General features: G+C 39.8%; 10 protein-coding genes across 14 annotated transcripts in view; 7 read left to right on the top strand and 3 right to left on the bottom strand.

Moving 5' to 3' along the window:
• LOC114432989 (uncharacterized protein KIAA0754) overlaps window positions 1–456 on the top strand; it is a 4,827-nt gene extending 4,371 nt beyond the window's left edge. The window contains exon 2 of the mRNA XM_028401180.1: window positions 1–456. This exon is cut by the window's left edge and continues 2,067 nt beyond it. The gene's annotated coding sequence lies outside the window, so the exon portion shown is untranslated.
• Window positions 457–17,251: 16,795 nt separating this feature from the next.
• On the bottom strand, window positions 17,252–22,386 carry nae1 (nedd8 activating enzyme E1 subunit 1). Its single transcript, XM_028401979.1, has 20 exons — window positions 22,276–22,386; window positions 21,775–21,878; window positions 21,628–21,688; window positions 21,513–21,543; window positions 21,252–21,323; window positions 20,983–21,062; window positions 20,580–20,689; window positions 20,307–20,416; window positions 20,148–20,210; window positions 19,952–20,015; window positions 19,787–19,878; window positions 19,571–19,630; window positions 19,341–19,474; window positions 19,130–19,205; window positions 18,923–18,962; window positions 18,658–18,744; window positions 18,456–18,548; window positions 18,043–18,157; window positions 17,917–17,966; window positions 17,252–17,793 (listed from the first exon to the last, which is right to left on the bottom strand). Exons 1-20 carry the CDS (start codon window positions 22,323–22,325, stop codon window positions 17,684–17,686), a joined length of 1,602 nt encoding a protein of 533 aa, XP_028257780.1. The 5' UTR covers window positions 22,326–22,386; the 3' UTR covers window positions 17,252–17,683.
• Window positions 22,387–22,906: 520 nt separating this feature from the next.
• ca7 (carbonic anhydrase VII) lies at window positions 22,907–28,409 on the top strand. Its single transcript, XM_028401980.1, has 7 exons — window positions 22,907–23,042; window positions 23,698–23,895; window positions 25,212–25,330; window positions 25,596–25,691; window positions 25,818–25,880; window positions 25,977–26,132; window positions 27,331–28,409. The coding sequence occupies exons 1-7, from the start codon at window positions 23,006–23,008 to the stop codon at window positions 27,448–27,450; spliced, it is 789 nt and encodes a 262-aa protein (XP_028257781.1). The 5' UTR covers window positions 22,907–23,005; the 3' UTR covers window positions 27,451–28,409.
• Window positions 28,410–40,932: 12,523 nt separating this feature from the next.
• Window positions 40,933–59,814, bottom strand: cdh16 (cadherin 16, KSP-cadherin). Its single transcript, XM_028402326.1, has 18 exons — window positions 59,784–59,814; window positions 59,352–59,402; window positions 59,165–59,263; window positions 57,591–57,725; window positions 57,277–57,406; window positions 56,891–57,049; window positions 55,486–55,682; window positions 52,104–52,229; window positions 51,088–51,238; window positions 50,110–50,322; window positions 49,702–49,778; window positions 47,058–47,249; window positions 44,186–44,427; window positions 43,977–44,107; window positions 43,620–43,859; window positions 41,793–41,909; window positions 41,234–41,350; window positions 40,933–41,088 (listed from the first exon to the last, which is right to left on the bottom strand). Exons 2-18 carry the CDS (start codon window positions 59,394–59,396, stop codon window positions 40,988–40,990), a joined length of 2,472 nt encoding a protein of 823 aa, XP_028258127.1. The 5' UTR covers window positions 59,397–59,402; window positions 59,784–59,814; the 3' UTR covers window positions 40,933–40,987.
• Window positions 59,815–60,078: 264 nt separating this feature from the next.
• On the bottom strand, window positions 60,079–62,967 carry rrad (Ras-related associated with diabetes). The gene is made up of 5 exons (XM_028402354.1): window positions 62,810–62,967; window positions 62,157–62,547; window positions 61,543–61,616; window positions 61,225–61,429; window positions 60,079–61,035 (listed from the first exon to the last, which is right to left on the bottom strand). The coding sequence occupies exons 2-5, from the start codon at window positions 62,527–62,529 to the stop codon at window positions 60,758–60,760; spliced, it is 930 nt and encodes a 309-aa protein (XP_028258155.1). The 5' UTR covers window positions 62,530–62,547; window positions 62,810–62,967; the 3' UTR covers window positions 60,079–60,757.
• Window positions 62,968–64,898: 1,931 nt separating this feature from the next.
• On the top strand, window positions 64,899–67,295 carry LOC114433704 (ATP synthase F(0) complex subunit C3, mitochondrial-like). Of its 3 annotated transcripts, none has more exons than XM_028402356.1 (5): window positions 64,899–64,971; window positions 65,257–65,349; window positions 65,845–65,916; window positions 66,454–66,653; window positions 66,911–67,295. In XM_028402356.1, exons 2-5 carry the CDS (start codon window positions 65,311–65,313, stop codon window positions 67,023–67,025), a joined length of 426 nt encoding a protein of 141 aa, XP_028258157.1. In that variant the 5' UTR covers window positions 64,899–64,971; window positions 65,257–65,310; the 3' UTR covers window positions 67,026–67,295. The 3 variants fall into 3 exon arrangements, with proteins under 3 accessions (XP_028258157.1, XP_028258159.1, XP_028258158.1); XM_028402358.1 differs by having other exon boundaries at window positions 64,933–64,978; XM_028402357.1 differs by having other exon boundaries at window positions 64,941–65,046.
• Window positions 67,296–67,428: 133 nt separating this feature from the next.
• nsun3 (NOP2/Sun RNA methyltransferase 3) lies at window positions 67,429–93,669 on the top strand. 3 transcript variants are annotated; one of them, XM_028402353.1, is made up of 8 exons: window positions 67,429–67,778; window positions 68,327–68,430; window positions 68,516–69,003; window positions 69,224–69,378; window positions 70,021–70,142; window positions 70,631–70,914; window positions 86,944–86,992; window positions 93,656–93,669. In XM_028402353.1, the coding sequence occupies exons 1-7, from the start codon at window positions 67,626–67,628 to the stop codon at window positions 86,946–86,948; spliced, it is 1,311 nt and encodes a 436-aa protein (XP_028258154.1). In that variant the 5' UTR covers window positions 67,429–67,625; the 3' UTR covers window positions 86,949–86,992; window positions 93,656–93,669. The 3 variants fall into 3 exon arrangements, with proteins under 3 accessions (XP_028258154.1, XP_028258152.1, XP_028258153.1); XM_028402351.1 differs by lacking the exons at window positions 86,944–86,992; window positions 93,656–93,669 and adding an exon at window positions 73,979–74,091; XM_028402352.1 differs by lacking the exons at window positions 86,944–86,992; window positions 93,656–93,669 and having other exon boundaries at window positions 70,631–71,549.
• On the top strand, window positions 87,919–125,951 carry LOC114433699 (ephrin type-A receptor 6-like). Its single transcript, XM_028402350.1, has 20 exons — window positions 87,919–88,015; window positions 93,656–93,720; window positions 101,566–101,694; window positions 102,293–102,442; window positions 102,525–102,686; window positions 102,782–103,010; window positions 110,837–110,992; window positions 111,565–111,909; window positions 118,159–118,283; window positions 118,557–118,719; window positions 119,626–119,731; window positions 121,285–121,355; window positions 123,155–123,280; window positions 123,622–123,807; window positions 123,889–123,950; window positions 124,045–124,254; window positions 124,338–124,487; window positions 124,601–124,794; window positions 125,184–125,333; window positions 125,601–125,951. Exons 1-20 carry the CDS (start codon window positions 87,937–87,939, stop codon window positions 125,713–125,715), a joined length of 2,973 nt encoding a protein of 990 aa, XP_028258151.1. The 5' UTR covers window positions 87,919–87,936; the 3' UTR covers window positions 125,716–125,951.
• A 982-nt stretch (window positions 125,952–126,933) lies between these two features.
• On the top strand, window positions 126,934–135,982 carry arl6 (ARF like GTPase 6). Its single transcript, XM_028402355.1, has 8 exons — window positions 126,934–127,073; window positions 127,939–128,087; window positions 128,274–128,335; window positions 128,434–128,502; window positions 128,622–128,716; window positions 128,865–128,994; window positions 132,601–132,656; window positions 133,840–135,982. The coding sequence occupies exons 2-8, from the start codon at window positions 127,968–127,970 to the stop codon at window positions 133,863–133,865; spliced, it is 558 nt and encodes a 185-aa protein (XP_028258156.1). The 5' UTR covers window positions 126,934–127,073; window positions 127,939–127,967; the 3' UTR covers window positions 133,866–135,982.
• A 1,557-nt stretch (window positions 135,983–137,539) lies between these two features.
• slc5a7a (solute carrier family 5 member 7a) lies at window positions 137,540–142,456 on the top strand. The gene is made up of 10 exons (XM_028402091.1): window positions 137,540–137,574; window positions 137,689–137,721; window positions 138,496–138,721; window positions 138,934–139,047; window positions 139,373–139,528; window positions 139,623–139,771; window positions 139,867–140,010; window positions 140,259–140,412; window positions 140,828–141,045; window positions 141,143–142,456. Exons 3-10 carry the CDS (start codon window positions 138,538–138,540, stop codon window positions 141,812–141,814), a joined length of 1,791 nt encoding a protein of 596 aa, XP_028257892.1. The 5' UTR covers window positions 137,540–137,574; window positions 137,689–137,721; window positions 138,496–138,537; the 3' UTR covers window positions 141,815–142,456.
• Window positions 142,457–143,127: the final 671 nt, after the last annotated feature.

Raw genomic sequence — 143,127 nt, 5'->3', positions numbered from 1 at the left:
ACTCTCTAAAATGCTGTAACCACTGTTTTTAAGTTTTTAATGGTAACTCAGGCAAAAATGATGTTTTTTTTTCTCTTGAGTAACCAAACTGAGCGGCAGCCACTTAGAGAAGGATTGACAGTAAGTGAAATGAAAGTGCAGTGAGAAGGTCTGGAATCTGAGTGCAGATACACAGTGAAGTCGAACAGCATGGTGAAAAATACTGGACAGTAAGTATCATATTAAATAAATAAATCGGTTTGTGCGAGAGGCTGAAGAATATTACAAAGTGGTTTTTATTGGAAAAGCATCCACTATTAGTATACTGTTTGAATTAGAATTTCATATATCCTTTCTATCACTATATGCAGAGACATGACTTTGTTGGGGCCTTTTATAATATTGGTGCCTGTGAGGACTGTTAATTTTAAATTGATTGTTCAGAATAGAGAATAAAAAAGAGATGGTTATAGTCTACACTGATCTCCTTTCTGCTTTTCTTTTCATGTGTTCTCGTAGTTGAGCTGTATTTAGTGTTATTTATTGTACTTTAAGCGTTAGATCTGATTTCCTTTAATCAATCGGTTTTGATCCCTTTCAATATACAGGTCCATCTTTTTTTCCTATTTTAGCAGCTTCCACATTGTTAAACGTATAATAATTAGACTGTTCAAACAACTCGTACAAAAGTAGAACTTTCTGTTAATCTCAAACCATTTGTTGACATCCACTCCTACTACAGCTCATATCAGCTTGAGTGGGTTAGAGTTTAGTTGATTATTTGTGTCTACGCAGTGCAATGTCCTTTAGGTCAATGGCAGGCTATTGTGCGCAGCCTGTGTGCCATGACTGGTCAAGGAAAATGATTTAACCATCGCTACACACAGAAACCAGTCCGTCATTTCAGGGTAAACCTCACCTTTGTCCCTCTCACATCGCCAAGCCTATCAGTGAGGCTCGATGCCTTGTAGCACACTCTGCTAACATTTCACAGATCCACACCAGCGAGGGGAACCAAAGGGGGGGGGGGGGGGGGGGCAGGAATGCTTTGCAGGAGGCAGAGAAAAGGAAGAGGGGGCAGGGGTGGAGTGTTGTGGGATGAAAGCAAGTGCTGCACACAACACTTCTGGCTACAGACACTTCTAGACTATTTCACACACTGAACAGCAGTAGTTAGATGGCATAGTTGGGTGGTAGGTGGCAGGGTTTGACACCAACCTGAGGCTTTCTTATAGAATGCTGCCACGCCTGCTGTCCACACTAATGTCACACACAAGGGTGTTTGTCATCCAGATGCGAACATACATGCATTAACAGGAGGGAGTTAAATGGTATTTTTGTTTCCACGCATCTGTGAGTACATATATGGGCAGCGGGGAGGCGGATACGTTTTATGTGTGTGAGTTCGAGAGCAAACCAGTCATCCTGCTTATGGTTGGAAATATACTGGACCAAGGGTCAGATCATGAGAAGATTTCTGATCGTGATTAACGGGAACCTCCCGGAGAAGCGGCTGTGTGATGTGTTCATCCACATACCAGCTCTCTCTCTCTCTCTAGTTTCTTAAAAAAATACTCCAGCACTGCTCATTTATGAGAGGAATGTTGTGGAGAGGGTTTGAGGGTAGAGAGGGTGAACTCACTGGCAAGCTTGTGAAAGAGTTTTGTTAAAATGCTTACTTTGTATGCATGTCTGGTTTCTGGTTTGGCAACAAATTTACTACTAAATTAATCACATCAGCAAGTTTAAAAAAAGCACCTATTGCTTTTTATAGTCAATAACAACAAGAGGACTGTTTTAGATATACATTTTTTAATTTAAAATAAGGACTGTTTGATAAAATCAATATGCCAGCAAAATGCCTCTCAGCTTTTTGAATAAAAATAAATCAGATGAAGTATCATGACAGGTAAATGCTAAGCAGATTTAAATCATTCATTTACATAAAAGACAAGTATTTCTTGCTCTTATCTACTCTCACCATCATCACTGAAGGCTCATCATTTACACATTTCACTGGTTCACTTGTTTATATGTTTATGTAGGAGAACAGGGTCCTTGTCCCTTGAATCTTGATTTAAACACTGCCTTAAAGTTGCATAGTTGTGAAAGGGCAGCTGCACTGCCTGGTTACCCTAACACTATGTGCTCTATATGCAAGCTCCTGCACAAAGCTCAGACTGTGTTCCAGCTTCTTTTCCCCTCCTGTGTAAAGACTAGCCTGCAGGCTTTCACTATCCTCAACTGATGCCTCTCAGAAGCAAAAGGAAAAAGGAAACGTGAAGTAAATCCAAAGGCTTCTTATAGTAAAATCCTCGAGGCACTGAACAACAGTTTTTCAACTTTTACATAAGAGTAATTCCTCACAAGATAATAGCTTTTTAAAAGACCTATAAAAACACGTGTAAAATCTCCCGCTGCATAATATTGCAAGACCTTAATAAGACCTTTCATAAGAAAGTAATAAAATAATATAAAATAAAGTAAATATACTTGCATTCAAGTTGTGTCAAAATATTAATTTTAAACCGTTAAAGAAGATAGAATAAGAATGTTTAAGTAAAATACTACTCCCTCAAAATTACACTTAAACGCAGGTGGTACAGTTGAGCTGACTTTAGCCCAGCCATTTTATTTGAGTGGCCAAAATGTGTAACAAAGCAAATCAAATGACTGTGTAATACACAAATGTCCTTAAACTTTATTAAAAAATGTGTTTTCTGCTGAAGATTAAGGTATTTCAGTGTTTGTTACAAACATGCCATAAGCAATATGCATTAATTCAGCTTTATTTAAATACCTTCCCCTCTCTAGAGGCCAGTTTTATAAAAATGACTCCAAGGCTTCTGGGAAGGAATCTTTTAGTTTCATCTTTTGTATCATTGAAGGGGGGAAGTGAGAGTAGGAGGGAAGAATGCTTTCTGATCTGCTCAGCTGGCTGTGCCGATAATAAGAGTCAGGTGGCCAAAATTACAGCAACAGCTGATCACTATTTGTTATTCAAACAAGAGGGTGTCAGAGCAGAAGAACAGACAGGAACACACAGATGCACAGGACATAGCCAAAAAACAAACAACTCGCTCATCCCTTTTCCCATTCTCTCTTCACACACACACACAAATTGATGTGTAACGCCTTTACTATTATGGCTGCACAGAGACTTCCTCTCATCCTCTTTATGTTCCGTCAGTCAGGAGCAGGTGCACTGAAAGAGCAGCAAAGTGTTTTATATGGATTCAAACTCTGCTGACATGAGCAAACTATGATTTTTCTCCTTTTCTTTTTGCTTAAGTCTCACTCTGTAGTCCGTCTTGCACACATTATCAGCATTACTGTCTCCTCTCCTTTCTCCTCTGGACGTGTAAATCTTTTTATCCTCTTAATCGCTCTCTTTCTTGTTCTGCCTGTGGTTCATCCTCCCACCCCCGAACCCATCCATCTGGCCATGTGTGCTAATGCTGTCATTGTATCAGGGCTGCCAGAAGCCTATTAGACAGAGCTTGGTGGTAGTAAGGATCAATATTGATCCATACAGGGTCAGTCTAATGGATGCTGAGAGTACCAGTGATTCCCCTTTGTCTGCTCAGAGATCCCATCACCCTCAGCTCCTCACACATGCGCTTTCTCTCCCTCTCTCATCTAGGCACACACACACACAAACAAAGACACTGCTTGCTACTCTGCCTCTCTGCTGATGCAGCTGCTGTGCTGACTGAGCACTTTACAGCTGCCCATTTTCTGTGTGTGTAAAAGAGAGGACATTTGCACAAACATGTAATCTATCAGACCAACATGAAAAACTAGAAGACATATAATTAGAAGAGGTTCATAAGAAACTGCTGTGATACCTCATTTAATTTAGTATCAACTAAAACAAGCATGGACCTCTTTAGGACTTCACAAAATGAAGCAGGTATAAGTGTGACTGCTATCTCAGTTTTCATTTTGGCTCCATCCCTGCTGAGATTTTCAAGGCCCTGGCTGTTGTCTCAGCAACTATTCAATGTCGCAGTGTTTGCTCGGCAACACCAAAATGAAAGTTGAGATGGCTTCCACAACTGCTACACCCATCATTCTTTATACAGTTTAGCTACAATCCAGTGGACATTTTGCAACTTTCTGAAAGACAAAGAGGACAAGATGCAGCAGGAGTGCACAAACATCTGTGGTTTCCAGCACATCACATTAACCACTGTCTCACGATGTGTATTTCTGTTCTCACATTGATTATTCTGGGCACTTAAAGACAACTTATTATGAATGCAAACAGAGGGGAAAGGAAGGGGGCACAAGCTGCAGGTTTAGCTGTTGGAATGGTAAAGGCTGTACCTTATAAATGTCACATTATACCACAAGCTGAAGGAGAATTAGCTTCACTAGTTAAATGGCTGACTATTATAATTTGGGGTGAGTACCTCATACAACCCAACCCAGCACTCTGTCGTATTAGATTTAATACAACCATGCTCATAAAAAGAATACTTCTAACATTGTTGGACTGGAGATGCCTGGAGGTACAGACTCCAGCTAACTCAAAAAAAAATAAATAGAAAGCTCCTCTCAAATCTGGAAAATTCCTGTATGTCAGTGTGAATCAGTGCTCACTGAGTTAGCGCAGCACTACGGTGTCCACACAGGACATGCTCAAACATACACACAACACCCCTAATTCTACTGAAGTACATGTTTTCATTGTATTAGATGCCATCGTATGTGTTATCAGTCTTCATCTTCACCACAAAAAAGTACATTTTTCACTGACCACTCTTCTACCTGTAATCACAGCTGAGTCACTGGAAGAGAGTGTGTAAACTCAGTGTGTGTTTTAGATTAGAGATGGAAACTTGTTTTGTGTGTGCAGTCACCTTGAAGCCTCCAGGCTCTGTAGGTTCCAATATGAAGTGAAAAGTTCATTCCTCCCTTTGGCTTCTTAAGTCTCTCCCCTGGTGTAAGGTACACCCCACAATGTTGGGAATTACATTTTCTCTTCCCTTAAACCTTCACTTCAGTGCTTGTTATTTTATTTTTTAAAGTATCAAACTGTTAAAACAGAAAGCGGGCAGGCTGTCCTATTTTTATATACAAACATGCACTAATATGGTTTTGTGCCCTTGTAATAAAATTCCATTTGTAAATTGTTTTAGCTACAGCCAACATGGCTGCAGAGGAGTGTCCACTGGGGAGAGATGACCTTCACTGTACCTTTGGTGAGAGACAGAGCTAAATCAAAGCCGCTGCTTGTTTAAGACAGCCACTGTACACTGGCTGCGTGGCCCCTGGTGAATTATTTATACATGAAATGAAATGACCCCTGGCAGTTTGAAGACAGCAAGGACAAAACAGGCAAAGTAAAAGGTAGGCAGAGAGGAAGTCATGAGGACAAAAAGAGTTTTTACTTTATGTTTGGATTACATTAGATTTAAATCGGGTTAAAGACAAAGAGGTATAAACTGATAGCTGAGCTCTTAGGAGGAGCCTGTAGGAGTATACCAAGCTGCTGGAGCAACAACCTGCATTCTTACCTTCTTTATATTTCTGTGCTTTGAATGAGGGCAAATATGAAGGTCACAAGATCAATATTAGTTTTAAGTAAAATACAGGAACTGGATCAATTAGAGAAAGTGTTGAAGACAAAGTGTGTGATAGCAAGAGGTTGAACTGTACAGTAAAGAAGTCAGCTCTAATAACATCCATCTGAAAGCCATTTAAACAGGATGTTCTGTTACCAAACACACATACACACTCATTCAAATTCAGACCAGTCTTTCCTCCTGTAAATTCCACACTTATGCAATCATTCATTAGTGATTTACACTGAATGTCAAAGTTCAGTCAGAGTGCTGTTGTGCACTACACTGAGACACGGGTCAAAGCAATGTTTTAAATGTTTTCCTTTAGTTCCAGATTCCTGTGTTTTTGTCTCATATTACTCGATGGTGAGTGGGGCCTGTCTGGAGTTTGCATATGTGTGCCTCCTGAGCCCTCTCACAATCCAAAGACGTGCTTGCTGGGTGAATTGTGAGTGCAAGCATAATCAGTCTCTCTCTGTTAGCCCTGTTGAGGACTGGACAGAGGGTATAGCTAATGGATGGATAGCAGCATTACTTGCATTTATAATACCATCAAAAAGCAAGCACTGCAACAGCATCAATGATGGACTCACTTAAAACGGGCTGAGACCTTGAGCAGCTTTATATGTTTGGCTTGTAATGGCTTCTGCCGAGGTGGAGAAAATGGAGGTGGGACAGAGAAGAAGGGGAAAAGGAGATGAGAGAATCAGAAGTGAACAGATAAATACTTATTTATATGGCATGGTATTTCACAGAGTTTACATTCCTCACTTTGCAGCTATTAAATATACAGACTTAAGGCTGAAAGGGCCTCTGATAGCAAACATCCACATTTCTACCACATGTAAACCTTGTGAATGATATCTGGACAAAGCTGCTGACCGACCTTAAACCTGCTTTACACACACAGGCATCATAGGGATTCTACAAAACAACAGGCAGATCAAAAAACAGCATTGACTATAACAGGAAGCCTGCCATGAGGACGACATGTAATTCTGCACCATTATTACAGAGTGAAGAGAGGACTGACTGATGGGTATGACAGCTTGAAATGCCACATTCTTCTCTAACTTACACACATGCAAAAAAAAGTTAGTGGACTCAAAAGTAAGGAGAAATATATAGCAATGCAGAAAAGTATGAAAATTACAGGGCAGTTTGTTTCCATGTTTTCAGATGTACCCACACCAATGCAGCGCCTGGCTCCATACGCTGTGTGCTCATGTTTTGTGTCAGGTAGACGCTAAAGACATTTTCTCTTAGCAGCCAACTGGAAATAGTAGCTTAAAGCATCTGTCACCTACAGTCCAGCTGCTGCAGGCACATGGGCTGCAGTCACAGACCTATATGAACACGCCTGTAGTGCGTAAACAATGGTTACATTTGTCGGGATCTTTACAAAATGATGTTGAGATAATTTAATGATTTTATTGGCAAAATTCTTATACAAGTCTGACTGACTTCATATAGTTGCACAACAGTGTTTTACCACAATGGCTGTGGAAAAAAGGGCTCCAGAAGGGAAAACGCATTCCAGAAAAGTTACAACTGAACTGGCGAAGAAAATGCATGACTCAATATCTTGTAAACTCTATACATGCATATCCTAATGAGCCTGAATATTGTTTTACCTTAGCTGTAGAGTGCTCTTTGTGTTCGCCTTTGTTTTGACCTGTCAACATGTGTTTAACTGTGGAGGACGATGAAATCTTGTGGCAGATCGTCATCTTAGCCTTTCACATTCAGCTATGTGAGGGAGAGGAGAAACAGAGAGAGACAGAGAGAAAGAATAGGAGTCATTTTATTCAAATTGGTCACAAGTGCACATTTACAACTTATTAAAGCCGTCAGCTATATCAGCATTTTGTGAAAATTCAAGTTTTATCACCACAGCCGTGAACAGGAACACTGAAGGCATCGCTGTGTCTCAGAAAACAATGGACATTTGTAAAGTATCCGCCAGGACTCCGTATGAATTATACACTCCTAATGGAATTTCCCTCAGATGACCACATATACCCTTCAATAACTTTTTTATTTGCTAAAGATGAGCATTCTATGTGTGCTCATTTTGTATACACGGCAACATTCCTGCTGATGTGTTCAGAATGAGGCAGTGCTCATAAAAAAGGAATCTCTCTCTCCAGCCTGGATACACAGCAGACACACATATAAACATAACCCAACAGCCCCCGATACACACAGCAAAACTGACATTTTAGCCAATCTAGTCTTGCATTGCTTAGTCTACATTTTAGATATGGTGCGCTTTTACTCGCTTTCTGGTTAATGCATATGTGTCCATGACAAAGATGCAACAACAAAAGAACTGAGAGCGGAAGTGTGTGATGGGTGGGGTCTTATTGAATTAGAGTAACAAGGGCTTCAAACTGGGCAAGTGCTGGGACCTCCTTTTGTCACTGACCTCTTGCATGCTTCATTAAACCCCTTAACTTTGTCATGGATCCATCCCAACACACACATTCACTCACACTTACTACACACAGGGCACTGTGTCTCCCACCCCCCTATGATGCCCCAGGCACATGGCATTGCCATATGTCCATCACACAATCTCTGGCAGCTTCACACTGCTTTTGTACCAGACACACAATTTTAAACCTGCATTAATGCCTGGGAGGCAGCTAAACCCGAGGCTTTGTGTGGTAGATGATGAACTCACTGTTGCTCTAGAGTTGGTTTATGACAATATGACATGGTTTATGACACTGCTGTCTACTGAAACCCTGAATGTATGTCCTATAGGTTTGACAGTTAATCTGTTACATGTTCTGTTTGAGTTGAAGGATTTCTACAGTTGTTTGCCAACCTGTGTTTACTTCTTATTAAAGCTGCTACATAAACCTGCTCAGCACTCGCACATTTAGTCGTTTCTATGCACAGTACCGGTATTTAAAATATACATACAAGTTGACATTGCCATTGATGCCTGTGGAAAAAAAGCCATATGCATATCATAAATGCTTGACTAGCCTTCGCTGTAATATGTAACCTTGTGTCCCTCTCTTAGCCACTACCATTGACCTCAAATGTTAAAAATCACACCTTCCATGTGCAAGCTCTACTGAGACTCAAAATGGCCTCTCTGAGGTGGCTCCACTGTGAAACATCAGAATAAATAATGAGTGGAATCTATCTATCTATCTATCTATCTATCTATCTATCTATCTATCTATCTATCTATCTATCTATCTATCTATCTATCTATCTATCTATCTATCTATCTATCTATCTATCTATCTATCTATCTATCTATCTATCTAAAGGATGAATATCCACAGACAGATGATATGATAAACAGCAGGGAATAGGTAAACAATGGAGGCGGATTTCCTCTCTTTTCGCTGGGCTGCTCTGTCTTCTTGCGAACTAGCTGGAGTGATGGCAGAAACAGGTAGAGCCAGTGGAGTGACTCAGCACTGGGCAGTGGGACATGACCCAGATCCACCACTGCTGTGCAATTCTGATGGAGAGGTGTCGAACAAAGCAGGTCAGCATGCACCATCACTCCGAACTATTACTGTCACTAAAGGAAAAAAGGAATGAACAGCTTCCCTGGCACTATTTAACAAGAGAGCCAACTCAGCTTATGCTCAAGGGAAAGCAGAGGGAGGAGGAGAGCTGCACTGCATGTGTTCAGGTGTGTGTGTGTGTTTGTGTGTGTGTAACCTCCCTGAAAGATTCCTAATAAGTTTCTTTTCAAAAAAATAACAATGACTTATCCTTCATATACTTGCTGCACAGCCACAAGTACAAGCTGCTGACTTTCTTCTGACCCTTACCGTGTTGCTTATTGAACACAGAGGCTTGGGAAAAATGATAAGATTACATGCATGCATGTGCAAAAGATGTAGGGTTGCAGCTTCACACACACACACACACACACACAGTGTATACAATCATACTAATATGAGATTACAGCTTATTAGCACGCTCAGCCGTACATAAGATTTTATGGTTGAAAACTAAACAATGTTCTACTGTTTAAAGCAGCGGACACAGGCTTCTGCAAAAAAAAATGGAATGTAAAACACTCCTTTGAGATGAGACGTCCTGTGTTTTTCTTCAAAGAGGTGAAGGGGGAAAAGAAGGGGGAGGCTTGTAGTGTGAGAGCCAAGGCAGAGATTGTAGAAAGCAGAGAAAGACAGAGAACTCTGGTACTTGATGATTCCTCCTGCTGAAAACAAATGAAAGAATTGATTCTTTTTAAGAGCAGCAGTTTTACTACAAGCTGAATGAGACATCGTCTCTGTCACGTAAAGGGTAAAAAAGCAAAACTGATCTCTGTAAGAATCCCTTGCTGCACAGCAGGCTGGAATGTAAACCTTAGTGGATGATTACATTGTGACTTCTTCTCGTAATGTTATTCTTTAACCTCAAGATGGAAGGAGACAAAATGTTGAATCCCTTTTAAGGTCTGCTATTCCTCTATCTGGTTCTGCGTAATATGAATGTTTTTCCAGAATAAACCCAAACTGTCGTGTGTGTCTGTATTAGATAATATTCTTACAGCTCCAGACATCTCCCTCCACCACTCTGCCAGGCCTCAGACTCCTGACATGGCAGAGCAGCTCTCCACTTGAATCTGATTGCACCACGCACCCCCTGCCGTCTAATGAGAGGATTAGACTCTACATATTTGTTGCAATCCCCTGTTGAGGTTACCCCCTTCCTCTCCCCCTCTCGCTGTCTCCTCCTCTTCATCCTCTGCTATGCCAAGGCACACTGCTGTGTTTATTGCCCTCTGTAGTTTCTCTGTGGTTGGACTATCTCCTGGTCGGCTGCTGACACACGCAAGGCTCAAACACTCACAAACACAACCTCTAAACACCTATGGGCACATAAACTCATGTACACACACACACATTAACCCCAGGATACACAGCAGAGGAAAATATTTACACCTCATGTTTTGCTATTAAACAACCACAATGGAGCATATGGAGGCACCTCTGTTTTCCCTTTACAAGCTGATTGTTCTCTATAGTTTGTTGTGAGTGTAGCAGTGTGGTTAAACAGTGAAGAAGGTGATCTTCACCATCCTCCCAGACAGTGGATAAAAGATATAAAGCTGAATCAGACTTGCCAGTATAATTACAGGCAGGAATCTGAACAATGCTGTGAACTATGCCTGACACCATGCAAGGGGCCTCCTGCAGCTGATTTACCCACTCCCAGTGTGTGTGTATGTGGGGGATTTTGACCTTGGTGCCATTTGTTATACATGACTTTCTATACACTTCATAGCAGTGCAAAATGTAAAAAGGAAAAAGGCTGCGTATTAAAGACTAATGTTGTTTCATTGTACACTGTCTCTCAGTGCACAATGTGCCCGTAGGCTTCAGTTTGTGTATGCGCGTGTCTCTGTTAACCATATACAGCCTGGGCTGTACTGTGCTCTCCAGCAATAGGCCATGTCACTTATCTGAGGAATTCACCCTGAACATCTCTTCATAAACACCACCCTGTGGAGCACATCCCTCTCTCTCACACACACACTGGATCTGGATCTCTCTGGATCTATGTCATGGTGTGGTTGTAGAATTGTATTACACAGTGCTCCAACACCCACCCAGAACTTCCATAAACTGCTCACATTGCTGACATAGTTTGTATTTTCAATGTCAAACAGGTGGTTCACACACTTGTCCCAAATATGAACAGAGACAAAAAAGTACCACAGTGTGGTTTGCTTTACTAAAAAATCCAAACCTCCTCTCCCACTGTGACGGATATCGCCTTGTCTAAGGATTCACAGGAACAAAGGTACAAAAATTCTTTGTCCTTATCTCACTAGGACAGATCTTTGCATGATAAAATCATAAAACACACACAGATATGGCACCACAGATGATGGAATTCCAGCTGCCATGTTTCCGACTGATCTCAACGATGAGGAGAATGTCAAAGTGCGAGGACAGAGATAGGAATGGCACCTGAAGAATGCACTCCAAAGCACGATCTTATACCTCTGAGGTAGATGATATGCTAGATTTTTGTAAACATCCTCATACATCACTGTTACATACCTTACTACGCAGAGAAGATAAGAACATCAGTGTGGATTATTTGCTCCATTTCTAATTGTTTTCCTCCCTACACTGCTTGTTGTTCAGTTTTTGAGTGCATAATATCACACATACAGCTCAATTCACGTGTTTACTTGTTTGTCATTTTAAATGGAATAGATCTGGGTTGCGTGCGACTTTATTCAGTCTCTTCTCAGAGCCAGGGACAAAACAATTGATTGTGATTGTGATGTGGTGGAAGATTCTACAATGAGGAAATTCAACTTTCTTCTACAACACAGTAAGAAAAAACCCAATTTCCTTCTAGTGCAAAGGCTCATGTTCACTTTGCAATGAGGAAATTCTACTTCCTTCTCCAACACAGGACAAGAAAACACCTGCACACATGTATTCACACTGGAAAGAATGACAGTTTGTGCACTATGAGCACTCCCAGTAGACACCATCTTTGCTATGTCGCTGAAAGGAAGGGATGGCCAACAATTTGACTAAACTTGGCTGTTGATGAAGCCGCAGTTGATGAATGGACACATAATTTATCATTCTTTGTTGATCTCCCACAGCACGTGTTCCTTGTTCATCCCATGAGTATGCACTGTGAGCGTCTGTGTGCGTTTTGGGAGGGTAATGCGACACTCAGGTCTCAAATTGTGTGTGTGTGTGGGGGGGGGGCTGATTCTCTGACCCCAAGTGGATGCCTACTTGTATACTCTCTAAAGACCTTACAGCTAATGGACTATGAATCAAGATGAATAGTTGATGTCTACAGACAATAAACAAATGACGACAGCTCTGTGTCCTAGTGAGCTAACTCGCACGATTCCAGGCCCCTGACCTAAATGTACTGCCATCATTCATCTTGTCCTTTCTACCTGTACATTTCCTATTGTGGCATGACAAAGTGTTTCCCTTTAAAAGCCTCTGCTGTTGCTGTTTTCTGCCTCTCTCATGTCTGACTCATTCATAATACCAGTGCAGTCTATGAAGATGTGTATGTACTGTTGCAAATTTTTAAATGCACTGATACACAATAGATAAGTGATTACTCATGTTTGGGCCAGTTATGTGGAAGTGTTGATGTTTACACTCTGTCTCAGACAACTTGTCTGTTGTCTGACAGGCTTTTTTTGTAGTGCCAAAAACATGGTTTACAACCAGAAATACATAATAAACACGCATATTTTACTAATAATTTTTAATCTACATTATACGACTGACATAAAGGATGAATTGTTTTCCTAGCCAAGCTCCCACTAAATTACAAACAACAGTGTCTATCAAAGTCTGATGTTATTAAGATCACAACAAGCTGAGCAATCTGGACTTAATTATGTGGCTTACAGATTTACAACGTTCTTCAAGGAGGTTTTAGCTGTTTCTATAGCTAACCAACACAGAGACATACTTTAGTTTCTCTTACCTGCTGCATGTACTGTATAAAGAGGAGAAACTGATGAAGAAATACTTAGTCCTTTTTGGCAGAAGTCATGTTTATGTTATATCTCTCTGATTGGTGGAAAGTGACCTATGAACATGCGTGTGTTTGAATCCACGGACAATGCATCTGGAAGGAATATACAGATTAAATCCTGGCAGGCAGGACATCTCCGCCCTCACAGACTGCAGCTGGCTAAAAAACAGCACTGCTGGTGAGTGTACAAAATAAATCACATTTCAGATGTAAAATGAAATGTATCTTTGCTTATCACTTGCACATGTACAGCTGATTAAGTTACATGCAAGTGGTACAACCCCAAAACAAAAAGTTCAAAAGGCAACTGAAGAGTTTTCTTAATAAGATTTAAAATGCATATATGTATATATATATATATATATATATGTCAATATTTCCAAATACAACATCAGATTTGACACCTTTGAAACACACACTCAAGGCTCATCGTGGCCTCCTGATCCTGCAGTAGGTTATAATAAAAACAGAAATATAAGCTTTTTTTTTGTAAAAATAAACGTGACACGTAGAAAAACATACTGTAGCACACTGTGGAAACGAAGAAGACGTCACAGGAGTGCAGTCTGCATCACTGCAAGATCACGCGTCCAACAGAGAGGAGAGACACTGGAATTATTTTATGAAGGAGAGCTGTGTTCTCGCTCCTTCTAAGTGCATCACACTGTATAAAGATCAACATCTCGTACTTAAAAAGCAACAACACACGTAGGGAAGCACAAATAGGCTGCAATACTTTTCAAAAGAATCATAAAACACATAGATGCAATCATTTCTAAAGCTGAAAGGTTCCTGGGTGGTTACAACAAGTTGACGGTATATGACAATGTGCTCATCACAACTCACATTCTAACTGGTGTTTTGAATTTAGGCACAACTGTGAGCATCATTCTATAGGCTCGCCTATTAAAAGTGCATGATCAGCATTTCATTTTGCTAGCTTTGCTTTAACATTGGCTGACTTTAGCATTAGCTTACACTGAGTTTGAATTTAGCACTACAGTGCCAAATAGGGTCTGCCAAAATGCATCGTGAATAATGAAACTGAAGCTGGCAATCTGAAATATATGGTCAATGTAAAAAAAAAAGCTATTTAAGGAGATATAAAACTTTTGCTCTAGTCTCTTTCCCTAGTGTCCTGCACATGTGCACAATTGAACTGTCTCCAAAGATAAAGAGAAATTACATCTCTTTCATCAAAATTGAGTAAGTTACAGTCAATTCAATACCACACTAAAGTATAATGATATAACTTAAGAAAGCACAGGTGTTGCATTTTAGAGTGCAGTCACAGCTCCATCTGTTTATGAGAAGAATGGAGAGGCCCTCAGCAGACCCCTGAGAGGTTTAAACTATGCTGACCTCCTGCAGTCTCGCAGCTAACACACTCAATACTCCACTCAGCGCCGACAGGCCGGTTTTAATTCAGCCTGGGCCTCATGAAGAGGTGAACTAGTTGGAACCCGGCCAGATAAATGGTTCATACTAACAGCCACGAGCCATCAGAAGACATCTCCTTCATCCTCTTTGTGCCTTTTTTCTTCCTTTATAAGGCTCTCCCACACTATTAATGATGTTTGTTGAATGCATGCTTTTTATTCAGAGACGGACTGTGACAAGGGGGGGACATACAGTCCTCGTCCTTGTGGGAGATATGACCATCAATCTGCCACCTTTACCGTGCAGATTTCTCCATTTCCCTAAGCTGACTCATGCAGTTCCCTTCCCCCCCTTTCTTTCTCTCCCATTATTGCTAGAAGCCTCCAGCAGGAATCACCGATGCCAGTGCGGCCCTTCTTCAGGCTTTGCCTCTGATTTACTGATTGATTTAAGCATTAACGACCACCCCCCCTTCTTCCAACTGCCTCTCTCTCACACACACACACCTATTGTTGGGCCTCTGCTGTAGCCTGAAGATAAAACGGCTCCATGCTGAGGCTGGGCAGTAAGGTTCTGATAATGCATAGATGTGGGGACAAACATGTGGTGGTATTGAGTGCATTTTAATTCTTTAATAGTAAAACATCTGTCACCTATCTGAGGCATTCTTATAATGTCATGTGTAGTGAAAGTGGTTACTTGTCATGATCAATTGCTAAAATGCTTTTACAGTAGAACACGGAGGTTTACAGTAAATTTCTGCTCATTGATTTGCCGTCTGCTGGCAACTTGACCAGGTTGGTTCGCTGAGAACAGAATATTTGACATATGCAATTACCAAATGAATGAGGAGGCACAAGTCTCGTGTTGTATCAATTATTGTATCAAAGCGTGTTTCCGCTGCCCCCTGCTGGCCAAAAGAAGAACAAGAAAATCATTCAGTCATTACTGAAAACTGCTTACTATATTTTGCAAAGGTAAGGTTTATGTGAATGGCAAACAGCTGGTCTAAAAATGATTAACTCAACTAGAAAATACAATCCACAAACATTATTTACACATTTACCACCGGACAATTTTCAGCTTAGGCATACTTCTCACTTATCACTGCAGAGGACTGTTTTTTTTTTAAAGAAGTCTTTAGTTTCCAAAGAGGAACGTGGAGCTGAATGTGTCCTTTATGAGCCCAGACATTGTGAAATCATGACTGACAGTCATGTGATAGCTAAGAAGCCCACATGTCAGAGTTCCTGCACTGTTTCATGACAGCTTAAAGAGAAATAAAAAATATATTCGTCCGCACATATTACGTGAAGTGGGTGACAAATTAAGGGAACCAATTTGTTTGAAATCCATTTAAATTAATGTGATGAAAAAGTGGAAATTTAAAAAAAATACTTGTTAAAAAGTAGAATATATTTGTAATTAAGACTTTAATGTGGTCAAAGTATAAAAGAAAAACCACACACACTACTGTCTGCTTACCAAAACGAGAGTAAATTAGAGACACATTTCCCACGATGACACATCAGGGTTTTCTTGTAGGATAGAGTACTGCTTTTGCTGACATCGCATAATATCTACTGAGGGCCTGAACACAAAAAAAGAACGAAGAGCAGGGATGTGTTAGAAACAGAGCTCTCCTTGGTCTGTCTGTGTCTGTTATCTGTTATCAGTAACCATCCTTAGGAGAGTGGGGGGGTTTGGTTACAAGGAGACACACCAGTTACTGTCCGTACACTGATAGTGTGGTGAAGCTGACACAGGGGAATAACTGAAACCATCCTTGTTTAAAAAGAGCAGCATCCTAACACCCACAGTTTCTTTCAATGCTGTTCTTTTTAAACACACAAGGGTGACTGCAACACAATATACAGTAGGTGATGCAACACACATGTAATAAGGAAGGGAGAATAAAAAAAAACAAAACACAAATTCATTGCACAATTGACACTGTCCATATAACATTTGTTTTTAATGAAACCCTATTCCTGTTTCTCCAAGAGGTGGGCACAGAGCAACTTCCTAACAACTTGTGATCTTTTGTTTTGTGATTTAGTGATTCAGTTTTGCCCTATCAAACCTGGCGCCCCTTCTACATGGCAGCAGTAGATGGATGTAAGTATGATAATCTTTAAGAGGCAGAGGACAAAATCTTCATTTAGAAAATGGCCAGAGTACTTTTTGGCAGCCTGCTCTATCCTTCTCAGACAGTTTCCATTCAGCTAAAGTCTGGGAAAAAGACAAATGAAAAACTTCACTCTGCCCAACAGTTACATCATAATAACCCACATAACATCCTCTTACATCCTCTGCTTCATCTATCTCAGCACCTTGGTACCTTTATAGTATTACTGAGACCAATGCCATCTCCACTAGTTAATGCCAACATCACATATTCTGTTAATCTACACAGCTGGTTGTGTCAAATATAGTTTGTGTCGAGTGGAACAGATCTGAGGAGGAATGTGAAACGCTTTTGGAGTTCCAGGTTTACCAAAGAATGGTACCACAGGGAAGAGTGCCCTCTAGTGTCATGACCTCTCAATAAAACTCATCTGAAGCTGTGGTTCTGCATTTTGTCTTAGGGCAAGTCACATTACAAGTCTCTCCAGGAGCTCACATGCTTGTCATCAAACATTTACCCAGGATAAATAACTGTGAAATTGCAACTAATAAACAAGCCAGTGAGTGTTAACAGAAGGGCAGTGAGACCACAAGCCTGTAGATGAGCTGAGGATAAATATTTGACACCCCAAAACATGTAAGCAGCTTGACATAAAAACAAACAAATTAAATTAAGTACAAATGTTGTTTTTTATAACAATACAGGCCAGTTATGCACTACATAATTTTACAGAGTTTGCCACAGAAACTAAACAAAGAGTAGTAACTGATGTACAAAGTGCTGCAATGTTGAGTATCACATAGAGAAAATACTACATTAAGGTTAATTTGCTAGTTTCATTTCTTATTTACTGACGTCTGCTGAACACAAAAATGTGAGTGTTAAATAATCCTCCATGTGTGCCATTTTGACTTCTCTATAATCAGATGCCTGCAGACTACTGGGAGTTATCTCCAGATGAAGCACATTTTAATACAGATATTGTCGCAATCCTACTTCCCTTCTACAAATGTTGAAGTGCACTTCACAGCTGAGTATACTGAAGCCAGTTCCTCCTTTTCTTTGATATTTCTGTGAGCAAATTTAGGAACAATAACTGCATTTACAACTCAAACGTGGCTGAGGTCTGTGACATTGCGTTGTAAATGAAAGTGTTGTTAAAGGGCACAAACTGGTGGCTGATGATCTTGATTGCCTCTTGAGCAGCCGATCCTGAAAAAAAAAAACACAGTGAAAGTGGTTACCAGTGATGTCTCATTGATAAGCATCATTTTAATAAGATGTGCTGAGCCTAGACATTAGCAATGAAATGTTAGAGACTGTTAAAAAATGTACCTCCCAAAAATGCAGAAACGGTGTGTGGCTCTGCCGCACCATATCGACAGCTGCAAGTGTAAAAGCATTTATTTGTCAAAGCTTTATACAATCACTGTGAACAGTCTAGCAGAGCTTAGGACTTACAACTCATGGACATAGTCGTCTTTGATGTTGACATTGAGGCTGTATTCTTGCAGCAGGCTGTTCACACAGAGCTTCAGTTTGCTGATGTCCTCTTCAACCTGGTAGTTATAAACACCTGTCAGAAACACAGAAAAAAAAGAAATGTGGTGAAAGGATTGTACTCCTGTATTCTGGTACTAGAAGAATAAAAAAGTAGGGTGTAAAATATAAAGTCTAAACATCTGAATCATCTCACTTGGACCATTCTGAGTTTCATTCTAAGTTTACATGACGTACACAGCTCACTAACATCCAAAGACCAATGGGGGAGGGGAGAAATAATAAATACAGGCACTGCTACTATTAAGAGTCTCGTTTAAATTAGTCAAAACTGCATCTTAAGAACACAAAACGTATAATATTATCTATTGTACCTGGGTAACGGGAGTGCTGCTGATAGAAGCGATCAACAGCCCGCAGCATGAGGTAGCAGACCATCTCGCTATCTGGATTGTCCATGCATGAGGCTGAGAAAACATAATCATTAAAAGATGAATAGGCTTTTTGCTTAATAGAAGAAGAATGAGCAGTGCAAAAATGACTAAAACAAAAAGGAATGACTGAATCTGAACTTACTGATTTCATCTTTATTTACTATATCCACACTATATTCTTCGGCCAGCGACCTACAGCGCACCACCCGTAGAAAGGATGCATTCTTACCTAGACAACGACAAAAATGCCTTTTAAGTCAGTAGTAAGTAGCAAAAGTAAACCTACTGAAGGTGCATCAAGAGTCACAAAGTGAGCATTTGTCATATCAATATAATATCACTCAAATTAAATTATCATCACAGATCTGATCATGGTTAACATGTAAAGTAAAGAAGTGGCTGCTTACAGAACAGCCTGATGTCCTTCTCTGAGATGCTTTCTGGAGGCTAGTGAAAAGGAAGGAAGGCAAACATTATGAAAGGGAAACCGTTCTTTTCCTATAACACATTTCGAAGCCGTATCTTGAGTATTGTAGTTGATCAATTATATTTGTGTACCAGAAAAACAGTCACACTTTTTGCCTGCTTGAGGGCTAAATTAAATGTGTGCATACCTTTCCAACAGTCTGTAGTAGACACTCTACATTCTTTGAAACAGCTGCTGCATCCTGCATGGCCTTTTCCCTGTACCTGTAATAAACACACAAAAACCTCATTTCTCCCACAGACATCAAGATATGTGCTAAGTTAAAGAGACAGATTCAGGACCAGACTCAGCCTCATGCTTACAGTCTCCATAAATGTATCTACACACAGCCCACTTACACATTTTGAAGGTTGATGAACTTCTGAGAATCTGAGATCATATCTGGGATGGTTCCCCGCACAGGTAAGCTTCCATTTCCTTCACTGTGAACAAACTCCTTTACAGCTCGCAGCATCACCCAGAATGGTGAAGACTGAACATACACAAGAAGAGCATATTCTTCAGTTTTAGATCTTACACTGAGATATTATTCTTTCAATGGCTCTTTAAATTACAAAAAAGTCAAAACCTGTGATGTGATGTTATTACACTGCTCACTATTGAAGAGGTCTTCCACAGTACTTGGGACCTGCAGAAAGAGATTTTACAAGATGAGTCTTTCCAACGTAACCTAACTATAAACCCTACAGACAAACAGACCAGGGGGTTTAAGGTTGAGCAATATATATTATATGCAGAACAAGGTTAGCTTTTACAAAAACAGAGAATATTTGACATATGGCACCTTGGTTGCATTTAAAGCAGTATTGACATTCTTAACAGCTTCCTCAAAGTTTTCCTCATCCTCTGGGACACCGTTCTCATTCTTCATGACCCCTGATAGAAGAAAATAGAAAACAGTTACACAGCTGAGTGACTGGACAACTACAACCTACAGGTTCACAGGTACCTTCTCGGATAAACTGCCTGAAGGCCTCTTTCTCCTTGTAGGTTTTCGGCGGCTGAGAGTTGTGCTACAAACAAAATGAAATAGATATTTTATTGTAAGGCAAAACACATTAGTAACACACTAATAGATGTGTTACATAGATGTGTGAACATTTCATTTTAGCTGTTGGGGTCACAAACAAACAAATGTGTTGTACCTCACTGAGCCACTTATGCAGGCATTTGGCAACAATGACGATCCATGGCGTGTGACTATGATCCTACAGATTAAAGAGAGAATGGAAATTAACATGTTGTCTAAGTAAGTTATAGACCATATAAATGCAGCTGTGTGCATTCACAAGTGAAGTACACACCTTCTTGTCCATGCTGTCAAGGTCATAGGATTCAATATGGTTCTTAAATTCAGCAAAAGGCTGGTCTAACCTCAGGTCTTCCAAGGCATTGTCTGGGTGAGATTCAATCACTGACAAAAGAGGCGATAAAATTTAAGCATTTTATTTATTTATTCATTTTTTTCTTTTAACTTACATGGCTATTTATGCTCCACTGCAAAAGGACAGAATTACAGACCTCTATTTGTAACAGCCTTTAGCAAGCAGTTAAAAGAAAGGCTGGGGGCCACGAACCTGTATGCTCCTCCACCACTAGTCTCATGTAGCCTATGAGGCCATAGGTTTTGCAGACAAGGAAAGGTACACAGGCACTCCACAGAACTGATCCAAGCCTCAAACATGTGCTGTGGAATGTTAGAGAAAGATGTCCAGTTAACCTTTCTGCAAAGTTTGTATAAAGTTTGCAGAAAAAGTTATTATTTATAGCAATTATTTATCCTTATTTATCCATTGTGGAATCATAGAGTATAAAATATGATTTTGTATGTTTGCCCACTAACAATGAAATGATCAGTCTATCATTTCAGGGGTTCAAATAACAATAAGATATTGTTTTATATCATGTCTGGCCAGAGTGTCAGTCAGACTAGATAGATTTTACCAATATGCAACACTGAAAATGAACTATATCCCGTACCTTTCTGGCAGCTGTACACCAATGACGATGGTAAACCTGTGGAAAAACTCTGGATCATTGTCCAGAAGCTTGTCTGGACTCTGCAGGAGAAAATAAGAGAAAGATCACTACCACCACCATAATGATGATAATCCATATATTTATACAGCAAATTATCTTTTACTACATTCTTTTGAGTCTTGGCATCATGTAAATACTACAATTGTATTGAGAAAACAAGTTGTCTGTTGCTACTGAAAATATATCATTGTTGTAAAAACAATACCAACCTCTTCAACAAAGTTTCCAGAGACATCACTGTTAAGCTCCTGTAGAAGCTCAGTAGCAGCCTGTGCTCTGTTCTGCAACATAAAAGGCAAGATAAACACAATGCATTCTACTTAACACTTAATAATAAAAACTATAGAAGGAATTAAGTGATAAAGAGAGCAAGTAGTACAAAGAAATACTGTGTGTCTAAGTACATAAGTGAAAGTACATAAGTGAAAATATAGAGGTGTGCTATTATAATATATTCTGGGAAGACATACCTTTCCAATGCTGTTGTTGCAAAGAAAAAAGCTGAAAGACATGATTAAGGTCAGTTGTGCAATTAATACAAATACATATTTAAACTTAAATCTGTTAAACTGATGGCTGCCTCACTTGTTTCCAACGTCTTCCCCAGTAACTGTGTGTCCATCAACTATGGTGAATGCGCCAATACCTGGAGAAAAAAAAGATGAGTTCATTCATTTGGATGTCTTCATCAATACCTGCAGCAGTTTTACCAACTGAGTGAAGTCTAGTTACCTGGTAGTACGAGGTTCTTCAGTATCTCTGTTCCAGTTGCTGTGGCGTTGATGAGACAAACATGTGCATTCTCCAGTGTTTCTTGGCCGTGATCACCCCACAGTCTGAAAGCAGACATAACACGGATATGTGTTGCCATCTACTGACACAATTTATCTTCAAACGATGTAAAAACACGGTAATATCACATGGCTAATGACATAGCCTTTGCTTAGCTACAACATGTCGTTACTCTGAGTCGCTATAATTTATGACAGTGTAGGGTTATCGTTATTGGAGCTACAAAGCAAACAACATATACAGTCAGAGCAATCGACCACTTCAACATCAGGTACTGGTACTGGTACTGTTTTCAAATGAACGCACACAGAGAGCTAACGCTAGCTAACGTTAGCACTCCTGTCTCAGCACTGTTTCTGCTACAAACTCCAAAATAAAAGGTTCAGAGCATTCTGCTGATGGTTCTAAAATACTGTTAAAGGCTACGATGTGTAGACTTACCTGAGTTGTCTATCGTATTTTTGCTCTTTGGAGGCTTTGGTGGCTGCCATGGTACCTTTCCAATGAGTGACGTTTATGGACGCATTTTTACTTCCGGAACGGCAGATTCGACGCAAACGTTCCGGCATGAAAATGCACACTTTCGACACAATTAATCAGTAAAATCTTTCTACATTTCATTCAGATCAAATTGCGTCATGTATATTTTTGAGAGTAAAAATAAATGTGAAAAATATAAAGTTATACATAAAAACATCTATATATTATATATTTCAATTTAAAATGAATATCTACATTTGTACGCTGTTACTGCTATTTAGTGTTAGATTTTCTCTCGGTCTTTCTCAAAATTGATATTTTGAATCCATTGTCATAGACTAAATTTGTAAATTTGTAGTCTGAAATTAAGCATAATTTATCATCGTAAGAATCGTTATATATATTATATTGTAAGTCCAAACTAAAACTAAAAATCTAATGAATCTTACAATGACTGTTCATTTGAACACTAAAGTGACAGGCTAATCAAGGTGATTCACTTCAGTGTGTGTGTGTGTGTGTGTGTTTATGTGGGCGTGAAGGGGGCGTGTCAAAAAAGTATAATTGCCCTTCCCCTTTGGCCACTACATAAACTTGATCAATATAGCTCCGCTGATGCGTCCGTCCCTCATGTGCGCAACGGAGCGCAACACCGACAGCTTGGCTCGCCTTCAATCTGCAAGCAGGCACAATGACAGGGAATCACTGGGGATACGGGAAAGAGGACGGTAAGATATGACAGAATCTAACCGCTATAGACACAGCCATGCGACTATTTCCCACGTGGAGGCAATTAACCCTCTGTAGTAAATATTTACTTTTTTTTTTCGTCCCGCTGAAGGCTGTGTGTGTTTTATCTACACGGGTAACGGAAATGTTAAGATGCCTGTTAATACGAGATTAGCCCCATGCTTAAAAGGGATAACTGCTGTCACCTTAACCTGACATTCCGCTCGGTGTGACCCTGTTTATCAGTGAGAAAACATGGCACTGCATTTGTGCCATGGGCCAATGTTTTAAAGAGAAACTGCTCGATTATAGTGAGTCTATTATCTCAGGTAAATGTATGTCATTTATTTCAGATTATCTTGCTTGATTATCTTCTCTGTTTATTGGCTGGGGTTATTGTCCCTATGCATCCATAAGTTACCTTGATAAAAGGTCTGTTAATGGTTTACAGGAATCTTTCTTTGAGTTGGCATATGGTTGCATACAAGGATTTATCTTTTCCTGTTGGCAGGTGTTTGTTTGTTTGTTGTCCATGAGCTACTAGTGTTCTGTATTTATTTATGAACAGACCTAACTAAATATTTACAAGTGTCAACTATATGTAAAGATGCAATGGGGTATTTGAATTTGTTTTTACTGTTGCCTTTCACTAAGGTCCTTCCCTGTGGCATAAAAACTTCCCCATTGCCGAGGGACACCGACAGTCTCCGATTGACATCATCCCTCATGAGGCTTCACATGACCGCAGTCTGGGTCCGATCATCCTAAACTATGATCGCTGCACCTCCATTAACCTCTCCAACAATGGACACTCTGTCGTGGTGGAGTTTGATGATTCGGATGACCGTTCAGGTGAGACGAAAAGTTTTGTGTGATCTGCACAATCCGGAGGTCACATGTGGGTTTATTGTGGGTCTGTACTGCTTTGGCTTTACTCTGTGCATTGATGTCCCTGCAATTATTAACAGAGGTCACAGCTCATAGATAATCTTGATGCTCACTCTGTGTGTTGAATCTGTGCTAAAAGTTTGCTTTCAGTAAACAGGCACTTCAAAAGGTAGGATTAGCTTAGAAAGTGCAAATCATATGAACTGACCATAATCAAAGGTTACAAATAAACCTCTGATTATGCTGCAAGAAAGTGCAGCCACCACTTAAGTATGTGAGTATCCGTCTGCTGGACCAGAAAAATATAATAACCTTTGGTGATCATACCAATATTTGTCTTTATCACTGGGTGGATCCATTTCAAACACCCTGCCATTACCACGAATGATGAGCTCGGAAATGTGGGCCGTTTAGCTGTAGACAGTTTCCACAGGGAAAAAAAAACAAACAAATGGCAATCACTGAAAATGAGTGAAGGCTGGGACACACTGGAAAACGAATGCAGCATCCTCAGCGTTTCACAGTAGTTTAAATATGAGGTGCACAAATCCCACTAAAACCTGCTGCTGCCAGTTAGTCATATGTGTCTGTGTTTATACACTCTGGTGTTTTTAGGAAAGCAGTAACAGGTTTTATATGCACAATATTATATTCTACTGCCAATTCATGTTTTTAATTCAGGAAGTCATTAATAATACCCAGGTCTGGATTAACAGTTGATATTCTAGGCTGTAATAAGATTAATAATATACCTGTTCGACATTTCCTTCCTTTTTCTAGAAATGGACAAGATAGGGGTTTCTTTTGTGCCAGTCCTGTATAGCTAATCTAACCGTGACTATTGTGATCTGTTTGTCAGAACGATGTCACCACTGTCACAATGAATAACAATCAAGATTAGTCTGGCCATGAAGTCCATATCCAGCATTGCAGAGCAGAGGCCTAGAAAATGGTCTGTGCTGCCCTGATAATGGGCTGACTGTCATCATGATGCAGATTAAAGTTACTGTTAATCCTTGTTGGCCGATTGAAAAATATTTCAATCTTTATTTTGAATGTGCTGTTTGCATTTTGAATCAAAGCTGCAGAGCTTTGATCGATTGTAAGGCAGACGGGGACGTCTGCTCACGTCTCAGCTTTGAGTGAGGATTTTGAGGTTGACTCATGCCGTTTGGATGGTGCTCCACACAGAAATGGGCTGTGCTCAGCTTGAAAGCTATTTGTCTGACACCCACAGAATGTGAATGCCATTTTTCTCTCTTACATCTCATCTCCTGCAGTGATTGAGGGAGGCCCTCTCGACAACCCCTACAGACTGAAACAGTTCCACTTCCACTGGGGTGGAAAAGGATGTGAGGGCTCTGAACACACTGTAGCAGGAAATGGATATGCATCAGAGGTCAGTGTGGTTGAACTGTATAGTATATGGTACATATTGTAACTTTTTGCTAAGAAATGTTCACTGAAGTATTAACTTTAATATACACAAACAATAATTTGTTCCAATCCGGCATGTCATACCTACTTTACCACATAAAGTCGATATTTATGGCAAGTAAATGATGGGTCACGTAAAAGATACTGTATTATTATATCAGCACACACTCATGACTTTAATGTAGTGTCGATTATTTAACTATTAAAGCATGTTTTTTCCCTTCTAGCTTCATTTAGTTCACTGGAATGCTGTTAAGTACAGGACATTTGGGGAGGCAGCAACAGCTCCTGATGGTCTTGCAGTCCTGGGCATCTTTTTAGATGTAAGATGTGCAATCACTTTTCTATCTCCATGACCCTCTCACGTCCCTATTTTGTGGGTGTGCTAGTTGTTTTTAGGTGTGCATTGACTCAGTGGTGTGTGTGTGTGTATGTAATTCTTATGTTAGACAGGTGACGAGCACAGATGGCTCCACATAATCACAGATGCTCTGTACATGGTGAAATATAAGGTGAGTTGTGGATTATCACGTTGTTTATTATAGCCCACTGTTGGGATCTTCTCAGTTTTGTTAAAAAGCTGTTAATTGTGTGTCCATGTTGTACAGGGCAGCGTCACAAATTTTAAAGGTTTCAACCCAAAGTGCCTCCTACCCAGCAGCCTGCACTACTGGACCTACCTGGGATCACTGACCACTCCTCCGCTACATGAGAGCGTCATCTGGATCGTCTTGAAGGAGCCAATCATGACGTCGGAAAAACAAGTGAGTGCTGAACCGTATACGGATGGTTTCTTCCTTAGTGTTTGTGTGAACCACTGCCAGTAAATGAGATTATACATTCTCCTATCTGCTGTAGCTTGTTATCATAGGTCATGTGACACACCCATCCATACAGGGTAAGGCTGTGTAAGCCATCTTGGCTGTATGTCAGAAGTGGGTAGTTTCTCTGGCACATGCCAACACTGCTGACAGATGATCAGTTTTGTGACCTCTGTTGTGCCGTGGCCTGCATGATATATAAGGCTATGCTCCTCATTGCTCATCAAACTTACAGTCCAGCATTTCTCCATCAGTACGCCGTGTCTGAACGTTGTGCACAAATGTACTGTCAGGCCTATGATGCTATATTTAGAAGCCAGAACCCCAGTGAGCATCCTTCATGGGGGAGATGCCTTGTTTGGTTGAACCTGTTTTCATCCATCCCTCTCTGCACTGAATTTAATCAGAAAGTTGAGGCCTGATAACCCCAGTTTGCTGACAAGTTAAGCTGACTAACATCCAGGTCCCCCTATGAGCCGGCCCTGTGGCGACTGCTGCCAGCTTCTAGATTATACTCTCACACTTTGTTGATCTCTTCTAGTCTAGTTTCCCATTTTTAACGCCAGGACTGTACACAAGGAATCCAGAGTTTTACTGACGGCGGCATCTTGTTGGGGTGTAGTCCTGAACGAGCTGTCTGCAGCATGGCTGGGGGTGGCTGTGTAAGCTCGGCAACTGGCTCCACAAACTATGAGTCCAGGCTTCAAGCCTTTGATCCCCTCCAGCTGATTATCCTGATGGATGGCTGGATGGGTACAGGGCTTTAATTGAGAAATGCTTACATGGAGACCCAGCAGGGAAAAGCCTTTATATAACAAGGACTTATTTTGTTTTTCCCCACATGCTGTAGTGAAAGAGGAATTGCCAAAACATGGGAGGGCTGTGTAGTTGTGTATTTTGGAGAATGAAAAGCAAAACAAATTGCAATACAATGTTTTTCCTCATTGCTAAGAAATGCAAGTTAAAAGAAGAACATAACAATAAATTGATCACAACACTGATGTTTAGGTGTTTATCCTTTTGTTTAATTGAGACAATGCATCTAGTTTCTCAGTAGTAAAGTAACATTTTTAGTATCTGAGTTTCTGCGCAGGAAAGAACGTAATCATCTTTACTAAACATTGTTTCTCTCCTACGGCAGCTGGGGAAGTTCAGAATGCTTCTGTTCAATGGCGAGGAGGAGGATCAGAGAGCGCACATGGAAAACAACTTCAGGCCTCCACAGCCTCTCAAAGGCAGGAAAGTGCGTTCCTCTGATTAATGACAAACGTGACTTTATCAAAGTAATGAATCATAGATAACAAAAGCTGCTTGTTTAGACAACAGGAAATGCATTAAAAGTACCAATTATCACTGCCAGAACGTTGTGAGGCACACTTTCCTCAACCGACCCAAAACTGTAAAGGTGGTAGAGGAATCGCCTCCAATTATTAAATAGTAAATAATATAAAAAGGGAAAACAAGGACTATAAGAGGGAATATTACACTCAATGCAGGCTGTGTGGTCAGATAATATTGTGATATGTTTTTGAATCATTTCTATTCTAAGAATTTGAAGATTAAAAGGCTGCATATGTTATTGTACCTCCATGAAGTGTTGCTAAGGCAAACATTCAATGTAGTTTGAAGTTCTATATAACAGCATAGTCTGTTGCCATGTGGAGGCCAGTACCACACTGCTGTGCCGCCTGTAGATCCAAAGCCTTGGCCTCCTTGCTGATCCCCCTGTTGATCCAGCCCATTGCTGAAGGATTCAGTCCCTGTGGCCACAGATCCTTCCAGTTAGATTAGCGCTGTGTTATCTTAACTGCTCCGCTCTGTTGTCCCTGACTTGAATGCAAAGTCTCGGGTCTTTACAAGCTTGAGACTGGGGACCAGTGATAATTTAGTAGCCAAAACAAGGATTTAACTCTTCAATCATACTGAATATGCATCTCATTCATTGTCAAAATCAAACTGCATTCTGAGAGTCACATGCTGGTCTGGTGTGTTTGTACTATGCAGGACATTATGCACACAGTTATTAACACCTCACCTCTGAACTTTAAAAACAATACATGCACAGTCCTTGTGTGTGAATGCCTGAAAGAGGCCTTGGTGCTCCACTTTGGTGAGTTATGGCAGCTTTGTGTCTAATGCTGGTCCTTCATCTAGATGGACTGTGGGATTTGACACTGGCAGTGGTATGGCAGGGATAAACAAAACGCACACGCACAAAGAATGGCACCTCATCTTGATTGTTGTATGTTGTTGATGTGAAAGAAATGTAATTTAAGGGTGTTTTGAATGTTTTTGTAATGCATTTATCATGTTTGCTGAATGAAATAAAAATACTAAGTAGTCCAGGGTTTATTTCATGTGCCCTAAAAAACAAAATGAAGAGAACGCCATGGCTGTTCGTTCACTTTTAGTTATTATTAATAACTGAACCTTGTACCTGACAGCGACGGTTTATTTTTTAGAGGTGTCTTCCAAGCAAATGTTTAAACTCACTTTCTCTGCACTGAAGTATAGCAACACTTTGTCATGGTAATTAGTAGCCAGGTTGTTGCCTGGAGGGATGCCAGGAATGAAAGAATGAGTTGTTATCAGTAAATTATTTACCACCAGTGCTCATTGAACAAGTTTCCTTTGTTACTTTAACTCATCAAGGGAGTTTTTGTGTCATTACTGGACTGGGTACTGGAGCGTAGGTAACACACTGCAAGAGTTTCTACAAAAGACTTGATTGAACGGGCCTTAGGGTTAGGGTAAAACTTTTAACTTACAGCATGATTTCAGCACCCATCTGTGAACACCTATTGTTCTGTACAGACACACTGAGCTTAAGATGTTCTGGATACGATTTCCTGTAGAGTGAGGTCATTTCTTTGTTCTAAATGTTTTTTTTATGTTTGCTTTAGAAATGGGTCAAATAAAGATTTTCTTCATACAGTACTGAATGCATATACACCAAATCAAAAGTATAGAGTTATTGATTTGCTATTGGAGCACCCAAACATCTAAAAGAAGAACATGCTCCTGGAAACAAACAAGCAGCCTTCAGTTTAAAAAGCTAATTTATTCACACTATAGATTTGTTTCAGACAGACCACCAAAATTAGATTGAATTCAAAGCACCTCATTCATGTCTTTTGTCTTGAATGTGTTGCTACAATATTTGTCCAGCAGATGGCAACACAAACATGTTACGTAAAAGCCTTCTTTCTTTTCATATTAACAACAATAACAGCAACAAGAAAAGATGTGTGAGGAGTGTAACAAATTTACACATAAAGTCTGTATCAAATATATCTAGGAAATGTAGATCACCCCTCAAAAAATGTGTTCATTTACATTTACATACATATTTTATAGTTTTTTTGTGCTCTGTGAATTGACTATGAGTTTAATTTTTATTTCACAGATGTTTTTAATCTTTCCGATTTCAGGTTTGTGTTGGAATCTTTGTATAATCCACACAGTGCGTTCATCTTCCACTAGGTGGCAGCATCAACTTTTTCTTTAAAAGCTCTGCTCTTGTTTGTCTCTTACCAGACAAAAGAAAATTGTTCAAAAGAGTACAAATAAACCAAAGGCAACATGGGAACAGATGTAAGTGGAACTAAAATCATGTTCTATAGAAAATGGCTGATCGCAGCAGAAACAGAACAATAAATATCAATAACACTTGACCTTGCCTTTGTCCGTCCTTCTAGTCACTGTGTCATTTGGATCGAGAGGTCTGGTTTCATTTCCATCTGTTGGATAAAATCAGTGTGCAGGTTAATGAATAAGGAATGAAAGTGGGCATGTGAAGTATATTTAGCACCTATACTCAAATAATCCTTCTAAAATAGTATCAGTGAGCTTTATTGAGACTGAGAATACCTGAGCAAGCACATCATACCCAGCCACAATCAATGTGCCATGTAATCAGATATTACTGTCAGACCTCAGAAATAGAGTCAGTCACACGTATTTTTAGCATCAAGATATCTTCTTGCTTGTTGTAGTGATTTTTTTTCCAGACACAGCAACATCCGAGCAACACTGCGAAATACAAACCTGTGGGACAAATAGGGAAAAAGTTTAGGGGGTAAAAATGGACTCAACAGAGAAATGTGCAGGTTAAACTTGTTTTATTTGTGCTAAACAAAGATGTTTACCTATACAGTCTTTATTTTGCAGAAACAAAATAATCAATATGTGCATATATGAGGGCTGTCTTATATTTCTCTTAATAAGAGAGAAAGTCCCTAGTAATGTAGGGTAAAGTATGAGTAGTGGGATTTTTTCTGAACAGCAGCTGGCGACAGTGTTCTGATATGCAAAGCACTGTATTTTATGAGCTTTTAATTGATTCTGCAAAGTAGTTGTAAACTACAACAGCTGGTTTTTATGTGGGGCTTGAAGATTTGTTACATTCCAGCAGAACTGGGGGCTGCAGGTGTGACAGAAGTGGGGTTCACCTCACATCTGTTTTCATAACAGGAAGTTTGGGACCCAACAAGCAGCTTTTCCTTTGTTTTTGCCTGTATTTGACAGAGATATGTGGAGAGAGACAGTAAGGATGAAACCAAACTTGCACAGAGGGCTATAGCCTTTTATTTATGGGGCGCCTGCTCATCCAGGTGAGCTATCAAGGCGCCCCAGATTGGCTGACTAATCTGTTTTGAATGTGTCTTTTAGCATTATGGATATACAACGCCAAATAACTGAAGAAACCCTATAAATGAAATGTAATCTGATTTCATTTTGACAAAAAGTTATTTTATTGATAAATTAAATTGAACAAACCATCACAAAGCTGCAAAGACTCAGAGCGCAGTGAGCCAGAGTCACTAGCTCATCCAAACAGCAGTACTTTATCTGACCTTCTAATCTCTTTGTTTTTATAATGCCAGTCTACACACAGACACACTCACTTCTTCTGTTTCAGCTGTAAAGCTGGATGCTCCACTCCTAAATCACTTTAAGTTTCTCAATATTGTCAAGGACAGAGACTCTATCTGGCAATCAGAGGACAGGGCCATGGTGCAGTTGCCATGGATACAAACAGCACATGAAACACAACACAAACGCTTGGCCAGCTCATATCTCCCCCTACTTGTCTATGAGCCAGTGATCCATCATGATCACCCTGTCAGAAAATAAAACCATACAACGAAAACATCGAACGCTTCTTTCCTCTGAAGAACCCTCTCTGGTGACACGTGTGTGTTTCTGTATTCATTAGGAGGCTTTATTTAGCTGGGAGCCATTACTTATTACTTATTCCATCTAACCCACACACACACACACCTGTCTTCCCTGGATGATGGTATTTGGCCTTCACCGTCTCAGGTTCAGGGTTCAGGGTTTGAGGTATCAACGGTAACAACTTGCCAAACTATATACACCTTTTATGAGTTGTGTATATACAATAACATTAAGGCGGTCCAGCAGTGGCCTTGGTTTACTGAGTGCATTATAAATCACATCGGAAAAAGAGATGAGGTTCCTCGTCTTTGGCACACTGTTGGTGGTCTGTTATGATAATTAAAGGAAACAGAGCATGAGAGAGAGGTCACAGGCTGTAACTCAATATTTGGCTGTCAACCTATATGTCATAAAGCTTTTGATCTATGGAGTCTTTTTTTTCCAGAAAATATCGATTTTGTCTCACTTCTGGCCTTGGTTGTTGTTTTTGGCTTCATTTAATCAGTAGTAAATGTTGATTGAGACTCAAATATTCAGCATGTGAGGTATGACGGTCACACCTTGACCCCTGACATCTGATCTCAACGGTGTGGGGTTACGCAGCGATGAGCTCTGACATATTCTGAGTGGGCAACAGACACCTACATGCTCTTCAGGGAGAATAAATGACTTTACTAACCATTAAAGTCCCTTGAGTCAATCCAAGACTTGTGTTTGCATTCAGTGTCTATAGCAACACACACAGTCAGAGCTGCATCAGGGTGATCAGTCAACCCCTATTTATTTCATGCTCATCTGTTTAAAATCAGTGTCAGAAACATTTGGCTAGCTGAGTACATACAACCAACTCCTGTAGAGTTAAGAATCAGAGATTTACATACGGAGCTATTTCAGTCAAAGCTGAGCAGAGTTCATATAAACCAGTGGTCACAAATGACTGTATTTATAATAAACAAGAGTTAAGGCAATCATTTTTACCAAAATTTTCACCACTAATTGTAGCTAATGTGGGTTTTCTTTTAATATTTTTAATATTTTCAACCCTGGAATATTTGAGATTTAATATGAAGTTAAAGCTGATGGGGTTTGAACCTTCCTCCCACTTGTGATGTCACAGAAATGATGTCATGTGACCTTAACTCACACTCAACTAAGACAAAGTTTCGGGTTTTTAAAAAAATCATCCGCATCAAAAATCATCTGTGAGAATCAAAACATCAAGCAAACCTGGTGAGGGCGCTCCATGCAAAGTTCCAGTCACATAAAGGAAATCATTGTTTTCTGTCTAATAGGTGTCAAGATCATAGTGACACAATAGCAAAAAGTCAGAGTGGTTACAAAAGTAAAAGTCATTCTGTGAGAAATGTCAAGCTCACTGAAAAATGATTAGTTAGATGTTTAGATATTTCAGTGTGCTGACTGAACAACAGACCTACGTTACCATAGGAGCCAAGCTGCTAATATTTCTAAAAATAAATGTCTGACTGCAGATGACACTGCCTGCAGGCACTGCTGTAATATTACAAATACGGTGGAAATAAGAGATCATACAAATAATAAAGCTGATATGGACCACTCATCAAACATGACAGTGATGTTTTTTTTAAACTTGTATGTGAAATAATTGTAAATATTCTATTCAGTGCTTGGTGTATCTGAGAACAAGCCATCCACTGAATTTTAATTCAAGTGAAGCCAACCTTTAAATTCTTCTGCAGACAGCCACATTAAAGAGCGATCTGATAAGTTAACAGGTCTGGCTGGGATAGACCCATGTGATCATCCCTCTGTCTGCCTCTCTGGATCGTCTCCAAACAAAACATCACAGGCCTCTGGCCAGTTTGATCCATGCCGCATCTGCTATCTGCTGCACAACTCCCACAACCAGCCACCACTGACACATTCAAGTCAGAGGGGTCAGTCATGCACCCAGGAGCGTCACAAGTTTCCAAGATCTCTATCCCCCCAACCAAGTCCAGCAGGTCAAAAATAGTCCCTGTTAGCCTTTTATAAATCAGAGTGTATCTATAAAAAGCATTTGGCTGACCAGAAACCTCAGCTGAAGCCACATCACGCTATCTTTAGCTTTATTTATGTCCTGGTGTTGACAGCACCACTTGCAAAGCTTTCCAGTCACCGTTCAATAGGTCACATGTGTGCCAAGCCCTCGGCCCGATGTTGGAAAGCACCGCAGAGTGAAAACGGTAATCAGTAAGCGGCGTTGGCCCGGCTGCATCCCTTAAAGAAACAAGCCGCCTAACAGCTGCTGAGTTTACAGCTTGATGATTCCTGCCCTCAGATTCTTTCCATCTACTTAGTGTTTATGGAGCTCTCGTCTGATGACAAACACGTCCACTATTGTGAAATGATAATTGGCATCAATTCAACTGTCACGACAACAGTTATTTTTACATGAGTGTTGTAAATAGAACAGAAAGGCTCATAACTGTCACATCACAGGTTCAGGCCTATAAGAGAGTCCACCGGAGTCCATCTCCCTTTAGAAGAATTGGTTAAAATGTTGTATTTTCATTCTTAAATGTGAGGAAAAACATTCTCTTTTCACCTAATTCTGCCACTCAGAATGGAGGAGTTTAACTAAATGTTTTCCACATAATTCTTTGTACATGTGTGAGTCAACAGGAAGTCTGTTTATTCCTGTGGGAACTTATTTCCCGTTTTTGTTTTTAGTTGTTGCCCACTGTATTTCAGGAAGTACGGATAAAACAAACCAAAAGTCTGTTTGGTTCCTTAACAGACTTGACAGAAAAATTGTGTGGATGAATAAATTATAATAAAAAGTACATGTTCTTCCTATGAACACAAAGCAAATATGCAAAATTATGGACTAGTGTGAAAACAATTTCTTTTTGCATGTGTGGACATCAGGTTAAATTCTACACATATGTGCGAACGATTATGAACAGGTTGGACTGAAAGCGCTACAAGTCCGTCTCTTGTTGAACATGTGGAGCAGACAGCCAGCTGTGCACATCACATTGAAACAAACTCAGAGCAGAAGGTCAAGCTGCCTTCAGGACGTGCATGGGAAACAGTGAGTGTGCCACTACTCCTCCTCAACCTTCACTCCTCTCTGTCTTTTGTGCTTCGTCTGGAACAGTTCAGAGAAAATATGCCCACACAAGAACGGTAGGTCTCATCCCACTCAAGCTTCAGTTCACGACTGATGGCTCAGGCCACATTCACGGTGAACCAAAATGGTGTAGGTGGACTGTGTGTGTATAAGTGTCTGCATCTGTGGGCTTGTTACACTCCTCTCAAGACTGCAGCAGTGTTACACTGAAGACCTTCAAAATGTTAGGGCCTTGTGAGCGTCCCCTCTGCTGTGCCAGTGAAATGATTATTTCAACCATACAGTGAATAGGTGGTCATCACTTCTATTTATAATCCCTTATTGAACCTTGCATTGATCTGCCTTGAATCTGAGAAGTGCAATCATGCAAATTGTCTATGCCAAGATGGAGATGTGTCAGTGCTTGTGGATGGTGTGTGTGTGGGATGAGTGAGTCTGAGAGGAATTAATGATTGGAACATTTTCATGTCTAATTTGCACTTTCTGCTGCTGTTGCTTGAGCTGTAGGTCTGGGTGCCCTGTGGTCATTTTATTATGTTATCCCCATTACCTCCTATAAGTCTGAAAGACATGGTGGAGCATATCGTGTGACAGGACCAGCGGAAGATGCTTCTTTTTACAGAATGAAGAAGAAGTGAGTGTCTGTGAGAGAGAGCCTGGAAGGTGACTCCATCCTGGAAGGCCAGTCACCGTCACCACACAGGCAGGCAATGACAAGACGTGGCATGTGGCTGATGACTAGTGGACTCTGAGGCAGATTCTGAGAAATTTCTAAACAGCTATGACTCTATCACAGAAAGAAAAGAACAGATGCATCTGTGGTATGTATGTTGACCTGCTGCTGGTGGCATACCTGCAGAAGAATCACATTAAGGGTGTACAACACTGATCCCTGAAGAGTGCTTACAGATGAAAAGAGAGGTGCTCCAGGATTTCAGCACCTGCCCAGGTTATCAGACTGCTACCTACTCCTCATGATGAAGAAGGAGCTCAGTGATCGGCAGGTCGGCCTTTCAAGAATGATGATGACATAATTGCTGCTGTGGACCACTTTCTGGACGTTTAATTTGACAACATCTACACAGAAGGGATCTAAATGCTCCACATTGATGCCCTGATGACTAAAAATCCAGTATAATAATAAGCAGTACTGAGGTACAATATTTGTCAAATGACAAGAAACACAAAAGCCTTTTTTTGTAACCATAGAAACAGGTTGCTACGTAAGAAGAGTGAAGGAAATATGAGTCAAATCTTTAAAAATAAAATACTATAGATTTTTGTTTGGTCTCCTTTGTCAGACTCATTAACCCATCTATGTAACATATTTTCTCATGTAAGCTGTCGATAACACAGAACATTTTTTTATGGTGCTTTAATTCATCACACTCTGCACATTATTTCATTCAGCACCCTGTGACCTGATGTGTCCTCACTTGGAGCAGGCTTTACTTATCTCACTCTCACATGGTTTTGTGCCACATGGAACATATTCAATTAATAATCATACATGCTTTTGTGTTGTCCTGCATCATGATGTATTACACCACACAGTTGTTGAAGTCCTGGTGACACTTCAGATGACTTAAATTGATGGACTGACGTGACTAACAGGGGTCACCTGCTTGTAGACAAAAATCATCTTGTTCACTGTGCTGTTGGCCAAACACACATGAATGAGCCACACAGTCACACTGTGTGATATATTTCTTCACTATAATGAACACAGCAGCTACATACACTGCTCTACTGCTCAAAATACTCAGAAGTCCTTAAAAATCCGGGACTGAGAGAGAAGTTTTTGCAAGATTTTCTTAAAAAAAAAACTACAGTGCCTAAATTTAGGGAATTACTCAGCCTATTTTATAACTGGGGCTTAGGGCTGAGAACCACAGCAGGGGAGGAAGGTTAGAATATCTGAGGCTGAGTAAGACATTGTTTTTGTTTTTACATTCAGTTTTTTCACATGTTCTTCAAAGCCCTTTATGTTCAGTGTACAATTATGTATATAATTGCTGAAGAATGATATATAATCACATTTCTGCATTCATTTGATTGCCATGGTGAATTCTGCTCATTGAATAAGTGTATTTAATTAACAAGCAGCCTAAGGACGTGAGACACCCAGCTGGTGCCAAATGGTGCCAGTATTAATAGCTTGTCTTTACATAAATGCATTTTTAAATGAACAAATACAAATGCAGAAATTCTAAGTTGGTTTACTTAAATATGTGTATGTCCTACATAACTGACTAACACCTTTAAGTGATGCATGAAACAATCTTCCATCTATGATACTGCTGCTTGACTTCTAAACATGTTCAAAACTCAAAGCCCACATATTAGAGGATGGCACTTATACACTGGTCATGGTGTGATAGAGTCTGGCTGACTTTTCTGTATTCCAGCTGCTTCGTGAATCAGATTGCTGATTTCCAGCTTCCTGTCTTGATAGTCTCAAATGTAAGAGTGATTACAGTCTCTGAAACGCCATAAATAGAAGGAGTGACGCACAGACTCTGTAAAATGTCCATTTCATGTGTCAAGCAGTTTAAACTGTTTTCCTGTTCAGAACATCAAATGAGTGTATTGAGTGAAAAATAGAAAACAGAAGACAGAACCCCGACCCTTTCTCTGCTTGTCACTTTTTCTCTCTGGTTCTCATGTGTATTGTACACAAAAACTCTCGTCCTCTTTGTTTGGAGGTTGCAATGAAACATCAATCTGTTTACATGTGATGCCAGTATTTAGCCTATAGTATCAGCAATACACAAAGTATCAATGGAAAACAAACCCCACCATATATCTATGATATTTGCAGATTGCATCACTGTAATATTAGTATTTTACTGTTAGTCTGGTTAATGTTACCATTATGACTCTGTTAATCCTGCTAAAAGCAGTTTCAGAAGCAACAGGTGATCATTTCAAGACAAGGCTAAATGCTCAATTACTGAAAAAAGCAACTAAACCTCACCATTTGACAATTTCATCCAGAGCCTTTCTACGCATTTCTAATCATGTTTCCTGTCTCACGATCATAATGTAATCAAAATTTCTGTCAGGTGTTTAATGACAAAATTGCAGGACAGCAGACAGTTGGTAGTCCTTGATTACAGGCAGTGGTCGGCACACAGGTTAGCAGTCAGCGTAGCTAAGGTAATGAAAGGGCTCTGCAGTTCACAGTAACAGAAAGGCAATCCAAAAGATACAAAGCTTGGCAAAAGAAGTTCCAAAAAGCACTCACAAGAGTCAAAAACACACAAGACAAACTGGCACCGAGTGAGGGGAAGACACACATGATATACAGAGGGAAGGAAGAGACAATGAGACACAGGTGAGACACATTAGGGAGGAGCAGACAATCACCAGGAAGAGGGGGAGGAGGGAGGACACGAGGAAGGGGAAGACAAGACCCGCATGCAAAAAAGGCTGTCCTACCACAAAGGCTAGCTAGCCAAAGATACTCATTACATGCTAGGCCTGGTAGCTGCATATGCAGATCAGAATAACACCTGAGCTGTCAAAGGTCAAATGTTAAAGATGACAATATTATATTTTATATCATGACAAGCCAATGCTGTTCTCATATTTAATGGTTATAGATATTTAAACTGTGGTACATTAAACATGTCTGTAGTAAATCTGTGTTTTATATCAAACCGCTGTTCGAGCTGTGCTGCAGCAAACAGGATTCACAGCTTCCCACACTGACAGTAACAGTGTTATGTGAAAGAAGGCAGCCTCACAACCTCCTGCCATCACAGGTCAGCGCCACTCAACACAGTTTTAAAGGTGAGGGAAGGCTGCAGAACACACAATCCTCTGCAGAGATGAGCAGCGCAACCATTTGTTAAATAGTAAATGTCCATCTTCGGGTTAAATCGACCGTTAAAAGGGCTTTACCATATAAAAATGGGGGGAACAGCTGGAGCACATCAGTGACAGTGATGCAAATCAACACACCGCAGAGTTGTGTCACTCTTACGCAGCACCATTCCTGTAAGTGAATCAATTTACACTGCAAATGAAAAACCCTAACAGCCCCTGACCTTTTTCAGCTGCCAGTAATTGCAGGCAATTTATATTAGTCAAACATGATTTACTGTAAAAGCAGGAGATGCTGAAACAACCAGCAGCCACTTTATAGCAGCGTTTCTTGAGGTCATTTAAAAGCAAGAACACAAATGTTTTTGACCTTTTAGAGCTTAAGTTTCAATTACAACATATTAACAGAATACTGCACGCTCTTCTTCTTTGAAGGTGGGAGGTTTTTCATTCAAGAGATATTTAAATGAAACCCTGTAGCTTCTGAATGTAAGCAGTTTTATCTGTTTCTGTGTTGCTGAGAGGAAACCACAAGTCATCAAAGACAGTCAACAAAGGTGTAGCAGTGATTGATATTAGGCTCATTGAGTAACTTCAACATTTAAGTTATACATGCTCAGTGATTAAGAGAGATTCCAATGAAAAGTCACTGCTATTGTGAGGACAGTGAAAGAGTTGTGCATCATATTTCTGATAAGAAAAGACTTAAATATAACTTGCAACAGCTACATAACATAACAGCTACAGATGGGAAAACTGTCAAGTTCAGAGCCGAAGTGAAACTACGCAATCGTAAAACAACCTTAAAATAGCCAAAGCTGTGGGGAAACTCAGTGCAGGGGGAGGAGGGATTAGGAAAAAACACTTGTCTGTGTCGGTAACTGAGCAATGGAAAACCGGCCGGCCACTTGGGGAAAACCGGTCAGTGCTCCACTGTTCCTGTCCCTGAGCGTCCGTCCATATGTGGTGAATTATCTCTCATTCCCCAAGATGCTTGAAGTGATTGGAAATTTTGCTTCTCAATTCTCTCTGTGGCCTTGCACACCAAGTGAGACAGCTGAGCCTTCTTTTCCTAGGATGATCTGTAGGAGCACATCAAGGCTAAAGTTGAAGGCTTATTACCTCCCAAATGTAATACTTGACCCCGTGTCACAAGCTAATCCCTTCCCTACTGCTCTCTCATCTCCCTCGGGGTTTGTTTCAGTCCGTGTACTTTATTTCTCTTGAAGCCTGCTTTGATTGGAACAGTTAGATAGTTATAAATAGCCTAACATAAATGGGCAGTGTGTGTGTGTGTGTGTAGGCTATCAGCAGCATTGTCTGTATATTTGGTGAGTCAGTGCACATTGAAATTGTCCAGTTGAGTGAGCATCCACTCTTTGGAAACATGGACGAGGGAACATGTAATTATATTTAAATGTTACCTATTTTTTTCTCTGTTCTTCCACAGCTAAAATGCAGCTGAAAAGTGGTTGTTTGCAAGTTTACTCCACAACAGTCTACTAACAGCTGCAACAAAAAAATATACAGCTGCTCCACACAGATGTGGCCTTCAACTGTGTCAAATGTAGATTTTTTTTTAGATTTTTGACAGTTTTTTGAGCCTGAGCATCATACATGATCATCAGCTACAGCATAGTGTTATAATATAATTGTTGACACCTATATTTTTGTTTATTATGACACATCTAAATGACACATCTAAATAACATTTATGTTTTTAGATTCAGACACATTTGATGAGTCATTTCAAAGGTTATATGTTTAAACTATCTATCTGAAACTTTAAAGCAGAACATCTTTTTCTCCTCACAGTTGTGAGGTATAAACAATTAGCTAAACTTAATTAAACTGTTATCACGACAGTCTAATGGATGAGTCAGTAGCATCTATTCAATTTGCTTTTTCTTTTGTGAATGAGAGGTGATTACTTTGCCGGACACTTCCGGGCGACTGTTATTCAGTGGACCTTCAATTGTCGAGCTATTCATAGCAACACTTTAGTCTGAATATAGCCTTTGCTTGCCTGTTAGGTTGTCTGGGTCAGCATTTGTGAAGCCTTAATCACAGAGACTGGCGCATGCTGCAGATGCAATTACAAACACAGGATAATTTAAGGCTGTCTCAGATTAAAAGTGTTTGGGTTCTGCACAGAATGAATAATAAGCTGTTTCCCTATAGGAGGCTCAGACTTTGGATGGAACAGAATTACAAGTTAAATAGAATTAACCAGGTATATGGTGCTTGGAACATGTTTTAATTCTACTGATGTGTTACATCAAATCATACCTCAGCATTCACAGGCTTGTCGGATAAAGGTAATCATACTTAAACATAAAGGAAACAATATCATCATTCTATGACTGGATGTGTTTAACATAAATAAGCCAACGGTGCATGCAGTGTAAACTACAATAGCACAAGGTAAAGATCTAAAGAAATATACATAAAAAAGAAGTTAAATATTAAAGAGCTCAAGCCAACATCCAGGCCCAGGCGCAGGCCTGAGCGCTCGTTATACATCAGACATCTACACTAAAAGAGAACACGTGTTTGTACATTTACTTTAATAACTGAAACAAATACGATGTAAATATCTTTAGACATTTAAAGCCACTTAATGCATTTTGCGTCCTGAAAGCAACATTGTTATAATGGTCCAGTGAGCAAGGCAGATAGTACATAATTAACCTGCTTAGATGGATATCTTCAGGGGAACTCTCTCCTGGTTGGTTTTGCTCGGCTCTTTGGGGTTCTGGTAGGAAAGTCTCACAAATATAACAATGAGGATTATTCCTAGAATTAAAACAAAATACATGACATTTTACAATATTTAAATACTTATTTCTCAGTGAGAAATCTGCAAATAAGTGAGACTGCTTCCTGAAATGCACAGGTTATAATGACATGTTATCATGTATTCAAATCTCCGTCTGCTTACCTATGACTGCAAATGTACCAAGCAGAATGCCCACTGCAGACTGAATAGTTGGCATGCCCTGCAGCTGCTTAGCAGCAATCTTGCAGTTCCCTCTGATGTTGCATGTACACACTGTCACTAACAGAAGAGAAGGATATGAAAACAAAAACAGATCAGAAATCTTTGACATCACACACCAGAGTAGTTCTGACTCACAAATAAAACTCATTAGAAGTTGGAATATAACAAATTTACAAGTTTATTATGTGTTGATGAAAAAAGGACAACACAAGATTCTACAGTAACAAGCAGCGACAACCCTGTGTATAAGCAGTGATCTGTTCTGTATATAAGGTGTCAGTGTTATTGTATTGGCCAGAGCACAGTCTTAAGAGAGATGTGTAATCACAAGCCTGGAAAAATCATTTGTAAAGCTCCATCACACCATTAATAAACAAGAGCTGTGCAGCAGCAGGACAGGCTGGCACACAAGGGTTGATCTCTATTGATTGTTCCGATGCTCTTGTGCCGTAACCTCTCTGTACACACTTTAGCCCATCAGCAGAGGTGTCAGCATTACCTGGCAAGTTTATGAAGGTGCTCCTGGGAGGAGAGCTGCTGTCAGAGATGGTGAAGGGCACAGTGTAGACTTCAGGGGCCAGGTATGGGATGTTCAGAGACAAATTGGTGTGAGTGTCTAAAAGATAAATAAAAATGATTACATTTTTCCAGTGTATGTTTTTCAGTGTTTTTGATTACCTTTACTTGCTGCCTTGTATTTGTTTTTGGTGGCTTAATAAATAGATAGTAGCATTGTAATCTATGATTTTGCACCTCTTCATTTCATGTTTCTTTCTGTTCTCGCTTTGTTGTAGTGGCAGTAATGCATTTCAATCTACACTAGATGATATGATGTATCCTGTAGACACATAAAAATAGAGACTAAAGAAAGACTTTCTACTTTCTAAAGAAACATAAATTAAGCTTCATTAAGCTAGAAAACACACAGAGGCTGACAGAGTTGTGTATGGAGAAGTCTGGAGCCTGTGACTCTTTATCTTATCTCTGTGCATCAGTCTAAAACACAAGCCTGGCAGCATGACGTAAAATCCCAGTCCTGTAAAGAGGAGTTGTTTGAACCCTTATCTGAGGGTCTTAAACTCTACACTTGCACCTTACCATCACTCCCCTTCATGTTCCATTTGTCAGTAATGGAAACACAAGCTGTGCTGCTCTTCTACAGGGGCTATTTATCCTCTGTCTGCACTGCTTCATCTCATCTCTGATGTGACATTCAGCAGGTTGGATGTGTAGCTACCTTCCTACTCAGATTCCAAAAAAATATTATTTCATAACAGAATTAATAAATATGCTGCAGGCAGACTGAATGTACATTTTTTTTCTTGGTTTTCTGAACAGTCAGTGAGAGCAGACATAATTGTATGTGCATGTGGCCTCATTAACTGAGATTCTGCAGTGAAAAGACCTGTCAGCAAAGCCCCTGAAAGGCTTGAATGAGCAGTGATACATATATATCACATGTGTATCACATCTTCTTTTCACAAGAGGTTGTTGCTGGTTGACACAAACTGTGCCACTCTAAAGATAAATTATACTGTCACAGGCACACATTTATTGGTACAACCATTACTTGCTGTGACCAGGTGCAAAGCATTCTGGGAGATGCCTCTTTTAGCTTCCATTAGCTGGCAGGAAACCAGCTATGACGCCAAAGAAATTACACAGAAGATATAATTACAGCTGGGCTCAATCAATACCAACAGGAACAGGGGAGTGAAAGAGCAAGATTAAAAAAACTGAGAGGGAAGCGGCTGAACTGTTTGAATGACTTAATGACAGACGTCATAAGTCCCACTCTAGCAGTGCATAACTGCAAAAAATAAACATAAAAAAAATAAAAAAAATACATTATATCATATTTCCTATTCCAGATAGGACTGAAGACATTATGCAGAATAAAACAATTTGCACATCTTCAGGACCAGATCACTCTTTCACTTTGTGTACCCATGAATGGCTGCGTGCTTATGTAATGACTAGAGGGCAAAAGTAACTGAAAACAATTAGCACGCTGCGGTAAACTAGATGTCCACTGGCTGTATGTGAAAATCAATTATCACCCCATCCTCTTCAATAAATTAATTTTGACTACATTGATCACAGCAGATTACCAGATTACTTTGACTGAACAATAAGACAAAGGATTTAATTTAAACCTTTTCAAATAATAAGAACAAACAAAACATTTCTACATTAGGTATCATCTGGTTAAACATGCTTCTCCTAACCTTGTTTGCCTCTCCTCTCTTTCTCTCCCCTGTGAATCATGAGGCTTACGCAGTATGCTGGGAGTTGAATGGGTTCACCTAGTCTGCATTCTGCTCACCGTTAATAGGCGTCAGTTTCCAGTTACGTCGAACTGTGGCATCACTGCGGAGGGAGAAATTGAGTCGACCTCCGTGCTGCGGTCCATCGCTGTCCCGTGAAGCCAGCACCAGAGCTTGGTCCTCCCAGCGAGGCGTACACAGGTACTTCCAGGAATAGTCTCCGACCAGCACTGGACTGTTGTCATTCACATCCAGGATGTGGACAGTCACCAGGGTTGATGCAGATAATGAAAAGTTTCCTAAGATGAACACATGAGATGTGACAGTTGTTTGGATTAACAAATATTCCCTCTTAACTGCAAAATGCTCAGAAGTCATAGACATTGTGTGCTTTATATGGATGTGAATCATCTTACGTCCATCCACTGCAATGACCTCCATGGTGTATGTGCTGTTCTCCTCTCTGTCCAAGGCCTGCACAGTCTTTAGTTCACCAGAATATTTTCCTATTGAAAAGTATTTCTTGGTGTCCCCTTGAAGAGAATATCTGCACAAAAAACATGTGCAACCCTGTAAAATTACAAACACAATACCTCATGCTTCTGCCTGTGTGAACCTGGCTCACCTTATTGGGTGAGAATCAGGGTCGTAACCTCGGATGGTGGCAATAACCCGTCCCGGTTCCTCCCCCTCTCTGACGGTCACTTCGTAATGGCTTTGAGACAGGATCGGACCCTCGTTCACATCGTCAATGTAAATAGAGACTGTCGCTGTGGATGCTGGCCCATACCGACCGCGGACCAGAGCCACCGGATTCTGTGCACTGAGCACCAGGATGTACTCACTCTCACGCTCAAAGTCCAACACCTGTGAAAGTGTGAATTATGAAATATAAAATGAATATATTGTGAATAAGATGTAGACACACTGGGTGTAGAATCACAATCAACAATTCGAAGAAATCGCAAGAAATCACAAAAACTTTAGAAATCCTTATAAACAGAGCATCCTCTGCAGATCTCATACTAAGCACAGTGAGAGACAAAACAGCATGTTGTCTTTACCAAGAGGAGGGGGGACATGATACAGTCCCGTGTGACCAGTTGCCTCATCTTCCAAGAAAGTCACTGAAAGTATATTTTTGCATTATGAACCAGACAGTGAAAACAAGCAGCTGATTATCAGTGATAAAATATTTTCCATGATGCCGTATGTGTGCCTGCTACTGAGTAGTAAGTAAAAGAATATCCCCAAGTAAACTGAATCCATTGTTATATAATAATGAAATGATCGCAGTATATTTAATTCTTTCGGGCAAAATATTGCATAAGCATTTACACCTTCACTGAGGTGTACAGTGTGTGCTATCTTTAGGTACAAATGTTTGCAGTAAAATTAGGAGCAGCACATTTCAAGTGACAGGATTACCATAATCTGGACACTAAATATAGCAACAGTGACCTGATGAATTTGTTTAAGGGATTAAAGGCATAGTTTCATAGTGGAGGACTATGGAAAGATTAACTGTGGAGGAATACTAGTCACACATTTAAATATTTTTCATTTTAGATGCAGGAACAGCAGGAGGAAAATGAATTTGATTATTTAAATGCCAACCTGCCCTGTTGCTTGTATTTGCTGCCACATTTTACTGTAAACTGTGTTCGGTCTTCTCGTAAACATTATAAAGACAGCACTACCTGACATCATGCTGCAAAGGCTGTTGCCAAGGAGAAGAAACGCAAACCTTGGAGGGTAGATGAGTAGTGCTGTTGACTGGAAGTGACGCATCAAACTACTTGGTGTGTAATAGTGCATCAGAACATGTGCATGAACTATCTGGAGGTTACTGTCAGTCACTAAATTACCCAAAGACATCATGATGATAACACCTTTGTTATATTCTGATGTTCTTTGCGTCTAAATCTTCCTTCTTACAGTGATGCCTGCCAGCACATTCAATTTGTGTATTCAAACTTTGGGCTTTTTCATTTAGGAGATCGGACATGATGTCAATATTACTGTGGTATTAAAAGATTTTACTAGACATGTATACAGGATATGTGTCTCCTTTAAGTGGTGCATACCAAAAATAATACCATTTTTTTCCTTGATAAACACACCTTTTTTATAATAATGGAATAAAAATTCCACTATTCTATTTTATCCATGTAAACATATGGTAAAAAAAATGGTAACAGCTTCAAGATACTAAAACTCTTTAAAGGTCTGTGGGAAGCGGAGCCCTTTATAAAGCTTAAAGATACTAATTCACACAATTTGACTTTTACAGACCCAGTTTAACAGGTTAAACAGAATTTCATTTAATTTTTCTACATGTAATGTCTAATGTTAGTTCTACTACCCTAATTAGATTGCCCTCACTTCCCCTAGTTCATTATACATTTACCTTAATCACCAGTGTGTAGCCTGTGTGGTAAACAGCCATTAGTGCCTGCTCACACAATCGAATTATTCACTCTGGCTGTGAGCAGTGTGTAATTTTTAATAATGGGATGTGTCTGCCTTCTGTTGCTGACCTCACACTGTAACTACATGAATTAAAGGATTTGCTGAAGTGCATTTTAATTTACTGGACTTTACGTTTGTAAGATTTAAGGTTTAATTTTGACTCAAATAAGCCAAATAGACAACAATACTTCTTCAGCTCATACAAAAATAGCTACAGTGAGGTCAGTACAAGAGCTTTTAACATGGCTACACAAAAAGAATTAAATCTGAATTACACTGCTTGAGTCCTCGAGGGTTCATCTGCAACAATACATCAAGATCCATTTTTAGCTTTTGGAGATCTCCTGCTTTATCTCAGAGGAGCATGTGCAACTCACAGTTCAATCACATTCATCCACTCCCACAGAGAGCTTGGAAATAATAGACTAGAATGTCTCCTGCCTGGCCCACTTACAGAGAGCAGACCATTACAGTACAGTACACAGCCACACACTCGTGCATCCCCTAAAACGCCCCGCTGGATTATAGGACGCAGGCGAAGGGTGATGTGCCCTGGGGAGAGATTATTGGGCTAAAACATTCCATTGTATCAGGACTCTTTTTATTTGAGGCATGCAGGGCTAAAGTATTGACGTATTGGAATATTCCTTTTCCAACCTTTCTTTTGGTGCATCACATGCACACACTGTGACACTAAAACTCTGCCCTCATAAAAGGGCTTTAGTTTTATGTGACTGCAATTTTGACATGGTTGGTTACTGAATGCTCTCTTTGGACTGCACATGCACACACACACACACACACATCAAGGACACACATACTGTAAAAACCCTCATGCCAAAAATTGTCCTTGACATCAATATTAGTGCCCCGGAGAGGATAAACCTCTTTGTACTCTCTCATACCCCAAACAAGATAGGAAAATAATTAACTCATCAGTTTGATTTGGACCTGTCTGAGCTGATCTTGGTGTGTGTGTGAGTAATCAATAAGGTGGTAAAACGTGTGAAGGATGCTTTGTTCACCTTTGAAAGCACAAGTGAGACCTCATTGGTCTGCTTATCTGTCACCAATGTAAAGACCTCTTCCTCATTTCCAGACTCAAAACGGTAATCCACCTGCCAGCTGTCTCCACCTCGAACATCTGCATCCCCCGCCAGCACAGCTGTTACTGTGGTGCCCACTGGAGCATCCTCTGGGATGTGAAAGGGTCCATACTGATAGAGAGAAGACAGAAAAAGAATAATCACTAAGCAGAAACCTCTTAGTGACTGAGAAGACTCCACTATGTGAAGAAGCAATTTGCATTTTTTAACAGAAGTGTTTTACAAAAGGTCAACTCACATCCCACTGACCAGCCTTATTTTAAGTAACACATCTTTTTTTTTCTTTCAAAAATAGAAAACATTAACAAGGAAACCAGTAAAATGGAGTATTTCATGATGAATTTTAGCGGTTGAAGAAATATTAAGGTCACAAATACTAAAACGAATCCAATAAAAAAATGAAAATCGTTCATGAAAAATCTAGCAGAAGTACAAGTGGATTAATAGTAAAGTATAGTATTGACAATAGCTGTACAATTGTATTCAAGTAGATTCAATTGTCACTCCTATTGAAATACAGTATATATACTGAATAAAGTAGGTTTGAATTATTTGATATTTAGTTTTATAGACATGGACAGCAGATAAATCTGAGGGGTAGAAAAGTTGTGATATACATTTAAAAACAACTTTTTCTCATTTTGTTTTGCAAAAACATTCCATTATTAAAAAATGTGTTGAATTAAACTGACCCATGTTAAAGGTTTAGAGAAAAAACTAACCATTCTGTTAACAACTTTTGGTTAGTTGGTTTGGAACAGGTAGTTCAATCTTTAGCAATATGTTCCAGCGGATAAGACAGTAAAATGTTTCCCGTCGATACAGTCAATACTAATAATATTGCTTTCCCCAAAAAGTTGACAATAAGCATATTTTTCTCTGTTGACTCCATCAACACTCAACACTCATCAACACTCTTATTTCAGTATCAGACCATTTTCCTCTGACAGCCATTGATGTTCCACTACTGCGTCTCTGCAAATAAAAGTCACAGATGACTGACTGTCCAATTTTCTGTTGAGACGATATGTGACTACACAAGAGTATATGTTTGCCCCCTCTTGCCCTCCTGGTGTTAGCTGACCTTTATTCACAAACCCCTATGGGTGTTTAGACAGCCGTTTAATCTGCCACTCACAGATGTCCTCTAGTGAAGCAGCCATGCCTGTGATCTGGCTGCCCCATCCACAGGGTCGCTGAACCCAGACCTGTCACCACTCACATCCCACATCACCCCCTATAGCGCTGCCTTCACATTGCCATGGAAAAAGCTGCACTGCTCAGGCGTGACCTGCTCAAGAGCATTTTCCACCTCCGTGTTTGTGTGCGCGCAGGTGTGTGTGTGTGTGTGTTAGCATTCAGCAGTGATGTAGCAGAGTTTTGTAAGACATGGTGAAGGACAAGGACATAAAAATCTAACTATTTAGCACTATTTGATTAGTACAATTCTCTCTCCTTAAAATCTGTGGTACCAAAACTGATAGGAGAAATAAACAAATGTACATCCTGGTACAAATGGTGCTGTGTCAGACACCGCCAGATAACAAAGGGTAGAGCCCCCACTCCACAAGTTTCTTCAAGAAAACCTGTAGCTAACCGATTGTGTTTCAATTTTTCTATACAGTCTGGGCACTAATGTGTCTATATTAGTTTTCACTGTTAACTTCAAAACAGTACCTTTTCGTTTTTCAAAATAAAACGCTTTACAGCTCAAAATGTCACGCTCGGTGTCACCATGGTCTGACAGACAGAACAGCAAGAGACTGGTTCCTATTATCACAGCAGATGGCTCTCCCACATAACTCCCAACCCTCATGGCTTTTATTTCTTCTCTTCCATTATACTGCAGAACATGTGGGTGGAAGTGAGGGGATTTTCTGTTTCCTTTCACACTAGTAGCAACACCAAACTGAGGGAAACCACTGCCCACTTCTCACTGTGTCTGTGGCTGCAATGCTAATGATGCTCTGAATCACCAAAAGACGGAAGACAGATATTGTAGCCATGTATTGCAAAGAGAATGTAAATGACAATGCAAAAGAAAAATGAAAGTGAATAATTATTTCTAGAAAATACAAATCTGTCAGAAAACGTGGAGAATTACTTCAGTAATTAATCAGCTGATGCATCAGTTTTTTGAGTACAGTGATTCTTATGTAATTTCTAATGTTAACAGCACTGGATGTCATTCTGAAGTCATAACGCAGATTTATCTATAAATAAATGACTGGAAACCAGTCTCCAAATAAAACTTTATAAGATTAAACTCTAAAAACACTGTCCACTTAGAGTACAAAGAACTGAATAAAACTCCTCCAATGACATGGTGCCGTCACTATAAGCCTGAGATTAGAGAGCATATCTAGTTCCCCGCCAGGAAAATTAGATCAGTGACCTGCAGAGCGCTTTCACAGTCTGCAGTCCAGTAGCTACTTATTATGGCCTGTGATGTTTGGCCTGTCTTCTTTTCTAAATATATTGTTTATCGTACCCGGGGCAGATCAATGCATCTGTGTCTAAATCTCTGCATGGCTGTGTGTTTTTTGAACATGTGATCTCATACCTCATGTTGGGAGAAGACTGGTGGGTTGTTGTTCTCATCCTGCACCGTCACAACCACCGTGCAGGAACTGTTTAGACCTGCCAGGGACATCATCACAGCTTCTGTTAGTGACTCAGGGTCAGTACCTCATCTTGACTCCATCACACCCTGAGTCCATGAGTCATGCAGAGCACATCATCTGTCACCCCGGAGGCTAGTACTAAACACATCCCTACGGACTCTAGCATATCAATGGACCCAAATGACGCAAGCACTATGCTCAAAAAGCTAATAAACCTGTTTGTATGGAAGTCATTATAAAAGCTGCAATCATTTACATATGCATTTAACATCTTAAAATATAATATCCTCACACAACATATGCAGCTGGGCACACTATGAACATGCCTGATTTTTGGATGAACACACCTTTAGCATCCTCAGCAGTGATGGTCAGGGTGTACTGTGGTGCTGTTCCCTCCATACTGTCTGCCTGCACCGAGATGACCCCCGAGTCACGGTCCACCCTGAAAAGGGCACGAGGACTCTCCGGAATTTGTCCAATTAAACGGTAGAAGATCCGCACATTGTCCGTCTTTGGATCGTCATTATCTGCCGCCTGCACTGTCAAGATTTCTGTCCCTAGGTAAGAAACATTCACTCAACATTCATTATAAAACAGGAAAGCAAAACCATCCACAATTTACACTGAGGTTTTACGTTTTTGTTATTTTTGCTTGTTGAAGAATTCTACATTTTCTCATTGTATAATTCTGTTATACTGTACAGCCAAACAACCTAAAATAATAGTTGCATAGCATCTTGAATGAGAACGGAGGTGGAAGGATATAACAATAGCTTTCTCTTTTAATCCTCACTCAGTGATTCCATTTAGATTAACAGATTGTTCTGTCTAATTCATTTCCCAGAATCAAGCCGTTTTAAAGCATCAACAAAAAAGCTTTTATGCTGGGACCTGATATGTCACAACACACCGTGTGCTTTGTATGAGCACAGGCAGGAGCGAGGGTGCTTTCCCTGTATCCTGGCAAAAATCCCACACTGCTTTCACAAAAGGTATCTGGCACTGTCAACCCTTTCATCCCTGCAACATTACTTTCAGACAGTCCTTCCTCTGCATTGTTTTGAAACAATGATGAAAAATGTGATTATTCAGATTCATTTTGTGTATTATGATAATTCTAAACTTCATAAGAAATTAGAGTTCTGCCATTGTTTTCAGTTTAAAACTGTAACTGTGTGATGTAATACATTTCTTCCTGTACACTGATTAGTTAGGGCAGCTCTGAACACATGTTAGAGTTGGAAAAGTGAGACATTAACATGAACATATTTAAAATATATATATATATTCTATGCTAAGTTATGTAAAAAGCTGTCTGCTACCTCGAGCAGCCAGCTCCTTGACCACAGTATGGTACTGTGCTTGTGGAAAAGTGGGTCTGTTATCATTGGCATCGCCCACCATCACCCTCAACTCCACAGGCTTGGCAATCTCTCTGCCATCTGGACGCTCAACCACAATGCTGATTTGGAACTGACAAGGAAAAAAGAAAGACATAATATCTGCCTGTCAGCTAGTTAGGCAAGAGTCATTATTATAGCAGTAAAACAGCAATTAATGCGTATTTATTACCTCTTTTGAACAGACTTTATTTTGTGTAAAAACAAGTCATACATTTGATTAATTTAAACTGTAAAATCGTTAAGCGTACTTAATCCCATTATTGTATTCCAGTAAACCACATAAAACAAAACAAACCCCATAAGGCATCAGGCCACTAAAACATTTGCAAGTTTCCATTAAATGGTCACCACAACAGAAAAAACAAATGCAACATGCCAGAAGCTGTGTTCTGACACTAATCAGTGATGTAGCTCAGTCTATCTGTGTTGTTCTTTGGCCACTTGAGCATTAGTGCCAGAATGTACTGTTCAGTGAGCCATTCTAAGCTCTCTAGGGCTTTAAGGTCTTTGCAAGAGTAAAATACAGACAAATGGACTAATTTGTAATCCTACCACAACTACAAATATTCCTTTTGAGAGACACTTTTTTGCCTTACAATCACTTGGGATAGGACAGCAATCCTTTTGCCACAGGCAGGATGTGTTTAAATAGCAGAGCTCTCAGATTTTGGGTTGTTTTGCCTTAATTATCTCTGTGTGGTTTAAAAATAGACTGCTCACCCCTGTCGTAGTGTCCGAGTCATTTCTTGGTAATTTTAGGTATGTTAATTAAAACAGAGGTTTCTTTTAATCTGCTTAGTACCTTTAAATGTTGCTTCATATTAATCTTGTACTTACTTTCGATTCACACTCTCACCTACGCCCCTGTAATCGTACACAGACGTTTATCATAAGGGGGCTGCTGGAGATATTTAGCCAGCAGTTACAATACAGACCTGGTCTTGTGTCTCTCTGTCCAGTGGAGCGTTAAGATAAATGACTCCTTCTCTGCTGATGGTGAACAGCATCTCTGGAAACTCCCCCTCCAGACTGTACACTGCCTGACTTCCACTCCATTTGACCTAGATTGAAAGAGGCAACATTTTTATGGACACAAAATTCGTTGTGAAATATAAAAAAGTGTTTTTTATTGGCTTGCAGCAAAACACAAAACTCAGTGTACTATAGAATTAGACCGCAACACATTTGCAACACATTTAAAGCGAAGCTACCATTTGTTTACATGATGGGGAGCCAACCAAATGCGCTGACAATGATGGGGAACAGAGAGCACAGCCAAAACTAACTATGCAGGCTGAAGGGGATTTTCCACTCTGCTTTACAACTCCTGACAGAGGGATGTGCAGAGGAACGGAAAGCGCCCTAGAATAGCCATCAAACAGCACCCAACAAGGACAGGAGCACAGTTGTAACACAGCTGATACACACCCAGAGCATGTGTATATCCTCAGCTCACTGTCACACACTCCACCCTTGTTTTGGATATAACCGCCCCAGTGCAAAGCTTTTGTATACACAAAACCACTTCACACAGCTGGCAGCTTCTCAGTGTTTCTAGATCTTTAAAGAAACATGATTAACGATCACAGACTGTTCTATATAAAGATGTACAAAACATCTATGAAATCATCTGTTTTGCCTTTGTGTTTGAGTGTGCAGAGCACGTTCTGAGTCTGCTCATAGCTTGTGAGTGCAAAAGAGGAGTGGCAGGGTTATACAAAGTATAAGAGAAACAGAAAAACATAATAATTGTCTTATTTGAGTTTTAAAACATTAAACTTGTAATAATTGTTTTTTGTAATCCAACTGTCATCACAACACTATCACCTTACAAAACTGACATGATCCCCCAGGCTCATTGCCCTTTAGCAAAGCTAAAGCTTTTTAAATTTGTATGTCTTACAGTACAATTGGACAGGTCCCACAAAATGGTGTCCAAAAGATCACAATCTGAAAGGTTTATTGGTCAATTGTCAACATAAAAATATTGGAGTTGTAATGCTGCTTCTACTCACAGCATGAGATCACCTTGATGACTAATACTAACAGAAGCACCACACTCACAAAAGTATCATCTGCAATATTGAACACTGATTATGAGGCTGTGACGGAGGTCTAGTGGGGCTGAAACTAATTCCAGAACAAATAATCAGATTTCATTCGACTGTGAAAACTCACAATTCAATGCAGTCAACAGCTTTGACTCATCCATTCACAGGCACTAGGTCCTGTCTCCCACTCCAAAGTCTGAACAGATTGCATTACTGAGTTCAAGTAGTTTTACTGATTGCATTGCATAATCAAAGTTTTAGACAATCAGAGACATGCAATACGTAGCAGACTGAAATTAACCTACATGACCTCAATGACGCACACATGCTGATAACAATGCCTGGATTTCATGTTTAAACCAGAGCCAGATCTTGTGTTTTAATCTGATTGTCGAAAAATTAAAATTGTTCACAATAATAATGTTGACATATTTTCATCACCATCTCTTACACAGAGAAGGATTATGGCAGAAATGCAGACGGTATGCTAAGCAGCAGATTGATTTCGGCACACCATGGACGATTCCAGCAGGGCAGAGGACAACGTGTCACAGCTAAGTGGATGTGGACATGACTGCTCCATTTATCTAAGGCAGTAGGAGAGGTGGGATCCATAGAGTGGGTCCTTGAACATGACTATCTCTGTATGTGTCATAACAGCGGTTAGTCCCACCACCTACGGTGCACAGCACTATGCTTACCCAGCGTGGGTGAAATGAGGCTTCCCCGAAGTAAAACCATGTTGATCTAATCCAGTTTTGAGTGATTTAAATTCAGCATGGGGAAAATTGGGACACTGTAACTAAACTGATTCAGTAATGGGACAACAGATGCTTTATTTCTCACCCTGTTAACACATTTTTCATTAGGAATTAAAACGAGTAACAGATGCAATCTGCTCAGTGAATAATTTCCAAACAGTCTCATAACATATAGAGATACACAACCTATTAGTTAGTATTAAATAACACTAAAAAAATATAAGTATTTTTTTAAATATAGACTTTATGTAGAATTGAACTGGCTTTTGAAAATATAACCAACAAAAAAAGAAAGAAAGAAAGAAAGAAATCAAAAACGCCTACACTTGTGAATCCACGGGTTTTCAGTGGGTGGAAGGGGATGTTTGAACAGTCGAGATGAGAGGCTGAGGGTGAGTGTGGGGGAGGTGGACGAAAACAAGAGGAGAGGGAAGTTATTGTGATGTACCTTAGTGGTCACTGCGACTCTCGGTACAAAGCTTTTAATTTAAAATCACCTCTTCAGTCCTCTATGTTTCCACAGTTTTCAGGAATGAATGAAAACGTTTTTCTCTTTTTTTTTTTTACAATGGGGATGCACATCTGAAAGAAATCTTCTCACAAAAGATAACAGCCACTAGACAGACATTTCTCTCTATGTGTTACAGAGTGTCCTGAGGGCTTTTGAGTTATTAATAGACCTGTAGCTGATATGGCTAATATTATAACAACCAAAAGGTTAAACAAGACCAGGGACAGACACAAACAATGGGATGTTAAGGGAACCTGAAAACATTACACAAAACTAGAACTAGCCAGAGCTTTGACTGACACAATATTTGCTCACATTTTTTAGAGTTAGTCAAAATAAAATATGGACAACATCTTTAAATTTCCAGTGCAATGTATCAACAGTATCTGTGTAAGGTGAGTCAGAGTTATTAGTGCAGCTTATAAAACTGCTTTTTTGATGACCATCTCTAATTGCTTCCAGCAATTGTCGCAGTTGGAACATTGTTATAGTTAATCAAGGGAGTTTAAAATTTGCAGTGGACATATACAACTTATTTCCTGCCAAGCGAATAAATCAGTTTATGGTAAAATATATTTTTTCCTCTGTGTCTACTAATATGAAAAAAAACAGTCAATGTGTTTGGCTTTAAGCTGTAGGCTTTGTGTAAAATTCTCAGAGTGGTGGTTGGTTGGAGGGTGGGTGGGAGGGAGGGAGGGATGGAGGGAGAGGGAGTGATTATGGGAGTTACAGTGACTCAGTCAGAAGGTAACCTGAAAGAGTCCATGGCATTTGAACAGCATCAATAATTTATTGTTTGGTCACTTAGGAGGTCCCAAGAGGCACTAAAAAAGCAACTAGCAATCCAATGCCACTGATTCACACTATTGACCATTTTGTTTGTATATTTGTAACAAGATATCACAGATTCTTTAAATATATACACACACACAGTTTTCCTGTGATGTATGTTAAGCAGAGTAAGTGCGTGCTGCTCAGGGTTTTACTGCCTTACCTGTGAGATGGGTATGGGGTAAGGGCCTGGCAGGTTCTCCTGAAGTCGTACAGGGTCAGGTGATGCCCAGGTGTTTCCGGTCACCTCAACTGTAACAATGCCAGAAGTGAAGAAAGCATTCACCTTCCCAGCCATGTCCTTCACCATCACTAACAGCTTATAACGGCCGCACATCTCTGGGTCCAGTGTAGAGGCACCTGGTGATCACAGTAGAAATGTTGACATTCAATTAGAAACACAGTATACAGTATGCACCATGTTTGATAAATGAGGAAAAGCTTGATTTAACAATTTATATGTTTCTGTCTTCCAGATGTCAGTACGTTTCTCATCCATCCATGTGCTGGTTTCATAACTTAATCTGAAATGTCTTGCTCACGTGAAACAGAAATAATATGGATGGGCCAACTTTAAATTTGATTATAATCATCAGTTCCAGCTAGCAGGATGGTAAAGCAGGAAATCAAGGAGGCAATTTTGCTGGCATGTGGAAATCAGCAGCAGTGTGGGCTGGAAGAGAGCAGCAAGTGTGAAAGTCATCCAGCCCCTGCTGCCAAACCGTAACAAAGGGCAATACTGGAGATACAGAAATAGCTGCAGCACACAAGAATTTACTGCATGTGCGTAAACTGTGTGTGACTGTCTGCTGACCTAAAAAATGTGTACCTAGTCAAATGAAGTCATTTTGTATCACATCTTGACCTACATTACCACATATTTTGCAGTTAGTCATATTGACATATTGAGAGATTTGTTTCATAAAATTTGAATCACAGAAATAATGGTTATTAAAAGTATACATTTTTAAAAGTGGATTTAGTTGTTTCTTGATGAACATGTTTTCTTGTTAAAAAGGACTTCATGCTTGCATAAAAAAGAGCAGTGAAATAAAGTTCTATGCTCTAGTGAAACAAAAATCAACTTCTATCAAATCGATGAATAAGTGTGAAAACAAAGGGAACAGCTCATGCTGCAGAGCATACCACGTTCATTTGTCAAACATGGTGGTGCTTCTGTTATGTCTTGGTCATGTGGCTGCCAGTGGGGCTGACTGACTGCCTATTCATCGCTCTATGGAGGAAGCAACATGATGACTGCAGGGGTATATAGTTGCATTCTGTGTGTCCAGATTTATCTAGAAGTGTCAATGCTCACTGGAAGACACTTTGCATAAGACCAAAGCAGGAGAGATTTTGAGAGTGAACTGGTGGGATATCTGCACTGATTCAGTCCATTTCATTTTCTGAAACACTGACTTCACATTTAGTTGACCCACTGCAAACAAGAGATAAAGAGGGGCGAACACCACCAGGGAAGATACAACATAAGGTCTATAGTTATCAATGACTTCCTTCTTTTTAGGGATGTAGCCAGGTAGAGCCTTTAGCCACTGTTTGGAACTGACCTTCATCGGTGAGGGAAACTTCTCCTGTGATGGAGTCGATAAAAAACATTTGGCTGGAGGGAATTCTGGGTGTCTGTTCCATCAGGCTGAACCGCAGCTCGGCGTGGGCGGTGTCACGGTCATCGCGATCAAGTGCCTCCACCTGCATGAATGGGATCCCTAAGAAGACAATGGAATTAGAGCTATAATAGAAATCTGTGTCTTCCTACTGTCACCACAACATAGGATTCATATAATAAACTCAAAACTCTGAAAGTTACAGTATTGACAGCCCACGTCATTATTTCTATAGACACTGAGTTTCCAGCAATATTTATAGTAATTCATATAGTACACAGTATAGACTGATGATGCGTGACCTAACCTGAATTACTGTGTTCTCATACCTTTGAGAAGCCCGAGCTGAACGCTGCCTCGCATGCTTTCTTCTATGAAAACAGGCACGTTGTCATTCTTGTCGATGACAAACACTTCAACAGTGAAGCTCTGACGATGCACTGACGTTTTGAAGGACACCTGCAGTACACAGACAAACATTTCTGTGAATAACACACTGCAGTATAAATAGAATAAAGGTCTTTAAAGGGATCCTTTCTTGATATATATTGATTTTTGTTTTGTTCTACATCTTTAAGCTAAGGCATGCTAAGGCAACATTGCTAAATTACCACTAAATAATAAGAAAGAATATGATCTGTACCTGCAGAGAGTAAGATGGCTGTTTCTCTCTGTCCAGTGGTTTTATAGCATACAGAAACTGAGCATCAACTCCAAATATCCCTTCATCATCTCCTGTTACAACCAGGTCACTGTAATTAGCTGGCAAGCTATGGAGCTGTAAAGAAAGAAGCAAATAAAATCATGTTTGTATCACACTTCAGGTCATATAAATAACTAATTCAGTAGTAGGATGGTGAGACAGGCGTGGCAGCAGAAGGGATTTTCCTTAACTGTCAGTGATCTTAACAAGAAGTCAAATAATGGCACTTAAATAATGACTCAAATAAAAGTTACTTCTTCCTATTTTAAATGTTCATGTTCAGTTAAAACCTAAGTGCAGTGACACTGTGACACAGCACTCATGCTGTTCTTATCTCCTCCTCTCACACTTATAGAGCATAACCGACCTGCAGTCACGTGTGTCTAACAGCAGAAACCAAGATTTCACTTTGTCTTAATCCTCTGCTAAAAATAGTCCCCAACTCTTAACTGCTGTTTCCAGCTTTTTAAGGAAATTAGTTAGCTATTTATAAATTAAACTGTATTTGAAACCAAGTTTTAAGGGTTTATGCTTTAATGGTATCGGTTTGAAGCTAGAGGTAAGAGGCCAGTTGATATTACTATAGTGTGGGTTTGAGTCTTTTTAAGACGTTTATTGAGATAAAAAAAAATGCCATTTATTCTGTAAATGTTCTTTTGGTCCTAACAATCCTTTAAGCAGTAATATTTGGCTAAATCTGTATTATAGACTCAAGGTTTAGATATTTCAAACCTCCAAAATGGAGATCCACTTGAACTCTCTACATTTAGAGCCAGTGGTGTGTTGAGGCTGCTCACTCACAGCAGGCTAAAAAATAGTTAAAAGTGCTTTTGTACTTCACTTGCTAAATTACTCATTCGAGAAATTAGAACAGGGGAGCTGACAAGTGTAGCCCACTTTGACGAGCATGCTCTCATAAAGAGGTTTTTACCTTGAACAAATCTAAGCCAATTATTATGTCCATTTCTTTTGTAACACAAAGTGGGGTTATTATCCTCTATTTTGTCCATTAATATGCTATTTATGAATGAGTCAAGTGTTAATGAGTCCTAGTTTGACACAGCACACTGGATACAGGACCGTGTTTCATACAAAAAGAGATGACATCACAATACAGCCAATTAAAGTGCCAGATATACGTGCTGTTGCACAATCCAGAGGATGTCTGAGTGACATGTATGAACAAAATAGCCCCGCCTGCCACCGAGCTGGACTAAATGCAGAGGCTGGGTCTGACGCCTGAAAAGCATCACGAACATGCCAATTATAGAGTAGTGATGACGGCAGCATGTTCATCTCCAACCTTGAGTGCGAAATAAAGAGGAAAAAAGAAACAGATGCAATTTCTGCCAATAAGATATGATGATGGGAGATGTTTTATATTTAATCTTAAATGGTGTGTGTTAATATGAATGTTGTCCAAGAATGGTTTTAGACATTTCCACTGATTAGAATTTGCCATCTAGACTAAACTCAGAATTGTACATCTTTAATGATTTTGCACACTGTCTTACCTTGGCTAGATACCATGGGAAAATGCCATCATAGTTTTCAGGAACACCAATTTTAACATTTGTCCCAGAGCATTGTGCAAATGTGTGAAATATCAGCAACTGCAAAAAAAGATTGAAATAAGTCTTAGTGGCGTGTCTTTAAATGTGAAAGTATGAAAAGTTTAAAAATGAATAAAAAGCTTCTTACTATGAGAGCTCCGACGAGCATTGGCGTAGCTCCTCTGTGAGCCATGTGTCCCTGTAAATGTGGTATATTCATAGAATTTCAAACCACCTGCCAACAATCGACACAATTCTGATCATCGAGGGATTCCTCCATACACTGAGATTTCAGTTTTTACTGTTTAGACTGCTTAGAGCTGTTTTTTCAAAAAACATTCAAGCATTAAGACTAATAAAGATAGCTGTGAAATAACTATGCAGCAAATCACAGGATTTGGTAGTCACAGTAATGCCCGATAAAACTCCACCAACTCCAATTTAAGCCTAAAATATAACAACGCTTCAGATATACTGAAGCTTAACACAAACAGATGGTGACAACTGACAAAAACGTGCCATTAGTTAAGTAGAAAAACATATTCTACATTAATTTAAGACAAAAAGAGCTTAATCTTACCTTCACCAAACAATATGTGTGCTCCCTCCAAGAGGTGTGAGAGGAGTTTAAATTGGGTGGAAAAATTGCGTTCTTGTACTCTTTCTGTGGATTAATGGTTAACACCTTCAGACAAACATGCTTAACTACCTTGTTTCCTTCCTGCAAAACCAATGGCCAGTGAGGTTCCATTCCACTGATACCATCAAATTAATATTCATGAAGATTGAACACTGACACCATGTCCATTTCTTTTTTTGTTGTTGTTGTTGTTGCATTAAGTTGAAAACAAGTAATGACAGAAGAGATTTAAAGATTTGATTTTGTATTTTATTGAAAAAAGAAGTCAACGTAAACAAAGAATTTTGAAATCATGTCAAGATTCACAAGACAAACTTAACTTATTGCTTTACGTATACATTCACAACCTGAATCCAATGTTATGGAACATCATACAAAGTTTCCCCTAAGCTTTGACTAAACCTCTGTAACATGGGTGAGGCACGAACCTGCGTACCACATTTCAAGTAATTATGACTCCAGATAACCTAGTGTTGTGATCCTTGTCCTATAGAACACTGAGATGTATGTTGCATTCAGCATCACTCATGTTGCAGTATATACATCAACACCCCCCCCCAATAAAGGAGCACAGCAATAACCCAACAGCAAGGCAAATTTTTCAACTCTTCAGAAACAGCAAGCCTTTGTGGATTTTCATACATACTGATCATATAATGATGGCAATATGTTTAAGGCAGACAATAAAATAAATGTTTGCAAAGCCACATGCAGGTTATCACCATACTCATGATATGACTTCAACAATGTCATTTTTTAATAATTACATCCTCTCTTTGCTTTTGGAGTCTAAAAAAACAAAAATATATTTCTGTACAGCTCTATTAGTCCTTTAGGGTTAGTGTTAAAACACACACAGCATCTGGTCTTCAGAGGCCAAAGAAAAGCAATTGTCCTTCTGTCCCATCTGTTCCTCAGAGAACAGTTAGGTCGTGGCAGGACTTTGACTTCTGCCTAAAAGCCATTTTCTTGTTCTTGCGTGCGACCATGCGGCCAAGAAACCGTTTGGCCTTCTTGCTGATGCTCTCTCTGCGCCTGCAGTTGGCCATGCGTCGTGCGTTCTCCTCTTTGCTGTCTTTCCTCAAGCGGATCTGCCTGACGATGCCCTCAAACAGGTCCTGCACATTGTGGTGAAGTGATGCAGACGTCTCGATGAATTTGCAGTCGAATACCACTGCACAAGCGCTTCCCTCTGCAATACAACATATAGGAAGAAAGTCCAGTTAGAACTCTGAGAATGTGTAAGAAAACACATAGACAAGTAGCTTTAGGCTGAAAATGCTAAACCTAGAGAGTAATCTTTAGCCTTTTTTTTAGAAATTTTGTCATGAAAGCATTTTCTTGACTGTTGCTCAATGCAAAATTAATTATGCTGACTTACCATCCACTGACACTTCTCTTGACCGCACCAGGTCACTCTTATTCCCCACAAGGATTATGGGAATGTTCTCTGACTGTCTGGCCCGGCGCAGCTGAATACGAAGCTCTGACGCCTTCTCGAAGCTCGATTTGTCTGTCACTGAATACACAATGATGTAGGCGTCTCCCATCCGCATGCACTGTTCCTTCAGCCACTGGCTGTTATCCTTCAGGAAGGAAACAGATATAGAGTTGAGCATGGAGTCCATATTTTATGAATGTATCATCCATGAATCAATAAAAATGGATAAACACTGCATAAACAATATATAACCCTCACCTGTTCCCAGATGTCGTACAGTACAATAGATGCCTCCTCTTCATCCACCACGATAGATCTGTCGTAAGTATTTCCTGAGAGGAAAAGAAAAAAAATTGTGTTATACATTCAGAGGGGAGTGAAGCATCTCTTATCTGAACACTTTGCAGTGTGTGTTGCTGCTATTTTCACTCAGATTTTGTCACATTTTTTTCTTTTGAAGTTTACACATTAAAGCAGAAAGCAGTCAGTGATCCCTTGCTTTTTTCCTTTCACATTATGCTACTGGATGTCATTCTGATGGCTGTGCTACTGATGGGGAAGGCTGGTGCCTCACTGAATTTGGAAATAGCAATAATCAATGCATGTGCATAAAAAATAAAAAACGTTTCTTTTCCTACCCATTACAAACTTAAAATACATCATAATATGTCTTTTCCTAGATTTTTTAATATGAAGGATTGGAGCTTAGTCTCCAGGCACACTGATTTTAGTGTTCAGTAATATGTAGATTAAATTATGCCTTGACAGGCCAAATTACCACATGTGTCTTCACAGACAATGAACATCTTCAATGTGTGTCTGTGAGTGTGGGTTGCTATGGTTGGTGACTCATCTTCAGCATCACCATTTACCTGCTTCATCGCAGTCGTGACCAGCATCCTCAACTCCTCCAAAGACGCGCGCCAGGCTGGTCTTGCCGACTCCGTGCTCCCCAAGGAGGACCACCTTGTAGACCTGGGAGTCTGTTTCACTGCCGGTGGAGATCACAGAGTCGGAGGAGTCCGAGGCGCAGCTGCCCCGGTGCTGTTCGTTCGGAGAGTAGGACGTGCAGCGCAGCAGGTTGGACAGCTCGTCGGTTTGACCCGTCTGTGGCATCGTGGCGCGCAGATCCCGGTCATCTACGGGCATGCTTCTCCTGTGTAGGTTTGGTAGATTCATAGGGAAGGGCATGCTTCCTCTCCTTTTGTCCATGTTCCGCAGTTTGTCACCCTTGTTCAAAGTCATCGTGTTTATACCGAGTATCTGTGGATAGATGTGCCATGCGTAAATATACGATCTTTGAGAAAGGCTTCAAGTTTTTGTTTTGCGGGTGGCAATGTTTAACTTAATCTTATGACTTCTAGTGATACATGACATTACACTAAGAAGTCCATCTTAAAAAGAAATATTAAATCATCGCCCCCTTGATGTTGACCTGACCTAACCTCATGTTTATTTAACTCGACATCAAAACCCCAAATCAAGTAAAAGCTTGAAATCTCTAATCAGCATAAAAGACACTTACTCGGCTCTGGCACTTAAATCCCACGAAGGCAACCCAGTAATCCTTGATTTGTAAAGCTGTTGTAGTCGAAAAGTCGCTTTTGCTTGAGTCTGATCTGAGTCGCTGCTCAGCCTATTTATATAGGACTGAGTGACGTCGGCAGGGATTCGCCCCGGAGAATCACGTCTCCATTTATTATAGTGGTGCGTAACGGTAACATCATGCAGAGGAGGAGGAAGGGGGGGTGTATGACTGAAAGAGCAGAGGAATCTCCCTTCCGCATCGCCAAATAGAGCTTCCATTTGAGGGGGCGACCAAGAGATGAATCTTTGAAGAGGGAAAGCCCACTTAAAGCTAGAACATAAATATTTAATACGAATCTAAGAGATATATTTGGAGTTGACACTATGTCCACATATCCTCTTCCTCACAGTGCAAGATGTTCAGGTGTATTATGGAGAAACGCCAAATGAAAGCTTTTAGTGAAATATGATAGCTGCTGTTCCTTAAATTGATGATCATGCTTGAGCTTCGTAGTCACTGGAAGGTCAGTGTTACATTTGCACATTATGAATCCACGTTGCTCCATCTATAAATAGGCTACATGAAGATCCGGGTAAATGCAATAGGCTGTAAAATTATATAATGTAATATAAATGTTAAATCTATGGCAGCTTTGTATGCATACAGTCAAATCAATAAATACATAGACTATTTTTTTTGCTGTGCTAGTTCATAAAGGCACGCCAACGTCAGTTGATTCAGTTCGTTCAAAATAAAACAGATGCGTAAATCAAATTTCATGTGCTGTGAAATCAGCTGACATGCCAGACCTGCATTTTTTTATCCACATCTTATTAAATATAAAAAGAAAAAACTGTTTCTAGGCTTCTTAGCGTAACTCTGCATTATGCTAAATTTAGAACCATAATATTTCACATATAACTGCAAATGGTGGTCTTCTATACAACGTGCTCTGCCAGCATAATGAGGTTTTGCAGTTTACTGTATATCAGTGTAGCTTTGTGTGTTGCTGCCCTCTTGTGGCTTGAAATCTTGCATTACTATGATAACGTCATAGGTACAATGCAGGAATTAGTGCTTAACACATCAACAATAACAATATTTATCATAAAAAGAATGCATATTTTACCTTTTTCTTGAACTTGAATAAAATATCTTAATTCACATTTATCATTATTTTGCTTGTTGTATTTCATATTTGTAAAGCATGGTAACCCACATCTCCACAATCTGAACAGCAAACTTTAGGGTTTGTATAGGCATGCTCTCTCTATGAACAGTTCATTCAAATATTCAAGGTAACTATGGTTGAGGAAAAATCATGTGGGAAATAAATGGGAAATAAGAAATTATGTTACATTTAATGGCCGGGATACAAATGGTAAATGTGGGGGTGGAGCTGGATTCCCTGACAGCCTGTGAGACAGAAGGATGCTGTCTAAGCTGCAGGGGATCCTGGAGAACAGCTTCCATCCTCTTCACCAAGTGCTATTGAGATGCAGGAGTACTTTCAGTGCTAGACTGATCCCTCCTAAAAGCACCACTGAGCGCCACAGGAGGTCATTCCTTCCTGTGGCCATCAAACTGTACAACTCCTCCCTCTGAGATCAGACAGTCTGATCTAACACACTGTCTTGTTAATTATATCCATATTGGATTTATTTTAGACACTGTAAGATTTCACTGCACACGGTATAAGTTGTATTATATATGACTATCAGTTTTCACTTGCCTGGATTTAACTTGAATGTTTATTAATGTTTAGAATTTTATTAGGTTTTATTTTTATTCTACTCTTACTATTTTACCTTATTTTATATTTCTAACCGTTTTTTAGTATACATGGAGCACCTGGAATGCAAGCAAATTCCCCCTAGGATCAATAAAGTGTTTCTGATTCTGATAAAGTGAATATAAATAACATATATGTAATAATTTCCCTTGTGTGATCAATAATGTCTATCTATGTATCTATCCATTTGGGAATATACAGTGCATTACCTGGATATAATATATGAAACACCATATGCATTTATTCTATTGGCCTATAGGGGGTAGTAAATGCGTTGGGCTTTTTGCAGGAAACCGGAAATCACCCCCTTAAGAGTAACATTGCGCATGCGCATGTCTCTCGTGCTTTCGACCTCTACTACAAACCGGTAAGAGGTAACCTCCTCTGTCACTAACTCGAGTTTAATATAAGATCGTGTCGCCGCCGTGTTGCTCGGTATCTTGTAAGTTTTATTCAGCGCAGCACCGCTCAGCTATCCTGATTTATGTCTACCTTTGTTTTAACGACATTTTGGCGTATCGCAGCAGATCTTGACCTTTTTAGTGTGTCCACCTAACTTTGTACAATTTGTACTTTTTATTATAGCGAAACTGATATACAATCAACTAACTGAAGCTGTGCGTTGTTGTGTTTGGTGTTTTGCTTCCTGCAGATATCACGTAAAGAGCAGCTGCTTTGGTTGACCTGACCAGGACGTCCAATCGTAATGTATGCCTGTGCTAAGTTCGTCTCCACGCCCTCTCTGGTGAGTGTGCCTGGATGAATGATAGCTGTTACCTGTTGACATTGTGATAAACCGCGCCTGTCAAAGGACAGTGTGCAGAAAGCCGTTTGCTGCCAGTCTGTGTTCAGGACAAACAGTTGCTAACACTGCGACTAAGCTAAGTTTGACCCTGTGCTAAAGTCAGCTCTCACCTGCAAGGGCGTCCCAGCGTGTATCAAGGCAAAACTCAACCTGCCCTATGTAACTGAATGTTTAAAACTGGATAATCTACATGTAGATTATCCCAAGAGTCAAATTGGAAGAAGAAATATTTGAGGTGGAAAATGAGGTGTTCAAGAAAGGAACAGTGTAAAATGCCGGCTATAGTTTTACTACAAGCTGGATGCTACTGATGAAGACAATCATCTTGTCTTTTGCAAAACGGTTATTAAAGTAATTAAAACAACTATGTCAGCATTGAATGTGTTGTAAATCAAGTGCCTTAACTAAATGTCTTTTTGTTGTTTCTTATTCCAGGTCCGTGCTGGATCCCGGGCATTATACAGACCACTGTCAGCGGCTGTAGTGTCTGATGGCAGGAAAGCAGAGGTGAGCAGCTGACAATGGATATAATAATGTAGTATTCACAGCAGCTGGCAACCTAAAGATATTGCAGCTTCATTATTCTCCTTTGCTGCTTCTAATTTGAATGATATAGTAACTAAACATCTGCTGTACATATTATTTGAGGTAAAAGTTAGATTGTTATGCAACAAAGGGACATAGGTGTCTCACAGGTTTGCAGGCCTGTGAAGTTGCAGAATCAGTAGCTAAGTTATCAAATTTACAAAAGACTTTCTGATTGAAGTATCACTGAATTTGCAACCTTTACAATTTTATTACCAGTAAAGTACCAGTCAGTGAAAGGAAAACGGCAGTTGCATATATAATATCAGTGTTTATAGACTGTAAATGTAAGTGTTATTGCAGTGAAAGGTTATGTGGCAAATATTAGAAAATATTCCCAGTCAACTATCAATTGTAGGATCATATCTAAACTAATTCTCTTTTTCTGTAGGCATTCATATTTTGCAATAACTGCTAGCAATTATCTTCTACTAACCTCACTTTATTTTGATATTCCAGACTGCTTCACTCCTGGCACCACAGAGTATCATAGCCTCCCAGCAGCAGGTGGCAGTGAGGGGATTCCAAACCAGCGCTGTGAGCCGCGACATCGACACCGCTGCAAAGTTCATTGGCGCAGGAGCTGCTACTGTTGGAGTGGCTGGCTCTGGAGCTGGAATTGGAACAGTGTTCGGTAGCCTTATTATTGGCTATGCTAGGTAAGTTTGCAGTCTGCCAAAATCTTATTAAAAAGATATTAGTTGTGGCACAAACATGATTAGAGGCTATTTGATGGCCGTTATTCCAGTGACAATTACACAAGGGGAGACATACTTGATCCCCATGTTGTGTTTTTACATGGTCAAAAAATTGATTGTAACCCAGTCATACACTTTCTACAACCAAACAAGATTATTTATTCACCCCTATGAAGTGCTTCATCTCATCTTATCCACCTATGTTTCTGTCTCAACAGGAATCCCTCTCTGAAGCAGCAGCTGTTCTCTTATGCCATCTTGGGCTTTGCTCTGTCTGAAGCTATGGGTCTCTTCTGTCTGATGGTTGCATTTCTTATCCTGTTTGCCATGTAAAACAATGAGGCATTTACTGTTAGAAGGGTACATCACAATGTTGACAAGAATTAGCAGTTTGAGGGATGTCCTTAACAGTAGGATGACTTCACTTCATTGTATTGCTTATTCTTGTGCATTAGTGTTCTTGAGAGATTGTGAAACTGTTGATGTGTGAAAGTCTGGCAAATCATTTGTAATGGCAGTTTTGTCATTATATTGTATATGTAATCAAAGGTTTTTTGTTAACAAACATGCAACCAGTATCAGAAGTAAACATTTTAAAGTCTTGTTTCTTGTACATTTGTTGTAGAGTGTCTCGCAACATTTAGAAGATGACGAGATGTATATCGTATATAGTAAATATATACACGGCTTGAATATTCGTAAACGGTACATGTACTTGAAATGAATTTTAGTAGCAAACGGAGTTAACAAACTAATGGGTGACGTCACAGTGCTGTAGCGGAACTAAAATACAGTTCACTGTGTGCAGGGGGACGGATTTGAAGAACGTACCGGTACTTGTCATTTCATTTGCCTGAGAGAAGCCTTATAAGTTTAAAATCGCTACTAGCATGTCCGCTCTGCACTAAAATGGATAATTTATTGTATAAATAAATGTTTTCAATGAAACACCTCTATAGTCCTTGGAGAAGACTTTGCTTTAAAACTAAAAAGCTACCACCGACACCTCGTTGGATGTGCAACAGCAACAAGAGCCCCGATGTTGTTTCGCAGGGGACTGACCAAAAAAGAGCCCCTATTAACCAGGTGAGTGAACACTAAAATGTTTTAATGCACACAGATTTGCGCATATTGTGAGCTAGTGTTGCTGGCTTTGTTATATGTCGCTTTAGTCACATTAAACTGTTCGATTAACTTACCTGCCGGTAAATTTCAAACAGCTGGTTAGAAGTTGAGGTCCTTAGATGCCTAAAAAAGACCTTGATATTTCAGATGTTAGGACAAATGGGCTTTGTTTGGCCGTAAACATTTATCAACTATCATAAGAGTGTGCAGTATCAATTGACTTTGAATTTACTGTACAATGTGATCTGGCAGGAAGAATGCAGTCAGAGCTTTGCACGTACTATCACTTTGTTTTATATGAAAATACGCACATTTCAGATAAAACCTGCGATGACGGATTGTACTCAGTATCCACCAGGGGTAGTTGGTGTATAAGACACTAAATAGTGTTTCAATCCTAGGTTGTTTCCTTCACTTACTTGTTACAAACAGAAAAAAATATCCTTATTGTAATCAGTGATAAGGATGGACCAAATCTTATCCTATAAATGACTTTCTGTTTATAATAGGTAACAAAAAGGCACAAACAACAAAGATCTCCGTGTCAGCCAGTACTGGATCACTTTGAGCAGCAGTACAGCAAGGAACTTGCAGACTTGTGGGCATCTGCAAGGTATTTTTTTCTGAAATAGTGATTATAGTTTATATGTTGAACAACATCCTATCCTTGATTCACTGGGACTGCTTTCGTCCTGCAGAGCAGTACTCCTGGACCCTCACTCTTGGCAGTATGGGGTCATGCTCAACCGATTCAGCACTGTGACGGACATCACACAGGTTCTTCTCTCCCAGGGCTTTTTCACATTGCTACCACCAACAGATGTCTCAGTACTGCTTAAAAATGGTTCCTCCATGGTGTCAGGTTATAAATACCATGAACAAAAAGACATTCTTTTGCCATCTCACCATACCTTCAGCTATTCTGGTGAAGATGTCCATCCATCGCCGGACAGTACCTCTTCACTCAGTTTGCCCCATCCTTCATTACAGTGTTACATCCACCCAAGTCCACTGCGATTTCCATCTCCAGCACATAGACCCGGGCAGCTGAAGCAATACTACTTACTGAATGCTGCTTCCCTGCTTCCAGTGCTGGCTTTGCAAGTCAAAGATGGGCAGAAGGTTTTAGACCTTTGCTCTGCCCCTGGGGGCAAAGCCTTGGCCATAATGCAGAGTGCCACACCAGGTAAAACCAGCATTAATCTGATTTCATATGTAATTTGAATCACAAATGAGTGTACAAGTAATTTAATACTGAAATAAATGACTTATTCCAGAAAATATGTGTTGTTTGGTACAATATGTTTTTTGTAATACATGCAAGGGCAAGCAATAAGGTTGCCTCAGTGGATTTCAAGGAATGTTAAACACTGTTAATCTGTAAGACTTCCTGTGCTATGTTCCAGCACTTCTCTGCTGTAATGAACCTGATCCTCACAGATGGGACTGGTTGACTAAAACCTTGGAGTCTTATCTACCTCACTCACTAAACAGCAGAGTGATTGTATCTGCACAGGATGGACGGTCTGTTGGGGCAAGTGAAGCTGATTTCTATGATAAGGTGGGCAAAGAACTCTTGTCATGTTTATGTGTATGCATGTGATGTGAGTTTCATTTCACTGTCTGACATAATCAAGGTGAAACACTTCTTTCTCAGTACCATGGTTACAAAATGAATGAGAATAAGGAGCCTTTGAACAGAAGCTAATAAACCCATCAGAATATAAGTTGATTCAAAATAGCAGCTAAGAAGAGGTAGACAAATGGCTGGGAGGAATCAAAGGATTCAAAGTGACTGATAATGGAACAAAATATTGAAAAAAATAAGCAGGCACAGAAAGGCTTTATGGTAAGACACACTCAGCCCAAACCTTAAGAGGCAGGAGAGTTGTACAGACAGACTGTACAGAGTCTCTATTGTAGAATTGAAATAGATTTGTTTGGTATAAAGATATGATCATGTAAAGATGAGATCACTAAAATATTTCTTCATCCTGCCTTAACATAAATATTCCCTTAATGTTTTGGGTAACCTGGAGAGCATATAATATGACCTTTGATGCTTTTAGAGACTTAAAGATTTTCATTTTTGTCCATTATATGTTAAAACCTATTCTTAAAGCCTTTTCTTTTTTTAACCTTTTATGTCTCTTATTGATTTCACACACTGTAACTCTGACTCATCTCTTTCTCTTCCTCACAGGTTTTAGTCGATGCTCCTTGCTCTAATGACAGGAGCTGGCTGTATTCTGGCAACAGCCAGCAGGGGGAGCAGAGACTGCAGAATAGAGCCAGGCTGCCTGTCCTCCAGGCTCAGCTGCTGAAGTAAGCCTCATGCCTACATTTAAAAATGTCTGCTTTGTGTTTGCCTTGCAGTACTTTATTATCTTTTTTTTACATTGTAGCTAATGTTATTATAGTGAATAAACTTGTGTCAGAGATGCTGAAAGCAACTTTATCAGGATGATGATTTATATAGGGTAGAATTGGAGTTAAGTCTAAAAAGAAAATGTGTTTCCTCTTATTTAACCCAACCATAGTGCACATACACTGGGGGCACTGGGCAGCTGCAGGAACATTTGGTAGTTGCCCAGTGCTCCCAGTGTATATGTGCATTACATTCAAGGACATTTAAGCATTAGATGTTGAAGGGAAGAGTGCTGCTCATTCACTCACCCCCCCCACCCCTGCACATTCTGTCATTAAAGGATGATTAAATTGTTAAGCAATGTTTAAGCATGTGTAAAACACATATATTTTCATTTTAAAGTGTTTTGCTATGAAGTGTAATGTTTAACTATTTGTTTTTACAGGGCTGCACTCTCCGCAGTGCGTCCAGGCGGCACTGTGGTCTATTCAACTTGCACACTGTCCAGTTTGGAGAACTATGCTGTGGTTGAGACGGTGCTGAATGACTTTCCCGAGGCTGAACCAGAAGACCTGTGGGAGGAGATTGCCATTCCCTTATCAAAATACTTTGCATTTAGTTCTCACCCTAGTCATGGACAGACCCATCATCAGCCATCCCTGCAGCCACAAAGCAGCACTGTGTCCTCTTATCACCGCAGACTTGGGATTCTAGTGGTGCCTCAGCATGGTAAGACCTGGGGACCCATGTTTTTGTCTCGGATTAGAAGGAGGAAATAGTTTGCATCTTAATATGCTGCATACAAGAACATGAAATTAAATGCTGAACTTACAGCAGTTTTTGTTGTGCGGTGCTGATGTCCGGACATGTGTGTGTGTGTGTTTCAGGAGATATTATTAACAAATAATAAAAAAGAACAGTGGTCATATCACTTATACTGCCTCACGTGATCTTCATCAAAGAGATACCTAGTACAGCAACTTACTATATGTAAGTGGCTATATCAATATTTTTATAATAGCAGTTTATCAAAAGAATTATTACCTAAATCTGCAGCTGCCCTGAGCTTTATGGAGCTGCATAGCCACTATTGCAGCTCATTGTTTAGCTGTCCAGTCCACAACTTTATGGTTGTAGTTCATTTCTATTGTTTTTATTACATTAGCCGGCTTCAGGAAAGAGATTTAAGCAGAGCATTTAGCAGCTGCAGAGCCAGTAGTTTGCTAACTAATTCAGTCTTGTATGTCAACACTGTTCACCACTTGTTCTCTTCCTAAAGTGGCTACAAAGATCAATTAATGCAAGTTTAGCTTTTTTTTTGGTTTCCACTGTGTTTGTGTTCTAATTTAATTATTATTGATTATTTATCACCCCGGCCACCCTTTTTTGGCTTCTGAAAGTTGGCAGCTTTGAGCTCTTATGCACACACAATGGGATTATACTGAAAAATACAAAATCTTGCATGCACATCTCAGCAGCAACACACATGATTAAATCTGTCACAATTGCACCAGTGTCACTGTGTATATATATACTTCTTAATTTCTGTATGATGTTAGTACTACTGTAATCATAAAATCAATTTAAAGTTTTGTCATTACTGCTTGTGTGAATATTTGAATTTTACACGAGACAGAGAATAAACAGCTAGTTTATTTGATTGTTAGTTTACTTAGCGTTCATTTGATATTTATTACTTCTTCCCTTAAGTCCTTACCAAACAATGTCTTATATGTTTATTGGCCTATAAGTGCCTCAATACTCCTGTGAATGTTTTTCAGCTCAACACAAGCTTAAAATGGTCCCATTTGAGAGATGGGTTTAATAACAAGAAGTAGCAGTAATGACATAATTAACACACTTTCTTTGTCCTTATGGCATTGTGTTACTCTTAAAGCAATCGTACATCTGTCGCGTCTGTCTTCGTACCTCCCCTCAGTGTGATTGAGACTGCCGTATCATCTCTTATAGTGGCTTATTACCTGGGTTCTTGTGTCATGCTTGAGTGAAAAGTAGACGCCGTTTCAATGTTGTAGCTTCTCATCAGGTTGTGATTGCTCAGTTCAGAAGCAGTTGTATTGAAAGTAGCTGAGGACAATAACATACAAAGAATCCATATAATTTTGCTGTTTGAACATAACGGACTGACAGAATACACAGTTGCAGAGGCATTTATGTGTAGAAGACCTTATTTTTCTGTCCTAGTCTACAAAGCTGTGGTTCTGAGCGACCCTATGAGATACTGTCAGTATGTGATTGCTCAAATAGGAAAGCTGTAGGAGCCTTGCACCGTTTTCATCCAAGTACTCTGTCTGGCCATAGACACAAGCATTATTGGGTGCATTTATATGGCTATTTTTATTGGATGTCCTACTTTTGCTCTACTTCTATGTGTGTTTGGAAAAATAGCTTCCAGTCTATGATACGAGCACATCATTACACCGTTCAACATCAACACTACTTGAAAGTGGCGAGATGTGGAGATGAAGTGGGGCTTCATTGGGGTTAACCATGTTGCTGACCTTTGGTTGAACTCTGGTTTGTTGATGTTCCCCATATTGCAGTGTTTCCTCAAGGGGAGAATCTCTAAGCAGCTTTGCCTCCACTTCAAAGGGAGAGAATGTAGGCCTGCTTTGCATAATCAGGTGGGGAACAGCTTTTTGCCAGAGAGGCAGGAATTAATTTGTGGCACCGCCAGATGCAATCATTAAAACCCTAGTCATCGACAGTAAGGAGAGGAGGAGGGGAAATTAGAAGAGGAAGTGTAGAACAGTAGATAAATTGAGGAAAAAATGTGGAGCATAGAAACGTCCTGAATGCCAGAGGATACTATAGCAAAGCAGACTAATCTGGCCTGAGCCATGTTAAGCCAGAATTCCATTTTTTTTAGGCTGGTAACACTCAGCTCTGTCACTCGGTGTTTGGACATACTGCCATGAAGTTAATCCATGCTCCTATTTCCCCCTTTATTTCATATGTGTGTTATTTTGGATGATGTACAAAATGATGAAAACACATCATGAAAACAGGATTTGAAATGCCAATCAAACTGAAAGCTGTTTAGGAGTATATGTGTAGGCTTTAAAGCGACACTTGCAGCCTATAAATGGACCAGCAGCAGGGAGCTGATGTCAGTAAACAACATCTAAAAACTGGAAAGCAGAAAAAATTAGACGAAGTTCTTAAGAATTTGTAGGTTCATTTTTGTGTTCAAGATCATCATGATCTTCATACAGGATAACATATAGGGCAACACTGAATATCTCATCATTTCTGCAGGTATCAAATTAAAAAAATCAAAAATCATGATAAATGATATCTCATCATTTCTGCAGGTATCAAATTAAAAAAATCAAAAATCATGATAAATGTGCTGTCATCCTGATATTTTACCTCCTTGTAACAAATGATTCACAAGAACATTTGACACTGAATTTGCTGGACAGCTAACAAGTGGGCCTATAGATTTCGTCCCTTTCAGGCTATCCATCATTCATTTCAAACATCATCATTTGTCAATAACCCATCAGAAAGGCAGTACAGGATTCCTGGTAGTGATTGATTGTTACAATCTCTGCGGAAAAGCATCTGAAAAGAATGAAATACTTCGAGCAGTGAGACTGTTGGTTTGTTAATTTGCACGCAAAAATGCACGTTTTATTAATCAGGTTTTTTATATATTTTTAATGCAAAAAAATTGCAATCTTACGAAATAAACCTAGTTTTTGTCAGCGTGTTTCAAACAGTTTTATCCAAACACAGCACAGAACACTTCCTCTTATGTGTTTTACAGCCTGGAGATGGACCGTCAATGTCAGCACACAGAGAGACAGACACGCCACAGGAAAATTAATGGGGCAGAAGTGAAAGAGTAACTGAAACAACTTCAAGATAAAAGTAGGGAACAAAGACATTTCCTCTTTTATATACTGTTAGTTGGTGTCAAAGGCAAAGGAAAGTATATGGCCAAAAGTGTGTTTTGTAGTTTTTTTTGCTTAGAGATTTAACAGAAAGAGCTGCCTGGATTCCTACTGGCAGTTATAGGCTTGTTTGACAGGTGACAACAGCTTAAAGTGATGGCAAGTGACAATTAGTGTGCATATTTTACTTTACAAAAATGGCAAAACCTTGCTAGCTTTCAAAGATCCTTATGTTTCCCCTGGGTTTTGTTGAACTGATTGCTTGAAGGTATCCTGTAAACTGAGTGAAAGACACTGAACACTGCACTCACCATCTTCTTTGGAATGGTAAGGCTCGGTGCCTTACTATTTTTCAAAGTTTGTCCAGATTAAATTGTGAGTGAAAAAGGAAAAAAACTAAGTCAAGGGCACTTCCAGTGTGACCACAGTTCTGCCCCTGATAAACTATAGCAGCATGGGATGTTGTTGGTCGATCCATTCATAGACCTCTGAGAGCCTCAGCTGTGAAAGAAGAGACATCCATAACAGCTGCACGACAAGACAAAGCACAGGCTTAACAGACTGGAGGGAGGATAGATTACTCTGCCCAGACGTTCATTCATCCTTTAAAGAAAAGACAGAATTGATCTCAAGATATAAAACTAAAGTCTCTGACAGTCTTACAGCAGATGGGATTTGAAGGAAAGCGACCAGGTCTTTTCAGTTTTAAGTACAGTCATCATTTCTCTAAAGTAAATGCAAATTGGGAAAACAGTCAGTCCCATTTTACAACTTCTAACTGATTGAATAGGATAATGCACTTAACTGTGATCTTTTCACTTGTGACCTCAGTGTCTGGCTACAGAAAGAAAAGGATGCCTATATAATAATAATAATATCTTGATCAAATATCTTTCACCAAGCCCAAAAATCCTATTGGATTCATATTCAGTATATGGATATTCATTCTTTCTATAAAATCAAAAATTATTCATAAATAGTTGCTGAGAATTCATTTTAAAAAATGTGTTTCATTTCCAACTTGAAAGTGGAGTCTCGTTGTACACAGTCAAATTAATACGATATTACCAGACAGGCTCTGCATTTGCTACATCTACGGAGTTTAAGGATTGGATCTGTTATTAATAAGACTTCCACATTATGATTTTCAGCATTCAGTTGATGCCGGAGGGACTTGCAGTTTGACTCGCTCAACGACCTACTTCTAACAAACTTAACAAACAAAATAATATTTACTTGCCATATTCTTACAATGTGTCTCTTGCCCTCTTTTTTCATCTGGTTCTTCATTTGTCATCAGTAATTTAATTTTAGAAACTCTGTCTCCAATGCAGAACGTAGTTTTGTTCCATAGCTGCCGTTTGTGTGTAGGACGCACACACTGAAGCCTTGTGTTAACACTTATTTGACCCCTTCATGGATTTCTGTGGTACACATATCCAAGTATAAAATGTTCCGTCCAGTAAAGGTGTTCCCAGATTGAGTTGCCTCATCTCAATTTGACTTCACTGTATTCCACCTCTCAAACTTCAAACCCTGAAGTGGACACATCCTGAGTGAAGGAAAGTATGAATAATAGATTCTTCACCCAAAGGGGGAAAAAACGAAGGAAAAGGAAGTCAGAGGGGAGAGGGAAGGAGCTGATTAAAACGGATATATTTCATACTGTTACTTTTAGTTTAAAACTTAAAAGACATTGGGGGGGAAATTGGTAAAAGGATCAAATAGGTGACCTCTTCAAATTAGGAACATATTTGTGCTTCAATTCAGAAGTAATGGAGACTGTCTGGAGACTTTAAAATGCTCAGATTGGATATTCAATAAGCTATTCATCACATTTTATGTCAGCACTTAAGCACTTACACATAATATGTATTTATTATTCATATGCAGCCAGTCGAGTTGAATGTGTGCAGCTGTAAAGTGTTGCACTGTGCCACATAGTGTTTTTTTCCCCCACACTGGGTTTTAATAGTTAATCAAACGTTGGGCACATTGTCTTTGAAGTCTGACACTTGGAAATGTTTCTGTGTTCTTGTGGGGATGGCAAAGTGATTGTACCACTTTTTGTTTGTTTGATTAGTCACAAGGATGCAGTTGTAAAACATTACACAGAAGATGGCTTGGGTAATTCAAATCTACAGGTTCCATCCTCTGACGATGTTTGTAAGATTTTAAGGTGATCAGTCTCTTGATACCACTGATGCAACTAAACCGTGAGAACTTTTGTCATTGATACTGCATGATGTTTTTTAAATAATAGTTAATTAGTGAGGCTGAGGATACAGTGTTCTGACCAAGTTGATGCTCACATTGTTTCAAGAGTTTTACAAGATGCACAGAAGGTGAAGTAGAGGCCAATGCAGCACATAAACTGAAGTCAGCAATAAGGCAGGTGGCAGAAGGGAAATGTCTTCTATTTATCCTCCCTGTCGATTTTTTTTCTTTACCTGCCTCCCTGTCCCTTCTGTGCTTTCAGAACTTGCTATTCTCTCTGTCTCCTTGTCACTGGATGACTTCTTCCTCTCCCTTCCTCTGTGTCTCTGTATCTGCCTCTCTCCACCCTGCTTCTCTCTCTCTCTCTCTCTCTCTCTCTCAGAGGCAGCCTTTGATCTTGCCAGTCCCAGCACACAGGTAGACAGTGATGCTGTATGGCTTTTCTCTGCCTATTAATGTCTTAACTCTTGCTCTGCCTATTGCAGGGGGTCTACTGAGACATAATTTCTCCCACACCACACTGTCTAATGACAGGCCTGGACACCCTTAATCACTGGCATACTGTGTGTGTGTGTGCGAGGAATAAGATAAATTTAAATGAGGCGAGAAACGCATCTGAAATTCATATAAGCTGAAAAAAAATGTGTCCCTATCTATGACAAACATGACAATCTAGCCTCCCTTTTATTATTATTATTACACAGCACACACTGGTTGTAATCTGACGCAACTAATACAGACATCATGCATCATATACAGTAGGTAAATGTGATGTAAACGTCAATAAAGAAGTAAACAAATTAGAATTTTATCCACACCTTCCCAGCACACTATTGCCTTTTTTGAATTTACTCATGCCAAGTGTTATTGCTTGACCTTTACAAACCATATAGACCTTTTTCACAGACAGCATTTTGACATGTCTCATTAAGGTGTTATTGATGATGGCTGTATGATGTAGGCTTTAACATCATGGCTAAACTCTTAGGCTTTCCCTACTGTGACAGGTCAAAATGTCAGCCATCAAAAACAGATCATTTCAAATAGTAGCTGGCAGTGAAGAGTTTTCCAAATTATTGATTTATTTTTTTCCAAATGAAGAAAATTCAAACAAGACCAGATTACATTCCTCACTCTGAACCAGTCTTGTGTCAGTCTCTCTCTCTCTTCCTCTCTCACTCTCTGTTCCTCCCCACTGTCTATTCATCTTTCTCTCTTTCCTGGAGTGATGGCTCAATTACCATTCCTCACACTCAGGCTTCAAAAGTGAATAAAATGGAGCAGGAGAAAAAAAGAAAAAAAAATAGAGAAAGAAAGAAGACTTAATTTTCACTTACTCTCTTTTTCTGCCTGTCAAAGTTCACTTGGCTCAGTAGTGAATTGTGACACCAGTAATTTAAAAGGTTTCTGTTGGAGCTGAGCTTCAGATCGATTCAGTAAACTAATGATAGAGGATGATAATAAAAACTTCTGAATGAATGTAGGTGGAAATAAATTAGTCATAATCTCTGTTTCTTATAAAACTGTTCTCAGTCTAGGTATATCCTAAGATAAAACATGGTGGACAGTGTTTTTCCTAAGCTTTGTATTCATCTCTAGGAGCACATCCTCCTCCTGTTCTTCATACCTTCCTCTCTCCATGTCTGAAGTCCCTCTCTCTCTCTCTCTGTGTGTCTCTCTTTCTCTCTCCCTCTCTCCCCGCTTAATCCTCTCTTTCCCTAAGTGCTAGCTCCCAGCCTGGAGCCTCAGGGATCCACACGACTTGATTGTGTTTTGATGTTCTTGTGAAACCTACAAGTGCACTCAGCACTCAAGACCCATAACATATATTTTTGAGACTGTTCACCCAGAGGAAAAGAGATGGAGAGGAGAGAGGAAGAGTATTTAGGTTGTCTGCGCAGCGTAAACACTCCAAGTTGCATAAATACACACAAATCCCTATACATGCAATGGGGGCAAAAACATCCTGTATATTGACTTCAGTTTATTTGTAAAACCCTGACTCCTCCCCTCATCATATCCTGAACTATGACCGAAGTGCCCTGAGTGAAAATAGCACACACATCATGTTGTAGCTGTGTTCTCTTTGCTTTCTTTTTTTCGTAGTTATCCTATATCGTAAATGCACAAAATGTCACACAGTTAATTGGTTTTACAAGTATTGTATACAACTCTTAACACATGACCTAAACTGGAATCAAAATATGTAGTTAGGATGCATCTTTGTCAGTCTGGCTTATCCTTGCCCCTATCATATCTCTATCAGGCCAAAGGGTGTTTTTTTTCTTCCTCTTATAGACGTTTCCTAGATTCCCGGAGGGCTCAGAGTCTTTAGTAATGTTGATAAGATGGAGTGGTTGTGTTTGTGTCTTCATATTTTTCTTTCCTGGAGATGAATCAAATCAATCTGACATGTGGCCGCTGGCCAGAATATCAAAGTTGGACTGAATGAGGCCTTTTTTTATCCCCCCACACTGAAATCAATACATACTATATCTGGGAAATAAGGCTTTGAGGATTCAATACACATTTAAGTAATATTAAATAAATCTTGTAATAGAGCTGCTTTAAATCTTTCTTTGGGAATTCAACAAAGCTTTTAACAGTGTAATGTTCTTATATGTTAATCAAACCATAGATAACATGTGATTGGAAAGGCAAAAGGGCTGATTGATTCATGCGCTGCATGTGAACTGTTTCCTTGTTAACAAGCACCAGGAGACTCTTAACTGGCTGTGCCAATGAGGACAGACGTGGCTGAACATTAACTGAACTACAGACCGTGGACTAAAAATTAATGTTTAATTTTCTCATGTCTCAGAGGGTCTTTTTCTTTGAACTCTTGTAATTTCATGCTACACACACACAGACACAGACACACACACAGAACATCCATTATGGGTACAGCAGTTTAGCTGGAGTAGGGCTGTGTAGGTTAAATAAAAGTATGCACATATGATCAGGTGCACAAACTTTCTAAAACGATTGATCAGAACCTAGTATATTGAAAAAAGGCACACTATTTAATTACCAACACAGCAACACATCTGTATGACAAAGCCTTACGAAACATTTAGCTAGGATTCAGATGGCCTCATCTTTTGTTGCTGTTTTTGTTGCCACATTCATTATGCACAGCTAGTAAAAATGAATAATGCAGGCAAATAAATGGTTCTACAGAAGTTGTTCAATTATCATCATGAATAATAAATTTATTATTAAAAGGTGCTAGGAGACTTTAGTCACACAGTGAGGCAGTGTATAATCACTTTGTCAGAAAACGTCACAAAATCAGGTCTCTGGCAGAGAGAAACACTTTTACAACATTTATTTGTGCAGAAAATAAAAGAACAAAATGAGTCATTGTGTTTGAAACAAAAACGTTTTCCACTTAAGAAATGATCTTATTTCTTTTTCCTAGCATTTACTTCGACTCCCTTCAGCCCTTTATCCCGGCCATGCTTTGCTCCGCTCACCTGCCTATCAACCATCCGTTATTACAAGAAAATTAGAACATTTTAAATTATTAATAAGCTTCAAGATGCAGCTGATACACTTGGGCTTTCCACATCATCAGTCCATCAATTTTGCATATACCTGCTCAGGGAATTTACTATCAGGAAGTAAGATGGAGCTTCTTCCATTATGTTTCTGGTAAAAGAAAAAAGGGGGATGTGCTCATCATTTGTAAACATGGAGTTTTGTTTTTGTGAAACTTTGGCAACCAGTGAATATTTAGCATCTACGTTTTTATTTTTTACACAAGGGAAATGTTTCCTGTGCATTTAACCTATCCATTAGTACACTCACACAAGCAGCAGTGAGCACAGCAGTGGGCAGCAGTGTGCAGCAGCTGGGGGGGGTTAAGTGCATCTATACAGGAAATAAAAACAGGATCCCAAGTGGTGAATACACATTTATAGACGGTGTCCGAGTGTAAGAAAAAAAAAAACTCGTTTGAAATTTAACCTTATTGTGATATTCTGAATTCTCATTCAGGGACACTTGTTGAAGACAAATTGAAGACAAGTAAGGTTAATCGTGTTAACTGAGAGCTAATGAGGTGGAAGAGCTAGTGGAGATGAAATAGCTGGCAGGATGTAAAATTCGACAGCAGGTCAAATGAGCCACTAACCTTTAATGTGATCAGTGAGCCCAAAGATGAGTGTATTAAAGGTGACAAGATGCCAAAATATATTAGGTAAGACCACAAACAGACCAAGATTAACCTGAGTATATTGAAAGTGAAAACAAATCTTTTTTTTTTTTTAAAAAAGCGTGTTGAAGATGCTAGAGAAGTTTAATGTTCATAAATCTAACCAGACAGCAACTGAGAGGAAACAGTGTAAGACAAGGCAGAACCCGCAGTCTTTCATCCACAGCTACAGTATGTCAGGAGGAAGTTAAGAATAATGTATGTGGAAACCATGTTGGGTGTAGCCTTACAACACTGTCACACATGCTAAGAAGGGCTAAAAATAAAAACTGCAATTGATAAAAAGCAGAGAGACATCATAACACGAATGGCTGAAGAGGAGCCAAAACTTATCATGCTCAAGTTCAATCTTAACCAAATATGTAACAAAAAACATCTTCAAAGGTATTTTCTTATAGCTACAGACAATGATAGGAGGGCTTTGTTTTGTTGTGATGCATTGTTAGCCATGTATTTCAAGCCTTGGGAAAAGTATCCCTGGATGAAATAAAATGTAAAGCCTCTTGCTGCACTACGTGGCAGGAGGATCTCTGACAGCTGCTGTGCTGGCTGTCTTTGTGTTTCAGCAAGAGGGCAGTAGCCTGATGCCCTCTCTTTAAAATCTCCCCCTGAGGAGTGATACATGGGTCTCACTGACTTATCTTATCAAACTGGGCTTGAGCTTAATCCTCATCAGCATGCTTTGCTTTAGAGAGAAAGCTGGCACCAGAGCTTTTCATAATTGTCAAGTTGATATTGCTTATGTAATACTGCTATTTTGTCTTGAATAAACAACACTTGTATTGTTTTCCTGGGTTGGTACTGAGCCATCTGAGAAAATTGCCTTTTTATCCAAGAATTTTACCACAGACGGCCTCTTTAATCTGTTTAGAGGACCACTTACATGGTGCCTGTGGTTCTTTCGAAGAATACTGTGTGCAGACCTGTAGCTATCAAATACTTTTGAAGGGCATGAAGCCTTTCACATCCCTTAATCACTCAGAGGATTCTGCATCCCACTGGGCCTCTTAGACACAGCTTCAATCCAATTCCTAAACCACAAATCTGGGCTTCCCCTCCTGCCACCGAGATCGATCGTGTAACAACAGGTGTTCACAGGTGTTTAAATGTGGTCATGCATCGACTGAAAGCCTCACTGAGCTTTAGAACAAAGGAAATCAGCTCAGTAGGCAGTGGTAGAGGGAGAATCGCAGTTTAAGTGATGTCCTCCAAATATCTGATATGTCACCTTCCCTTTGCCCCTGAGATGTTGGCTTGAATACCGAGCAAATCCTTTTAATGGAAAGGGAGAATTTACTGGTATATACAGAAGTATTGCAAGGTTATACAAGCTACCTGCTACATACTATGGGCATGATTATGAAAGCTTACTAGTTAGATCACCTTTAACAGAGTGTGTTTACATGTGAGATAATAATCGAACACAACCAGGCTCAAAACTTCTGCTGAGTTTCCCCACCCAAGTTTTATTTGATATCTTTTGAACCAGTAAAGTCAGATTCAGAGCTTTGTAACAACTTTGTTGTGATGATAGTGACTGATATGAAGAGTCTCTTGTTTAGCATATCTTTGAAAGGGCTGTAATGTATGTTATCTGCATTGTTTAGTGTGCATCTATTTATTTTCATGGTTTGTAACCATTTCTCCAGGGGATCACAAAAACATTAACAAAATGTTAATTGTGACCTTCTCGCTTTTGACTAACATGAAACTTCTCCCTAAGGGGAAATAAAGTTGATCAATCAAATACAGGCTTGCAAAAGGGCAGAACAAGCCTTGAATGGATATTAAACTTAACATACACACACACAACTTAATTTTCATATGGCCCATTTTCTTTCAGCTCTGAGCCTGTTCAGTGTTCACTGTTCCATTTAATAACGACAGTGGTTTCCTAAAGTTGTGGTTAATAGTCACAGTAGAAGTGGGCTTAGTCCACTCAAGTGTAATGTTGAAAAAGTTAGGGTCCTTACTGCTGACTTCACAGCTTTGCAGTTGTTGTGTCTTTAGGTAGATAACATTTTTCACTTTTTACATGCAGCAACTTAACAGTTCAAATCCAGATTTTTCAAGCATATCAATTATAATTCTCAAAGGAATTCATGTTAATGGAAAATTGTAACTATCAGATTTAGTCACAATAAGGACTCCGGCTTCCCCATTAAATAAGTCCAAGTGGAATTACGGTAAAGAGGGATAGATATCTAATTAAAGCAAAAATTTAGAGATGTCTATGATGTCTCGTGCATACAATCTGACTTGTAAAGAGAGAAATATCAGCAACAAACCACCCACAAGTCAGATTTGTTACTCTGATAGTCAGAAAACCAACCTCAAAAGCTTGTTGCAGGTATTTTGTTGGTTTTAATATTGTAAATTGGTCTGCTTGAGGACATATTTAACTGTTCACAGTACAACATGTTATTATAACTGTTGCTTGGTTTGTAATGCGTTCTTGTAACAACCGCATCTTGGCTTGTGAAACATAGGAAGAAAATGCTTATATTATGCAGGAACAATTTTACCATGTTCATCATCTTAGTGATGTATCCTGTGGCTGTTAGTACTAAATACAATACTACTAATGATGATTTAATTAGAGCTGTCTCTTTCTCTCTTTTAGTGTATTCAACCACTCCAGCTAAGTCATGGGCTGTAGAGAAACCACATAGCTAATTGTTTTCATTTGGAGTTTGAGCTACTCCTCATGATTCAGGAGGAATGATTATTTCTGTCTGCAGACTGACTTCAAACAACTTCATGCATAGTGAATTTCAGAATAACTGAAATGAAAAGTAAATTAGCTTCTCTAAATGCATTTCAATTGCTTGGGATTATTTTGACATCTAACAGGGTCAGTCAATAACAAACTTAAACTAGCCCCCTTTTAACATCCTTACACACACACACATTGATATCTTCTAATATACCACTATTACTTTTCTTCCCACTAATCATAGCCAATAAAATAAAACTAAGTGCATCTCCACTCCTCAGATATCACACTTTCCTCTTTTCTTTAGTGAGCGCTCCTCCTCCTCCTTCCACTAGCTCCACTTCTTCCTAGCCGTCCTCACTCTTCTGCATGACCAGGTCCATGTCAGGCCTTAATTGTGTTTTGATGTTCTCCTAGACCTGCAATTGAGCTCCATTCTCGCCAGCCAAAACAGAACAGACATTTGTCAATGCACCGACACTGTGAGAGTCCCGATTCTCTCACACATTCTCTGTTGTTTTCATCCATTTCAGCTACTTTTCTTTATTTATTCCTCTTCCTCCCTATCTATCTATCTATCTATCTATCTATCTATCTATCTATCTATCTATCTATCTATCTATCTATCTATCTATCTATCTATCTATCTATCTATCTATCTATCTATCTATCTATCTATCTATCTATTCTACAAGACTTTAGAGATGTGCAATGGAGCAGTAACATCAATGCGGGATGAAACCAAAGACCTCCTTTCCCCTCTGGGGTTCATGTCACATGTAATCACTGTTACTTATAAGACAAACACACACACACACACACTGTTAGTCTGTCGTAACACCCAACTAAGCTCAGCTAGGGAAGTAAATATTTGTGCTGCGCAAGCTCTAGACAGAAGAAGGCTCCTCACCTCAGCACTGTGCCACCAAATCATGAAATATTCAGAGAGAGGAAGATGGGAGGAGGAAAGAGAGTGTGAGGGGAAAAGGAGAGAAGGAGAGAGAGAGGGAGAGGGAGGTCACACATAACAGAATAAGATGGACGGAGGAAAAAAGTGCGTGGGTTGGTGGCTCAGTGCAACCAGCAGAGGATCTGAGGGAACCGAATGGGTTGTTTGTGGAGAGAAAGAGAAATGTGCAGAAAGAGGAAATGAGGAGATGTTTAGGAAGGCCGAGCCAAATGAATGACAACAATGCCGAAAGAGAGGGACAATGTGAAACACAGAGAGGAGAGATGCTGAAGAGTATGTCAGCACAGAAAGAAGGCAAGAGGAGTAGGGAAAAGTGAGAGGAGGCATCGTAGGGGTTCTCTGAATGTGGAGGACAAACAGAGATGTAGACTGACAGGCAGACAACATTAGGAATAATCAGCAATGCGGGGTGTCTTACAGCAAAGTAGATGTGTGAGAGTAAATGGATTGCAGGAAATGATTCTCTAAAGCTCTTAATGGTCCCAGTCAGGCTGTAGCTGAAGAGTGATAATCCCTATCCAGGACTTAATGAGGGTTTATTCCTTCACAGGTCACTCTGTCCTGGGATCTTGAAAGACGTCTCACTGGTAAAGCTGCTCTCTTCACATCCTCTCTGCTCACTTTGTGACTTTGAGGGATCACTAAAGTCTACCATCACTGCCTTCTTCTGGTACTTGTTACAGTAACTGAGTACAGTCCTTTTCTGTAAAAAAGAAATCCAATAGTTCAAAAGCATTTGAACATTCTTAATTTTTAATTACCAGTTTGGTTCAGAGTGACAACTTTGGCACTGTCTTAAACTTTATATAACAGACATTCACACATTCTGTCTACAGTGATTGGCTGCATTCCTGGATGTGGCAAGTTTCCCTCTAAAACGTTTTTACATCTTAAGTTTAGCAGAAGTTGTAAAATCATCATTAATGATGCAGCTCCTGTGCACCACAGGTTAAACTCTTCCTTTAATGGTCCCTCTGCAGTAGTATTTCTGGGACATGGATTTTCTTGCTTTTAGATTCAAGAGTTACATTTTCAACAATGCATTATTGTAAGTTTTAGAAGTGTCTATAGTACAGGGAATGGCTTTATATTGGTTATTTACATGTATTCACTTGGTGCTGGCTTTTTGTCCACAGCAGACTGCTGTGCTTTTGGCTCAAAAATGAATGATTGAAAGCTATTTTGAAAGAAATCTCCTGAAAGGCAGAAGCAGTTAAACAGCACTGCTGATACAAAAGGCAAACTGTCAAAGTCAGAAACCATACAAAAGCGTAAAAAAATCCTTATTAGCGATCCATGCAGTGATAATAACATACAAGTGTGAAAGTCCATTATATCGAGTGTTATCAAGTGTTATATATACTGTCTGTGAAATGTTTACATTGCTTTTGGGCTCTGCAATGACTTATTAGTACTACAGTGGTTGAAACTGAAATGACAGCTTTAAGCCCCAATTAACCAAATTTGATCTATAATATCATCTTTTTTAGCTCTATGTGATAATCAGAAATGCTATGCCAGTAGCATCTAATATAATGCAACATAAAGCCATCATGAACAGCCGTGGCAAACAGCTAAATTTTGAGTCTCTACTACTCTTTTTTTATGGAATTTAAGACAATCGTTTTTATTGTACCTTTCTCTGGACCAGCCGGTTTATCAGAAAATAACAACACCACTTTAAAAAGAAATAATGTTCCAGGAAATCATGAACATCCACAACACAGTAGATTTCTTAGACAAACAGAATCACTCTCATCTCTTGTAGGAGGGAGGGAAGTGGCTTAAAATTGACCATCAGAATCAATAGCTACATGTATAGTCTGTCAAACAGCAGTTAAAACGGTGGCTACAGCAGAGAGAAGGAAAGAACATGAAAAGAAAGGGCTTCTGGGTAGCTACAGTGATCATACATTAACAATAGTTTGTCAGAATATTTGGACATTTTCAGTATACACAACTTAATATTTTGCATTTGTAGTACTGTAAAAAAACATGGTTTATCATTGGTTGGATAATTGTTGCATACTCTTCAAATACAAAGCAAATACATCTACTGGCAGGTGCCACTGTCCATGGTGCTGAAATGCTGTATTACATTAGGTGCACACTGGGTTGCACTAAGAAAAGAGATTAGCCTGAAAGATTCGGGGATACTTTATTAGATTCTTTTATTTTTTCCTGTATAAACAAAGTGCCCTCTGTGGACCCTCTAAATCCATATTTATCTAAAAACAAAGTCACTGCGGTGTTTGGGACAAACATGCATTTATTATAATGGGCTCAAGAAGGTTTAAACGAAGATTAACACTTCTGTCCACTCAAAAATGACTAAATTACTCACAGCCTGAGTGTAAGGTAAATTCAGACACACCAAGAAACCAGTGGAGGAAAAAACATTGTACATGTTTTACCAGACACATTATATTTACCTAAAACTGATTGTTAGTTACTGGTACACCTAAACTAAGAAACAAACATGCCATTTCTGTCAGCTTCCACATGCCAACATTGTTGAACTTAATGCCCTGCTTTAATTCTACATCACTGTCAATGAAGCAGCCATTACTTCAGCCGAACAGACAGCGTGTGACTGATGTGACTGAAGTCACCTTTGTTCTCCAACAGCTGAGCTGTGACTCCGAAGCCCAAAAGGTCATTATATCTTCTCCCTGACAGTACACTTCAATTAACACTCATCTCCATGATTACATTACAGATTGAAGCCCACAGATGATCAGCTTGGACAGGTAGAAGTGCTTGAAGCGGTGTGTATGCACCTCTATCCCACACATACCAACTTCTACCCTATCTTCCCTGTCTGCTTGCCTTCCTCCCCTGCCACTATAAATAGAAACTGCCCCAGACACATTACTATTCCTACAACATAATCCAATGCAGCTATAACCTACATCATAGCACAGAATTGATACAGTATTCTAATACCGGCTTCATATTTCCCTCAATGTACCCCGGAATCAATAACACAGCAGATGCTTGCATATTGAGAAAATCCATTTTATATTATGTAAAGTGAGAAATGACGCAAAATATCACAAAAAGTAGTTATATGATGCATGCACTGACTTCTGTATCCCCGGTTGTGGTTAAAAAATCAGCCCCTCAGTCTGCGCCAGAGCATCCCTCCTGTAGAGAGAGCGAGAGACAGACAGAGAGGGAGAGAGAGAGGGAGATACACGCAGTGATACAGAAACACAGCAAGGGATGCACAGTGGCAGAAAGTGAGGCGGGAAGTCCGGGATTTCTTTCCTTTCTCCCCTCTGTCTCCTTCTCTCCTTTTGGAATATAAACACAGAATAACAATCCCCTCCTGACTTCGCTTTTGAACACTTTGGTCTCACTCTGCAAGACGTCGACTTGTACGTGTTTTGATTTTTCACTCCTCGCGTGTTGTTTTTAAACTTACTGCAGCGCAAGTCGTCGGATTTTTTTATTATTTTTTTGCGTGCCATGGCAGGTCATTTATGTCGTCTGTCTGTCCGTGTCCACTTGGAGGTATCCGGGATGCTTGGCTGAAAAGACAACAACAACAACAGAGGGAAAGAAAGAAGAAAGAACTCCTGTGGATGCGCCTGTGACCTGCTGAGTCTGGATACTGTAGCATCTTTGATGAAAGCTCCTTACCTCTTCATTGTGGGGATCTATTTAGGAGTCAGTGCAGCGTTTTAGTTCCCTCGTCTCTAACTCAACGATGTGCTTCGGTGGGAAATACTGCGTGTTTTTGTTCTTGCTTAAAAGTGTCCTGTCCGACCCGGGAACCTCAAACCAAGGTTAGTAATGGCACCACTGTGAACGCACACTTATAAACATGGATGGAAGCACCAGATTATAATACAGTACTGCAGTGTACAACAACAATATGTTTTAAAAGAAAGTATCTTGCATATGTTATGACATTTTAATGTTCCACTCCAATGCCAGTTTTTAGTTTGTAACTGTGAACAATGCTGCATTTTGAGGGTGCATGTGCAGACTCACAATACATAGAAAAATGTCTAATTATTGACTGGACTAATGTTTAGACTAAACATTTTAGGCAACTTTTTTTAAATTTATTATATCTTCGTATACCTCAAATATTGAAAACAATACACATTTACAGCCATAACATGCAGAAATGTCATTTGTCAAATGCACTTCAACAATCAAGAATCTTTATTGTCACTATGCAAAGCACAATGAAATTTTGTTTAGCAGCTCTTGGCTTATAAGGCACACAGGTAGACACATGGAATGAAAAATAGGCAAAATATCCCTAATCATTGATAGTGTAGAACATGTATCTAGTTTTATAAAATATGTGCTCCTGCACTCCACTGCGTGCTGTATGTGTGCTGCTTAGCATACAGACAGGAGCTCCATCAGCCAAATTATGGGAGAGAATCTGACATTCTACTTCACCCCCAAACTCTGCACGCACACACACACACACACCGACACAGCTATAGGAACCACTGAGTGTTACAGTAAATGTCAGCCTCTGGCAAACTCTGTCAGCTCTGCTTTTGAGTTGCCTATTTTCTGCATCTCTGTCCTCTATGATGGGTTCATATATTCCTATATGACAACATAACAGATTCGGGGTGCATACAGTCCCCGAGATGATTCTTCACATTACATTTACTGTGAGAAACATGCAAATTTTTTTATTAAGTTGGGCTAGTGGTTGACACTAAATTCATCAAAATGATCTTCCATTTTTCAGAATTCATTTTCAGAAACATTAGTAATGTGTGCAGCCGCATACGTACGAGAAACACAGGACATAATAATGTTATCTTTCCACAGTTGTAGTGAGTCACATGGGTAAATCGTTGCCATAATGTAATCTGTTCTTGACATCTTCCACTTCACACATTTACAGAGGTCAGTTAAATATTCCTCTCTAAATGTTTAATGTTTAGAATGCACATTTTCAAAGACGACAGAACCCTTTCACTAACCAAATGTCAAAGTCTCCTTCACTTCATTTTTCTGTGTGTTGTCTGTGTGTGCGTGCTCAGTTTTCCCCACAGGAAGCCTGTCTGCCTGTGGTGGTGACAGGCTTGAAGGGGAGAGGGGAGGGGGGGGGGGGGTGCTCATAGGGGAAACTTGAAAAAAAAATGACAACGTGAGGTGTTTAAAATGTAGAGAGAACAAGCTAATATATGTTAGCCAGGTGCAACGTATGTGAGCGAGTCTTCTAATGAATGTGAATTGCTTGTGTAAGTCCCCTAAGGTTACAGAAAAGGAAAGTCAAATGAGATGTGAGACGTAGTTATATAACGGCCTTTTTGCATTTTTAGGTCAAAATTATAAAGAAACGTAGTGTAAAAATAAAAAGAATAACGTCAAGGGAAGGAAACGTACTGTAGCCAGTGCTCTTTCTAAGACTAAGACTCAAAGATGTTGCCCTCCTCATTTACATCAAAATTGCTCAAAGCCCAAAAAGTTCCTGCTTTTGTTAATGTGCTCATATGTTTTATTCAACATTGCCTCACAAAAAAAAACTCTATATTTGGTTATAATACGTCTGACATATCAGATGCGACACATGATTACAGTTATGCTAACATACGATCATATTGACCAACGTCATCCGAGTAAGGGATAGATACAGCCGCAGAAGGCTGAGAAAGGAGGCAGGTTGGGAATGCAAGCCACCTTGAAGTCACATGCTGGTTAAAACAAGTCTTTGTAAACAGTACAGTATATATACGTTTTCCCATTCTGCTGAAGTCCAGGTGTTAGTCAGGTTCCACAGACAAGAACACACAGCCATTTTCAGCAAAGGTTAAAACAGGTACAGGTAAAGTCACACATGTGGTGTCAAATGAACTGTCCATGCACTCTGGTAAGGTCAGTGTTCTTTACAATAGATATAGGGAAAACAAAATGTAAAGAAAACTGTTTAAGCCATGTTTCCTAATTACCGGAATGTTTTGGGATGTGTTAGAGTAATACTGTTGATTCACTGATAGGAATGTTTTACATGGACCCAGACCTTTCAGGAGTCTGAGGTTCGAGTCCCTCTGACACCGTAAGCTGCTATCATTTTTACCAGCAGTTTACTTTTGCTTTTATTTGTGACTTTGACGTTGTTTGCTACATTAGAACGAGAACACATAGAAATGAAGTTAGAGAAACACACGCTGCGTTTTCACAGACTAAAATATCAACCTCATGGTAAGTTTTTTTCTGTTGAGAATGGGCTTAACTAACAACCAGTCACACTCACACCTACGGCCAGAGTCCCAAATAAACCTAACATGCGCGTCTTTGGTATGTGGGAGGAAGCCGGAGTACCATAGACATGGAAATAGTTACAATTTGCTTAATAAGTCCCTTATCCAGAATACGTGTTATCAGAAGTTGCATGATGAAAAGTCGAACTGAACTGCATGACAGCTGCTCGCTTACAGGGTCAGTGCTGTGTGTAACTTGTTATCCATGTTGAATTAACCACTGATGATCAAAGCTGAAGTCACTGCTTTCTTTCTGGAAAGGAGTCGTGTTATAGCAGCAACATATCCTTATGCAGAAGGACACATTGCAGCTGATAAGACCCAGTCAGAGAGCAAATGTGTCTGCATCATCAATTTTAAGAGTCTAAATTTATGCTCGTCTAAATTAAAACTGAATCCCAGACTTTCAAATTCAGGAAGCTTTTTCAACAGTCTTTGTGTTTATACAGTATGCAGCGTAAGTAAGTATAAGTGTGGACAATAGACATACAACAGGGCACAACATATACATAAGAAATATGTATTAGTGTGGATGTAGGCCTAAAAAAGAAAAAAGTAGCACTGCTAGCTCCACGGGGTACCAGGACGATAAGACAGTTGCACATGCTCAATACATTTGGTGCAATAATAATAATAACAAAAAAGAGCTCAGAATGATATATCACAACACAGGAAATTGTTTGGCAATCAAAACAGGAAGTCATCAACCAGTCAAGGATGGAGTAGGTCATATATTTTGCAGTTCTGTTCTGACAATAACAGCTGTATTCTGTGCGTGATGCTTCAAAAGCTCAGTCTGTTGCTGGGACTCAGCCAGTGTGCCTCATCTTTTAACAGTAGAGCGGAGCCTTGTTGTTAAACGCTACAGATCTGATCAATGAAAGGACATGAGGATGCAGTGCTAAGCTATTGGTCCAATACATACTGAACATATTCCTGGTATACACGGTAGGTATAACCTACATATACTATTGTCAGGAACACTTAGAATGGTCAGTTGCAGATTATTAGGCTTCCAGACACAATACTCTGACAAGAGTAATATGATTTGGCCTCCTGATACGCACTGCTTTTTGCATGTGTGTGTGTGTGTATAGGAGAGAGTGTGTGTGTGTGTAGTCTTTGAGTGAGAAAATCTGAGTATCAAATTCACCAGTGTGGCCATGAGCCATTATTTCCTGGCTCCAAAGATAGTTGCTGAATTTAATTATTTTATGACAGCAGTACTGTATATATATATATGTTTGTGTGTGTGTGTGTGTGTGTGTGTGGGCAACAGACAGACAGACAGTGGATTAGTGGCAAAGTTTTCTGCTGTCAAACATGCTATGGACCATTGCTCATGATTATGAAAAATTGTTCTAATGTTGCCAAAAATCAATATCTTTCAGTCTCTCTCAGTCTGTCTCACAGTCTCCTTCCGTACATCTCTCTATGTCCTCCTTTTGAACACAGGCAAGGCCACCTTATTATAATTCAGCCCTTAATTACCAGCAGGGAATCAAGGCTAAATGAAGTCTGTGTAAATACTAAAGTGCTTCATTTAGTCTCTCTCAAAGTGTATCTTCTCTGGTTATCTAACTTGTTCTTAAAACAGCCGCAACCCCATTAAATTAGTTCAGATTTGGCAAAGTCTGCCGTACACAGAAGTGACAGGTCGTCTGAAGATGTGACTCTTTGGTCTACATTGTCGACCACTGAAGTGGGACATACTTTATTGATAGAGATTGTAATTAACTGGCTGTGTGGAGACAAAGGAAATTGCACATTCATCATATCAAATTGGCTCACGGGGCTTAGCAAGGGCCAGATAATGGCTCTCTTCATGCCTGCGCCGTGACCGGAGTGCAGACAGTTGTAGAGGTTGTTACATTTGTACGAACACAATGCAGTCACAAGTTCACACAAATAAATAGTTGTTAACATGCCCGTCCAAAAACAATGATACTGCTAAGGTTAGAATAAATTATGCTTTGTATTTGTCTGAATTACTGTCAGATTAACTGTTTCAGTCATACATTTTGAGCATTTGTTCATCATTACGTCTTATGTTCGGAACACATAGTGTGCTTTGATTGTGGTGACGTTGAGAGATAAGCAGTTGGTTAACCTGATATATTTGGCAATTGATTGTTTATCACCTAATTATCACCTGACAAAAATCTTCTTATAAGTTCCTATGTTTGGTGTCTCCATCTCTATTGTTGCGTAAATAATGTCTGCTGACATCTACTGGCTTCAGAGATGGTGTTATTGTTAGATGGTGTTTTATGCAGCCTTTCTGTTCAATTAATGAGTTTGCTTTAATGGGTTTCCGAAAAGAAATCAATTACTATTCATTTTTTTTGTTTTGTTACAATAAGAGCACTGGCAACACTATATTATTATTTTTTTTAGGTATAACAAGTTGTTCCTGACACCAGCTTGGTTATCCTGCACACTATGGAACTACACTGTGGAGTAACCTTCATGATGAAATAATCGGAAACATCTGATCTGACAGAAGCTGTTTACGTCAATATGTCAGCTAATGTGAAACGTTAATATGACAGATGACACATAAACACATAGTCACCCTGTTTATTAGTGTACATGTCCTTCATTAATTGAAACTATATCTAAATTGTGAGGATAGTTCATGTTGGTGTAATTCATGATGAAACTGAGCTATAGTCGTTTATAAAAGCTGGCGCATGTTTAAATTACTTTTGAATTTTTAAAATTTGATAATTAAGTCATATTTTGTTTGACATTAAAAGTTTGCACAGTACTTTTGTCTTTCCCCTTTATTCATCTTTGGCTGATCTTTGATGTCATGCAGCAGAAAACTCCTGACCTCTGAGAAGGAGAGTACTAATTTTCCAGACTTCAGCTAGATGGTGGGCGGATCTGTGTTAGTGTTGGTGTTGTCCTGGAGTTTCCTAAGAGCAGTTATTTCATAGGTGGTTGAATCTGATAAGGGCTTTACAGCTCTGTCAGCTCCTCATTGACAGCTTGATAACTGTTGTCTGTTCTCTTCCTATTTTGTCACCTCCATTTCTCTTCTTTTTAAATTCACTGTCCAATCTCTCTCTCCCTTCCCCTTTCTGCTCTCTCCTGTCATTCTTCGTGCTTATTCTGTTGTTCCTCCAACTTTTCTCCTCCGTGTTACATGACTCTTTTTCTCTCTGCCCTGCTTCTGTCTAGTGGTTCTATTGGACACTGCAACAGTGTTGGGAGAACTGGACTGGAAGACCTATCCTGTCAATGGGGTGAGTGACCTTTAACAAAGTCAGAACATTTATTGTTGAACCTAACATGAAATATGAATTCAAACATTTTGATGAGTTTGCTAGTTCACTTTATCCTAAACCTGACACATAATGCAATCTTTTACAGAACTGAATCCTTGGGTAGGGTAGACAAGAATTTTTTTTTCACTTCAGTTAGCAGCAGACAAGACCTAGTGTCTTATTAAAAAAAAATCATGTGGCAGCAGGTGACATATTGTATATGGCAACCATCCTGTCCGTAGATAGCCCAGTGTGACACACAGTGAACATGAGTCCAAAACATCCATATGTAAAATTGGGCTTAATTTGGTTGAAACATAGATTTTTGTATGTGAAGCGTGAAATGCTGTCAGACTTTGCACTAGTCCTATTATATGTCAGTTTGGTGTCAATGCATTGGCTTTGTGAATATAAGTAACCACCAAGACATGTTCGATGCTGCTAGCTTAGCTTAGACCCTACAACTGGATGCTGGGGTGGAGGGGGTTCTTTTAAAATGCTGTAAGAACAGCTAGCAGCAGCATGGGGATCAGCAGCAGACAGCATGGCTTTGAGGTGAGCAGTGAAGCAGATGTCCACCCCACCAGAGACAGCTAACACACCATTAAGATTAAAGGAGTGTGTTTTATGTTGCAGTGAAAGAAGTATGGCGAGGGAGTGTGCAGTTGCCGAATCTTAACTAACTTGCATGCTTTGCCATAAACAGAAGCTTGTTAAAAACAGTGAGCCCCATCGCCTTAAAAGAAATCACCAAATTTTTCCCAGTTTTGACCCAGATATTACTGCATGTCTTCAGCAAGCTGCCAAAAATAATGTTTACAGTCACTTTTCGGTGGTATGGAAAATGTCAAATTACAGCTCTTACTAGTATAGACAGTGTAATTGACTGTTGCTATGCTTTAAATGAAGACAGTATCAACTGAGACCCTGTCTGTGTCCAAGCACAGATGCAATTTGAGCTTTTCTGTGAGGTAGCTTTTCAAATTCACACTAGAAAAGCTCTGTGTCCATGTTGGAGCTCTGAATGCAGATTCTTCACAAAGAAAATAGGTTTTTTCAGAAAGACATGGGAATACTGTGGTGTATAAACACCCTCCGCAACTTTAGGATTTATGATTGCTGAGTGCACGTCTCCCTGCAGTAATCACATTACATTCATTTGACAGATGATTTTATTCAAAGCAGCATACAAAACACACATTCAAACCACTTTAGGAGCAAGAGTAAAATCCTTCACAACTGGAAGTGTATCTTGTCAAAGCAAATAACTTAAAGCACGATCAGTGCTTACATGTTTTTTTTAAATAAGACATGACTAAGTGTGAGCAAAAGATTTTTTGAGATGTGTTGGTGTACGCACGATTTAGGTTTATCCTGCTGGGATGACTCAGTTCATTCAGACAATGGTAATGGTAAAATGATATTTTTATCACTAAGTCAAAAGTTTGTATCAGCTCCCAAAAGAACCATTGCATAAGTTTTGGTTGTTACACAACCACGATGATCTTGAATAGCTTTTGGCTGTCATTGTTGAGCCACAGTGTTACTTCATCACAAAGAGGCAAGCTAAGTTACTTTAAGAAAAGCTCCCTTTAAACATGAAGGTTATCATTTATGTCTAATCATAATTATAAGTAGAAATTTAGATGCTTATATTATACGTATAGATACTTAAAGAGATAGCTCACCACCAAATCCATTATTCATATTTTCCTTTTGCAGTGCTTCATGCAGTGCTGTTATCCATCCAGATTGTTTTGGTGTGAGGTACAGGAAAACACTCAATAGCAAAGTGTCCGTATATGTTATCCATTGACTTGTTGCACAATTTTATATAAGACCAAGAAATAAATGTTTGGTTTTGGAGAGAAAATGTATTGTAATGTATAATATTTGCAACACACTGTCAAAAACAATACTCCTCTGCTACTAAGTCAATGTGCACAAAATTCCATGTAGATTGAATTTGTCCTTAATGACTTTGCTAGATTTCAGATCCTCTCTCTGGTTATGTCCTTCGTCTTGCACCTCTATTCGTAAATGAAATCACACTAAGCATTTAATACATAAAAGTCACATTAACCATCAAAAATAATATGTGTAAGAATGCACGCACAGCACTTTGGAAGTAAAGTGAGAGCATTTCTGAGATTTAAGGGATGCTAATAAAACTCCTGAAGCACTAGCAGCTTTGATTCAATAGTCTCTGGTTCTCCCTGCATGTGTTTGTTTTTATACAACGAATACGACGATGTTTATGTGCAATGAATACAAGCCTTTTAAAATATCAAGAGATTAAACAAATTTAATTGTGGCATATAATTCTCACAGGGATAAGCCAGAAGGTGAAACCCAGTAGATGTCATTCTTACAAATATTTCATCTGCGACCGAGCAGACATCAGCAATAACAATAATTTTTTTTCATGATGTTGTCTCTAATTTGAGATGCAAGGTGTAGTCGGGAATGTTTGTGCTTTCGGGCTATTATTAAAAGTGTAATAAATCCTGTGGAGCAAAACCAATAAATAGCAATACAATACTGAGTTATTTTCAGGGCCAAAATACCAATACTGAAAAAGCTTCTCCTCCCTTTCACACAGCCTAAACAGCTGCTATTGGGACCAACAATAACGCCATTAATTGGTTGAACAAAAAACACAGCAGAACGCCTCCACCTAGATCCACATCAAATCAATAATTCATCTAAACTACAGAGATTTAATGATATTTTCATAACACCCCTCTCTCTCTCTTCCCCTTTAGTCTGACAATGACAAATCGCCTTATTTTAATCAAAACCTCACACCTCTCCTCCTCAGGTTGAGTGCCTCCACCGTCATCAGCACTATCTGTCTATACAGTTTGTGTTTTCTTTACACTCTTAACATCTCAATACATACTGACATGAAATATTTACACTCGGACTAGAATTTCACCTGAAAGGGGGTCTTTTCTCTGCTGAACATGCTAATCACATTGATTTCTTGTCACTGTGTTTTGAATAGAGGACATTTTTGTCCAAAGGTCACTAAAGCCAAAGTCACTCACATACTCACCTGTGCAGAAACTGTTTGAAAAAGAATAAATAAAAGCATGACACTAAGAAAAAGGAAACATGTTCCTCTGCATATGACAGCTAGAACCCAAAATATTTTTCATCACGGGGGTCCGCTTATGTTTTTTCCAGCTCTGTGTTTTTTTATTCTGCAATTCTAGCAGCAGAGAGTTGCACGTTTAAAATGTGGTCTTTCTGAAACAAGCTGTTAGGCCCCACTGCATCAAAGCTCACATTCCTTGATTGGGAAACAATCTGCTGAGGTTACAAGCATCTAGTATTTGTAAACAGCGTTGGGCGTACAGTACTTGTAGCTGATAAAGACATGAGGAGTTTGGCCCACAGTGTGGTCAGCGTCAGTGCTACCTCAAAGTGACTGATATAATAGTGATAGTCCACATGTCTAATGTGTGTCTGTCCAATCAGCCTTAGGTGGTGCTTTTAGTATGTATATGTGGTTACACCAGGTGTGTAGTGTCTGAGGGTGTGAATGAAAGAATGAACCCAGTGGAGGCTTTTTTAAGACAGTCTCAGTTGGACACTCTCATGTACTCCTTTGATCTTAGGTCATTCTATTTGCAAAGAAAAGAAGGAAGGTTTATCTGCAGTCTGTCCATGGTCCAAGTTGAACCATGCTGCCTGTCATTACCATAAAAAAGCATAAGGTTGATATCTCAGTGTTGAAAACTACTGCTGTATCTGTATCTGCTGTTATTGTTGTCTGTAGCTAGTGCGTGTCGAATGTTGTTTTGTTTGTTTGTTTTGAAGGGACTTATCACTATGGTAGCCCAAAATGGCAGCAGCAGATGGGAAGATTTTGCCTCATAAAATGTTTAATGTAATGAAAACCTCGGTTTATAAGCCAATCTGTAACTAAACCTAGCTCTCTTTTGTAAAACCTTAACCTAAACACTAACTGTGCGTGACTAAGGAACCAATAATGATGCTTACAATGGTCCGTAGTCCTGGGTAACAGAGCACTGCAGGGTTCTGACCTTCTTCTTGCAGACTTTGGAGATTATGTCAGTCCCGTGGTCAGAGCTCTGAGAGGTCTGGTATATGATATGTATGATATAAATGTAACCATGTGTCATTTCTAGAGTAGGTGATTATCAAACAAATGTGCTATGTATTTTAGATGGTGTAAACCTATACTAACGTATGATTGAGATATTAAAGCAGGAATGATTCATATTGTCAATATTTTAGGTTGAAACTTGAGGCTAAATGCAAAAGTGCTCAGTGATGAACATGTTAAAGTGATTAATTAACACTTTTACTTTCCTTTTTTACATTGCCATCACCATTCTAATAACATTTGAGTCAGGTGTAGCTGAGGAAAGAAAACTGGAGGAAGAAAAGTAGTAAAACCAACTTCAGATGAAATAAATCTAAAGTTCTGGTTGTATAAGTGCAGAGAATATTATTAGAAAATAAATCTAGAATATATATTTAATTATGTAGCTTAATTAAGTACTTAACCACTTAATTGAACGCTGGCTCTAAAAACTTGTACATTGATGTACATTAAATATAAAATATCATTAATGAAGTTTGAAGGTAGATACAGGAAAGTTTTATTTGCATGCTGTGCAGCCATCTGCTGATGTGAAAGATGATCTTCATATCTGGGGGGTTGCACCAAATACTTTTTTCAGCAAAGAAAAACTTTATTAGCATCTTAGGCTGCTTGAAAAAAAGAAGAAATGTCAAAGCAATATTACAGTGTCTGAGCATCTCTGCACAATGCTCTGGCATCATGAAAAGGCTGAAAGTGTGTCTTAATGAAGTCTGTGTGTAGCTGTTACAAGCTGGCATCATCAGTTTGTCAACACATTTAAAGTAGGATGCAGTGGCACTAACCTGAGTAGACATACAGGGATTTACATGCACGTGGCGTAGTTGCTCAGTCCAGCTGCTCTGTGCTGTCCCTGCGTGCTGGAACATAAACAGGGTGTTAAAACTGATGAAAGTAGACACTTCAGCATCCAAATGAAACATGCAAAACATTTTATAGCTGATTTTGTTGTTTTTGTTTGTGTATTTAATGTGAAAATTATTTTCATTTTTTTGGGTTTAGCTGTATTTGCGCAGCATTTCTGGGCTAGTATTGCTCCACACATGCAATACTTTGTAACCTGAGCAGCTGCTGTGGGTCTGTCTACTTCAAGTCTCAACAAGTACTCTTGTGGTAAATTGTCATCCATGAGCAATAATCATGAAGTGTTCTGTGGCTTCCCCACCATCCTCTTCAAACAACCATCTGTATGCAGACAACAAAGTCATTTATTGCTGTGCTGCAAACATTGTGATAGGTGCACGCAAACAAGCAAAAGTCAATAACAGGATGCTTCACAGGAGCATGTATCAAGTATCAGTTTTTCATCATAGGGTCAGCCATAAACTCAACAGCAAGCACTTTTAAGGCATTGCACTCTCATGTTGCAACGTTAGTACATTAATTAGTTTTACACCTTCTTGTACTCAAAACCTGGTTTGGGTATATGCTACAGCCCGCTAAGCTCAGGACTAATAGGCAGAGCGATTAGTAGGTGCATATCTGATTGCCTCAGAGAGCGTGGGCTGCAGCTCATCTTTCAAACTTGGGTTTTTGCATTTGTTTCCTCTGCTCTGAACCATGCCACATCCCAAGGGTGCATTTTAGAACACTGAGGCACACAGAGTGACAAATCACCATTTTCACTTGTTTGTATGCATAATGGAACTCCAATTACTTAATGCTGATCTTATGCAAACCAGAAAGCCTCTTTTTTTAAAGGGTGCTTTGTTTCTGTTTCTAGTTCTGTAAGGAGGCCACTGGAAAACACACGGTTAATCTGTTGCAGAAACTCCCGTTTTAAAATGCATTTTCTCTCTAGTGCAGATTCACATTTGCATAAGAACTGATAGGCTCAATGGCAAAGCTCTGCAGAAGCAGTTAGCTAAACTTGTGAAATACAGTATGTATGATTTTTTGATTATTAATCATGCTAGCAGCAATTCCAGTGTGGCTGTGCTTGAAATATCTCTGCAACTATTGGATGGATTGCCATGGGATTAACATTCAACATTTAAAGCAGCTGATCAAATGATATATGGCAGATTAGACTGATTTCCATTGACACCCAAACTGACATCTAAACATCCAAAATGGTCTCTGCCCAAAACTAGACTGCCATCACAGAGGCTGGGGCTCATGTCTCATGTTTTTCTTAGTTGGGACAGACTATAGAGATATTTGTGATGATACCCCGGGGTCAATTTAACATCATAAAGGCATGAGCACAACACGTTTAGGAGGCCAGAGTTCCAAATGAAAGAGAGTGTGATTATGATTGATGAATCATTTGGCCCATGGGTGTCACCCAGAGCTTATTTAGATAAGATAGATAATTAATATAAGATTAATTGCTTTGCATACTCCAGTCAAGGTTAAAGTGCTTTTTAATAATTTATATTTGAGAACGCTCTACCTCTGTTGTTTCAATTGTCTGTACCAGTCCTTTTAGAGAAAAGAAAGTGTATGAATCACACTCACACTCATCATCAGCATGTAAACTCTGGACAATTTCCTCCTTAACACCCCATTTTGCAGATATCACAGGGACAGATTAACATAATGCAGGTACCAACATGGCTGCGTGTGAAATCTATAACCAGTCACAGAGTTTTCTTTTTAGCTGCATGTGCTTTCTTGTGACCTCCGTGCTCCAGCCTGTGACCGAGAAATGATAGTGTGCAATCACAGAGGAAGCTTCAGTCTGTTGCATCTTGAGGAAAACTGGGAGAGAGGAGGCCTTTACAAGAAGAGGGTTCATGGGCAGTGGTTCCACTTGAGTGGAATTCTGTTTAACTTTGTACAAAGTCAGGGGATTGACTGTGGAAATACAGCATTTTCAGAGCAGAATCATTGAGGCTGACATGACTTATGGCATTTGAAGGGTTTTTCAGCAGAACCCCTCACACAGGAGCAACAGAACAGGTTCATTTTGTGTAATCTCCAAAGACTGCATAGGGGAGTATTTTGGAGGGATTGCCAGAGTGACAGAACACCCACTGTGAGAAGCATCCCTTGGAGTCTGAAGCCTCTTAACACGGGGAGCTGTGTTTGATCATTTTTCTGAACACACTCACAACATGTCTGGTCAGCTATGTCAGACTCATGTCTCAGTTCAGTCTTCAAAATCATTTCACGTCTTCCGTACGTACTAATTAGGATGATGTTAATCTCTCCGCCCATGGCCTTGACTAAACAGAGCTGGGTTAAAGTGCGACTTCATGTTTTCATACTCTCGAGTTAATTACACATCCAGTTGTGTATAACCGGCCTAATCTCGCCTGCCCATGTAACACCACAGGAGCTGTAAGAAAAAAGTTCTGTCAATAAACGTTAGGGCTTTTGAAGCTCTGATCATCACACCGTTAAAGCGGAGCAGACAAATGAGAGGGTCTGGCTGATGCAACAGCTTGAAAATATTGGTAAAACTAAGTTGGTGTCTCTCACACGTCATGTTTCTATAGAAATTAAGTTTCACCTCAAGCAAAAGACAGACCACATTTTTATGAAACAGCTCTGTAACCAGATCATTCTTTGGTGCATTCATTATGATCGCAAAACACAGTCTGTCACATTAGTATATGCGATGCAGTCTTATGGACCAACACACTGAAATGATTCTTATTTTTTATACTCAAGGATTGCTCACTGTGTAGTCATATTCAATCTTTTTGCTTCCTGTATTTTTATTTTATTACTTTTTCTTACAGTGGGATGCTATCACAGAGATGGATGAGCAGAACAGACCTATTCACACCTTCCAGGTTTGCCACGTAATGGAGCCAAACCAGAACAACTGGCTGCGGTCGGGCTGGATCCAGCGGCAAGCTGCACAACGGGTCTGCACCACACATCACAACACAGTAACACTTGTCTGAATCATAAGTGGACGTGAAGATAGGTTTGTGGTTGTGACATTGTCTCAAGGTTGAGAAAAAAAAATCCCAGAGGGAATTCCATCCTCTATATACAGTAGAGAAGAAAAATGGCAGGTAGATGTACATTCTAGGAACAAAAAATACATAATAATACTGCAATTTGTAGAGGGCCTTATTTCCATTAAAGTCAATACAGAGTGGCTCAGAATAAATCAACGATGGAGCAGGATTTCTTCTTTATACATTGACTGGAGAACTTGTATCTGGCTGGACCGTCAGATTTTTAAATTACTTTTCAGTGAAGAAATGTTTATTTTATCACACATTTTTAATGGACTTGCCTATCCTTTTGACTGTCTTTTTCTCTGTGTTAGTTACTCCGTGGGTCACTGCTATGATTATTCTGCAGTTTAATTATGTATATCTTAATTATTAATCTTAATTGTTACAGTAATATGTATGTTATTATAAGAAATATGATCCAAACAGGATTAATGTAAAGACAGCATGCCGTTTATTCCTGTGATTATGATTATTATCCATCTGTGTTTTTACTCAGGTATATGTGGAGCTACGTTTCACCCTGAGAGACTGTAACTCCATTCCTTGGGTGTCTGGGACCTGTAAGGAAACCTTCAATCTGTTTTACCTGCAGACAGATGAGCCACTGCCTGCAGCCACCCGGTTTCGGCCTACTGATTATGCTAAGGTTAGTCAGTGGAACTGAAAAATAGGTGGTTGCTGTGCGGCTGGTATCATTCTACAGAAGTGTATCTGTTGGTGATTTTAAGGTGGACACCATTGCAGCAGATGAAAGCTTTACACAGACGGACCTTGGAGATCGTGTTCTTCGCCTCAACACTGAGGTCAGGGAGGTGGGACCAGTGACGATGAAGGGTTTCTATTTGGCCTTCCAAGACGTGGGAGCTTGTATTGCTCTTGTGTCTGTCAAGGTATGTGAATGACTGCATGTTGGGATGAGCTTCACTGAATGAAATTTAATTTCTTTCATAATACTGCAACATCCTGCTTTTCTTCTTCATATTAGGTGTTCTACAAACGCTGCCCATCAACTTTAAGGAACCTGGCTGCATTTCCTGACACGGTGCCGCATATGGACTCATCCTCTTTGGTAGAAGTGAGGGGCGCGTGTGTGGAGAACGCCGAAGAGAGGGACACACCCAAACTGTACTGTGGTGCTGATGGAGACTGGCTGGTACCACTGGGCCGCTGCGTCTGTAGCATCGGCCACGAGGAGATGGATGGTTACTGCCGAGGTAAGAAGTTGCTTTAGATGTTATTGGTGTGTGTTTGTGTGGTGTGTGTGTGTGTGCTAATTTTAGAGCAGTACACCTTAGTAAAAGTGCAGACACAGACAGGAAAACAAAGAAACAAGGAAGAGAAGAGGAGAAGAGAAGAGAAGACAAGAGAAGAGAGAACAGAAGAGAAGGCATTGCATCACACTAACAGATCTCCAGGGCCTCCCCAGCCATCTGCAGGAGTTTACAGAACTTAGTTCCCTCCCTCCCATCTTCTATCTTGCATCCTTGTCTGATCCTTTCTACCCACATTTCCCTTCATCCTTTCTCAGCTCCACCTCCCCTCTTCATCATCTCTTCTTTCACTTGCACTTTGTTTGCTCCTTATTCACTCCCCCGTCGTTCTTCTCCTTTCATTACTTCATTTTTAATTCACACTCCCACTCTCAAAGCCATCCATTTCTGCTATGAGATCATAAACAATCCAAATAGGATGAGATTGTGCATATCGCCCAGAGTTTTGTGACATTTGAAAATCATTACTTCTGCTCTCATGAGGACCTCTCTGGACTTTATGATGTAAAAGCAATGTATTGTAATATCATGCTGTTCGGGCTGGATTTGTAGTGTTTATGTGTATCTTGCTGTGAAGATAAATGGTAACATTTTACCATTTAACATTTATATAAAAACTTTAAATCTCAAAGCACTGATGAATTCCACAATGCCTACGTAAACGGATTTTTCCTCTTTGTTAATTAGTCGTATCAGCGTTAGGTAAAAATGGCCCATTGTCAGCTGAACAGATTAAAAAAAAAAGTTAAAGAAACTGTTGACTTGCTCCAGATAGTCTTTGGCCTGGTTTCTCAATTAGACTATGCAGACAGACTGGGGGCTATCTGGCTAATTGCCTTCATTTGTTAGTTTCACAGCTAATTTAGCTCACACCTAGTCTTTTTCCAAACTCTCTCACCCCTCTCTTTCATTTACAAGCCTCAAACGTACTCTTGTAATTAAGGCAGGAGCTAAATTGAGCCACACTGCATGATTACAATTGAAGTGCACTCTGTGCTACTTGCTACATTTTGCAGACTTAGAGCAGTCTCAGCTGGTTGGGGTGAAATTCATGTAGTACCCCTGTGGTGATCTGGTTACGCAGGGTATTACAGAGAGAACTCCAGCAGTCATTAGCACAGCTGATATGTAGGACAGGCTGTAATATCTCCTTTATTTGCTCCTCGGGTGTCATTTTTCTTTTTTATGTTCGTCTCTTTTATCTGCTTTTTATTTATCTTTTTCTCTTTCTCTCTCTCTCAATCATCTCAAGTTAAACAACACAGAAGCCTGTCAGGCGAGATTACTGATGAGACGGCAGCTTAGGAGCAGGACTCATGTTGTATCCCTCATGTATGTCCTACATCTATATACTCCCCATTCCTCCCGCTTGGGTTGACAGTGGTTGCTTCTCTCTGTAGTTGCAGCAGTGTCAAGTGGATGTTAGCAGCCGCTGCAATGAATGGGTCAGTAACTCTTGTAGCAGTAACCCACTTGGCACTGATGATATGGGCATTTGTTGTTTGTTTGTTTGTTTTGGTTTTAAGCCATACCGGCACAACAACCAAACATAAGCAGATAGATGCCTCGAAGCAATATTGTAGTAATTATACAGCATATGTGTATTCTGATACCATTTATTATGCATGAAAATAACCAGAACATTGAAGGTGTGTTTGTGTAGTAATGAATGTTGTAATGGTTCTAATTGGACCGTCAGACCTTGGGACAAAAACTTATCACACCATCTGCCACACCTCCGCTTATCACAGACTGTGTTGGTTATCATACATAATTCTCTCCCACATGATTATGTATGAGATGTATGAGGATGTTTCCAACCAATGTTTCAACATTTGGTCAGTTGGTACTTAAAAAAATGATTTATTATCAAAGTAAGTAATCAAACTACTGATTTTAGGGACATTGCTGCAGTGAGAGAGCTCAATGCACAGCAAATAGACCAAACACCAGCAAATAAGCAAAACAAATAACAAATACTATCAACAAATATTAACTCATACAACAGAAAGAGCACAGAAAGTGCTCATAACAAGCAAATACTGGCAACACATCCAAACTGAAAAATGTGATGGAAATGTTTCCAGGGACCTTACAGGTTAACAAAGCTGCTGTAATGATCAGTAGTAATGAAAATATTTATTTCAACATCCCAGGTCCTTGGATATCCTAGTATATAATCCTTGAAAACATTGCCATTGCGCTGTGATTTTTGCCTGTGTTGTATCTTTTTCTGGTAGTGTTGTCAGTATTTATCTTTTCACTCGTCATGTGCGATTTTCAGATTTGGTGTCTTATTTAGTTGCATGCGTTGTCTGAAATTGCAGAATTTTCCTGAGGGATCTCCCAGCAGTGGACATATAAACATAAAGTTAAGACTGTGTGAAAAGAAAAACTATATATTTTGTAAAAAAAAATCTTGAGCAGCTTTGTTCAAATGATTGCAGGCAGTTACATAAATACTAAAAAATTCAGCTCCTACTGTTACTTTTCTGGTGAGGTTAGGTTGCCCTGGGTTCTGTCTGCAGGGGACGTACGGACACAACACTAACATCGATCTTAACATCTCGCTGTTAGCCCGAAAAACTGCAAGTGCATTTCCCAAAATGGCTGTCTTTAAGAATCACCCTTTTCAGAAGCACGCAGCAGTGTCTGGAGTGTAGCGAACCAGAGGCTATGCTGTGATGGTTTGTTTTGTTGTGTTCAGAAACGTCAGGTTAAAGCACGCTTTGCTGTGGAATTCTCAAACAGCACCCTTATCACCGTTAGGTTAAAAGAGGTGGTCGAGAGTAACGTCACGTTATGATCTCATTATTAATGATTTATGGCTTTAATGATTTATGGACAATTATTTTTTTCCCTCATCAATAATTTCCATAGGTCTGATAGAACCTGTGCTGTAATGAAGACGTGCACTTTGCAAGTAGTTGCAGGAAGTTTAGGCATGAACTTGCGATGACTTCTGCTTTCTCCTCGTTTTCATTTTGGAACACTGCTTCAAAGGGTACTGTGATCAAAGCTGTCTGAGAGGCAGCATGGGGAAAGAGCAAAAGAGGGAGAAAGAGGAGAGAGAGAGAGAGAGAGAGAGAGAGAGGAAGAGACAGAATAGGGAAAACCCCAACGCTCCCAAATAGGAGCAGAGCTTGAACACGTCCATCTTTCCCTCCCAGCTGCCTAAACAAAGGCATCAGCGCTTATCAAACCCTGCTTTCCACCCCAATAGCATTCTGCCAGACTGTTCTGACATCTCAATCGAGTGCTTTATTATTCTATTCCTTTCATTCAGTGTCAGCCACAAGAGGATTACTCAGAGATAGGCTGGTTATATCATGACCTAGATAAGGCAACATCATAGTGCTAATGCTATTTGTTCCACATCCTTTCGTCACAGCACCATATTCAAAAGGAGGCAGTGAATTGCGGGGGAAGCTAATAGAGATGTCTCTGCAAATGTTGTCTTGAATCAAGGGTAGATGTTCAGGCAGGGCCAACAACCCACCAGCAGGATAAGTGATTACATTATCTGAGAATTCATGTGGTTTTTTTGTGATTATTTCGTCCTGCACTTCATAAAAAATGAACAATAATCCATAAGTTGATGTTAAGGAAGCAAATAAGCCATTTTCAGAGTTACACATACAGTCATCCATATGAGAGTGCCTCAGAGATTGACATTATTAAGCTCGCTGTCTGATTACTTCCAGCCTTCGAACTCATGACCCTAAATTGAGGTAAAGTGGAATAAGACGTGGGTAAATCAATATGTTCCTTCTTTGTATCTGAGCCACTGTGCCCCTCTTCTGTCCATTAAGGACTGTGTTTACTCTGGCCTCTAACGCAGCACCGCCAGACTAGAGCATCACTCATTCTCTGTGAACTTCCCATCTGCATATCAAAGCAGAGAGACCAGGGTAAACATAGTCTCTGGCTCCATCTGTTTCTGACAACGTAAAGCCAAAGCGAAAACTTCCAACCCTACACACCCAAACCACTCCAAACCTTACAGCTGGTGCGTCATTACAAGCCTGAAAATCTCCTTACCTCACCTCCTATCCTGTGGCCAAAGACACCACACTGTTTAATCAATATATTGTTTTTCATAGTTTGCTAATTAAAACACCTTTAATCAGACATCTGTGCTTTACACCATATTTTAGGTCACTATATTTGAAACCATTGCGGACAGTCCATTGCAAGAACACTAAAAGGAGACTGACAAACACTCCTGGATGGGCTTACAAGAGAGATAAGAGCCTACTGAGGGTTCTTGAAGGTTAACAGTATTTCAGGAGTTTTGAGGATAAAGACATGACAAAAACCCAAACTGATAGCAAACAAATTGAATCTCATAACATGTGTGTGTCTGTGTGTGTGTAGATGGTTTCAAACTTTTTGATTGAAATGTTGGTATGAGTATCATAATTGCTTTTTGGTGGTGATCTGCAGCTTATACTAAAAAGCAGGGAGCAGCTGGAGTTTCAAATGAATCTGTGTGTTTGTTGCCTTTGGCAGGACCTCCGCATAGGAGGAAAGTAATATCCATGTGAATGAGGTGCTGCAAAAATTGGAAGCTGGGTGACAAATTACTCTTCTCATTAGGAGCTAAGCAGCGGCGTGATTTTGTGGAGGATTCCTGTCTCTGTGTCTATCCTTCATCTCATCCCTTTTACATATCTTAATACTCAGTTCTTCTGTTTATGCAGATTGTTTTTTTTCTTTGTATCGCTACCATATATTTCTTTGCATGTCATCTGAAATTCAAAGTTATAGCAGTGCTCCTTCAGTATCCAGGAGAGCCTTGTGTTACAGGGTGTTACATTTCAGAGTCCTGAATGTATTAATCCTGTTAGTTGCCAATGCTACGTGTTTTCCCCCACACACACTTAATTGACAGCAAACACTAAAATGTAAAAGCTCAGACGATTCAATATTTGTACAACCATGAGCAGGAATTGATTTTCAAGAGTGGTCTGGTGCAATGCCATGGACAGAAGCACTTCAACTAAAATTTCACCAGCAAATGAAAAGAATATCCAGTTAGACCATGTGTTGTAAATAGTAACAACACATCCAAGCAGCGTAACTCTCCTGGAACCAGAGGCGTCTCACATATCGCTACTCTATTCCCATAAGAAGCTAGTTAATTAGCAGATAACTGAATTATATGCTATGTGATCTTACTGAAGTACACCTTGGGAGTTGTACTTAACTCTTTCCACCCTGCCAGTCCCTGTAGTGGGAGCTCTTTGTTATTAAAACACAACATCTTATTCTAGAATTCAAAGCAGCTTTTACCTATAGAGTCTAGGTTCCTCCTTTCTTGTTAGATGTCCTCCTCTAAGCAGCTTTTTCAGTTCTGTGTTTAGTTGTAAACAGGTGAAGCTGCTTGGAGTAGCCGTGAAATGTCTTTAAGGAGATCTAAGAAGTCCAGTTGCCCTGTTTCAAGCTCGTAACTGAGAAATGACTGTGAATCTTCATCGGCATACCTCCATTTTTATGTAGCTCTTTGCTGTTCTTCATCATGCTGATTCAACTCGGAGCATCTAAAATCCATCGGATCAAATCAGCGTACAGATGTCATTGAGATCTAATAAGTAGAAAATGAAATGGGATGAGTACAGCTCAAGATGTCTGATATATAATTTATACCAGTATGCCATTAAAAATGACGGTTTGCCAGAAATGTATACTGACAAGACAATTTTGGATTGCTGGGAAAAGACCGGCTTTCTTACATATTTCATTATTATTGATGACTTTAAAAGTTTATCTGGATCAGTGTCTGTGAGGTTGGAGCACCACCAGTGTGTATTTCTATCGGCTGAATGAACAAATGAACTGATGTTAAAGCTTTAGGTTGGTGGTTTAGTCTTCATCCCATCTTCCCCAGGGTTCTCCCAATCCGACATGTACACAGAGACACATCACATTAATCGGTATCTACATCTGTCCTGAATCCGAATGCTTCTGCATGACTACACATACAAAGAGCAATTTAATTCAGTTTACTTTATTTCACCAGGATTATCCATTCAGTAACAGCAATCCTGCACCGCGCGTCTTGTACTGGGGTCGCAGCTGGACGTCATTCATATGGCACAGTGTGAAACCATATGATAAAAACAACTAAAGTCTACAGAAGGATTAAAGAGGCAGTGTGCCTCATTGCATCTGACAATAAAAGAAAGAATGGAAATAAATGAGGCTGACTACTGCATCTTCCTGCGCGCTTTTTCTAACTTAATATGGGAAAATATTAAAATGTTGATCTGATAAATTCCTCGTGGCTGTCTGCCAGTCAGTCTTGATTGAATTCCTCAGCATGCTACCTTTTTGCTCTGTCATTTCATTGTCTGTTTTATAACCGGCATATTTATTTACTTAATGTTTAAAATCATTATCCCACCCACACATGTATATTTCCAGTTAAATTACTTTGCAATAAAACGATCTCTAAATTCCCAGAATATTAAATGACTGGCACTATTAGTGCTTTATTCTTCTTTGCCAAGAAAAGTCTGGAAAGAAGGAGGCAATCTGAAATGGTTCTGCCATCTTCTGATAAGCCTTAAGGGAAAGAGCGACGGAGAGGGGAAGCAGGATGACAGATGGGAAAAGAAAATATATTGGAATAAAGATTAAAAACAAGAAAAGGTGAAAATGGTGGCAGGGCAAAACAGTTGGAGGAAAAAAATTGAAAAGATAAGGGGTTGGTTAAGTTGATGGAAAGGAAAAAAAAATTGGAAGGTAAAACTGGAGCAAGGTGAAAGTGAACTGGTGTAAGGATGGAAAAGTGAGAATACCAGTCAGCAGATTTGAACCATGTAAGTAGATGGAGGTTTTTGAGTGACAGCAGGCTGTAATTACATTGTCATGACGCTTTATTAGTGTTGTAATAGCACCACTTTTACTTTTGCAAATAAACTCCTAAATTACAAATACAAAATTAAAGCATGTATATTTCTGCTTTACATTTACATTTACAGCAATTTTTATGCTATTGAGTGAGGTAATTATATTTCAAGTCATATTATTATTTGGTCACTTTTTGTCTGGGGAAATTGAAGACTTATTTTCAGTTTCTGTGCCATTATTTTGGTTTACATAGTAACCGTAGTAATCCAGCCCACACTAGCTTCACACAGCCTTTCTAATTGCCTATTTACTTGGAGTAGTACTGTTGTTTTCCTGGTGAGGATGAGCTAGTGTGAACACATTATTGTATTCTTAGATGAACTGATTAGATTTTGGCAGTCAAATGTCACTGACTTCTCGCACAAATCTCTAATAGAGAAATATTATCTGATATATCTGATATCTATAAGGTCGAAGGTCTGATAATTTTCCAGAAACAAAACAATGGTGCTCATCGTCATCTTTTTTTGCCCTTTGTGACATTTTGATTGAACTTTGTCACAACACTAACATTTTAAAATTGAATTTCTCCAAGACACCGCTGTTAAAACATGGTGATTTCCAAGCTAACATTATTTAACAATTCTCAAAGGTGGGATTTATTGTTTTAATTTATTTAACAGATTTTTGTTTTGTGACTTTGAATTCAGAAAAAAAAGCTTTACAGGTGTGTGCCTCTTTCTTAGTGAGCTAATAAGAAGGTGACAGTGATCCATAGTACCTTGGGAAATAAGGTCAGACCACAGGTGAGGAGAGAAGCAGCTGGAGTTTTGAATTAAATCTATGTGTGCTGATGGAAATGCATTCGTGTGAGAAGCACTAACGTTTTTTTTATTATTATTATTTCCCTCCAGCATGTAGGCCTGGCTTCTTCAAGGCATTTGCCGGGAACACTAAATGCTCCAAGTGTCCGCTGCATAGCTCCAGCCATGACCAGGCCGCCACTATCTGTCACTGTGAAAAAGGCTTCTACAGGGCCATCAAAGACCCATCCACAATGGCTTGTACAAGTCAGTATAATACACATTTTTATTGCAATACAGTCATTTGTAAGACTTCACATTTCTGTTGTTCTTAAAGGCTACATTTAAACACAACCTTAAACATCAAACAGATTGTTATGTATGTTGTGCTTCATTCATCTGTATTGAGATTTCTGGAAGTTGTATCCATGAAATTGATGACTAGCATGCTGGAGTGAATCACTTAGAGCACCGCCAGAGGTTACCACCCACACGCCTACACACTGATATATTCAAAGACACACTCACTTCTCGTTTCCTTGCCAAATCAGATATAGTGAAAAAAAAAATTGAACTGTGACACTTTTATCCTAGAAACTGACACAAGCATTTGGAATGAGATGCAGCAAGATATGTTGAAAGCCAACCGCCCACACACCAACACAATGAACGCACATGCCAAAGATTCAACTTATTATTAGTGGTTGCATACTTATATGTAATTCTGGTGATCATCAATCTACTTTTGCTGCCTTAACTTCAGGGTAGCATGGCTGGTGTGACCCGGAGAAGACATAAGTTATTAGTTTTTGTCTTTTTGTGTTTTTTTTTCTCTGCAGGGCCTCCATCTGCTCCTAGGAACCTGGTGTCACTGATCAATGACACGGCTCTCTTCTTGCAGTGGATGCCTCCCAGTGACACAGGAGGCAGGAAGGACATCACCTACAACATCCTGTGCCAGCGCTGCGATGAAAGTGACAGTATGGTGACACAGTGTGAGCCGTGTGAGCCTGACCTGCACTTCATCCCCAGGCCTCTTGGTATAACGGGTACCTCTGTGGCAATATTAGACTTTGCAATGCACACAAACTACACCTTCCACGTAGAGGCCGTAAATGGTGTTTCTGGGCTGGGCGTGGCTGCTCGCTCGCTGGCAAATGTCACCGTCACTACACACAAAGCTGGTGAGTTGCAGAGTTCTTGTTCCCTTTAAGAACTTGTCTCAGAAGTAAGCTCACCTATAGCAACCTTGCAAACATGATTCTCATCCAACTCACCATATTTAGCTTTTAAATATTAATAAAGACTGAATTTATGCCCTTATGCATGACCTATACTGTTACATAATAGCTGATTCATACCCTATGCATACTGTGTGCATTGCAGCATGGTGAAGGTGGAGATATTTATACTACAGTATTGGGGGTGGATAGTGTTTTTCATCTGCTTAGATTTCCTGCCTAAGGACCACAGTGTCTCAGTCCACTTTAAACTGGTGATAATGTCCAAGCACTCTGACCTGAACCTACCCCTCATTAGCAGGACCCAGCTGACCGGAGGTTAACTCCAGCCACCGGTCCACAGGGAAGCAGCACCTGAGATTTAAATGAGAATAAATAAGAGACCCAAGGGGAAACCTGGACCTCCTATTTTAAGGCTAAGAATATTGATGGAATAATTGATGGAGAAGGTAGAGATGAAGCAAGGGATGAGAGTAGATTAATAAATTATACTTAAATGTGTGAGCACATTTTTTCTTCTTTCAACATGCACAGTAAGCTGGTGATGGGATGAAATTCTGATGAGCACAGAGCTGAGTCTTATTGCTATTGCCATTATCTGTGGCTTTCATATGAAAGTGGGTACATCTGTGTAAAATCACTCTGGTGTGTAATAATCTAAATTAATAGTGGTTTGAAAAATGTAAACAATGAGGGATATCCCAGTCAATCCTTTGGATGCCATTCCACATTAAGTCCTTGAATATCAGCTTCTTCCTAATGAGAAAGAGAACAGAGACAAACCAGCATTCATTAAGAAGTGAATCTCAAGGTCGTGCTCATGAACATGAAAGTATGTGGCATTTTAAATGATTTTTTTTTGTTTGGCAGCGCTTCCTGTCACTCAAAGCAGTCAACATGTGTGTATTTACGAGTGGTATAATATTTCACTCACTGGTACTGTTTTTGTTAGTCCTACTGAGTTTATTAATTTGTTTACTATAAGGAGCATTATTATTAGATATTGTGGTGATCAAGAGTCTGCAGGATTAATTTTTGGTCCAAAGCAAAGTCTAAAACCATCCTTCCACCCATTTTCTTAACTCTTATTGTGCTGTAGTACCTATCCGTATCCCAGCCGTGAATGGGTGAGCAGGGTGGTTCACCCTAGACAGCTTGCCAGTCTATCTAATAGAGAAAGTTAAAGAAATTTCAGTCTAGACCAAAAAGCAACATATCATGGTTATTCTGGTGGTGATTCAGATCAATCCATGTTGACAGTACAATATGAAAGGTAGAATCCAGCAGCTTCCTGTGTCAGAGGCAATAAGATGCTATGAGAATAGCAGCATTAATAATCTGGCTGTTTAGTGGTAGCAGTCCAGACTGAGATGGTGAAGTGGGAAAAATGTTTAATATTTGTTGTCAAGTATTTAGCTTTGAAGTGTAATTTACAAGTATTAAAATTTTCTAAATATCTTGTTGTAATTTTCCACCAGACTTTTTAAGCATTTAATGGCTCTTAGCAGAGAATTTACTGACTCAGTTTGTAGTGGATGGATGTTAAGTCAGTAAAACATGATTCTAGTTAGCGTGCCACTCTCACGTTCATGCCTCAGTCATTTCTCGTGGCTAATTCCTCTTCAGTATACAGTAAGAAATATTGTACTGAAGTACTATTTTTAGAAATGAAATATGTACTCTGATAGGCTGTCATCATGGAAACCAGATGTCAGGTGTAAATGTGTCACTTCATACCCATCGCCCTGGCAAAGGCAGCTAGACTGATGGGAGGAAGTTGGAATGCAAAATAATCTGTGCAGAGGAGGAGAAGCAGCCTGTGGGGATGTTCCCATTAGGATGTTTAGAGTGGATTAACTTGTCAAACTGGCTTTCCTCAGTAGACACACACAGTCAGGCACATAGGCAAAAAAAGCAGGCAAACAAATTACACACACATGACATTTGCACACACGTGCTTCAGAGACATGTTTTCTTATTATTATATAGTCTCTATAATTAATCTAAAGTTTTACAATATAGAAGGATCCTAGTGCTTAGTACTGCTTTTTCACAGTTATATAACTATCTTGCACATTTTATTTTATATTTATTTAAAATGTGCACAGAAGCTCAACATACAAATGAAAAGATAGCACAATGAAAGTGTCTTTCTTTTGACAGTACATGGTCAGCAAATACAACACAACAAAATAATACCAAAACAAAGACAAGAGTATTTTGACCACATTGCATTCAGTTTGAATGCATCGTCTATCCATATAATACTCTACAAGGCAAATATGGTGTGGTGCTGTTTATCCATCTGTCAATATTTGAAACCATTTTGTCTTGTACAGGGTTTACTGTGTTTCGCCAGGGCTAACAAAAAGAGACAAATAACCATCCACATTCACGTGGACTGTTTAGAGTCCCCATGTTAACTGGGGAATGTGGGAGAAAGCCAGAGAAAAACCCACACAGGAACAAGAAGAATGTCCATGGGCTTGAACCAAGAACCACCTTGCGGTGGGGCAGCAGTGCCAGCCACCACCGCGCCACCCCATGGTGTTGTTGCACAAGCAATATTAAAATTATATTAAATCTCTTCAAAAGCTTAAACATTCCTCGAATAATTCAAAACAGGAAATAAATCGAAATGGCTCTCGGAGGTGAGAGAAATGCTTGTAAATCTGTTTGTCAAAACGTCTGTTGGGCTGAACTGCTTCACTGCCAATTATTGCAGATGCTGCAAGGTGATTCATATAATTGACTGTGATATTATGCCAATGATGAAATAATAACCAATCAAGAGCAGAACTAGCAGAGAAAGGGGGTGGGGGTCTTCTCTGTTGGCACGCTCTGGTAATATATTAATCAGAATTACTCATAATTCCCTTTCTGGATCGCCTGTGTGTTTAACCAACCTTGATAAGTGTTAAAGCAGGATGCAGTCACTTCCATTGCCTGTGGTGTGACATAGGAGCTCTGCAGTATTATATATAGTATATTTGTGGATACCCATAAAACACCAGTAAGTGGCTTTATGTGTGTACTATCCTCCGCAATTAATCTGCTGCTTTCTGATTTTCTGATGAAGGTCATAAACTGTTGTCCTCTCCAGGCATATACCAATGCAGAGCAGAGTGAGTAGGATGATCACTGTCTTTAAATGTGCAGAGTGAACTGCACTCTGCTCAGAATATGCTGTAGTTGTTGCTCAGCAGAGCATTTCCTACCAACGAGTCCTCCCACAAAGTTCACTGCAGTGTTCTGCGAGGAGGCACAGAAATCAGTGCATGTGTGTGTAAGGTGCTTGCTGCACAAAGAAAAAAATACTCCTACAACAGGAACATGAGCTACAAATATCACACTGATTAAAATAAATCCTTATGTTGAAAGAGAGAGCAGAGGCTGAGCGTGTTGACTGTGAGTGTTTGGTCTACAGAAACTGCCTAGAAGACAAACAACCTTAGCTGAAATAAGTGAAATTAATAATCTAATAGTTTAAATAATAAAATCAATGTGGATTTATGCACACTGCATCTTTTTTCCTCCACTGTGCACATTTTACTCGTGTTAATCACACATACGGCTGCTTAAAATGGCCGTCTGAAGCGGATCCCTGCTCAGTCCTTGACTGGAATGAAAACCCCATTGATAACACAGCACATGCAGCCCTGCTCTGTGCTGCCCCTGAGAGCAGAGCTGTGTGTGGAAACCATCAACCAGTTGAACGAACAGTTATGTTTACACAGGAATCTATACCCCCTGGGAGACAGGAGTTGACACCCAGCGTCTGGAAGGAGGTAGGAGGCAGGATCCCAGCCGGCTTTGGCCAAAGGGCTGCCAGTTAATTGGCTGCATTTTTACTAGTTTTTAAAATTGGATAAATATAAATATTATGTATGATTATGATCATATGAGAAAGGACACAAACCCCCTTGTGTGAAAGACGCTAAGGTTTAGTACCACCATCCTCTGCACCACCTCTGTGAATCCAACTTCCACTGACCTGGGAATAATATTTAAATTTGACTGCCCAGGAGTACAAGCACATTTAGTGCATGTTAAACCTAAATAAACTGATGTTATTTAGGTTTCACTTTATTTACTTCCCTTAACATTGTTTTTTTTTTTTTTTTCAAATTCCAGGCTAACTTAAATATTCTTTCTCAGATTCCGTTTTAACGACACAATAACAGGTCACACAAAGTTCTAACATGCAAAATTCACACGTGAATGTTTCTACTGTTTTGTGGTGTCCTGATTCAGGAGATTTTCTCTCTCTTACTCTCTCTTCTTTCTTTTCCTCCAGTGGATTCTCTTCTGTTTTCATCCCCCCTTTGCTCTGGGAATAAGACTGAATTCTATTTATATGCTCAGATGCTGGGGAGATGCATCCTCGTGGGATTTCTTTACAGCTCCCCCCGTTCATTCTCTCTCTCTCTTCTTCCCTCTCTGTCCTTCCTTTATCTGTTTGAGCATCCATCATTGAGGGTTAACCTAGTTTTACATGTTGCCAATACGCCAACGTGGTCTTATAGATTCTTGATTATCCTTTGCTGTGTGGACTGTGATTAAAGTGTAATGACCATAATTGTTCTCTTTGAGTCACTCGTCCATGGCGGAAAGTATCGAAACAGCAGATTGAATTAAACCTAAAATAGCTTCTTGCATAAGAGAGTAGAGGGTTTTGAGAGAGTTTCCCCACTTTGGAAAAATGTCAGTAGAGAGAGAGAGAGAGAAACTCTAGCTGGTTGCCTCACATACAATAATATCTTCCCATCCTAACATGCATTCATACCTTCTAAGTGGGTTATGTCGTATCTGCCTGGTTACAACTGAAAAACACTTTTCCTGATCATATTTATTGACACAATTCTCTATTTCGGGTTCATTTACAAGAACATGCAATCATACATTTACTTGCATCACATGAAATAACCTTGGATACTCATATTTGTTTGTTTTGATCCATTTTGGACATTTTCTAGGCACTAAAGTACCTTATACAGCACCATTTCATGGTTTATATGCACCCTCTATGACGCTGTTTTGTGTCAGGAACCTATAAGTTTGTACACTGTAACTTGGACACACCTCTAATTTGCATATTTGCCCCTTTAAGTGTATATTTTTTGCAGGCGTCTCACTTTTATGTGCACCACTTCTCTTTCAGTTCTTTTTTTTGTTTGAGCGGCTGCTCTGTGAAACGTTGTGTTTGGGCTGAGCTGATGTGGCTTTTTGACAAGATGAGAGTTAATATAGTGACACATCACCTCTCTAAACGGCCTCATCCAGTCTCTCTGTATAGAGTAAGTTATCTACTTCTCTGAGCACAAGGACGGCTTAAGACATCAATCTGTCGCTGAATTGGTATTCCAACAATGATCTCCCAAACAACATGCTCAACAACAGAGGGACTGGATCTATTAGTTTGCCAAAATCATATTCTGTTCAAGCAGAGGCTTTATGAATAATTGATAGTAAATATTTGAATCTCTGCTAGGTGATTTTATGATGTGCTCAGCAGCCTTGTTGTGAAATATTCCTCCAAATTCAGCAATAATGACAAAAATGATAAACAGTTGCTGTATATGGAGGGTTGGTTAACAAAAATGTTTTTCACAGGCTCCACATTCTGCCTGGGCCGGACAGTTTAATAGTTGTTTCTTGGCCTTCCTTCCCCTCCCTCGGGTATTCCTGTGATACTGAAACTATTTCTTCTCCTAACCACCAAAGTTGTTACATTTCTCAGAGGCTGCTTTACTTGGGATTGCCTGCTGGTTTGTTTCAGATGTGTGTTTTTGCTAGTTGGAACTTTTGCAACTTTTTTTTGTTCAGTGCTGATGTCTCTCTTCTGATGACTGAAGACACTTTTGAAATGTGTTTTGCAGTACTGCCCCCTAAACTCGGTGGAGTTCACTGCAGTGAGAAAATGTATGGGATCACTTATATGTGCTCAGTCCACTGGGTGACTCTGAGTTTCTAAACCTTACTACACATTTGTCTTTTTTCTTTTTGGCTTATATTGTTCTGTCTCTAAACATTTGTATCAAAGTCTTTGACACAAACAACAGAACTTTACCAGTGTGTCCAAGACCTGATGCTGTTCGTGTATTGTTTTTGAAAGTGTTAAAAAATGTTCACAGTTTGCAATGACTGCTGACTCAAATCCCTGCTGCCTCTTGCCTCTGCCTGCTTTCTCAGGTCCTGCTCTGGTGGGTGTAGTCAGGAGAGACTGGGCCTCTCAAAACAGCATCGCCCTCTCCTGGTCAGAGGTGGAGCCGCCGCCTTCAGACATAGTAGACTATGAAGTCAAGTACTATGAGAAGGTAAAGTCCTTTATATTATGTGCATGTATCTTCTTTGCTTAGTTGCAGATATTTGAGCAGTGAATTGCATCACAAGGGATTACATACACACCGAGCAATTACAGCATTGTTGGCTTTCAGAGACCCAAAAATAACAGTGGAATATCTGTAGTATGTTGTTATCTCTGCTTTGTTCACCATCTGCTCTGATAGTTAATAGGTTAAAAAAAAGTATGTGTTTGGCATAATGTGCTTTCCTTTATCATTCCTGTCAATCTATTTCTGCTTTTCCAGGAGCAGGAGCAGCTGAGTTACTCGTCAACACGTACCAAAACCCCCAGCGTGGTGGTAACAGGCCTCAGACCCTCCACTGTTTATGTCTTCCATGTGCGTGCTCGCACTGCTGCTGGCTACACGGCCTACAGCCCCAACTTTGAGTTTTCAACTGCAGCCGAGGGTATGAGTGCAGTGGATGGGCATGTTGGAGTTGTAGACTTGTTTGTTTGTGTATTTGCTATTCACACTTTTAGTGTATAAAACAATGCACAGGAGTGGAAATGAGTAAGCTAAGAGATGTGGAGGCATCCATGTTAGATTAAGTTTAAGATTAAGATTAAGAAACCTTTATTAGTCCCACAATGGGGAAATTGCATTTTTGCAATGGCATACAGACAGCAAGGGATAAGTTAAAAAAAAGATATGTACATTATAAAATAGACTACTAATAAAAAAAAGATATATACATTAATCAACAACCCTATAGAATCATGATATGGTCATTCTTTGCTGAGGATCAGTGAAACTCATCAGTGTTTCTTCAGGCGTGATGCATTTATTTAAAGCTCTGCAAGTTGACTATGTGCTTATGAATGTTTTTATGCACACATCACTTCCAGGAGGATGAAAAGATAATGTACATACTGTTCATCAAACTAAATTGGTGGGTTGTACTTTTATATTCCATCATCTACTAAAGGTAATAACAACAAGGACAATAAGGAAAATTAGCACCATCTAAGTTTCATCAAAGCCCACACCTGCAGGAAAGCATTTCTGCTGGTGCAAATACCTGGATGTTTGTCTCTTGGGTACCGACACTAGAGGAGCAATTGCACATCCTTATAACTTATTTTGTAATCCTATTTTGCGTGAAAATATTTTTTATTCTATTTTACTGTTTGCTCAGAGGCGAGGAAAGAGATTATAATTTGTTTTGGCTTGCATACATCTTATTACATTTTCAACACTTATAAATATGCTGAATTTATTTTTTAATTCATGCTTTGTGTTCAGTAAATTGTGACAACAGTCTATTTCTGTCTTTCCTCTGGTTTCACTATTACTGCGTTCTCATGTTCGGCAGATCCTGACATCGCTGATCAGGGTCAAGTTCTGGTGGTTGTCACGGCATCTGTGGGAGGCTTCTCCTTGCTGGTTATCCTCACACTCTTCCTCCTTATTACCGGACGGTAAGACATCTCCTGCTTTTTGTTTGGTGCGGGGTGCTGGCTTGCACACACACACACACACACACAAACACACCCCTAGACAGACACACACACACACATAAACATCTTCTCATAATCTCCAGAGTGACGCTACAACCACAAGTCTGTTAATGGACTCTCTTTTGCCACCAAGCAGACACTCTTATTTTCCAAATGGCTGAACCAATTTTCTGCCTAATTACTCAGCATGTAGTGCATGTACCCTCAGTTTGCTCCATTCCATTAACCTCCACAGGTTGGCTCAGACTGTTGTCTTCAGCCCGCTTCTGGTTCACAGGTTTTTACCATTAGTGGCTCTTATTAACAGACAATGAAAAATGGCCAGAAAATGTAGATACTTTGTCTTGATTTCTACCTAAATTGTGATACAAGCTGAAGCGATTATCTGTGATCACACAATTTGCAAACAGAATATCTGAGAGCCAAGTGTTACGGAAAAAAGGAGACAATCCTGACTTGCTCTGCTTTTTCTGCTGTATCCTGCACCAAGGTGTAAATAGCTTGTTTTAACTTAGGTACAATTAATATGATCATTAGCATAATCTGATGTAATATGTTGAATATGAAATTGCTATATAATGCCTTGATATTATTAACAATCATATTTAACATGTATACACTAGTATTTATGATTTTGTATATTTATTATGACATAATGCAAAAAACAACGTGCAAATGGTTCATGCATGAACTCAATAATCGAATTTGCCTTCAGAATGTATTTTTTGTCTATATTTTATAATAATGTATCAAATCTATACATGCACTTGGAGAATGGGATGGATATTTTAAACATTCATTCACACTCCCACTTCACAACCACACTGATATCTGCCAACAATCTGCTCTGTCCGCTCCAACCTAACATGATTTTGTTCAGTACAGTCAAGCACTGTTATAGATAACCAGCAAGTTACTGTATCGTCTTTTTGTTGTTTTCTGTACAACTGAAATATTAAGTGTAATTATATAAGCAACTTACTATATTATTATATTACAGACGTTTATGTGAAGTTTAAGAATGATATCTAAAGTGAAACTCTGCAAAATATTCCACCATTTTGATCCTATGATGGTTTTTTCAAAGAGCTTTTTGTATATAGCTTTCACATGCAAATGCTTCTTTTTGAATATTTGATTGTAAGTTCTGTCCTGACTCCCTCTCAATGGAGTCTTGAAGCCTTGAATATGTGGAACTGTGAATACAACAACAACAATAAGTGAAAATAAAGGCAAGGAGAAAAAATGCTGAAAAGGTTACAGAAAAGTAGGAAATGGCTGTTTTTATCAAAGACATCTCTGCAAATTAACACAGTGATGGAAGTGGAAACACAGGCAGAGGCTGAAATTATATATTAAAAAAACAACTATTCATTTTAGCATTTTCAGAGCAAATGTTCCCCTTTCCATCTTTTGCTTGTTTTTTTCTGATAATATAATGAGGAAAAAAGTCAGTGATGCACAGGACTGATCCATGATTTCTACTCCTGTGGTGATTTGACTCACCTGTACAGGTGTCAGGGGTACATCAAGGCCAGGATGAAGTCAGAGGAGAAGAGGAGGACTCGCTTCCACAGCGGACACGGTACAGTATATAACGTCTTTACAGTGTGTGTTGAATTTTCTGAATTAATTGTGGGACTTGTGCTGCAACAACTCTTGTGTCAAACTAATTTTTTGTTTTCACTGTTTGCCTTAAATTTGTATTTTTGAGCCATGCAATAGTCCAGAAAACAAGCTCAATGTGTCACTTAGCAAACACTCAGGATCTAGTGTTATAATGTTCCCCTCACTTTATTTGGCCTTTTGTCACTTTAATCATTCCGTTTATTTCAGACATTCAACACAGACAGTTTTTCTTTATTGAACTCTGACCAAATGTGCTGTTTCGATTAAGAATTACAGTGTGGTGCTACGATTACAGATAGAACTTATTGATTGCCCCATAGGGTGTAGGTATTATTCCTGGGGAAGAAAATGGTGTCATTGTATGTTACTGAGGCAATTCACTGAGTAGTCAATCCAGTGTGAGGCCTGCAGGGGCCCGAGTGTACCATGTGTGGGCTTGATTTCAAGATTTGTGTTTGGTCCAATAAGATAATATATCATGCTGGTGTAAAAATAACTGCTGCAGTGTTTGTGTCAAGCAAGAAAAAAAGACCCAAAAACGGCCTATAAGCCAAGACTATTTTTGTGTGTTTGTTCTTGTATATCTTTTTGGGGGGAGTAACTGCTTACATTTTGCATCAATTAGTCAACTTTTGAATCTTGCCAATACAAATATGTATTTATGAGTCTATTCAAAAAAATTATTTGTGTAGTTATAATCCCAGCATCCACCAGCCGTTTCTTGTTGTTTGTTCTTTGCTGTTGTGTGCTGAGGAGGCATCACCCAGGCAGTGAATGCCAGCAGGCTTAACAAACACGTTTGTTCTATTACTGAACCGAGCTTAGACACTCTGGAGACAGTAGGTTCCAAAGTGGAGTCTATCTCAAATGAAGCCTTCAGCTTTCCACAATATGAGCTGACACAGCTATAAAGTACATTTAGTCCCCAGTTCACACGCCCAAGGTGTACCACCGGACTCCTTTAAGTTATTTGTGCCAGTCATCATCCACACTGCTCACTGCTGCAGCATCCTCGGCTTTCAGCCGGAGATGAGGATGCTAAATTCTCACTGCCTGCATTGTGTTTTTATGCTGCACTCTGGCACCTTTTTTTCTCTTTTGTTGCCACTTTTTCCATTCCTTGACAAAATAACAGAAAAACCCTACAATAGAATAGAAGCAAACACACCAATTATTGCCTCACACATTTGAATAAGAATCAACATCTCTGGCAGTCCCTAAAAATATAGAAAGGTACTACAGAATATCCATCCATCCATCATCTGAACCCGCTTTGTCCTGCAGTGCTACAGAATATCCTATGGTTATACAGAAGAGGCACATGTTACATAATACACCCCGGCTTAGTCTAAATAAATGGAGCTAAACATACTGTATGAACTTTTCAGACCATCCATGAAATCTCAGGCCCAGCCACCCACTGACTCTATCAACCCCTGCCATAGCTCCACAAGGAGGTCCCCGACACTTCTAGAACCAGTGCCTCATACCAACTGATGTGGGTCCTCTCAGCTAAGGAGCAGTTTTCTGAACACCTTAATCCAATCTTTGAGATTAAGCCTAGAAAACCTGTCTTTTCCTGAGCTTTTTGTCATTACCTGGAATACATGACCATAGGTGATGATAGAGTCCATCTGGGCCAACTCTGAGCAGCAGCTAGGTGCAACATATCATCTAATACTGTGTTAAAAGTAATACCGCTGTCTCTGTATGTGGGCAAACATACCTAATAACATTTGCACTCTTTTCTTCCAGTTCCTTTCTCTGGGATAAAGACCTACGTGGATCCAGATACTTATGAAGACCCCACTCAAGCTGTCGAAGAATTTGCCAGAGAGATAGATCCCTCATACATATGCATTGAGAGGGTGATTGGAGCTGGTAAAATTTATTTCTAATACTATTGATATATGTGATAATTTGTAAATAAAAACAAGAACTAAGATCAGGTCATAAATGTGAGTTTATTTTGTATTATTCCCACAAAAATGTCTAGTCGTCTATCGCCCGATACAGAAGCATCAATCTACATTTCTTGGTAGCTGAGTTTGAAGTAATTTATTGTATTATACTTCAGTGAAGTAATTGTTTTCAGTGGTTCATTGATTCAAACAGTGTGCTCTGTTTTTTTGTTTTTTGCCACTTGAGCTCCATCTAGTGGAAGCAGTGTTCAATTACACTAATACTACAGTACCCTGTAATGTGTGTGTGTGTTTTTGCAGGTGAATTTGGAGAAGTCTGCAGTGGTCGTTTGCGTATACCTGGAAGGATGGACATCGCTGTGGCGATAAAGACACTTAAAGGCGGCTATAAAGAGCAGCAGAGACGAGAATTTTTGCGTGAAGCTTCAATCATGGGTCAGTTCAGCAACCCCAATATCATCAGGCTGGAGGGAGTGGTCACTAAGAGTAAGTCTATCAGAGTGAGTGTATTTGTGTAGAAATGCCATGCATGCTGGTCAGTGTAACTCTGTGTTACCTTTTCCTCAGGCAGACCAGTGATGATCGTGGTGGAGTACATGTCAAACGGATCACTTGACTCTTTCCTGCGGGTGTGAAGAATACAGGTTTTTCATATTAACACTATTTTTTGGAGTAAATATTGTGTTTTCACACATCACTGCTTCTCCTGTCTCTGAACTCCAGACACGTGATGGTCAGTTCACGGTGCTCCAGCTGGTTGGCATGCTGCGAGGCATCGCAGTAGGAATGACCTACCTTTCAGAAATGGGCTACATTCACAGAGATCTAGCTGCTCGCAACATCTTAGTGGATGAAACCTTGGTGTGTAAGGTGTCTGATTTTGGCATGTCCCGAGTTCTTGAAGACGAAGAAGAAGCAGCCTACACAGCTACAGTGAGTGTGGATCTAACAGTTTAAATCAGTCAAACAGTTCTGGTACCAAAGCCTTGAACACACTGTGTTGCTGTTTGTCTTAGGGAGGAAAGATCCCAATACGCTGGACAGCACCAGAGGCCATTGCTTATGGGAAGTTCTCCTCAGCCAGTGATATATGGAGCTTTGGGATAGTCATGTGGGAAGTGATGTCATATGGAGAGAGGCCCTACTGGGAGATGTCCAATCAAGATGTAAGTTTCGGATAAAGCATTAATTATCATAATTATTTTTTCTTCTAAAAATGGTATCAGTGATTTTTCTGTTTGAGATTAAGCACTGTGTGTATTGATGTACATCATCTCAGGTCATTTTATCAATCGAAGAAGGCTATCGTCTACCAGCACCGATGGGCTGCCCTGTGACACTGCACCAGCTGATGCTGCACTGCTGGCAGAAGGAGTCCAGCCAGCGCCCACGCTTTAACGACATGCTCTCGTTCCTTGACAAACTGATCATAAATCCCAGTAGTCTGCTGACTCTGGCCAATGATGTTCAGAGGTAGCTGTCAATTCAGTGTCAATAAAGGTGATTGATAAGCTCATGGCCTAGGGTAAAAAGGACTCAATTTAGCAAGTTTATTTTGCCTTTTTCTTATCCCCCTCTCCTAAAGTTGACACTTTAGATCCCAGTTAAGTAAATCCACAACAGCAAATTCATTGTGAAAATTACATCCACTAAACTTCATCTTGGAGAAAGATTAATTGTCCAATTGTGCAACATTAGGATCAACAGGGCAGATGTCAGTTCAGTTCAACTTGGGCTTTAACTTATCAATCAATCACACAATCAGTCATTCATAACCACTGGCATGTTTTATTTTATATATATATATTAACCCTCTCAGTGCCTTACATGAGTGACATTGTGTCTGTCACTGTCTCTCACAGTTTCCCTGACTCCCCGGAGGACATGCCAGACTACCCTCTCTTCATCTCTATCGGTGACTGGCTTGACTCCATCAAAATGAGCCAGTACAAAAACAACTTCCTTGCAGCAGGATACACAACACTGGATTCCATTTCAACCATGAGTATAGAGTGAGTGGAGCCAAATTATACAGAGTGCTGCTACAATAACAAAAAGCACCAAGAGTAGCACGAAAGGAACATCAAATTGTGACACTGGAATAAAATTGATTCTGGTACTGCAGTATGCTTTACCCAGAAAACCTATGTGTGTGTGTGTGTTATGCAGCTTTGTTTTTGAATGCTTGTTCTACTTTTTAGTGATTGCACAACACAAGCAGGTCTGCTGCCCTTGTCAGTCTATTCATTTAAAACTGCATCATTCTTCTTCTTCTTCAGTGACGTCCGGCGCATTGGAGTCTGTTTGATCGGCCACCAGAGGAGAATCATAAGCAGCATACAGTCCTTACGCTTGCAGCTTCACCACATCCAGCAGAGCGGCTTTCAAGTGTGAGACCGCTGCACAAAGTCAGACTGTATGCGTGGCTGGAAACAAGCCGGAGTTCCTTGGCATCGTCATTCAACTAATTGCACAAACACCAGACTGTTAGGTGTAGCAGGTACCACGTGCAGCTCCTCTGCTGCTAGACAGCATGTGGTCTGGTTAATACACACTCATCATCGTATGGATCATCGTCAATACAGCCTCCACAACAACAAACCTCCGTCAAGCGCTGGCCAAATGCGGTCTTCTTATTATCTCAGCAAATACTAGCATTCACTTGAATTTAGGACTTCTTTTCTCCAGTGTCTATTCAAGTGTTCACCAATACCTCTTCTCTTTCCGAGTGACAATCCACTTTCTATTGACTTTAAATGGTCTAAAGTCTGTTACCTCATGGCCAGAGAAGACGAGGATAGAATATATTATTATATGGTGATGTGTAGTACAGCTTTTGATTTTAATGATGAAGTTTCTGGCTGGTTTCTGAAGTAATTCACCAGAAATAAAGATTTACAGAATGGTAAATAATACAATCATGTTTTTTTTTCTGAACTGAAGACCGCTGAATGTCAAAAGATATTTTATAGAAAAAATGTGTGTTCTCTCCTCATGATAATGCAGTATGTCTTGTACAAAGAGTCTTGTGGAAGTTGTATGTTTTATTCAGTATGTTGGTTCCTTAATAAACAGCCCTATTTTAATACTTCTCTTGGACTTTAAACCACCACAGGTCTAAACAATTATTTTCTTTCACAGCGATTGTCACATGCACATCAGACTCAGAGGTACCCATGGATGCATTGGCTCTCTCAAACACACACAATAACAATGCCTCTTAATTGTCACTCGAGAGACTGACATGTTTTCTGGACATGAAGAAGTGTCAGGTGAGTTTGTCACCTGGGTGCTTATGGAAGGTTATAGATAACAACCGTACACAATGGTAACGTCACTATCTATACATTTTTAGATTTCATCTTGTTTACAGCTTTTTTCAAGGCAGTTGTTAACTTTCTGTCACTATTTTACTTTTATTTTTTACTTTATTTTTGAAATAGCTTTAGAAATTGACAGAATTTAAATGTATGCAAGTGCTTTGATGATAATTCATAAATAGAAATGTGTAAAGCCCCGTCAGGTTGATTAAAGTTCAGTATGTTTTTGCAGGGACTGTTGATACATATTTAAATACCTTGTTTGTCCTGCAGGTGGCAGGTGAGAGTCAGCAGTGGTCTCCAAGCAACACACTGTAAACTTGTTTCTTGTGAGCGTGCAGAGAAATGAATGAAACTTCGTTTTGACGCTGGGTAACAATTGACCTGACTTTAAGTGGATCCTGAAAGCAACACTCTCCGGCTAAATTATAGGTAAATACAGCTCTGCTTCCTAGTCCAAGAAAGGACAATACGAGCTAACGTTAGCAAGACATAGCATATCATCAGCTAACGCGTTAGCATTAACTGTAAGCCTGAATTGACGTTCATTCATGATTGGATTTAACTCGACTATCTCGCAAATAGCACATAACACCTTTCTTAATTAATTATACGTCAGTTACAGCCAGTTTGAACCTAGCAAGATAAAGTAATTCGCTGGCTAAGGTACTGGCTAGTGAGTAGCTTTTAGCTAACGTTAGCTAGCAAGTCACCACGAGAGATTAACTAAATAGCTGTTAGCAATTGTTAATTACGTCCATACCCGGCAATTGCCCACCGAGCATGTTAGCTTAGCTAGTCAGTAATGATTGCCAAAATGTTTAATGTGTTATTTAAGTAACTGTTCAGGTAGGCTAATAGCAAAATTACGTCTCTTACCGTTTACGTATCAGCATGTGTTTTTTCTATAGAAGTGGGGAGGTTTAATTAGCTCGTATAACGCGAACTCGTCTTTGCTGAATGTTGTATGTTTTGTGTGTGTTTTCTAAGGACAAACATACATAATTGTATGTTAGCAGAGGCACATCTCATTCTTATTTACAGGGCTTAGTGATGTTTTATTCTTGTGGGCGTAGTTTAGCAGCATTCACAGTTGGCTCGATGTGTGACACTAATACAGTCGTAATTTAGCAACAGAGTGCTCCCTGTTAACCACTACAGGCACAAACAACAGACACATCACGCAACTTTAGCGTTTAGGAGAACGTGATCAACCAACAGGTTATTAAAGCAGACTCAATCTTTAACTCATGGATTCAGCTTTTTAACACATTTGCGTGCTGTTTATTTCCCACAGACAGACAGCTGATGGTTGCTTACTAGCCAATGGGGCTGTTTGATAAGTTGGCAGCATGGCTGGGGTTAAAGAAGGAGGTGAATGTGCTGTGTCTGGGTTTGGACAACAGTGGGAAAACCACCATCATCAACAGACTCAAGCCCTCCAATGTAAGTCTGCCTGTTTCTGACATTTAACATTTATTTGCTCACACAGCCACACATTAAGCACTGATTTCATGAATCAGAAGTTGTGCACACCCCTCTCTGTATCTCACTGACATGTAATTATTGCTCTGCCATATGCAGTAATATGACTTGTGTGCTTTTTGAGAAAACAATGCATTTTTCTTTCAGGCCCAGGTACAAGACATTGTCCCGACCATTGGCTTCAGTATAGAGAAATTCAAGACATCTAGGTATCTATTCATTATAAGATAATCATGTGTGACCAGATATGTTTATAGTTTTACATTTTGTAGAATTTAAACACTGAGATTGTCTTCTGTTGTTGTAGTCTGTCCTTCACAGTGTTCGATATGTCCGGACAGGGCAGATACCGAAACCTTTGGGAACACTACTACAAGTGAGTGCATTGTACAGTGAAAAAAAGACACTTGATACAGTTGTTGTATCTATTTATGCAGCCTATTTACTGCCTATATACTGCCTATTTACATATTGAAGTCTCTGATCTGTTCTCAGGGAAGGCCAGGCTATCATATTTGTCATTGATAGTGCAGACAAACTCAGGATGGTCGTGGCCAAAGAAGAACTGGACACATTACTAAATCATCCAGGTGGGTCATGTTTCTGACTTTGGGCACGAGTGCCTCTTGGGTTTCTTGGCTAAACATCCGAATACAGAAAACAACTTCATTCATTAGGTCTTTCTTTCTTCATATGTTAGCATTTCTAATTTATGATTTTCACTCACTGTGTGTGCAGACATTAAGCACAGAAGGATCCCCATATTGTTCTTTGCTAACAAGATGGATGTCAGGGACGCTCTGTCTTCTGTCAAGGTGTCACAGCTCCTCTGTTTGGAGAACATTAAAGATAAACCCTGGCACATCTGGTATGTATACTCATTCATAGTATTAAGTAGTAAAAAGTTTTACTTAACACAAAAATAAAGAATCCTGCTCTGAAGCAATGCTGTGAGCATGCAGACAGAATACTTTTAACCCCCTATTCAAGATTCAAGATTCAAGATTCAAGATTCAAGAAGTTTATTGTCAAATGCACAGCACTTTACAGTTACACTGAGCAATGAAATTCTTACTTTGCGAGTTCCCTTCATATGACTTTATACACAACTAAATTAAGATAAAAAAAAAATAAACAGTAGACTTAGGCATAAGAATAAATAAAAATACGAATAAACAATAGGAAAAAAAAAATAAATAAAATAGAGTAAGCAAAATGTGCAGTTCTATGTACAGAATGTGCAGTTCTATGTACAGAGGTAGGACGTTTAGAATGTGCAAATATTTTAAGAGATTGTACATGCAAAAACAAGTATGTGCAATTTTTGCATTGTGGAAAGATAAAGAAAAATGTCAGTGGTTCAGTAGCCTGATGGCCTGTGGATAGAAACTGTTTTTTAGTCTGGTTGTCCTTGCTTTCACGCTCCTGAAGCGTCTGCCTGACGGCAGGAGTGTGAACAGTGAGTGCTGTGGGTGAGTGCGGTCTTTGATGATATTGTGGGCCCTCTTTGTGACCCGGGCATTATAGATGTCCTGTAGAGGTGGGAAGGCTGCTCCACAGATGAACTGAGCCGTTTTAATGACACGCTGGAGAGCCTTCCTGTCCTGAACGGTGCAGTTCCCATACCAGACTGTGATGGAGTTTGTCAGGACGCTCTCCACTGTACATCTGTAAAAGTTGCTGAGGAGTTTGGAGGGTAATCCAAATTTCCTCAGCTTCCTGAGAAAGAAGAGTCTCTGTTGAGCCTTCTTGATGATCTGCTGTGTGTTGTGAGCCCAGGTGAGATCCTCACTGATGTGGGTGCCGAGGAGTTTGAAGGTTTTCACCCTCTCTACCTGGGCCTTGTTGATGAAGAGTGGGGCGTGCTGGTCTCTCCTCTTCCTTGGGTCAATAATCATCTCCTTAGTCTTCTCAGAGTTTAAGGAGAGATTATTTTCCTGGCACCAGGACACCAGCTGAGCCACCTCTTGCCTGTAGGCTGCCTCATCTCCTCCAGTGATCAGCCCGATGACTGTTGTGTCGTCAGCGAACTTGATGATGGACGTGTTACTCTGGGAGGGGACGCAGTCGTAGGTGAAGAGGGTGTACAGCAGTGGACTGAGCACGCAGCCTTGGGGGGTTCCTATGCTCACAGTCTTTGTGGCTGATATTCTGGCACCAACTCTGACAGTCTGGGGTCTGTCTGTGAGGAAGTCCTGGACCCAGCGGCAGAGGGGGGATGTCAGTCCAAGAGTGAGGAGCTTTTCAGCCAGTGTGCTGGGAATGACAGTGTTAAATGCTGAGCTGTAATCTATAAACAGCATTCTAACATAGGTGTCTTTGTGTTCGAGGTGTGACAGAGCTGTGTGGATGGCTGCATTAACGGCATCGTCAGTGGAACGGTTCTGATGATATGCAAACTGCAGGGGGTCTAAGGTGTCTGGGATGGTGTCTTTGATGTGGGACATGACTATCCTCTCAAAACACTTCATTACAATGGAAGTGAGGGCAATGGGGCGATAGTCATTCAAACAGGTTATTTTGTTTTTCTTGGGGAGGGGCACTATGGTGGTGGTCTTGAAGCATGTGGGCACAGATGACTGAGAGAGGGACAGATTGAAAATGTCTGTGAAAACCTCAGCCAGCTCTGAAGAGCAGGCCCTCAAAGCACGGCCGGGGATGTTGTCAGGGCCAGCTGCTTTTCGGGGGTTTGTCCTCTTCAGAGCCCTGCGCACCTCAGTTGAAGTCACAGTGAGTGAAGAGCTCTGTGCTGCCTCTGCTGGTAGAATCCCTCTGTGCTGTTTGGTGTTGAGGGTGTCGAAGCGAGCGTAGAACTCATTCAGCTCATCTGGTAGTGTTCTGTGGCTGTCTGTGACCGTACTGCTCCTCTGCTGGAAGTCTGTGATGTGACGTAGGCCCTGCCACATGCTCCGGGAGTCTGAGTTGTTGTAGTATCCCTCCAGCTTCAGTCTGTACTGCCTCTTGGCTTCCCTGATGGATCTACGTAGATCATATCTGGCCTTTTTGTAGGCTTCAGCATCACCAGAGTTGAATGCAGTGAAGCGTGCATGCAGCATGGAGCGTACCTCACAGTTCATCCAGGGTTTCTGATTGGGAAATATTTTGCAGCACTTGGTGGAGACAATGTTATCAACACAGGTGCTGATGTAGCTGGTGACGGCTGAAGCATATTCCTCTAAGTCCACAGAACAGTGCTCCTCTCTCCAAGCAGCAGTTTTAAACACGTCCCAGTTTGTAGCATTAAAGCAGTCCTGAAGCACCATGTCAGTCTCTTCATTCCAAACTTTGATGGTTTTGCTTACCGGGGGGGCTTGTTTGAGGAGCTGTCTGTAGGCTGGGTAGAGGAACACAGAGATATGGTCAGATTGTCCAAAGTGGGGGCGGGGCGCTGCCTTGTATGCGCCCTTCACGTTGCTGTAGACCTGGTCCAGAGTGTTGTTGTTCCTTGTAGGAAAAGTCACATATTGGTGAAATTTTGGGAGCACAGACCTGAGGTTGCAGTGGTTAAAATCCCCGGCAACAACAAACACAGCATCCGGGTGTGCAGTCTCGTATTTGCCAATGATGTCATGCAGTAGTCCTAACGCTGTGGTCTGATCGGCCCGCGGTTGGATGTAAACAGCCAGCAGAAACACAGCACTGAACTCCCTTGGCAAATAAAAAGGTCTGCACTTCACCATCAACACTTCGATGTCCGCACAGCAGTGTTTCTCCACCACCTGAGCGTCTGTGCACCATCTGTTGTTAACGTAGACACACACACCGCCGCCTTTGTTTTTACCTGCGGCTGATGTGCGGTCTCCGCGGTGCACTGTGTGGGTCTGAAGCTGAATGGCTGAGTCCGGTGTACTTGCAGTAGTCCATGTTTCCGTGAAGATAAGAGCACAGCACTCTCTGATCTCACGTTGAGATGTTGTCCTTGTTCGTAGCTCATCCATTTTATTTTCCAGAGAGCGGACGTTAGCTAACAGAAGGCTGGGTAGTGGTGGTCGTGTGCCTCTAGCCTTTAGCCTAGCATGTAGCCCTCCTCTCTTGCCCCGTTTCCGTCTCGCTGTTCGCCGGTCCCTTTGTTTACTCGGGCCTTGTGGTGGTGCGGTCTGCCGGCTGGAGTTGGTGGGATCCGTGCAGAGGAGAAGAGAGCTGTAGTCCAAAAGTTCTGAATTTAGTTCGTGGTAAACTTTTCCGATGTCCAGAAGTGATTCTCTGCTGTACGTGATCCTTGTGAACAGGCACTGAACATTTGCAATCCTTATACACACTAAAATAAACAATAAACAAAGTCGATGTCGGGAGCTCCTCGCAAACACGTCTGCCGCGTGGGGCGCCATGACTAACTCAGAAGTTAGTCATGGCAGTATTTAACCTGTTTATAGGCTTCAGCTTGTATGATTCTCATATTAAAGTTTCACCATCTTTTGATCTGTGTACACCAACAAATATGGTATACCAAATAATATGTGTTGTTGTTTTTCAGTGCTACGGATGCACTGAAAGGAGAAGGTTTACAGGAGGGAGTCGACTGGTTACAAGGTATGTATACAATAAATAAACACAATTGAGAGTGTATGAGCTGATTGCTGTACTCAGTCATTTCTGTGTGGGCGTTTCCTAGATTAATAAAATGTGCCTTAAAATGTTCTTTTAGAGGTATAAGATTATCCTGTTACTTGAACTATGTATATTATTTTTTTTTCATTTCACACATCAACAGACATGTTAAATAACTGTTACATTGTATGTTTTTATCAATTTATGCTGCATATAACTTACAACATTACACACCATCAGTATTTTCTTTCTTTTATGTCTAACGCTCACATTATCATTCCATAGATCAGATTATGCAGTGAGTACTTACTGTTTTGTGTTGTTTTATTAATTGTGTTGCTGTGTAGCTGTGGAATACTGTGTCAAAGTTGCTTTAGCTTTATCCTCTGGTGTGTATGTGTGTTGTGACCATTGACAGTAAAAACTATGGACAGAGCTTCCGTGACGTCACCCGTTTGTTTCTGAAGAGCCGTTTTGAGGCTCAGTGGGAGGCTCTGGGACGCTCTGACCGCCGCCATGTTGGCAGCGTCACGTCTGCCAAAACTCCAAATATGGACAAAGAGGGGGAGCATGAGGAAACTCACGCTGTGATACGTCAACTGTCTGTCACTCAAGCGGCAACGCCCATAATTATGCGTAGGTTTAAGTCCGAATACAATTAAAACAAGTGAGTTGTAAAAAAATTCACCTCCTGTACAATTGACACTAGAAGAGAACCTATCATCTGAGACCAGAGTGGTTTTTTGTACCAGGCTGTAAACATGTTCTTTTCTGCTGTGAAGTCGGCCATTTTAACATGGGAGTCTATGGGAAATTACTCGCTTTTGGAGCCAGCCCCCAGCAGTTGCGGCGTGAATTACAAGTTTTGACACTTCCGCATGGGCTTCAACTTTGAGCCCCGAAGGTTGCCGCTTGGTTGTGACAGAGTGGATCACATGGTTATTCTGAGCCAGCGGAGCAGGTTTTCCATAACTTAGACTCCTCCCACAAATAAAAGGCATCTACTAAATCAATGGGTTCAGATAAGTGTGATACAAAAGTTTCATTCTGTTGTGGAACACAGTGGTGGTAGTCAGGTTGGACTGACAACATTTAATGCTTAATGTCACAACATTAACCCTCTACCTGCATCCTTCATAAATGACTATATGTTATATCTTTCCAGATCAAATCAAAACAATGAGAACATGAAGGCATGAAGAAAGACCGTCCAGACGGTGCAGCATTATGGAAGTCTGTATATGAAAGGAAGGTTGACAGAGGTACCAGTAAAAACAGATATGTTAACGGGGTACTTAAGTGGTCATCGGATGCTTCCGGTCCTGCCAGAACAGCAAAAGTGCATCAGTGAGAAATTGGCAAATCGTAGCAAATGCTTGCCCTCTATTACAAGGATGTCATAATGTTAGCTATTGTGGTTGGTGCTGTTTTTTTGTTTTAATAAACACAAATACTTAGGATTGTCATACATTAGCCTCTAAAATGTCCCAGAATGTCCCATAATTACACTGGCACATCAGTAAACTTAGTCATGGGTCATAATTCACCTCCACTGCCCCATTACTGCAGGCAGTACTTGTTGTCATCTGCAGTTTAAGGGGGCAATGGACTGATGGTCTTTTTACCAATCATTCCAAAATAAACTTTAAATATGTAATGAGCTATTACTAACAAACCATTCCTGACATATGCCAAATTTTTTTCCTTTCCTTTTATACTTAGGTTTATCAGGGTCTCTGTAGGTTTATTTCTATTCGGAGTCAGCTGTCACACACTTCTTCTCTGGAGGAATTTAGTTTTTGGATATATGCTTCCCAAAAAAGCAGCTCTGCTCATGTTGATTAAAATGACTGTAGCTTTAGCCCTAATCAAGATTTAAATTGAATCAAATGTTTTCTAGAACCATAATACTCAGTAAATACATTTTGACTTAGTTGTAATGTGGTGAAATGATAAAATAAAAATAATGTCAAGTTAGCCTGCTACGTTACTCTAAAATCAAAGCTTGTTTTACATCTAGAGTTTTTATTTTTGCCTTATTTCACATTGTAATCAAACAACATGCGTCTTACAATTTACCCGTGGTACTTTAGTAATTCAAAGGCAGACTGCTAGCAAAAACATCTGCTCAGTCTGCACCAGGTTGATAATACGATCCTTTGATCCTCTTCTTTAGTCTCTGACTGAAAGCTTGCATTAAGATCTGTGCAGAGCAGCATGTGTGGTTGCTTCCTGTTTGTCAGGCTCCATCACCTCGCAGCAAATACGGTTTATTTTCACTGTTTTTGAGTAGTTTTAAGGCAAAAAGTAATAATCATAATTTTGTGTCTCTTGGTTTCTTGTTTGAATGTCTCACCTACAAACTTGATTTTTAGTTTTACAAACACTAAATATTGTTAAAATAGATTTTGGTAGATCTACTCACTTATATAAACACAAATATACAAAATTACCATATACAAGATTTTTTATTAAGGGAAATATTAAGTGAGTGTATTACCAGAGTTTGTGGGATATATTGGGCAATTATTGTAAGAAATTTTTAAATTTCAAAATTTCCCAGCTTGGGATGAATAAAGTACTTCTATTCTATTTTGATGTGAATTAATAAAACAGTCTATCCATAGTTCAACAAAACAATAAAAATAAATTAAAGTAAATTAAAATCACAATCTGAAAACAAAAACTATTTTTACTAATATAACGTCACAGATTTTTGCATCTTGTTCCACTGTGATGTTTTTTGCTGCACTCCTGGTAAAAGCTAGTGTACATGCTCCTTTCAGCCCACTTATGTCAAGGTCTCAGTGAACAGTGATTGTATAATGGATGTGTTTGGAAAGACATACTGCTGGCACACAGATTCTGATTAGATGCTCTCTGCATGATGAACTGCACTCCACAATGTGTTCTATCAATCTGTTCTCGTGAATGTTTGTAACTTATTTATTGAAATTAGGAGCAATGTTGTACATGGTGTACTTTTGTAGATTGCTGCTAACATCTACCCGTTTCCATGGTGATTGTTTAAACCTTTTGGACATTCAGCCAGCATCTGTTTACAGTGTCGAGGTATGCCATTCCAAACACAGCCAATGTCCGAGACAACTATATTTAAATTCTACTCACTGCTTTTGTACTATATTGTATATTTGTGTAAGATTGATATAATTGAGTCATGATGTATATTCAAAACAAGGACCCTTTGAGCACAAGTTCACTTTAGCATCGGAGAGGTTTTAGATTCTTCAAATGAGCTGTATGTATTTTGTTTATTACATTACGTTGTACATCAAAGAATAAATGGTGTGTAAAACAGATTGTTCCATGTTTTAGAAAAGGCTGGCATTGTGATTGGTTTTTATGTGTATTATAATTGGAAAGTGTGTACCCCCCTCTATCTCTCTCTAACATCTTGAGCACTGCCAGCAACAGCTGCTCATTAAAACGGCAGTCCTTGGACCCTGAACAGTTTACTTGGTAAAACAAACATTCATTTATACAAATTAAATTATGCTACATGGGGTACAGGTTCTTTTTGTTTCTTTATCTATATGTTCATATATGTTTCAATACGTTTTAAACCACAAACATATATATTGCCTATTTGCAGTTTTTTGGCTTCAAAAGGCATCAAGGTCATATAGCAGCCATCTGTCGGACGTGTAGTTAAAAAGCTTTCCAGCTGTCTTCCGGATGTTTGTGGTGTTGGCATTAATATTGCACAGAATCACATGTCAGATGTCAAACCACACATGTCTTGGTGTTAATCTAATTACTGAACTGTTCAAACTGGGCTGTATGATGTCTGCTTTCATGTGTGATTCGATTTGTTTGTTGAAAACGTTGAGCTTTAAATATGAATGAACTTACAAGAAAATATACACTAATCAGATCTAATGTTATAAAAATGAAAAAAATATCAGTCTAATCCCATAATTTTCAGCCACAGAAGCCACACTATCATGTTGGGCTCTGTCCATGGTGCTTAGACGCTTCTGTTGCATTTCCAGAAGAGGGCGCTGTACATGTGCAAAGATGAAAATAAACTTGTCACCCGTCTTCCTGATGAGCAAACACCTCAGTCCTCTGAAGCAAGCAACGTCTCCATTACAGTGTTTATGTGTGTGTGTGTGTGTGTGTGTGTGTTTTCTACTTTCTATGCGTGTGCCTGGGTTTTAAGTTAGACTATCATTAAATCTCTCCCTGACTCTTCAGGATCTATCCTAATTGGATGCCTGTCAGTTTTGACAAGAGAAGTCCAGATTAAACTACTTGAACCTGAGGGGACCATTAAGTAGACGTAGCTCATTGATATATATCCTGAAGGGGAAGTGGCAGACACATTTGAATTAATTTTAATTGCCTAAAGGTGGGGAGGATTACGCCTGTAGTCTGCAAAGTCCTCTGTGTTACAGGCACAAGAAAACGAGGAAGAAGGTTGGACTATTTTCTGAAGACTGTAATGCACAAGTGCTAGAATATTTGGGTTTTCACCTCTTGTGAAAGTGTTTATGTGCAGCAGGGTTAGCTCTAGTTACAAGGTTAGAGTAGCAGCTCATAAAAGGCCACAGGAAGAGTGGCTGTGCCTCCAGACGGCTATTACGCGCTGCGCATTAGCCATAGGAGAATCAAACACCCCCACACATTATTGATTAGTCAATGCGTACAAATGCAACGTTGATATTAGAATTCGTCTCATGCCATTCAGTGATTCAGTGATTTAAAAAAATGTCATCCATCCACGTTATTGAGTAAAGGAATCTCTCCCACCCTCCCCCAGTTAGATCAGACAGTGCAGTATGACGTGTCTCCATGCAAGGTGCTCATTAAGAGGGACGTTTGGTTATTTCTGACGCGTTTCGGTCCTCTGACGGTACCTGCCCCCTTATAAGCCTCAGTAAGTCACCCGGGAGACCCCCACTAACATTTCATTTGACTGTTCCTCGCGGTGCAAAAGAAGAACGCGGATCTTTATATCCTGACTAACTGTTGTGCTCACTGTTTTCCTCAGGTGCCCCAGCACATGACTCTACAAACACTTGAGGTAAGTTTTGCATGTGTTTTTTTGAGTACATTTAATTTCTTTGAACAAAGCAATGCTACAATAACTATCTTACGAAAGAACTGGACGTTGGTTGTGTCTTTTTTATATATTGAATCCTGTGCGTAATTTGAATTTTACGCACAGAAATCGTGACAAAAGGAGAGGAGTAAAGACGCTGCAGAAAGAAAGGGACAGACAAAAAAACAAAACCACACGACAGGATAACAATTTAAAATGTTTTATTTATTGCTTAAACGTATTTATCACAGATTTTATTTATCTATTTTCAGTTATTTAGAGAGGTTGTTTCCGTGAAAGATGCACATGTACTGCTTGTACACTGACCTTCCAGGGCACCTTGCAGATTTTAAACTTATGGTAATAAAGCGTTAAATTCTGCCACACATTTATTGTGCCATGTTGTAACTTGTAAGTAATGTTTTTTTAAAGATGCTTTCAAAACTAATATCTGCCTTTAAACTGTTTTAAACCTGTTCTAAGTGCCAAATCGAACAAATAATCAAACGAAAATATCTGTGGGTTGATCTTGTTGGTTATTTTCTTTTAACAGGTTAGAATAGGCCTCATCCCAACAAAGGGGGGAAATAAAACAATTATTCTTGTTATTTTAAATATCAACCAAAGACCTCAACATGCTGGCACCTATCAATTTCCATTTGCTCGTGGATCCAAATCAAAGAATAACATGCCAAATAACTGCATTTCTTACTGACTTATTAATGTCTGATCCTCTTTCTCCGTGCGCCCACGCAGGTCTTCATGCCCTCCCGTTCCTAGCGGAAGACCGCTGCGACAATGACCATCCATGCAGAGGGGCTTGTGGCTATCGCGGTCTTCTATCTGCTGATTCTCTTCGTCGGCATTTGGGCAGCATGGAAGAACAAGCACTCGGGGGAGGCGGAGGGCACCGACCGCAGCGAAACCATCATGGTCGGAGGGAGAGACATTGGATTATTTGTCGGAGGATTCACAATGACAGGTAAAGTTTGTATTTATCACTTCATCATTTATTTTGGATGAGTAGTGTCGTTTACTTTCAGCTTTCTACTTTTAAAAAGTGAAAAGTAAGGACGTAAATGATCAATTATATAAATTGATCTTATGAGCAAATATTTTTGTCCGCAACTTATTTAAGCATAAAAAAAATCAAAATATGATTTTAAAAACGTGGTTTGTATGTGTGCTTTCTAGCGACCTGGGTTGGAGGAGGATACATCAATGGCACAGCTGAGTACGTGTATCTCCCGGATTATGGCTTGGCTTGGGCTCAAGCCCCCTTTGGATATGCACTCAGTCTGGTTGTGGGTGAGTTATGCTAAATGTTACTCATGTTTAAAAATGTAAGTTTTATATTATTTCTAAGCATATCCTTAAGAAAATTCAGTGAAAGAAAACCTACACATTACATTGACCTATTGACCCTATTGGACTGGGTGCTAATGCACAGACCTTGATGAGTGGTCGTTCTTAAGAGGCAGGCCATTAAAATCTTTGCAGTAAAATATGTTCTGTCCAAGCATCAGCATCTTTTCTTTTTAGACTTTCTTCCATTATGCCTCCTATTTAAATTTAGGGTCCTTAGATGGTGGTTGTGTCTATTACCCTGACTTGTGTCCACTCTTTGTCCCAGGTGGTTTATTTTTTGCCAAGCCTATGCGCTCTCGAGGTTACGTCACCATGTTGGACCCGTTCCAACAGCTGTATGGTAAACGTATGGGTGGCCTCCTCTTCATACCCGCACTCATGGGTGAGATTTTCTGGTCTGCAGCCATCTTATCTGCCCTTGGTAAGTTTAGTTCTCTGCTAACCACAAACCAAATCAGAGACTTTATAAAGCTGCAGTGACCATAATATTGTTTCATCTGTTTCCGTGACCTTAGGTGCTACTCTGAGCGTCATCGTGGACATCAACATTAAAATGTCCGTGGTCATCTCTGCTCTCATTGCAATTTTTTACACTCTGGTTGGAGGACTTTACTCTGTCGCATATACGGATGTGGTGCAGTTGTTTTGCATCTTTGTTGGCCTGGTAGGTTCATGCGGAGATAAATATTGCTGCTCCTGTGCTCCTGTGCTCCTGTTTTTTTAACTGTATGTGTTACATTCATTTCTGTCTGTCTGCAGTGGATCAGTGTCCCCTTTGCTTTGACCAACCCAGCCGTATCAGACATCACTGTTACAGCAGTGAAGCAAGTGTACCAGTCACCCTGGAGAGGCAGCGTCCACAAGAGCGACACCTGGGTCTGGATCGACAACTTCTGCCTCCTGGTACGTGACAAGCTGTTCATCTGCACACTTCATCAATCTAATTCGTCTCATAAATAATCTATAGGTTAATCAGTTAAGATAATAAATGTTTATTGGACCGCTAAAATGTCACAGTCTCTTTTAATCAGGTCTGAATTAATCATCTGCTCTCCGACAGGTTGTGTTAAGATAGATTGTTATATATGAATATTGACTTGCTGGATTTTAGTTTTCAGTATGTTAATCTCAGCTCTGTGACTGTGCCACAGATGCTGGGTGGAATACCTTGGCAGGTGTATTTCCAGAGAGTCCTGTCAGCCTCCTCTGCTACCTACGCACAGGTCCTCTCCTTTCTGGCTGCTTTCGGGTGCCTCGTCATGGCTGTGCCCTCCGTTCTCATCGGTGCCATTGGAGCCTCCACAGGTTAGAGACGTATTAGCTGGCATGATATGTGCAGCTTGTGAGTGTGTGTGTATTTGTTTGGGTGCTGGGAGGGGGGGGGGGTCTCTGGATGGGTCCATGTTGCCCTTAGATCTGAGAGAACCTGATAAATAGCAGATGGTTCACCTCATCCATAATGAAGCAGCAATCCATTTAATAACCACGCTGGTTCTGTAAATATTACATTAGAGGGAGGCAAGGGACCAAATTAGTGGTTGGATCTTCAGATTTTTAGGCATCAAATTCTTCAGTGAACAAGAATGCACAACTGGTTTTGTCCTGAAGTATGAGCCTTCAACTCCAAATACTGACATGAGGTGCTATTTGAATCCCTTTATTAGTAAAATATATGCTGAGTGTCATTTTAAAAGTTCTTTAAATGTTCTTCTTTATTCAGACTGGAACCAGACATCATATGGTGGCATTTCTCCTAGGGAAAAGGAGGAAGCAGACATGATTCTGCCTATCGTGCTCCAACACCTTTGCCCGCCATTCGTCTCTTTTTTTGGGCTTGGTGCAGTTTCTGCAGCTGTCATGTCATCTGCAGACTCCTCCATCCTTTCAGCAAGCTCCATGTTTGCGAGGAATATCTACCAGCTCGCCTTCAGGCAGTCTGTAAGTTCATGTTTGTTTCAGCCAGTTTTCATAGAACTCATGTTTTCTGTGTATCTCTGGTTGTTGTACTGTTGTTTTTGTCACTCTCTGTCCTCAGGCATCCGACCGTGAAATCGTGTGGGTGATGCGTATCACTATCTTTGTATTTGGCGGCCTGGCCACCTTAATGGCGCTGGTAACTGGCACAGTTTACGGTCTGTGGTACCTGAGCTCCGATCTGGTGTATGTCATCATCTTCCCCCAGCTGCTCAGCGTGCTATTTGTCAAAGGCACCAACACATACGGCTCAGTAGCTGCGTACCTGTTCGGTATGGTGCTGCGTATAGGTGGAGGTGAACCCTACCTGAAGCTGCCTCCTTTCATTTATTACCCTGGCTGGACCGTTGAGAAACGCGTGCACCACATAACTGGAGAAATAGAAGAAATTGTCATCCAGAAGTTCCCCTTCAAGACCGTCTCTATGCTTGCCTCCTTTCTGGCAAATGTTGCTTTCTCATACCTGGCAAAGTATCTGTTTGAAAGCGGCAAGATCTCACACAAATACGACTTTCTCGATGCAGTGGTGTCCAAGCACAGTGGAGAGATTATGGATAAGACAACGCTTGTGACTCGTGGAAACAACATCGGGCTGTCGGAAATGGCACCCATGAAACCCCGGCTGAGTGTGACCTTGGCGGCTGCCTTCACACGCCGTGACACGCTGCCGAAGGAAACAGTGGAAGAGGAGGAGGAGTCCAGCCCTGACTCCTCCCACCATGACGAGGAATGACGGAACTGGGATGTAATTTAAAAAAAAAAAAGAAATTTGAAAAAATGAACACTGAGCACGTGACTAAACTGCCAGAAAACCAAGAGACAGCAAGAAATCCCCCCTTACACACCACGGGACTACAAACTACGACATCTCGCTTGATTGGATAACAGCCACATGACAGGATATGTAGTGTATAGCAGCTTGCTGATTGTCCAGACATGAAGATGTCTCTCTGTGAAGTAAAGCAAACACAAATATGCACCCATAGTACTTAGATAGTTGTACTGTATATTCACCCTTTTTTGAGCTGGTTTAGACCGTAAAGAGACTTTTCATTGGATTTATTAATTTCATTTACTAATGAAAAAAACAAATCATAGCAGATGAGCAGTTCAGAGAAATGATGCTTCAGTTTATAGACGGAGAAATTAGTGAAATATCAAGTCAGAAGGAATTAATCAGATCAAACGTGACTGACAGCACAACCATCGTTTAGTAGACTGTATACAAAAGCAATAACACACACACACACACACACACACACACTGTAACAACAGAAATTACTATTAAAAATCTGTAAGAGAACAGAAGTTAAATATATATCAACACAAGGAAATGATGTAAAACATTTTATAGCTTTATGTTGTGATTACACTGCAGCACTGTGAACTCATAAATTCACTCTTTCATTAAAAAGACAGACATCGTGTTTATCATTGATTATATTCATGTTTATGAATCAAGAAAGAATCAATCCATGTGTCATGCTGAGTAGAAAATATACAAGCAGTAGTGATGGTAGCCGACCTATATTCTCTTTAAGGTGTAGAAACAGTTTAAGCATCAGTGTGACGTAGTGTTTCAAATTATCTTGTATTCACCTGCCTTAATGAAAAGAGATACGTTTATTTCCACAGTTCTGACTGGCTTCTGGTCAAACTGCAGTGAACAAAGACTTGAAAATGAATGTAACCTCAGCAGAAATCTGAATATATTATACAGCCAATGTTTTTCTTTATGAACTGCAGAGTCAAACTAACTGACTTGCAAGTCTGTCTATTTGTCGTCAGCAGCAGTGTACAGATTATTTTCTCTGTGATGTGTATGTTTGTGTACATATGAGGATGAAACAATATATAGGTAAAGAATTATATAAAATATTCATATAAGATGAAAAGGATGCTGTTTAAATGTTTATTTATTTTTGATGTCATAAAAGATGAAACAATAAAAAAGGAAATAATTCAGGAAAAATATATAAATCATACTTTTGTAAGAAGACAAAATTGCTTCTTCGTGTTCTTGAAGACTTTATTGTAACATTTTAT

This window comes from Parambassis ranga, chromosome 3, assembly GCF_900634625.1.
Source record: "Parambassis ranga chromosome 3, fParRan2.1, whole genome shotgun sequence".
Classification (NCBI taxonomy): Eukaryota; Metazoa; Chordata; class Actinopteri; family Ambassidae; genus Parambassis; species Parambassis ranga.
Note: the sequence above shows the minus strand (reverse complement) of the source record. Positions and strands in the feature narration are given on the sequence as shown.

Coding starts and splice junctions, on each gene's coding strand:
- nae1 (XM_028401979.1), bottom strand. CDS start 22,325: ATGGCAGCCACCAAAGCCTCCAAAGAGCAAAAATACGATAGACAACTC. Junction 21,689..21,774: donor GAAGAACCTCGTACTACCAG/GTAACTAGACTT, acceptor TTTTTTCTCCAG/GTATTGGCGCATTCACCATA. Junction 19,475..19,570: donor GTAATAACATCACATCACAG/GTTTTGACTTTT, acceptor GTGTATGTTCAG/TCTTCACCATTCTGGGTGAT.
- ca7 (XM_028401980.1), top strand. CDS start 23,006: ATGACAGGGAATCACTGGGGATACGGGAAAGAGGACG. Junction 23,896..25,211: donor TGATTCGGATGACCGTTCAG/GTGAGACGAAAA, acceptor CATCTCCTGCAG/TGATTGAGGGAGGCCCTCTC. Junction 25,692..25,817: donor TCCTGGGCATCTTTTTAGAT/GTAAGATGTGCA, acceptor TTCTTATGTTAG/ACAGGTGACGAGCACAGATG.
- cdh16 (XM_028402326.1), bottom strand. CDS start 59,396: ATGGCTCACAGAGGAGCTACGCCAATGCTCGTCGGAGCTCTCATA. Junction 44,108..44,185: donor CCTGATTCTCACCCAATAAG/GTGAGCCAGGTT, acceptor TTTTTTGTGCAG/ATATTCTCTTCAAGGGGACA. Junction 41,351..41,792: donor CACCTTCATAAACTTGCCAG/GTAATGCTGACA, acceptor CTCTTCTGTTAG/TGACAGTGTGTACATGCAAC.
- rrad (XM_028402354.1), bottom strand. CDS start 62,529: ATGACTTTGAACAAGGGTGACAAACTGCGGAACATGGACAAAAGGAGA. Junction 61,617..62,156: donor TCACGACTGCGATGAAGCAG/GTAAATGGTGAT, acceptor TTTTCCTCTCAG/GAAATACTTACGACAGATCT. Junction 61,430..61,542: donor TGTACGACATCTGGGAACAG/GTGAGGGTTATA, acceptor TCCTTCCTGAAG/GATAACAGCCAGTGGCTGAA.
- LOC114433704 (XM_028402356.1), top strand. CDS start 65,311: ATGTATGCCTGTGCTAAGTTCGTCTCCACGCCCTCTCTG. Junction 65,350..65,844: donor TCGTCTCCACGCCCTCTCTG/GTGAGTGTGCCT, acceptor TTCTTATTCCAG/GTCCGTGCTGGATCCCGGGC. Junction 65,917..66,453: donor CTGATGGCAGGAAAGCAGAG/GTGAGCAGCTGA, acceptor TTGATATTCCAG/ACTGCTTCACTCCTGGCACC.
- nsun3 (XM_028402351.1), top strand. CDS start 67,626: ATGTTTTCAATGAAACACCTCTATAGTCCTTGGAGAAGACTTTGCTTT. Junction 68,431..68,515: donor GACTTGTGGGCATCTGCAAG/GTATTTTTTTCT, acceptor TTCGTCCTGCAG/AGCAGTACTCCTGGACCCTC. Junction 70,915..73,978: donor TCTAGTGGTGCCTCAGCATG/GTAAGACCTGGG, acceptor TGTGTTTTACAG/CCTGGAGATGGACCGTCAAT.
- LOC114433699 (XM_028402350.1), top strand. CDS start 87,937: ATGTGCTTCGGTGGGAAATACTGCGTGTTTTTGTTCTTGCTTAAAAGT. Junction 102,443..102,524: donor GGCCTACTGATTATGCTAAG/GTTAGTCAGTGG, acceptor GGTGATTTTAAG/GTGGACACCATTGCAGCAGA. Junction 125,334..125,600: donor ATTTCAACCATGAGTATAGA/GTGAGTGGAGCC, acceptor CTTCTTCTTCAG/TGACGTCCGGCGCATTGGAG.
- arl6 (XM_028402355.1), top strand. CDS start 127,968: ATGGGGCTGTTTGATAAGTTGGCAGCATGGCTGGGGTTAAAGAAGGAG. Junction 128,717..128,864: donor CACATTACTAAATCATCCAG/GTGGGTCATGTT, acceptor CTGTGTGTGCAG/ACATTAAGCACAGAAGGATC. Junction 132,657..133,839: donor GGGAGTCGACTGGTTACAAG/GTATGTATACAA, acceptor ATATCTTTCCAG/ATCAAATCAAAACAATGAGA.
- slc5a7a (XM_028402091.1), top strand. CDS start 138,538: ATGACCATCCATGCAGAGGGGCTTGTGGCTATCGCGGTCTTCTATCTG. Junction 139,772..139,866: donor TTTGCATCTTTGTTGGCCTG/GTAGGTTCATGC, acceptor GTCTGTCTGCAG/TGGATCAGTGTCCCCTTTGC. Junction 140,413..140,827: donor TGCCATTGGAGCCTCCACAG/GTTAGAGACGTA, acceptor TTCTTTATTCAG/ACTGGAACCAGACATCATAT.